The 101773-nt window shown below is 42.2% G+C and overlaps 1 protein-coding gene across 1 annotated transcript; it reads right to left on the reverse strand.

Annotated features, from left to right (window-relative positions):
* Positions 1-8842: 8842 nt before the first annotated feature.
* GXYLT2 (glucoside xylosyltransferase 2) lies at positions 8843-88869 on the reverse strand. Its single transcript, XM_065885889.1, has 7 exons — positions 88595-88869; positions 67556-67748; positions 60096-60227; positions 26414-26665; positions 25044-25167; positions 14819-14991; positions 8843-9025 (listed from the first exon to the last, which is right to left on the reverse strand). The coding sequence occupies exons 1-7, from the start codon at positions 88867-88869 to the stop codon at positions 8843-8845; spliced, it is 1332 nt and encodes a 443-aa protein (XP_065741961.1).
* Between the last annotated feature and the right edge of the window lie 12904 nt (positions 88870-101773).

Here is a 101773-nt window from a genome sequence, read left to right on the forward strand (position 1 = left end):
ATGCAATGATATGGATGAATCTCAATGATGTTGAGTGAAAAAAGCCAAGCAAAAAGAGTACATGATGTATGATTCCTTTTATGTAAAATCCTAGAACATGCAAACTCATGTATAGTAACAAGAATTAGATCAACAGTTAGCTGGGAACAGGCGTGGAGGAACGGATGGATTGAAAGGGGTATGAAAAGACTATTGGGGTGATGGAACTATTTGTTATCTTGATTGTGAAGATGGCTTCAAGGGAGCATACATAAGTTACAATCAATCAAGTTGTACCTTTTAAATATAAGTAGCTTATTGCATTTCAATTATACCCTAACAAAGTTGTACAAAAATATTAATGACTAGCTAAACACAAGGCATAAATGCAAAAACAAAACAAAAATCCTAGTCTAAAATACGATGCATTTAAAATGCACAGCTTAAAAAGGAAAAGAATGGATAATAGAATTCAAAGCATTTGGGGATCTAAGCTGGGGGAGAGGGAGGAGGACAAGGAAGAAGAATAATTCTCATAATAAGTAAAATAAGATCATAAGTATTGAAATTCAGTGACTTTACTCATATAAAATAATTATCAGTTGCAGATGATGAAACACAGATTTCAGTACAGTGGGGCCCAAATCCAAGGAAAGGCTGGTAGAAGAGTGGGGAAGTGAGACAGAGAAGAGAAGGAAGCCAGTAAAGAATATATTATCAAGGAAGTTACTAGTGCAGGCAGTCTGAGCTTGCTCCCAGTGTAGAATTCTGGGATGGAACTCCAGAACAGACAGCTACGAGTTGAGAGGCGAAGGAGCTGGGGTATTTATCCACCAATTCCCGCCAGTCAATGGTTGAGAGCTACTTCCAGATGTGTTAATTTCCCAACACTTCCAGCCTGCCCATAGGCAAGTAGAGCAGGCTGCAGTGGAAAAGGAGAGTCTTCAGGCAGAGAGTCACAGGGGCTGGAAATGAGATTCTAAGCTGGCATGCATGGAAATAATGCATGTTAAGGAAATAAGGCAGGGCATGCTGTGCTGGTCATCCATTACACGCCACATACTGTGGTATTTAAATAGACAGCAACCTTAAGAAGCTTACATTTCAACATGTAATACACCAACTATTTCCCTAATTAGTTCTTGACTATCTAAATTTCATCTCAACTGAACACAACCTCTTAATTTTATGCTGACTTTCTCCTAAATCACCATGCACATGCAAAGAACAGCAGAATATCAGGGGAACCACGATAAATAGCCATCAAGTTTTAAACTTGATTTTTAAAAATATTTATTTATGTATTTATTTTGGCTGCACTGGGTCTTAGTTGCAGCACTCAAGATCCTCGTTGCAGCATGCGGGATCTTTTTAGATGTGGCACGCGGGTGACATGCAGACTTCTTAGCTGCAACATGCAAACTCTTAGTTGAAGCACGCATGCGGGATTTAGTTCCCCGACCAGGTGTATAACCTGGGGCTCTGCACTGGGACTGGAGTCTTACCCACTGGACCATCAGGAAAGTCCCCTTGATGTTTTGACCCAAGGTGACGATGCCATTGTTTGGCTGCACTCAGAGACACTGTATTTTTCCAAAGATGGAATGATTCATTTCAATAGAAAATTTTATGGCTGGAATCCTAGAAGGATGTGTGGTTTTCAGTAAAATATTAATGAAAAAAAGCATTGTTAGAGTAACACATTTCCCTTGACATCAATTAAGCCTCTGAATCCAGAGCTATTTCTGAATTTTTCACTTACATGAGCCAATACATTCTCTCTCCCTCTCTCCCTATCAATTTGAGGTGTATTTGCTGTCACTTGCAATTTAAAAAAAGTTTAACTAATACAGAAATTGGCACCAGGCGTGGGGTTGTTTCCAGGCAGCCAAAATCCCACAAATGTCCACAACAGAGACATAAGAGAGAGATTACGTGAACACAGAGCATTCGGGTAGAAAGGAACTTCAGCACCGTCTGACCCAACCAAGTCATTTTATGGGCAAGTAAATAAATCTCCAAGAAATTAAATAAATCAATATACTTTTAGCTAATGATACTTTAGAGAATGGGTTATCGTAACCCAGCACCCTGAACATGTGTAGGAGAAATAGGTTTTGGAAACAACACGCAAAGTCAGTATGGCGTGTTACGAAGCTTCACTGACGGGAACTGGTCCCGGTTCATGTTGCAGCAGAACCACTTTACGTCTTTGCAGTAAATACTTTTGGAGCACCAGAAATGTATTAGCCATCGAGCGAGCAGGGGAAAAGAACAGCAAGGACTGTACCCTCAAAGAACTTTGTATCTAGTGGGAAAGGCAGTCAATTAACTCAGAGTTTCACGCAAATAAGTACTGTTGCTGTGATAATACATACCGCAAAGAAAAAGTCCAGGATTATATGAGGGAATATAAGAGGCAGAACTGCCTTTATGTAGGGGATCCAAGGAGCCTTCCACAAGGAAAGGATATTTAAATCGATACCTGAAGGATAGTAGAATTTGCCAGGTGAATTTCTAGGGTAACTGATTCCAAGCATGTGCAAAGCCCCTGATGGGAAAGAGCTCGGCTTCCTAAAGGAATAGAAAAACAAGCTAGCATAAGTGAACATTAGCGGAGTGAGGAAGAAGAACTCAAATGAAGCCAGGGAGATGGGTAGGAGGTAGATACGCAGGGACTTCCTGAGAAATTTGGACGCTATTCTAGGAGCAAAGGGGAAACACTGAGGAGCTTTACACAGGGTGGGGATGGGTTAGGGTTTGGAGGGGACCAGACTGAATGCAGAGAAATAAGAAAGGCATTAGAACAACAATCCAGGTCAGAGAGGAGAGGAATCCAGGGGGTGATGGTTTGAGTGGAGAGACAACAGTGAAAATAGAGGAATTTCTGACTGACTCAGTGAATATTCTGGAGGTAGAAGCAATACACTTTTTTTTTTTTTTCTTTTGGTACTAGTTTGAGTTGTTTGTGCTGTCACTTGCAAGTTGAAGAGATGTACAGAAATCGGTATCAGGAGTGGGGTGCGTCAATGGGGATGTGATGATTTAGTGATGAGGGTGATGTGAAATGTGACAGGGTGAAACAAGTAATGAGCAGGTTTCTAGGATAAGGCAGGGGGTGGACTGGTGACACTGACTGACTTAGGGAACCACAAAGGAGGAGAAGAAGGGGGAACATTATGAGGTCATGATCAAGGACAGGAGGGCTACTTATAAGCTATGAAGAGCTAAAGGGTGTGCTAGGAACCAAACAGAAACAGGATAGCTTTGGGAATCGTAAAACTACTGAAGCCTGAGATTTTCAAACTTTTCCACCTATGTTCCTCTAAAAAGACAAGGAAGGCAGAACTTCAGCATGTGGACCCTCTGGTAAGTAAACATCTGACCCCATGGCAGACTAATAAATAAAAATGCCAATTTTTCAATATGATACTCTTTAAGAAATCCACCAGCCATTTATTTACTGGAGGTAAGGGGGCCACAAACAAGGAATTTTTAGAATCTTGGAATTTCATGTTTTTGTGTTTATTCCTCACAACAATCTATGAGGAATCCTTGTCCTGTTCTAGTAAGTGGGAAGTCTGAAGCACAAAGATGGTCAAAACAGTTGCCTAGGTCACATGTAGGCAGAAAATGGTGGATTTAAAGGATTTAAAGTTAGGATTTAAAGTTAATGTTGTCTAAATATAGTACCTGACTCATATCTCACAAAATAATTTGATGTGGGTTCCCAGTTATTCCAGAAAACCATATCCAAGTACCTTAGCATTTTAAAAAGTTTTAAAATATGAGGAGGAAACTCAGTAGATGAACAGAATACCTTGTGCTGACTTTTAAGAGTCTAGGTATTGGGGGGAAAAAACCTTTATGTAGACTCAAAACCCTTGGTATGTTATTTTTGATTATGTTAGTAGCTAACAAGTCAGGTTCAATTTTGCTAAATAAAATATAAGAACGCAAGAACTAATTTCACATTTTCCAAATTTTCTTCACTGTATCTCAAACACCAGACACCTTTACAACCAAATAACATAATTTATAGTGTGGTATTTTATAAACAAAGAAGATTTTTAATGATTTTTTTTAAAAACAGGCTAAACTACTTGCTAAACCAAATATCTCTTTAATAGCTGGAAGGACTTAAATATTACTATCTCATATTATAAAATCTTAAACTTGAAATCTTCCAAAAGAAAAGTAACACACTTCCAAAATAACACCAAAAGACAAGACTTTTTAAAGAGCTTTTAATTAAAAAAAAAGTAAAACAGGAGATGGCATTTATAAAGACAAGATAGTAATTAAATCATAATACTTATGTTCCTTTTAATTTGCTGTAATAATTCCTTTTCTTTGGAGTGTTCTTTCATATGCTCATTTCGTCCCAAAGAAAAATCACTAAAAAATAAGTTTTCCAACATAAAAAATGCATTCAGGTTCTCCTTGGGAGCTATAAACAATTGGTGCACTTTTCAGTGGCAACACAAACATGGAAAACTGCTGAAGCAGACATTGCACCTGATTCTTATATGTTCATGCATATGGTGATACAAACAAAGTGCTTTATCTTGAAGACACAAGAGAATAGTTCCAGTTCTGACCTGTGAAAATTTCTCTGTTTGCCAGAGAAATCTCATCAGCTTTTTAAATGCCAGCATGGCAATTGTGAAAGGATATCACCTAAGATGTCACCATCTATGATTCTTCAATTCACAGAGAACAACAGATGCTGGGTCTTTCTTTAAAAAAACATTCGAGGGTGTGTGTGTGTGTGTGTGTGTGTGTGTGTGTGTGTGTGTGTGTATGTGTCTGTACGTATTGTGTACATTTTCTTTTTAATTTTTGGAAAATTCTCATCATAAAGATCTGATTTTAGGATTAGAAGTTAGTTCTGCCTGCACAGGAATCCCCAAGTGCTCTGGCTCTGCCATTAATGCCAAGCATCTTGGTACCACTGAGAAGCTAACATCAAAGACAGGAAGGGAAAGGAAAAAATGAAGAAGAGGAAGATGAAAAAGTAGGAGAGAAACAGAAAGACATAAAAAAGCTCGCTTACCATACTAATAAATGAGGATATAATGATTTGTACTCTCATGGCATTCAACATATTTCTGAATTCAGTCATGAAATCATATTCATTTTGGTTTATCCAATACATGCGATTTATCTTTTTTGTATAAGTATCAGGCAATACTTATACATAACCCTAAATCTGTACGTATGTTGCGACATCTTCAGGGTGGGTTGGAGTGATTATTCCATTATTGGATCACTATTTTGTGATTGTGAGTAAGGTTTTGTACAGTTTGCTTGTTTTATAAACACCATAACTGCAATGAAATAAATACTCACAAACTCCTATAAGTCTGTATAAATATCCATTTCAATAATAAATTCAGTAAAAGTCACAACAATTTGCAGTGGAAACAGTGAATATGGAAAAGACGTTTCAAATAAATAGTTAAGCTTGGAGCAATATATCCTAGATGCTAAATTGTCCTGGAAGTTGAAAGAAAACTTAGATTTTCTAGCCAGTTAATTTTTCAAATACTGGAATTTCTGATGTAAGTCACAATTTCAGAGATTTATATTGGGAAAAGAAAAACTCAGCAAGAAAAATATGGTCAGCATTTCTAGTGACCCTGCTATTGAAAGTTCTAATATCCATGCACACAAAAATACTATACTTTGGGCTTCCCTGGTGGCGCAGTGGTTGGGAGTCCGCCCGCCGATGCAGGGGACACGGGTTCGTGCCCCGGTCCGGGAAGATCCCACATGCCGCGGAGTGGCTGGGCCCGTGAGCCATGGCCGCTGAGCCTGCGCTTCCGGAGCCTGTGCTCCGCAATGGGAGAGGCCACAACAGTGAGAGGCCTGTGTACCGAAAAAAAAAAAAAAAAACCTACACTTTGCTATTAGAAAGTGTTCTTTCATTCTCCAGTGGAACTCTGTAGTCATACCTTAAACAGAATTTTAAAGGAAACAAGGAGAGGACAGGAGAAGATAGGAGGACAGAAGAGACCCCGTCTCATGGTCGTCCCACAGATTCGATGTGCCATAGGGGGCAATGTAACCTTTGGCAAACTTCAGACCACAGACTGCATGTTTCAGGAGTCCACTTAATTAAAATTGTGGTTATCATACTTCAAAGGCGCTAATGTCATAGTTTTCTGGAAATTATCACAGGCAGAGAAAATACTGCCTCATGGCAACATCCTAACTATAAGAAATAATTAGCACTTTTTGGCACGGGGATTAGAAGATCAGAGTTTTTCTAAATTCTCCAGCGAACTCACCTAACATTTCAGGATACAGCAAAGGAATTCCCAGGCAGAAAACCACACCAAACTCTAAGGCTTCACAGTCTCATAATGCATCATTCTAGAATGTTCTAGAGTTCTATCACTGACCTTTGCCTGAAATCCTATTGTGCATCTTCAGACTGGAACCCACAATTGAGAGTTGTGGGTAAACCTGACTCTCATAAAAGAAAAGGAATTGCTGTATGCCATGTCTTTATCTGCAGATTTTTTGTGGGACTTGCCAAAGGAGGAAAGGAACTTCTTTAGGTCTGTGAGCCACCAGCAAATCTGAGTGACATCTGTGGGGTTCGCTGACTGTGCTGAACAAGTAGAAAGAAAACTGGAATGGAAGTCAGGGAATCATCTCCACATCCTGGCTCTTTCACCAAAATCCTATTTGTGGGATACAGAATGCATCTTCCCCGTCCAAAACACAATCCCGAAATTCCCCCCACGTGCTTTAGAAATCAAATAATGAATGATGTCACCTTCAGTGGTAAAATGAGGAAACATAAAATACAACAGCAAAGATAAGAGTTTCACATCATAATGGTAATTTCCCTTAACAAAAATAACAAACCACAGGTCACCCAACTTATCAAAAGGAAAGTATGGGTTATTACTCAACCATTTTAGATTTAAATTTGTTACTACCATAATGGTGCTGCATACTAATATCGACTGATACCTATATATTCCTCGGTAGTGCTGAGACTTGCATATATTTTTTTCAGGGTAAGACCTTTTCTGCTGTTATAGAACCTATGATATCCTACTGGATTCCAATATATCGGATACCATATTTGCATTACCAAAACAAAAATTTTCATTTTATACTTTCAGATCACTGTCTATATATGATGAAAAATATTTAATATTTTTGTTTTCAAAAATTTCTCTGTGAAACGGGATGTATCTTATACACATCTGTGTGTCTTACAGAACAGTAATTATATGGAATATATTTGTTTCTTTGTATTACAATTTCCTTATTTGCCCAGTGGAGATGATACAGGCCCCTACTAAGTTCACTAAGTTGTTGCAAACATCAAGGAGATCATTTATGCACACGTTTTTTGAGATAAATAAAGCATTATGCAAAATGCCCTTACGCTAATAGCAGCTACAGGAGCAACTAGGGATTAACTTTGATTCCTTTGGGGAAAGAATACCGAACTTCCTCTACTGTAGCTAGGTGATAAGACACACCTTGGCTAACAGCCAGAATACCCTAGAGAAGAAAAAACAAATTTGAGAGACCTTTCTAAGGCTGGTGGGAAGATGAATTTTCTGGCCAGTGGAATCCACTGAACTGTTTATTTGTACACATTACATCCCAAGTCGGCCTTTAATTTCCACCTATTGCCCAAGAGTTTAAAGAGAGAAGGCCACACCTACTAAAGTAAGAGATAAAATGCTTTTGTCTCTGGGTCAGCACAAAATCACATCTCTGCTAAATAGACCGCTTAGGTTTAACACAATTACTGAATTTCCTTTCAGAAGCTGTGGCTGCATAGACATGTCTTACGATTTGGAAAAGTCTGAACAGTTTTTCTTAAAAAACAGCCCCAGATATGCTTCATCCTTTATCACTGCCCAATTAGCTAAAATCCGAATGCTTCTCCCCGATGTATTTTTCTGAAGTAGAAAAGGATAGCTTTATTGCTTTGCCAGGCAAAGGGGGATACAGCAGACTCCTGCCTTGAAAAACTATGTGTCCCCACCCCAGAGGATTTGATGAGGGGTTTTATAACAATGGTGAGGTGGGACCTCTGACAAGATTAGGGTGTGAGCAGGGCTTGTGCTCCCTTAATCTCATCTCAGGTGGTCGGTCTCCTAACCCTGATCTCTGTCCCAGACATGTTTTAAATAAAGGGTTGCAGGCATCATCCTTTTGTCTAAATTTTTAGCCTCCTACGTAAAAACCTCAGCATAGGGTCCCACTTTCACTTAGACTACCTGTTTTAGATACATGTTTATACGATGGAAAAGACAACCTCAAGTAAATATAAAAGTAGGGAAAAAAAGGCTAGAAGGGACTACACTAAAAATCTTTTTCCCTGGTTAATAGGATTATGGCTAATCTCATCTTGATTTTGGTCCAATGACCTATATATTCTCTATAAGTTTTAAAAATTTGTTTTACAACAAGCATGTATTACTTTTATGACAAGGGGTGGGGTGAACCCACTGCACAGAGAGAGTCTCAAGAGAAGTGGATAAAATGTGGCACATCAGGTGCCACTGACATGGCCTCAGACACTTGGGAATCAGAAGGCTCACAAGAGTTCCTTTTCACAGCTAGCTCAACCTACTTCAACAATGTTAAGTGAGCAAAAATATCATTTTTTAAAAAAAAACAGAGAGATAAATAGCACTTTAGAAAAAAATTAAAGCATATTTCCATTTAGGGGCAACTGATTTAGCAACATTTAACAAGTCTTTTTAAACTTAGTTGTCACAGAGCACCATGAAATATTCACATAAAAGAGATCCAGGCAGCTTGCAGATGAGTATTTCCTCGTTCATGAGATGCCTAATCGACTTGCGACAATAGGAAATACTCAGCGCCTCTGGTTCGGGCCAACATGGATGATGACATGTTTCTCATAAGCCCTTTTCATGGTTTTCTCAATTTGCTTCAGAAAAACTTGTGGGATTCGTCCACATAAAGTGTGCACAGTCTCCAAAAACTTCATCTGAAGAGGGTAATACATGGATTGAAAGAGATTGTCTTGAAAGGGAAACTGAAAGATGAGTTAAAAATAAAAAAAAAGAAAAGTGTATTTTAGTTACTGAAATGCCATTTAAAAACGCAAATAACTTACTGAGAAATGACACAGGGAATTACTATAAACATGCAGGCACAGCTTGGTACGTTTTTAGATACAGAGGAAGGGACCTCCGAGGACCGAGGTTCAAATCCTGATTCAGTCCTGTGCAACCCCAGGCAATCACTTACCCGTTTAGGGCCTGTTTCTTTACCTCTTTAAAAAAAAAAAAAAAAAAAAAAAAAGATGACTTATCTGGGTTTTAAAAGCTCTTAAAATCTGAGTGAAGTATATTTCCCAGGACAGGATATTCTATAGCACGCTCTTGCTGAGTAGAAGCAAGACTCAAGTATAAACAACAAGGTCCTACTGTGTAGCGCGGGAAACTATGTTCAATATCCTGTGACAAACCCCATAATGGAAAAGAATATGAAAAAGAATACATATATGTATAACTGAGTTACTTTGGTGTACAGAAGAAATTAACACAACATTGTAAATCAACTATACTTCAATACAATTTTTTAAAAACACTCAGGTAGATACTTGAAATCTACTACAATAAAACACTGAATTGGGGCTTCCCTGGTGGTGCAGTGGTTGAGAGTCGGCCTGCCGACGCAGGGGACGCGGGTTCGTGCCCCGGTCCGGGAAGATCCCACGTGCCGCGGAGCGGCTGGGACCGTGAGCCATGGCCGCTGAGCCTGCGCGTCCGGAGCCTGTGCTCCGCAACGGGAGAGGCCACAGCGGTGAGAGGGCCGCGTACCGCAAAAAAAGAAAAAAAAAAAACCAACACTGAATTGTTCATATATCTTGCCTTTGTAGCAATCTTAACGAAGGAACTATGGTAATCTCATAAAGTTCAGAGTTTAACAACTACTAGTGAAATGTATCATCAGTGGACATTATTTTAGTAATTCAGGTACCAAATATTGGTTGTCGGTTTTTTCCCAGTTAATATTGGACTTTAAAAAGAAATTATCTTCTTTTCCTATGGAATGTGTCTGTATTTCCCAAAATAAATCTTTCAGACCACCTAATTATGAACAAGAGTCAGAGTTTTATTACAGTCTTGTCGAAAGGGAAAAGGCCTCTAGTAGGTCAAGTCAAAGATCCACTGTTGGCAAGGACATTCTAAACAAAAAGACTAGAGAAAAAAGCAAAAGGGAAGTAAGAATGATGAAAAGTCAGACACTATTGCCTGACAGCAGAGTGGGTGGGTGTCTAGTTTCCTAGAACAAGTCTTAATCCCTTAAAGTTCATCAGAAATATTGCTTAAGCATGTTTATCAGAAATGTGAATTTCTTCCCAGAAGGAGATTACACATTTTGTAATGCAAAAAAGGGTTCTGTCCGAGACCATGATTGGAACACTTTTTCTTTCACAGCACAATTTAGAGCATTGATAAACTCCTTTTCATCACTGTATCCCCAGTGACAGGAACAGAATAGGTCAAAACCGTGGAGGCCTGCTTGATTCCTCTCTTTCCCCCACATCCTTCACCTGGTGCAACAGCAAGTACCGTAAACTCTACCTCTACAGCACATCCCGAGTCCGGCCTCTCATCTTCCCGACACCACCCAAGTGCATGCCAGCCCCATCTCTCACCTGGAAGCCTGCAGTAAGTCTCATAGATAGCCTTTTTGTTTTCACTCTTGCACCCCCTGCACCAAGTTACCACAGAGATATTTTTAAAGCATAAATCAGAGCACGTCGTTTTCCTGCAGGGGCTTCCCGCTGCAATTAGAGTAAGATTCCAACCCCTCTCCTGTCCCCAAAGGTTCAATGTGACCCGGAACTCTCCCTGCTCATCTCCTCCTCGCTTCCCTTTTCTGTTCATTCTGGTTACTGTGGCCTCTTCCCTGTCGGTGGGCACACAAACTTACTCCTGACTCAGGGACTTTTCCCAGGTTATTTCTTCTACTTGGCAGGATCTCTCCCCAGATTGTCCCAGGGATCAAGGCTCAGGCTGGCAGAAGCCTCCCTGAGGACCCGAGCTCGTGAACCTTCCTCTCCATCCTGGCTGCCCATCCTGGATACCCAGCACCCTGCTTTAACCTTCCACTATCTGATAAGAGTTTTATTGATTTCTTCGTTTATGTGAGTACTGTCTGGCTTCCTCACCCAAAATACACGTTTCATGAGGAGCGGGCTTTGTCAGTCTTGTTGACTTCTGAGTTCCCAGAACCTAGAATTGTTCCTGCATAAAATAGGCTCTTCAGAGATGATTGTTGAAAGAATTACTGGCAGAACGTCTGCCTCATATATAATTTTCCTTGGGTCACGATAGGGGGAGATCACACTTACCCTTCACACAAACATACACACAGAGTTAGGGTATGTGAGTATGTGTGTTTGTGTGTGTGTGTGAGAGGGAGAGAGAGAGAGAGAGAAGGGGAGGGAAGAGAAGGAAGAGGGAGGGACAGGAGGAATATTTTCAGAGAGAGATGAAGGAAGAAAGAGACATACAGCAAAAGAGAGAGAGAGGAAAAATATTTATAGAGGGGAAGAGAGAGAACAAGTGAGAAAATGTGGACAAGATAAGAAAAGAAAAGAGTGTGAAACTTCTAATTATTGAGAACAACTCTATGTCGGGTGCTGTACTAAAAGTGTAAAAACAATCATTTTGTTGAATTCTCACAACACGTTTTATGAAGTAGATAATATTATTATCCCCATTTCACAGATGAGGAAACTGAGGCTCAGTAAGTCAAGAGCACAGAGTTAATGACTAATCACCAGAAAGGGGCAAAATTGGGACCTGAACCCAGGTCTGTCGATGCCCAAAGCCAAGCCCTGACTCCACTGCACTGGGGTGCACAGTGGCAAGTGGAGAAATAGGTCTTTTATGATGAAGTCTGTCTTATATTTACTTGAATTTCAGGATGGGGTTAGTGATCGTCCTGATTGAAGTGCATGAACAAAAATTGTCTTTTTTTGGGCTTCCCTGGTGGCCCAGTGGTTGAGAGTCCGCCTGCCGATGCAGGGGACACGGGTTCGTGCCCCGGTCCGGGAAGATCCCACATGCCGCGGAGCGGCTGGGCCCGTGAGCCATGGCCGCTGAGCCTGCGCGTCCGGAGCCTGTGCTCCGCAATGGGAGAGGCCACAATAGTGAGAGGCCCGCGTATCGCAAAAAAAAAAAAAAAAAAAAAAAAAGCCCTTTTAAAAAAAAAAAAAAAAAAAAAAATTGTCATTTTAGTCCCAACTGAGGAAAATCAGTGAGTGTATTATGCAGAATCATTTATGAAACAGTTATTTGGCCCTCTTTCTGATCCACCCAGAAAACAAACAAGACCGATTGTAATTCTAGAACCATAGTTGCTCAATCCCAGGCCAGGGCTGACAGAGTACAGAACAACCTGGGGCATGGCTCTGATGTCCACGTCTGCTGCATTCTTATTTACCTTCCATTTGTACTCCTGAATGGATTTGCACCTGGAGTCAGTGTTTGAATATCTAAATGTGATATCACTAAGTACAGAACAAATTTTCTGTGTAATTAAATCACCTGGCTTTTGAGAAACAACAGCAGGAATCCCAGGAGAAGAAAGAGGTGTTAGTTTATTGGCACGTGAAATTCTTTCCCTCCACAGAAGACAATTCTGGGGATTCCAGAATTGGAATTCTCTGGGATTCTCCTTAGCAAAATGCATACTTTCATATGTGCAAAAATGCATTACTATGTTGCAGGATTCACCCTCACCTCACTCCTGCCAAATCCTTTTCATGAATCATGAGGGTTCCCAGATCCCCAAGGAAAAAACCCTCTAATAAAATCTACATGCCTTCTGTCAGGGGTTGGCAAATTTTTTCTGTAAAGGGCTAGATAATAAATATTTCAGACTCTGTGGGCCGTACAGTCTGTCACAGCTACTCATCTTTGCCTTTGTAGCATATCGGTGGCCACAGACAATACATAACATGAACAGTTGTTGCTGTGTCCTGATAAGACTATATGAACAGAGAAATCTGAATTTCATAAAACTTTCCTGTGTTACGAAATATTCTTCTGTTCATTTTTTTCCCAACTATTTAAGAAACCATTCTTACCCCATATGTCTTACAAAAATGGGCCAGATTTGGCCCAATATTTGGCCCAAGTTGGCCGACCCCTACACTCTACGTTTTGGAATGAAAGTTTCAAAAGGGAAATCTCTGAAAGTAGCTGTTGCTGGTTCTGCCCCACCAACTTCAAGGTGAAAGGCAATGTGGAAAGCAGTGTTCCCCAAAATGAGGGATGCAGGTACCAGCAGGCAGTACTTGACGTGATATTAGGTGGTGAACCGCAAAGCAAGGTCCTTTCGACCTTCCCAGTTACTGCAAGAAGATAGTTCACATAGGTCTTTAACTGCTCCTGCTAAAATCAACCCCTTCAAGGGAGTAAGAGGGGGCCTCAGCTCCAGGCCAGAATAGTTGGTGTGATCTTCACACTCAGCCAGAGACAATTACAAGGCTGTCTGGCATGTCTCGGGGGAAAGCTGCCCTCCCAGACTTGGTGCATGGCAGCGAGCTACAGTTTTCTTTGTGTGTATAAGCCACCTTGGCTTATATGCACGTCTGCATCCCTGCCCCAAGCACCTCCATGTGGGGGCCTCCTTTGGGAGGTGTGTGTGGGGGTACCTTTCTCCTCCTCCCCTCTTCCTTCCCTCTCCTCTTCCCCAAGATTCATGCGTCCGTAAAGATGCAAAAGCCTTTTATTCAGGAGATATTCCTGCCTCCGTGCTGCAGCCACTTGACCCTCAGCCAGCATCCTTTGGTGTATAAAAATGGACCCCCGAGAGCTGGTGCCTCTTCTTGCCTCTTGCTTGCACTGTGGCAGTCCATAAATAAAGACTTGATTGTCACTTTGGTTTGGCTCCTGGTCCTAACTCAGGAGTCCCCAACTCCTGGTCCTTGGACTGGTACCGGTCCGTGGCCTGTTAGGAGCCAGGCTGCACAGCAGGAGGTGAGCGGTGGGCAAGCAAGCGAAGCTTCGTGTGCCGCTCCCCGTCGCTGGCATTACCGCCTGAACCATCCCCCACGCCCTCCCACCCTCCCACCCAATCCGTGGAAAAATCGTCTTCCTTGTAATGCGTCCCTGGTGCCAAAAAGGTTGGGGACCGCTGTCCTAAATGACCACCTCGACACCTGCTTGTTCAATAGGGTGGAGCTGGCAACCAGGCAACACACTTAGCTTGAGCTGAATAATATTTTATTTTTATTGTATTACCTATATCCTAACCTCTGACCCTTTATTATGGCAAATAGCACAGAGTTTCTCTTTCTTTTTTTGCTTACTGTTCTCTTCTTTTGGGGGGGGGATTTTTTTTTAAATTCAAACAGAAAGTCACAAAAATTATAATCATCTTCATCAGTTCACTCAGTCCCATGTAATTAATTTTTGTTTTCGTCTTGATCTTTTGTTAGCACTTTTATGAATTCATGAGTTTTCCATTAGAGTTCTGAAAACGCTTATTCATTCAGTTCAGCAGTAGAGTCAGTTACCAAGGGTTTCTCTGTTTGGTAGGACACTTCCTCCTTCAGCGAATTTATTTCAGAGAAAAAGAAATGAGTGACTTTCTTGGAAATATTAAGTCAAGAGTGGACAAAGTATAGTACCAGGTGGCAAGTGGATGGAGTGACATAGCGTGAGTGAGGTTGGGGAAAAGAGGTAGAACTCAATGCTTCTGGGAATTATTTGGCCTTCAAAGGGACGGGTGACCACAGCACCTGCACTGCTTCATGCTGATAAGTACATGTCTGCTGAATGGGGGGTGAGAACACACTTACGTCTCGGATTGCTTCATAGAGCGCTTTGAAAGTTGGCTGCTTCTCATCGTGGTAGACGCCTCGGTTCCCATGCAGGACAGACACACCTTCCCGCTCGGCCGCTCTGCAATTGCTTCCGTACATGCAGTGATCAGGACGGTAGTTCCACTGGCAGGGGAACACGTACAGACACTCTGGTGGTGACAAGAGAAAGATATGTGTGTACGATCGGTGTCAGCGACGAAACCAACGTTTCCATAAACTGCGCACCACACAGGATTTCAAAGCGCGTGACTGTGATTGTGACTCGTAGCTCAGATTTTACCATGTTTGTCGATATTCTGAGATCAGGAACTGAAGGAGCACACATTAGTGATGTTGGAGGTTTCACCCCAAAGAGGAGGGCAATATAGCGTCTTAGACAAGAAGGCAAATGAGGGCAGCAGACAGCCTGGCTCAGAATCCCAACTCTGTCACTCAAAATCAGTGCAACCTGGGTCCAGTGACTTAACCGGCCTGTGTTTCAATTTCCTCCTCCGCAAGATGGATGTAACAGGATTGCCCTGTTATCTTGATGATTCAATTTTTAAAAAGCTCATGTAAAACGCACAGCAGCCTGACAAGCACACGGCGGTGGTCCATAGCATTAGCGGTTACAATCAACTCTTCGAAAAGGTTTTGTGAAACGGACCAACTTGAAAAATTAGAGTCAAGATTGAAGCAAAGGTTCTTCTTCAGATTAAAAAGCAACCAACCAAGAGAAACAAAGTGAAGGAAAAAAACAACAAACAAAATACTACCATAGGAAAACAACAACAAAAAGCAACACGAAAAGAAGTCCCCCTGTCAAGGCGACTATATACACTGTAGGTGAGCATGTGCACACGTGTCCTTGGGCGTGTTTGCATCTCTAAGCCAGTGTCGGTGGTTCTCAGCCAGGGGTGACGCCACCCTGCAGTCTCCCGGGACCACCTGGCAGTGTTTGGAGGGAGACATTGTTTGTCATACATGACAAGGCTGCTACTGGCATCTAGTGGGTAGAGGCCAGGGATTCTGTAAATATCCTCAGTGAACAGCAAGCCCCACCACTGTAGTAGTGCCAAGGTCGAGAATCTCTGCTCTAATGCTGATGGACTCAGTAAATTTCCTCTTGGTGATGAGGGATTATAAAATCAGCAATAAGCTCATAACCCCTGAGCTTCCTGGCTCCTCCTTCCTGGTGCCTTTAAGGGCCGGGGCTAGAGGAGGATGGATCAAAGTTCTCTGCAAACGTGTGCCACTGACCATGAGAAAGGCCCCGTGTGACAGCACAGAAGGCTTAGAGCAAATCAATTACCAGTGTCAGAAGAGCATCGTAAACACGTGCTTGTTGGTTGGGTTGATGTCATGCCCTTCTCATGGAAAGGACCCCTGCTTAGAGGTTATTTACAGAAAACTTCGAGATGGAAAGCCAAGAATGAAGACATCATCGCACATCCCCTCTGGCAGACGGTGTGTAATATTTCTACCACTCAGAAATCACATGCCACTGGGGAATTCCCCGGCAGTCCAGGGGTTAGGACTTGGAGCTTTCACTGCCGAGGGTGCAGGTTCAATCCCTGGTCGTGGAACTAAGATCCCGCAAGCCGCATGGCGCAGCCACAAAACAAAGCAAAACATAAAACTCACAGACTGCCGTGACATCCAAGCACCCTCTAATTCCTAATTGTTCACAACACACTATGAGATTTTCCTTTTCTTGGGAGAACTCCATTCCACCAGGATGCTTCCCTCACCTGCATTCACCTCCACGCTTGTGCATACATAATCCACAGCTGGGAGAGAGTGGTGCTCGTCGTGAAGTTATACTATCAAGGTCTGAATCCCAACTCCTCTGTTAGTTGTGTGACTTTTCTGCACTTCCGTGAAGAGGGTGGATGTGAGGATAGTGGGAGTGAAAATATCTAAACATGCTTTTGTGCTTCTGAACTGTGGCCTGACCCCAGCCCAACAGCTGCCTTTATTTTAATCCAATGAGTCACTTAACTCCTTTCTGATACCTGCCCAGCCATTTGGATTTGCAGTCCCTGCTTAAGTACCTGCCAGTATTCTCTCCTGAATGAATTGCCCTAGACACTACCTCTGTTTTTGTAAACGCACGGATTGATGGAATGAACAAATATTTATCAAATGCCTGCTATGTGTACAGGTCCTGCCTTCATGGAGTTTAAGATTGGTGATGAAGGTTTTTTGCCTCTTCCTAAGTAGTTTAAGGACTCTACTCCAAAAAGAAAACTTTTCCTCTCTTTGCAGCCTCCTTAGAGGACCGAGCCCAATGAGGGCATCACTCAAAGGCAAAACACAAAGACATAGAGTCTAAACAATATGTTACTAAATAACTGATGGATCACTGAAGAAATCAAATAGGAAATCAAAAAATACCTAGAGACAAATAACAACGAAAATATGACAATCCAAAACCTATGGGATGCAGCAAAAGCAGTTCTAAGAGGGAAGTTTATAGCAATACAATTTTACCTCAAGAAACAAGAAACATCTCAAATAAACGACCTAACCTTACACCTAAAGGAACTAGAGAAAGAAGAACAAACAAAACCCAAAGGTAGTAGAAGGAAAGAAGTCATAAAGATCAGAGCAGAAATAAATGAAATAGAGGTGAAGAAAACAAGAGCAAAGATCACTGAAACTAAAAGCTGGTTCTTTGAGAAAATAAACAAAATCGATAAACCCTGAGCCAGACTCATCAAGAAAAAAAGGGAGAGGACTCAAATCAATAAAATTAGAAATGAAAAAGGAGAAGGTACAATGGACACCACAGAAATACAAAGGATCATAAGAGACTACTGCAAGCAACTACATGCCAATTAATGGATAACCTGGAAGAAATGGACAAATCCTTAGAAAGGACAAATTCTTCCAAGACTGAACCAGGAAGAAACAGAAACTATGAACAGACCAATCACAAGTACTGAAATTGAAACTGTGATTAAAAAATCTTCCAACAAACAAAAGTCCAGGACCAGATGGCTTCGTAGGCGAATTCTGTCAAACATTTAGTGAAGAGTTAACACCTACTTTACTGAAAATCTTCCAAAAGGCTTTGTAATAAGACAGGTAGGTTCAAAGTTGGCTTCTACCACCTCCTAGTTCTAAAAACTTGGGTGAGTTGCTGAAACCCTTGGCCTCAGTTTAGAAGCACTGAAGAGAAGTTAAATGATGCAGATTTGAATCCCAGCTCTACCATGTGTTAGCTGTGACCTAACAGCAGAGTGGCTAAGAAGCAAGCTTTAGAGTCAAGCTGTTGGGTTTCAGTACAAAACTCTGCCATTAGTTGCATGAACTCAAGCAAATTACATGATTTTTCTGGGCCTCAGTTTCATTATCTGTAAAAGGGGAAGAATTGTAAATATCACTTGTAGGATTTGGGGAAGTATTAAATGAGTTCATATCCAGAAGTACTTGGAACAGTGCTCACTGCACACAGAAGGTACACCCCGTAAATGTAAGCTGTGATCATTACTATTATCATTGCTATTGCCATAACAAGAACTATTGCACTAGGCTACTAGAAGGATAAAACAAGGTAACTTAAATGGAATGAGCCTGGCATCCTTCTAGACACATAGCACATTGGTGGTAAATGTTTTACAGCAATTGCCTCTAGACATGCAGGTGGCCAGACTTTCTTAACCTTTTATGAGTCACAGATCTCTCTGAGAATCTAATGAAAGCTTTAGACTCTGTCTTTGGAAAAATATATGAAGAATATCTGCTTACAAATTTAGGGGTTTGTAGATTTCCCGAAGATCAGCTAGGAACCACAGCTACTGAATATCACATGTGAAATTCGGTCCCAGACAGAATTCAATTCACATGTTTACCTTCCCTTCAAAATTTTCCAGAGGAAGAAACGTGAAATACCGTGAGAATAGAACTGAAACAAGTATTTGTCCACCACAATGCAAGGCATTGGTGTCACTGGGTGATAAGGCACTGCCCCTGCCCTTCGGGAATTTATACTCTTCTAAGGGAGATAGTACAGAAATGAACATTTTTTATCAGAGTTTATAAAAGGAAGGCATTTTGGTAAAGCTTGACTTAAACTTAGACTTATATAGTAAGGATAGGATTCTGACAGTTAGAAATAGAATCCTGGAAGAGCATCTGAGGAGGAGAAAATGGCCTGATCATGGCGAAGAGTTTGGAAATCAGAGTGTGTTTTAGAAAAGATAAAGCATTTAACTTTTTTGGCGGGGGGGCAAACTCGATTTCTTCAAAGAGGTAAGATAATGGTAGGAAAGTTGTTATATAAATAGACTGCTTTGCCCTAAAATATTCAAGATATATAAATCTTTATTAGGTTGCAAGTAATCAACTTTGATTCTAGCATGTGAGGCAAAAAATATTTTTTTTCCTTTGGAAAGAGAGGAGGTAGCTCAAAAAATCAGAGGGAAAGCTGAATTGGGGCAGGAAGTGGGGTGGCTCCTGGGATCTGGGTGTGGGGACTAATTAATGTCAGCTTCTCGGCATTGCTGCCAGGATGGACCAGCCTTGCCTACTTTCTGCTCTTGGATTCCCAGACTCAGGTTCCCAGGAGATGGTGTGACTAGTTAAGTGCGAGTCAGGGGCGGGCAGAGCTCTAAGACTGCATGCAACGGGGGAAGAGTAATTCCCCTGAGAGAACTGCGTGCTGTTACTAAAAGAAAGGGCAATCAAGAGTGCACAGGTGGACATTTAGATGAACCTATTTGCAGGGCAGGAATAGAGCTGCAGACGTAGACAACGGACGTGTAGACACAGAGGAGAAGGGTTAGGGTGGGATGAAGTGGGAGATAAAGTTTGACATAAATACACTACCATGTGTAAAACAGATAGCTAGTGGGAACCTGCTGTATAGCACAGGGAGCTCAGCTCCGTGCTCTGTAATGACCTAGATGGGTGGGATGGGCGGGGGAGGGAGGCCCAAGGCTGGGGGATGTCTGTATACATATAGCTGATTCACTTCACTGTACAGCAGAAACTAACATTGTAAAGCAATTATACTCCAATTAAAAAAAAAAAGTGCATAGGTAAAAGTAACAGATGTGCCTTTTCATTCACAGATACATTTGGCGTGGGTTACATTGCGAAATCTCCTTCTCCATGGGGGCAAGGAGGAGGAGAGGGGCTACACCAGCACCCTGGGCTGGGCTGAAGATGGAAAACCTCTGTAGAGCAGCTGATGAACACGTAGCGTGGATTAATGATGGTTATTTGGCACACGATGAATAACTATACCGAAACGAATCTAGTTTAAGCAAGATTACCATGGCTGTCAAAATCTAATGTTTAAAAATGACAGCATGGTGAAATGTACAGGTTATTTTTTTCTGCTGCTGAGGAAATAATACAGTGAACGGTTTTTAAATTCCAAAGCCTCAAAACACTGCAATTTATTAAAAAAATTTTTTTCAAGCCAATCTCTGTTCAAACCCTGGGTCTTTGCTATTTTTCCTCTCCATTTTATGTAGATAAAGCAGCGCATTAGTTGATTATTTATGAGTCTGAAATCCCTTAGCGATCCTTTTCCGGAGTCTATGTTTATCTCCAGAGCCTCCTAACTACTTGCAAAGTACTGTGTGAATTGATTGCTCCTTACATTTCTGATCATTTCCTACTCTTGGGGTCTCTAAGATTATGGAATAGTTTATGTCTGATCGTTTTAACTTCCTGGTGGAATAGGCTTGCTACTTACTTACTACACTGTATCAACAGAACGGAGGCTGTTTGCACGACTCATAGCGTTTTGTTTGTTCTGCTTTGTTTTTTAATGTCTCATTCTGCAACTGAGCTTTCCCAGCCTCCTCTTCTTCCTTCTTCCAGAATGTACCTTGTTCCAGAAAAGGGCAATTCATTCCTCCAAGAAGATGTCTCTGATCACACAATTTAAAGATGGAACCCTCTCTCCCCAGCCTTGACAGTGGCTCTCTCAACTTCTCATTTGTTTCCTTCATAGCACTGATCACAATTTGTGATTTGGAATGACTCATTGTTACTCTTTGGAAGCTGACCTCTCCCAAAACAAGGTAGGTTTTGTAAAAGTAGAGACTCTGTCTCCTCTGCATGCCGCCATATCCCCTCTGCCTAGCCCTGTGGCTGGCACCTAGTAGGTAGGTGCTCAAAAGATATCCACTGAATGAATGGGAGAATCAAAGCGTATACGTTCCTCTACCCTCTGTATCTTTCCCCTTTCTCTGCTTTCTCCCTCTCCTTTCTCTCCCCAACATCCCTTCCTCTCACTTTCCTGGCTGTGCTCTTTCTCTTCCATTTCCTTCCTTCTTCCATTCCAGTCTCTTAATCCCATTCCTCCAACCAGCCAACACCTCTGAAGATCAACTCCAGTTAAGGCACTAACCCTCCCACTGGAATCACTCAATGAAGACAAAGTAGACGTAACCCCTTCTCACAAGGACCCTACGATCTTCATTCTTGAGCTTCGTGTCAGAGCTCATGAACTTCTCAGACTCCCAAAACAATGATCTGTTTCCAGTTTTCCAGGACAGTCCTAAAACCAAATAATTGGGCCTGTCCACCCCAAAACACATCCACTACTATCAGCTGCTGGAAGCTTTTGGTGAGGTGAGTATATAGTGTGGTTGCACACCCAGGCAGGATGAGAGCAAGGCCTGACAGGGCCTCTGAAGAGGCCTGTTCCATGTGACTGTGTGTCCTGCTCTCTGTGGCCCCAGCAAACCCTCCCGACTCCCTAGTATCACATTCAACTCACGGACCATCTATGTACATTCCATGCGCGTTTCAGCTCTTCTCTCTCTTTGTGGACAGAGCCCTAGCGCTTCTCATCTGGCTGGATGCCCTGCCTTGTCATCTATACTTGGCTGGTTTCATTTCTTCCCCTGGCCACCCCCACTTTTCTAGAAATTGCTCTGAAAGAAGGGACAGACCTTGGTGTTCATGTTTGAGAGAGGAAAATGCCATGTGATCTTGCTCTCCTGGCCCCTGATGACCGGATCAAGGGTGGTCTCCCCATCGAAAGAGAACCGGTTCATAGCTGGGCTGGGAATCAGTTCATAGGCTGGGACAGGCCAACCCCCCATCCCCCTCTCTCTCTTACCGTCAAGAATCCGAATTAAGAAACCTAGACAACCCATCGTCGCTGGCATGGGCTTGTAAGGTTGTGCTGACTTGGGGTTGGGCCATGTACAAGCAGACATTATTGCTGGACAGATGGAATGGAATCAGATGGGCATGAAGAGAAGCAACACAACATACACCGTGAGGACTCTGAGGGATGAAGAAATGAGCTTTGATCCTGAGCAGCCGCCCAGAGATGGTTCTCATGAGGCCTGGCATGATCTGACCCATGTGTTCATGGGACTGGCACCTGGACCTTTACTTAGCTGGTCCGAGTTAAGTAGTATTCCCTGCAACCTAAGCGCATGAATCCAAGCATATCTTTCTACATAGGCTTCTCTTTTAGCCCTTGTCAAATCTACCCTTTCTACAGAAGTCTGCTCTTGACTCAAATTCACCTGTAAATATGTGAGTTCAGTCTTTCACCCCTGGAAGAAGCTGCCTTGGCTCACCTGCCAGGAAATGTCCTGTGGGATGAGCTACCTGCATGTCCCCCATGGGCTTCAGCTGTCTTCTTGTGAGTCAGTCTAGTACCCAGCACAGCAATTACACACCCACAGGCATTTACTATCTAATTATAGCAAGAGTTTTAAAACATTTTTAAGCTAATGGCTTTTAAACACATTTTAAAAGCGATGGGATTGGCTACGAGAGGCTATAATGATAAAAACATTCTAGATACGGGCTTGGGTTTTGTGTGTATTGCTTCGCCAATGGCAACCCAAAGAATCATAACAGTAAGTAAGTATGTTTATCTCATGGCCAATTTTCTCTCTCTCCTTTCCAGGGATAAAGGTGACACTTTTTTTTTTTTTCAAATATAGTTAGTTCTGGTTTATAGAAAATGCTCCCAATGAATATAAACAAAGAAAAACCTTTCAATGTGATGGATATCACTGGATTTCAGGTCAAAGAGCCCATGTTTGATAAGTACCTGGATAAAGTATGCAAGATCAAAGGCAGACCATACAAAGAACAATCCAGGAATTCCCTAATACTCACTGATCTAAAGTTAGGAAGCTCCGTTATTTACTAGCTACTGCTCAGACCCAAGATTCAGAACAACTTCCTAGTTATTTTATAATATCCTTGTACTCAGTGGACCTGAGACGGGCAGTGGGACGCCATTAAACTCAGCTGGTTTTCAGCCCTGATTAAAGACAAGGGGCTCGCATCTAATGGCAGAGCTGCTTGTGACCCGTCTTTGAGTGTTGTTTACTCACTGATCACGTCCTCAAATAATCTGCAACAGGCTAAGAGGATTTCTGGGGAGGCAACTATGCAAATGTTTTGAATTCCTCAGTTTGGGAATATGGACAGATAGGCTCATGGAAGAGAGTTTAAGCCACACAACACAGAGGAAAAAATACAATATTTAAAGGGCAGAAATAATGCAGGAGAGAGAGACGCATTTGGGGAAACCTGCCCAGCTCTCTAGAATCCACCCTCCTCTGGGACCTTCCCCTCACCCCCAAATACACGGAGCCAGAGTTGGAGTGGCCTGGGTTTGTGCCCCTGCTCTGGCACTCATTAGCTATACCACAAATTATTTAACTCTCTTTCCCTTGGTACCTTTGTCTATACTATGGGGATTCTATTCTCAGGGTTGTTGTGAGGATTAAATAAGAAAATGCTCAGAAGAGCACCTGACACTCAGTAAATAATCAATGTCAGCCATGATTCCTTAGCTCCACGCTCCTGGCCTAGGGGACCCACACTGCCAACATGTGATTTCTCCCCCAGGAATTTGGAACTGGGATGAAGTTAGTCTTTCCATATGGCTGGACGTGGAGCATGAAACCTTGGTACTTTGCTTTGAGCACAGAATGAGAACCTTCAAAGAGAGGAATACACAGTCTCACCAGGAGAAGGAAAGTCCAACCCGGGTTCCTCTTCCTTTTCCCTCTCCTGCTTTAGGTCCTGGGCCCAGCCTGCTGGTCTTTCTGCCCTAGGTTTCTACAGGACACCAGTTTGCTTATTAAAATAAAAGTATCCTTTGTGCTTAGACTAGCTCCAGGGACCTTTTATTTGTAGCCAAGAGTCCTACTCAGTATAACTACACCTAGAAAAAAAGATGAAATCCGCTTTAGAAGAAAAAGGAGGGGCAGACTTTCAAATCCCCGTTGATCCCTGTTGCTATCAAAGTGAAATGGATTAAAACATGCTACAAACGAACAGCCAACACATCCCCTTCATCAAATGAATTAGTATTGGGACTCTTTGCCAGAAATGCACCCCTTTCCATATCAATCTGCTTGCTTTCTTTTCCAGGATTTGCTACTTTTTGATCCAAGGGCATGTGAGATTAGGTTTTATTTCAGAATTTTGTTAAAAAACAAAAAAAAGGTACATACACAGAAGTCTTTACATACAGGAGTCTCTAGTTCAGGATTTTTAAAGACACAGGAGAGGCCTGAGGAGGTTGGGGTGAAGAGCGCTTTTTTCCCCTAGAGATCTTTCTCAAAGAGAAAACATGCTTTTGGTTTTAATACCATTAAATAAGGTTGTAGCAAAGATGAAAGAAAAGAAGGAAAATTTTTAGCTTTAGGTGTCCATACAAAAACACAGACCAGAAATTTACATCTCCTTTCCTTCCCCAACTACCCAAACACTGACTTAACAATGTAAGAGGAATTTCTTTAGCCCTAGGTGAAAAGAAAGAGGGATGTGGGAATCCAAGTCCTTCTTCTAGACCCTTTTAACCCTGAACAAGTCACTTTATTGTAAGGATCCCAAGAATCAATTCCCTTCAATCTAGCAATTGTTCAGGCTATGGCGGGCCTTGTGCCTAGATTATAATGTTTTCATTTAGTTCTGTGCCACCCATTGATTTTGCCCATACTTCTTGGAAGAATGGCGTGGCAAAACCTGAAAGATATTCTTGAAGAACGGAGCCCAGTGTTGGGGGTTTCAACATTTGGCCTTTTGTGTCAGCAGCGCGAGGACCGCCCGCGTGAGACCCCGGGGAGGGGGTGGGGTGGGCGATGAAAAGGCACCCTTTGCAGGGGACACAGGCACAATTCAGGCTTCGCCAACGCAGCCCAGGCTGGAATGTGCTCTGTGGGGCGAGGTGGGCGGAATCCTCCGAGAACTGCGTTCTTGAAAGAGAACCTACCTGGGTTGAAATAAAAAATAATATTTAATAAGTCCTGGTCTCCCCACGTGATGGCATTCTTGTACTTCTGGTACAGAGGGTATAGCATGTCCTCCCAAGCCAAGCCTGTTGGAATCATGCTGTTCTGGAAAAGAGAAAACCATCAGAGTGGCTAAGGCACGGCAAATACATCTCACCCGCTGAGAATCAATGTACAGGGACGGGTTCTCCCCTTCACCGCCCCGCTACCCAGAATGAAAATGAAATCAGCAGAGGAGGGGACCTGTTGGCCTCAAGGCATAGGACAAAGCAGAACTAGGGCTGGTGATTACAGGTGTACACATGGATGGTAGATGGACCAGAAACTGGCAGTTGGACTATGGCTTCTGCTCAGAAAATCATGCCCCATGTGGCGGAGGCATAAATCAGGAGCTTGGGATGAACATACACACACTAGTGTATATAAGATAGATAAACAACAAAGACCTACTGCAGACCACAGGGAACTCTACTCAGTATTCTGTAATGGCCTATATGGGAAAAGAATCTGAAAAAGAGTGGATATACATATATGTATAACTGATTCACTTTGCTGTACATCTGAAACTAACACAACATAGTAAATCAGCTACACTCCAATAAAAATTTTTTTTTTAATTATTTACTTTTAAGACAAAAGCAACATATTCAGAATAAATATTCAACCAGCACACAAAGATGTAAAAAGTAAAAGTATTTTTCCTCCTGCCTCCTGCAATTCCCATTCCCACTTTCCCTAGATGTATCCACAATTAATGAACAGTCTCTTAGATATTCTGGAAGTTTCTAAGGCATAAAAGGGATCATCTCTATGGCATCATGCTCTGTTGCATTTTAATTTTTTCACTTAATATTTTTTAGAGCTCTTATCTCACTTATAGATTTGATCTAATTCTTTTTAATTGGAGGATAATTTTTTTGACTTGCTCTCTACTGATGTTCACTTAGGTTCTACCAGTTTTATGCTAGGATAAAAGACAAGGCCATGAACAGCCTAGTACGTTTATCTCTGTACATTTACATAAATATATCCCTAGGGTAACTCCAAAAAGTTTTCCAGGGTTTTTGAAGCCTGGGATACACAGAGTGTTTAAACATGGAATTCAGAAATGCAACATAATATTCCCCAATAGTAACTCTGCTGAACAGTTTAAATTCCATAATCACCTGGAATTTTCCTAAGCCAACAAATAGTCCATAACTCTCCAAATACTTTTCTCTTCCCTGGCTTCTTCCATTCTCACCTGCAAGCCAGCTACTTCCAAAATCAATACACTGACACTCCTGGAACGTCACTGTTGAGGAGACAAAACCCCGATGTTTAAACAAGGAAATATAACATACTTCCTTACCTTGAACTGGGCACTTCTTATCCGAGTTAAGTTCATCAGCATGACTCCTGAGTTAACTCCCGCAGAGCCATAGAAGGGGTGCCGAGCAAAGCGGCTGTACCAGCCGATCTTGGGGATTTCATGCTCGGGGGCCATGGCCGCAAGCTGCGTGGAATTAAATTGCCTCAGAAGCTTCCAGATGTCATCAACAGGTCTCAGAAAGAGAACATCAGTGTCCACGTAGAGAAGGGAGTCCACATCCTTTAAAATCACCTTTGTGTGTATTGGGTGAGGAGGGAGAAAACAAGAAACAAAGGAAGTGGCCTGATAAGTCAACACTGCCAATGATTTTGTTGATTAATGTTAATGCTAGAAAGGGTCCCACTCTTAGCTTCCATTCCTCCCTTCTCCTTGGACTTCAGGGATAAGGGTCAGTCAAAGGGTAGAGACTCAAAGGAAGATCCATCTTGATTCAGATTGGTCCAATTCCAGGATCCTGGATTACGTATGGTAAGGGTTGAACGTCGCAAGGAATGAAAACATTAGCAAATGACTGTGGATTTCTTCTCCTCCATCCTCCAATAAGGCCATCTGTCTTTCTCAGTTTTTTCTTGGAAAAGCTAGGGCTAGCATTAGACTACTTGAAGTGGACAATCCGTAGATTAGCTCATGCCAAGCTTTAGAGTAAATACTCTGTTTCTGGATCCATTTCTTTTAGTGTTGATGGATATGGCTCTGCATCTTTTTGAAATAGTATTTTCAGCTAAGATTTAGACTTGGAAATAGGCAAAACAAGTCATTGGCCAGCTTTGTCTGCAAGGATTGGCAAACGTTTTTTTCTAAAGGGCCAGAGAGTAAATATTTTAGGCTCTGTTGTAGCTACTTAACTGTTGTTAGCATAAAAGCAGCCGAGGACAATATATAAACAAATGAGCATGGGTGGTTCCAATAAAACTATTTAGAGACAATAAAATTGGAATTTCGTTTAATCTTCAGATGTCACAAAGCCTTCTTCTTTTGATTTTTTTCAACCATCTGAAACATAAAAGCCATTCTTGACTCAAAGGCTGTGGTTTGTCAACCTCTGTTGTAGATGTTCAAGCCAGCCACCTTAAGTAAGTAAGTTTTGCTCTGCTAGATGCTTAGTTTACCAGAATTTTGCCCTGGGGTTTGAGACTTTAAAGTCATAGTTAGCAATAGAGTTATTTGCCTTGTTTTGCCATTGTTTCCCCAATTTAGAGGTAGCTTAACCAAAGAAGTATCATCATCCTAAAACTACAACAACACTTGTTATGGACTGAATGTGTCTTTACAAAATGCATATGTTGAAGCCCTAACTCCCCAATGTGAGGGTATTTGGAGATGGGGTCTTTGGGAAGTAATTAGGGTTAGGTGAGGTCCTGACGGTGGAACCCTCAAGATGGGATTCATGTCCTCATTAAAAGAGACACCAGACAGCTTGCTCTCTTTCGCTCTCTCTCTCTCTGCCACATTAGAACATAGTGAGAAGGCAGCAGTCTGCATGCCAGGGAGAGTGTCCTCACCAGAACCCAACCATGTCAGCACCCTAATCTCAGACTTCTAGCCTCCAGAACTATAAGAAAATAAATTTCTGTGGTTTAAGCCATCCAGTTACAGTATTTTGTTATGGCAAGTTAAGACACCGCTCCATTGAGATCCTAATATTTGAAACTGATGAACATGGGCACTGTATGGTACAGGCATCATGGAGATTTCAGTCTTGAATAATTTCAAAACTTACATGATTAACTGCAGGATTTATCTTTCCTTCCTCATCTACTAGAGGAATAGAATTTACAAATCAATAAAATGAAATAGAAAAAATAATGATCATCTACCATGTCATAAAAGAAGACATCCGCCTTAACAGTTTAAAGATCCTAATTCCAGAATTAGGATGAATTCTTTAAAATGAATACACAAACTTAAACAAACATCTACCACACTATACTTATTTTTTCTTATTTAACCATGGACAGGTAAAAACTAGCCTGCTAAGTTGTTTTTTTTTTTTTAAATCACAATTCCAGAGTACTGTGGAAGAAGGGCAAACTCTCTACAAAAGTAATAATAAATTATACAATCATGATACAAGTTACTTATCACATGTAAATACAATTTTGATGTTCAAGACCACCCAAAGAACTCAACATCCCGCTAATCCTATTTTACTGGGAAGGAAAACTAATGCACAGAAAAGCGTTCTGTCCAAGTTAATGTGTCAAATAATGCTAACAATTGCTGGATTTGGAGCTAATAAAGTAGCAACACGGTAAAGTCACTTTCTAGAATGTGTTTAAGGAAATGAGAGACCGCACAGTGTTTCACTAAAAAGCTAATTTAGAATTAGAGAATCAGAGGACGAGAAAGCTATTTCAACCCATATGAAAGAGAACAGATTTCTCTTTATGGCTGATTATCTAATAAGGCCTAAATAAAACTGTATTAATATTAATGTTTTAATCAGTTAAGGGTTATGCAGACATCTAGTCCCTAAATTCAAGCTCACTGACTTGATTAATTTTTTTCTCAGTCTTAAATCAATACTATTGTTAAAGTTATCATCACTTTCTTCAATAAAATAAAAGTGTTACCATCTTTCATCAAAACAAAAAAGAAAACAAAAAGACTTGAAAAAAGGTTTGGAAAAGGAAAACTAAAAAACCCTTCAGGATGGAGGCATTCCATCGTGAAATAATAAGCAAGATAAATATATTGATTATACAGTATAGAAGCTGGTTAAAAATAAAGCAGGGAGAGGGGCGGGGGTCCCAGGTAGGAAGGGGCTTGCAATTTTAATTAGGGACATTGGGAAGGACTCACTGAGAAGAAAGAGGGCAAGTACAAATAGCGGAGGCTGGACCACTCTTAGAACAGCAGGGAGCCAGGGCGGCTGGACCACAGCGGGCAACGAAGAGCCAGGGATGAGGATGGAGCAGAGCGGGGGCTGAGCGGGGGCCGGTCACTTCACTTAGGGCTTTGTTTGCCTTTGAAAGAACTTGTTCTTTCACTATCAGTGAGATGGAAGCCATTGAAGGGCTTTTACCAGAGGAGTGCCATGGTCTGACTTAGATTAAGGATCACTTTGGGTGCTACACGGAGAAAAGACAATTAGGGCACACAGGGGAAGCGGGGAGACCAGTTAGGATGCTATTTTAATAATTCAAGTGAGATGCGATGGCAGCTTGGCTCAGGTGGTAACAACCCAGGGAGTGAGAAGTGGCTGAATCCATAACACAGTTTGAAATGGAGCCAACAGGATTTCCGCAACAGATTGGATGTGGAATGTGAGACTAAGAGAAAAGTCAAGGGCAACTCCATGGATTTTAACCTGAGCAACAGGTATGATGGAATCGCCTTTAACTGAGATTGCACCTGATGTGTGTCATTCCCGAAGTACGTGCCTGGCCCTGGCACATATGTACTGGAGTTGGCAGATGCTAAAGCCTCACTTCCTCCCTCCTCCTCTGCATCTGCCCTTCCTGAAATATGAAGAAAATTGTAGTGGTCCTAGGAAGGGATGCATTGATGGCGGATTTCTGGGGTGATGGTCGTTTCTCTAGTTCTTGACCACAGTAGTGTTTACAGAGGTGTGAGCGTGGTAAACTAAGCATAAAGTGTTTTGGTGGGCTCTTTGTGGTAGGTAGATCATATTTCAAAACTGACACACAAAAGTAGCCCTAATGGTACATCTCAGAGACGGAATGGATGAGAGCCCTTAGGAATACTGAGTCTGGCATTCCTGAGTTCAAATCCTGGCATCATGTGCCCTGTGACTCTGGACAAGTTCCTCAGTTCCCCAGGCATAAAAAGTGGAAAGCAAGACCTCCACCACGTCCCCTGTCTTTGGGTTGTCGCTAACATCCAGTGAAGTGAAACACACACAGGGAACTCGGTACAGTGGCTGGTACGTAGTAATTACTCAGTAAATAGCGGTGTTGCTACTATAAGAAGTCTCCGTGTTTTTTCTTTTAAAACTCACGTGTAATTAGTTACCATGCACATCAATGCTCACAGCACTTCAAAGCATGTGTCGACCACAAAGTGTCTTTTATATAAACAAAGTTAAGCTGAGAAAAGTTGAAGTTTTCGAACATTTCTAATATCATAATCCACATATTACCTCGACTGAAAACAAGAGCACCAGGGCTTTTTACTCTTTATCTGAAGAAGTAAAAGACCAGGAGAAAAACTCCACTCTTCTTATAACATTGCGTCTCTGGAGGCTAATTCTGCAGCAATTATTGGTGGTATTAATTTGAAGAGGATCACTGTGGCCACTTTATAATGGGCAGAGGAATATTTACCGAAAGGATATAAAATTAGCCATTCTAATTCCCTTATGGAAATTAGCAGTAGAAATGAGGCCTCTGTTTTCTTAGAGAAGGGCAAATAGAGGACAGACAATAGCTATTTGTATACAGTGCTGCTCTGGCTCCATTCACCACCCCAACCTGGGCAGCTGCCTCTGGCCACCGGCAACAAGATTATCAGGGGCCACTGGCTCTCCTTCAAGTTCATTTTGCTGCAACCTCGTTCTGACTTTGATAGTACAACTTTGTGGTTGAAAGTTCGGGGTTTGAAATCTAACCATTTGTGTTTGGATTCTGTTTCCACTACAAACTGTGGTCTTGGGCAAGCTGCTTTAAGCCTTCTAAGCCTTAGTTTCCTTATCTTTTTTTTGGCTGTGCGGCATGCAGAATCTTAGTTCCCCGACCAGGGATCGAACGCGTGCCACCTGCAGTGGAAGCACGGAGTCTTAACCACTGGATCGTTAGGGAACTCCCTGTTTCCTCATCTTGTAGATGGGATTGGTCACTCACTTCAGAGTGCTGCCGGGATGATTAAAAGAGATAATGCATGTGAAGCCCCTGACATACACACAGTAAGGACTCAATAAATGCTATGTGACATTCTTATGGGCTCACTCTCAGGACGGCTAGTTCCTTGATTCATAGCCCGGTAACTGGCTGCAGTAGTGGTGGTAGTAAAAGAATGAGGCACGTGCTCTGTTCTCAAAGAGCTTTAGTGGGGGAGACAGATAAGAGGCAAAGCAAAATAAGATGTGGCTAACGGTAGGAGTAGCACAGAAGCACTTGGCAGGGCTACTAAACCATTCTGGAGTGAAAAAAAGGACAGAAGTGACAACTAAGCTGAGAGATAGGCAAGTGAAGAGCAGGGCAAAGAGTACTGAAGATAGGGCTTCCTTGGTGGCGTAGTGGTTGAGAGTCCGCCTGCCGATGCGGGGGACGTGGGTTCGTGCCCCGGTCCGGGAGGATCCCACATGCCGCGGAGCGACTGGGCCCGTGAGCCATGGCCGCTGAGCCTGCGCGTCTGGAGCCTGCGCGTCTGGAGCCTGTGATCCGCAACGGGAGAGGCCACAGCAGTGAGAGGCCCGCGTACCGCAAAAAAAAAAAAAAAAAAAAAAAAAAACAGTACTGAAGATAAATAGAACAGCATGTGAAAAGGCCCAGAGACCAGGAGGGAGCAACACACCAGGGAGGATAGCAAATTGGTTGGTGGGGCTGGAGCTTACAGTGGGAGAGCCAGGAGCCAGGGGTGGGGAGAGATTAGGCTGTCCAAGTGGGCAGGGGCCCGATCAGGAGCTATGCTGACAAATTTGGACGTGATCCTAAGAGCCATGGGGAGATGTGAAATGACATGAACCAGAAACCTTGAGGTCTGATGTTTCCTCTCCTATCCCCATTGCCCACATCCAATCCTCAGCAAGTCCCATATGCTCTTCCTCCAAAATACATCTGAATCTGCCCACTTCTCTCCCTCTTCACTGCCTTACCCTGAGTTCAAGGCACCATTACAGCTCCCCTAGAATTCTGGAAGGGTCCATTCACTGGCCTCCCTGTGTACACAATTTCCCCTTCAATCTATCCCTCACAGAGCGGCCAGAGGGATTTTTAATCTCCAGTGTCATTTCTTCTTTGACCCATGGGTTATTTACAAGGGTGGTTGTTTAATTTCCAAATATTTGGGATTTTCCAGATATCTTTTTATTATTCATTTCTAATCTAATTTCCTTGTAGTCAGGGAGCAAGCACACTCTGCATGATTTCAATCCTCTCAAATTCACTGAGACTTGTTTTATGGCCCACATGTGGTCTATCTTGGTGAATGCTGAATGTTTATTATTCTGCAATTGTTGGGTGGAGCATTCTGTAAATTCTGTAGCTGCCAATTAGGTCAGTTGGTTGATAGTGTTGTCAAGGATTTCTAGGTGCTAACTGATTTTCTGTTTGCTTATTATAACCACAGGAGCTCTATGGAGTTTTATCTTCAGACACAAAGAAAGAGGGGAGAAATATGAAATCACTGCAAATTCATTAACATCAACAGATATGATTTGGGAGAGTTCCCTGGTGGCCTAGTGTTTAGGATTCCGGGCTTTCACTGCCATGGCCTGGGTTCAATCCCTGGGTGGGGAACTGAGATCCCACAAGCCATGTGGCACAGCCAAAAACAAACAAACAAACGAAAAACAGATACGATTTGTGAGCCATCGTTTATTTTCACACTAACAGACAATTATCAAAAGAGGAGTGTTGGGCTTCCCTGGTGGCGCAGTGGTTGAGAGTCTGCCTGCCGATGCAGGGGACATGGGTTCGTGCCCTGGTCCGGGAAGATCCCACGTGCCGCGGAGCGGCTGGGCCCGTGAGCCATGGCCGCTGAGCCTGCGCGTCCGGAGCCTGTGCTCCGCAACGGGAGAGGCCACAACAAGGAGAGGCCCGTGTACCGCAAAAAAAACCCCAAAAAAAAAAAAAAAAAAAAAAAAAAGAGGAGTGTTGAAGTCTCTCACTCTGATTGTGGATTTGTCTATTTCTCTAAGCATGGTTTTGCTTTGTAGATTTGGAAGCTCTGCTGTTAGGATGCCACTTTCATCTTTAAACCCCTTCAAGACTTTTCACTGTGCTTTCATTACACATGAACCATGGTCCCTAAAAGGCTCTGCAGGATGGACACACTCTGTCCCTACAGGGGACCGAGTTCCTGTCAGTGGTGATCTTTCACCTCCTAGCACAACTTTTCATTATGGCTCAGTTACTGTCTGAGGAGGAAAATGGACTTAATAGGAAGTTAATGAGCTCCTACTTCTCTTCCTGCCTACAGCCAGGGTTTCCTCTGTCGGAGATGCTCTTAAGTCTTTCTTTAGATAGAAACTAACACAGTTAGTTTCCCCCTTTCAGAAAGAAAACATAAAGTAGAAACTATCTCATTTAACAATGGAATCATCTTTTGGAATGTTCCTTCTCACTTCATTCTGGAAATTCAATGCACCCAAGGTAAAGAAGATACTGTACTCAAATTTGCTGAAAAACTCTATCAGTTATGAAATACTTGTGCAGCCCTGATGCTTTATTCAGTTTCATTGTTTGTGAGTTCTCCTTTTAGATAATTGCCTAAAGTATCAAAACTGTGATTAGGGTGAAAATTAATGATGTCCCCAAATTGTATCTGTTGATTTAAATCAATTAGCAGTAACTTCACATTTCTCCCCCTTTCCTTGGGTCTGAGATTGAGCTCTAGGGAGCTCCTGTGATTTAGGATAAGCATCTTCCCCAGCCTGTGAGTGAAGTGCTACCAACAGCTTCCCGGATGTGAAGCAGAGCTTTCCAGTTACCATTCTCGAATGGCTCGAACTCATGCTGTAGATCTGAGCTCAGGTGTGACCTCCTCAGAAAGGCTTACCCAAGAGCCTCCTTCCTCTCTCCCTCCAGGTTCCCCATCACACCACTCTACGTACCTCTGTCCGCAACCAGTGGCCTTTTGTTAAATTATTTTCTCGTCTGTTGCTTGCCTCCTCCAGTTACAATAGAAGTTCCATGAAGACAGGGACCTTCTGGGTCTAGTTAACTCCTAAAAGTTTACGTGCCTAACGCAATGCCTAACAGCTATATTAGGCATCCAAGAAATATTTACACAAAGTAAGGAATTCAACTGCTGAACTGTCTCAGAAACATTGTAACTTTCAATATGTTTCAAGGCTGATTGCAGAAGAAAGGACAGGTCCTGAGAAATAAGAAGGTCTGTGAATAGTTGAAGAATAGAAGACCTAAGTTCCTGAAGAGAAAACTAACGTAACACCTACCAATGCCGAATATCATTCTTTTGCGGGTGTGGTCCAGTACGTCACCCTTCAGGCCTCTGTTGATGGTACAGCTAAGTCACTTCGTATGTATATCATCCCATTTCCTTACCTCGCTAGCATTTTTTTTAACATCTTTATTGGAGTATAATTGCTTTACAGTGGTGTGTTAATTTCTGCTTTATAACAAAGTGAATCAGTTATACATACACGTATGTCCCCATATCTCTTCCCTCTTGCGCCTCATCCCACCACTCTAGGTGGTCACAAACCACCGAGCTGATCTCCCTGTGCTATGCGGCTACTTCCCACTAGCTATCTATTTTACGTTTGGTAGTGTATATATGTCCATGCCACTCTCTCACTTTGTCACAGCTTACCCTTCCCCCTCCCTGTATCCTCAAGTCCATGCTGTAGTAGGTCTGTGTCTTTATTCCCATCTTACTCCTAGGTACTTCATGACCTTTTTTTCTTTCTTTCTTTCTTAGATTCCATATATATGTGTTAGCATACGGTATTTGCTTTTCTCTTTCTGACTTACTTCAGTCTGTATGACAGTCTCTAGGTCCACCCACCTCACTACAAATAACTGAATTTCGTTTCTTTTTATGGTTGAGTAATACTCCATTGTATATATGTGCCACATCTTCTTTATCCATTCATCTGTCGATGGACACTTAGGTTCCTCATAGCATTTTTAAAAGACCCTAAAAACTAAAGGAATGGAAAGGGAGCTGCAGGAGGCAAAGGACAGAACAGAAGCAAAGACAAAAACGCCATTTAGATTCAAGTAGGACTGAATTCCAGAGGAGGGAATCTTTGTTAAATGATGTTAGTGATAATTAGGAGAAGGAAATAATATTCAGAGAGGGTTAAAGCAGGAAGTGGAAACGGAGAGGAGGAAAGGACAAGTTTCAAGAGGAAGTAAAAAGGAAACACGTCTTTTTTTGTTTGTTTTCTTACCAAGGGGAAACATCTCCTACGTTTATGAAAAATAGAGACTTGAATACAACTAAAATAGCAACAATTTATCTGTACAGTCTGAAAGCCACAGTCTCCATATACACTAAGTCAGATCATGACTAAAGAAACGAAGGTCTCCATGGAAAGGCACAAGAAATGCAGCCACTGTTTCAGTCTGGGAAGATGAAGAAGCTCTGGAGATGGATGGTGGTAGTGGTTTGCCCAACAATGTACTGAATGCCACTGACCTGTACACTTAAAAATGATTAATTAAAACATCTTATGTCATGCATATCTTACCACAATAAAAATGGGAAATAACGAAATACAGATACCACTCTTACATTTTTTCAATTCAAATAAAGTTGGCTTTAAACAATGTACTCAATGGTGTTTACTCACCTATTTCTACCTTTGTGAATTTTTATTTCCCTAAACAAAATGTATTCTAGGAGTTATTCTTCTTTTTTTTTTTTTTTTTTTTTTGCGGTACGCGGGCCTCTCACTGTTGTGGCCTCTCCCGTTGCGGAGCACAGACTCCAGACGCGCAGGCTCAGCGGCCATGGCTCACGGGCCCAGCCGCTCCGCGGCATGTGGGATCTTCCCGGACTGGGGCACGAACCCGTATCCCCTGCATCGGCAGGCGGACTCTCAACCACTGCGCCACCAGGGAAGCCCTCTAGGAGTTATTCTAAGATGATCTTTAATTTCCACAATTCTATCAGGTTCCTGTCCTTTATTTTTTCTTCTTTTCCTGTTTTGAAGAGTAATTCGTTCCTAGAGCACACACCTCTCCAGGTGAGATGTCCTTCAAAGCTGACCGAGAGCCCACCTTTGCCAATGAAGGAGTCTGGGCAACGTCCCCTGCCACCTGCCTCCTCTCTCTAACAGAGAACTTTCCCCTAAGGGGGTAGATTCCGGGGAAAATGTTTGGGGTCCCGTGCCCCTTCTCATTCTACAGAAAGATAAATTGAATGGGATAGAATTTCTCAAGCTTCTTGGACTTTCTCCTCTGGGACCAAAATTCCCAAGTCTCCAAATCAAAATCAGAACAAAAAGGAAATTCTACGTTTCAATACATATTTGCAAATTGATCAAAATAAATTCCCTTTTCCTCTACCATCATGTCACATTCCTTTTCAAAAAACGCACACTGGACCTATCTTGAAGCTATTACAGAGAAAATAATTATTGAGGAAAGGGAGAAAGTCAGGTAATGACAGACGTGTCCACCGATGGCTGGGTAACCTCTCAAGAGATCCTCTAGTAAACAGAGTGGAAATCTGAAAGACGCAAAAACCATGGTAATTTAATCCTCATTTCATCCTCACGACAACCTAATGAGGTAGTACTATTATGACCCCCATTTTATAGATGAGGAAACTGAGACAGAGAGAGGTTAAGTTCCTTTCCCAAGGTCACACAGCTATAGAAAATATTCAATCAGCAGATAGTTTTGTCAACAAAGTAACTTACAAACATAAAGGAATAATAATCCCTCTGTTGTTTTTAGCACGTGTTATGTGCTAAACATCATTCCAGCCATTTCCTATACATAACACATTGTTTCCAGCGCCTCAACAACCCTGCCAGAGTGGTATTATCACTCTCATTTAATAGATGAGCTTAAATAACTTACCTAAGGTTAGCACTAGTAAATGGCAACACCTGGATGAAACCAGGGCTCTCTGACACCAAAGCTCACACTCCTTGTGCTCTACCATGTTGTTTTTCATCCACCACAAAGCAGTAATTGTGCTTGTTCACAACGGGAATGATGGATGTGACCAGTGCTAGAGCAATTGTTCTTAAACCTCAGCGTACATGAGATTCATTTAAGAAGCTGGGTTGAAATGCAGATTCCTAGGCCTTGCCTCCAGATTCTGAATTATTAGGTCTGACCTGGACCCCTAGAATGTGCCTGTATGTATGTATGCGTGTGTTTTTTAAATTTTTTATTTTGAGATCGTTTCAGACTTACGGAAGAGTTGCAGAAACTCCAGAGAGCTCCCATGTACTCTTCACTGAGCTTCTCCTGTGTTAATATCTCACATAACCGCCCAACATTTGTTAAGACTAAGAAATTAACCTTGGTACAATTCTATTAACCACAGAATTACTCTGATTTTACCAGTTTTTCCACTAATGTCTTCTTTCTGTTCCAAAATCCAATTGGTATCTCACAGTGCCTTGAGCTGTTAGGAGTACTTCCTCTTCTCCAGTCTGTGACAGTTCTTCAGTCTTTCCTTGTCTATTCACGAGCTTGACGGCTTTGAAGAATACTGGTCAGCTATTTTGTACAAAGTCTCTCAATTTGGGTGTTTTCTCATGATTAGACTGAGGGTATGCACTGTCAGGAAAAACACTCCAGAGGTGAAGTGTCCTTTCTCTGTGTGTGCCCGTCTCTGGGTGTACATGATGTTGATATATCAATATGTTACTGGTGACGTGAGCCTTGATCCCTTGGCTGGCTAAGGTTCTGTCTATCAGTATTCTTCACAGTAAACTTACTATTTCTCCTCGGTAATTACTAAATATCGTAAAGGAGACACTTTGAAACCATGAGAATATCCTGTTTCTGGTCAAACTTACACCCCCTAATTTTAGTATTCACTGGCAGATCTTACCTGCAGTAATCAGTACTCTAGTATTCTAACGGTGATTTTCTATTTCCCTCATTTCTTTCTACATTAATTGAATTCTTCTGTAAGAAAGAGTTGTCATTTCTCCCCATCCAGTTATTTGTTCAGTTATTTATTTGTATTAGTATGGACTTATGAAAATTATTTTATTTGGGGGTTAAAATTTGATATATATTCTTTTTTTTTTTTTTTTTTTGCGGTACGAGGGCCTCTCACTGTTGTGGCCTCTCCCGTTGCGGAGTGGGATCTTGGCTCATGGGCCCAGCCGCTCTGAGGCATGTGGGATCTTCCCGGACCAGGGCACGAACCCGTGTCCCCTGCATCGGCAGGCGGACTCTCAAGCACTGCGCCACCAGAGAAGCCCAGATATATATTCTTAAGTAAATAATTATTTATTTTGTTGCTCAAGCTGTTTCAACTTTGGTCATTTGGAGCTCTTTCAGATTGGCTCTTGTGTGCTTTCAATATGCACGCTCTTCTTTTTTTTCCACATCCTTACTTTCTAGCACCACAAGACACTCCAGGCTCGTCTTGCAGTTTCCCTGCCCTCTGTTCTAGAATCAACAAGTTCTACAAGGAGCCCTGGTTCCTTTTATTGGAGGATAGAATTTAGAAACCAAGATTTGGGTGCAGGGTGTGCTCATTGCTACTGGGGTGTCACTGCTTCTAGCCTCTCTTAGTGGATCTCTAGGAAGTACATGTATGTATACTACCCAAGGTATACATACATATCTCTATCTATCTAGTTAACTACCTATCTATCTATTAAAAAAAACATGAATTCACATTGATACCTGATCTCACGAGCCTGTATGTGCCTTTGAAAAATAATCTGTTAAAGAAACAGAAAATTTTGAGCTTAGATTATCAGGGTATTGGGCTGAGTTTTGAATCACTGGGCATGATTTTAATAAGTGAGGCTGGAGGTGGAAGAGTGGAGAGGCGTGGTCCCCAAGCAACAGTATGGAGGGGGTAATACACACAGCGTTTTGGAATGACAATGGCAGAGCAGCCTGGCTGGAATGGGAATTCATGGTTTGGAATAATGCTGAAAAGTTAATAGGTGCACTCGGTCAGAATGCAAAGGGCCCTGAACACCAGGCTGAGGGGGTGAGACTTGATCCTACAGAGACTCTGGGAAGGCTCTGGGCTGAGAATCCACATGAGAATATCATTCAGAAACCAAAAATCCAGGAGTGGCATGCAGGAGGAAAGGGACGCAGACGGCAGGGAGACAAATAAATAGATCAGTACCATCATCATTTTCTCTGTTATCATTGCCACATTTACTGTTTGTATTAATGTAAATATACCCAGAACCAGAACACCTGGCCAGAAAGAGGCCAGCACCTTCTGTAATTCTGGCATGCCTGTATGTATTTGCAAATGTGAACAAAAAGTTTCTATACATTACAAAAAGCTTTGATGCTTTTTTTTTTCTGACTGGTTTGCCATTTAAAAAATTGTCTAAATTATACAATATACAAATTCATGCTTGTGTGTTACAAAAGTATGGACAAGTTAGCAATCGACAGAATAAGAAATTCAAATTTTTCTTTTTCTGCCTATCCCCACCACACCATCACTCCATGCCCCTCCAACCCTCTCTCCTCTTTTTTGCATTAACTAACCATAACGGTTCAGTGAATATCACCCCAGACAGTTTCTACACATTTATCTATATATGTGACCTTTGCAAGGCCAGGAGTTCAGATCTCAACTCAACTGTTACCTCCTCAGAGAGTCCCATTCCCCATCACTCTTTAAACACTTTAATTTTTCCCCATTATTCTTATTACTACCTGAAATAAACTTTAATTGTTTTTGTCATTCTTCCCTGACTAGAATATAAGCTCCAATAAAGCAGGAAATTTGGATAACTTGTTCACAGTCATATTTCTAGCGCCAGTCACATAGTTGGGGCTGAATAAACATTCATTCATTACTGAATGAATGTTTGTGTATATGAATGTTTGTGTGTATATATACACACACACAAATGCACATACTTTTGGATATTTTTAAATTGAGGTACAGTTGATTTACAATGTTGTGTTTTATTGGTGTACAGCACAGTGATTCAAATATATACATATATATATTCTTTTTCATATTCTTTTCCACTATAGTTTATTACAAAATATTGAATATAGTTTCCGGTGCTATATATAGTAGGATGTTGTTGTTTACCTGTTTTACATATAGTAGTTTGTATCCGCTAATCCCAAACTCCTAATTTATCCCTCCCCACCCTTTTCTCCTTTGGTAACCATAAGTTTGTTTTCTGTCTGTGAGTCTGTCTCTGTTTTGTAAATAAGTTCATCTGAATCAGTTTTTAGATTCCACATATAAGTGCTATCATATATTTGTCTTTCTCTGACTTACTTCATTTAGTATGATAATCTCTAGGTCTATCCATGTTGCTGCAAATGGCATTATTTCATTCTTTTTTATGGCTGAGTAATACTCCATTGTATATATGTATCACAGTTTCTTTATCCATTCATCTGGCAATGGACACTGAGGTTGCTTCCACGTCTTGGCTATTACAAATAGTGCTGCTATGAACATTGGGGTGCATGTATCTTTTTGAATTAGACTTTTCTCCAGTATATGCCCAGGACTGGGATTCCTGGATCATATGGTAACTCTATTTTTAGTTTTTAAGGAACCTCCCTACTGTTTTCCATAGTGGCTGCAACAATTTATGTTTCCACCAACACATACTTTTGGATTTTTAAAAATACCAATGGATTCACTCTATAGATACTTTCTAATTTTCTCTTTTGAGATATTTCCCTTTTGTTTTGGATGTGCAGAGAACAAAGAACTTTCTGTTTGATTCTACATATTCTCAAACATCCTTTATAACGTGAAAATAGTTTAAGGCAGGGGAGAGAATTATGAACACTTGAAATGTATCATTCCCATATAGCGTTTTCTTCCCTGTTCCATTGGGAACTTGTACAAAAATAAATATCCACTCTTGATTAAATAGTGACGCACCACTTAAACTGTTTCGAGATTTTTCAGGGTCACTAAATGGCTAGCTTAAAATGCAGTGGCCCAGGAGAAAAATTACATCCATTTTAGTTTTTGCCTCTATTGTGCCCTCTTGTGGAATGACATATAACTTACATACTCATTTTTGTGAAGTTTTAACAAAGAGCAGATTGTACCCACGTCCTGGCTACTACATTCACACATGTTCCCATCAACGCAGTAGACTCTTCTGATCAGTTTAATCTCTGATCTCCATGCAAACAAGATTCAGATTGCCTCTGAGTTGGGCAAATCAATGATGGCTTTGTTCAGGACGCTTCTCCTAAAAGTCTGGCTCGTCAAGCTTGTGTTTGGTCTTTGATTTCATCATCTCAGCTGTTGGGTCAGCTGTTATAACTGCACGCAGGACGTTTTCCACAGGCCTTGCGTTACTGAAGGTGTCTGGTTTCTCTGGCATGCTCTGAGATAATGGCTCTCTCAGATCTTCCATCTGCTTCCATCCCTTTGGCTTGCTTCCTCCTCTTATCAGGTGTTGCAATCCCGGCCAGCAAGTACACACTATCTCCTCCTGCAGGCTGCAGACATCCTGTTAGCCCTGGCAACTGTCATTTAAAGCAGAGACCAGTTTCTTAGTCACATGATGCCGTCCCAGAGAATATGCTGTCTGCTAGGGAGTTGCTGGAAACAGGATCACTGGGTCACAAGGAACTGTAGCTCTTCCCTCGAATTGGACTGGTTTTCAACAAATGTTTTCATTTTCCTTGTATTTGAAATCAAATCCAACTAACGTGTACTGATTATATACTGGGTTCAAGTCTAGCCAGTTATAAGTGTTAAATCTTCAAATCCTCTCTACGACCCTTTGATGAACTTGGTAAAGCCCTTATTGTAAGTCCATTCATTCATGCATCCGATGTCCATCCTCCCTCCCTCTTTCCCACCCTTCCATCCTTCCTTCCCTTCCTCCCTTCTCATCCAAACATCCCAGTAGTTTTACTGATTGCCTTCCACTAATATGTGCAGTGCACTACTCTACTTGTTGGAGACCAAAGACCTTTCCCATGATAGGGCTTACATGCTAGTGAGACAAACCCAAAAATAAAACGAGTAAGTAAAGTATGTAGTATTCTAACTTTAAAGATAGTAGCATAGAGGAAAAAATAAAGTGAGGGAGGGGAGCAATTTAAAATACAATAGCTTCACTGAACAAGTGAGTGTGAACAAAGACATGTGTACTATTTTTGTACCCATTTAACAGATAAGGATGGAAGGTTCCAGGGAATCTTCCAAAGGAGGTATTTTGGAAAATTTGGGGAATCTTTTCTACAAATACAGGAGAAAATTCTGGCATTTAGAAACTACAAGAAGCAGGGCAGAAAGACTATACTATGGGAGAAACTTGGGCTCCAATCCAGGCTCTAAGATTTACTCCAGGAAAATGATTAACTTCCCTCAACTTCAGTTTCCTTGTTAGAAAAAAATGGTACCAATCAGTACATTCCTCAAAAAGTGAAGAGTTGATGAAATCATGAACCTGAGGATCCCAGAATGTACTAGTGTGACAGTCACTGCCTGGTCATTGACCACCAACCATTCAGATCGCTCCTTTCAGTTGTACGTCCTGAAGACCTGTCTTAAAGCCTCATTTCTCATGCTGTTTTCAACTGCACCCCACAGTAAGACATGCATTTATATCACGATACTAGTAGTACGTGCACACATAAATATATAAAACAGAAACATTTTCAAATATATATTTGTCCTTACTATAGTAACGCATATCCCTTATTTGATACTACTTTAGTTATTTAATTTTTTAAAGAACTGACCATTAGCCACTAAACTGATTTCAAGAGTTACCAGTGAGTAATTTTCTAGTATTTGAAAAACACAAGGGTCGAACTGTTAACAAAGGCTTGGTAAATAATTTAATGTAGATACACAAATAGACATATGAACAAATACATAAAAAATGTCCTCAACAACTCCCACCACATTTCCCTCTCTCACCAAAACCAACCAATTCCAATCCTTTAAAACTGATTTTTTGGGTTGGTACCTCCACATCTCTAAATAACATGCTAAAAGAAAAACAATTCCCTGAACTCACAACTTCTGGCACCAAATGTGTGGGGCTTTCCCCCACACCAACCAATTCGCCAACACTCCAGACACCAACTGGCTGTCCTACAATTCAATTATGACACTGACTACGTAGGGTGAGGTCCAGAAGGGTCCTGAGCCCAGGAGCTTCTGTCTCCATAAAGTTTGCACCACCCTCCCAGCACATGGATGCGTTCACCAATCCAAAATCTCTCTGGACCTCATCGTTTACAGATTTTAATGGAGGCTTTATCACATAGGCATGATCAATCATTAACTCAATCTCCAATCTCCCTCTCCCCTCCTAGAGGATGGGGAGTAGGGCTGAAAGTTCCAATCATGGCTTGGTCTTTCTAGTGACCGGCCCCATCCAGAAGCCCACCAAGAGTCACCTCATTAGAAAAAAAAGACATGCCTATTAACCAGGAAATCCCAAGGGACTAAGAAGCTCTATGTAAGATGCCTCTATCACACCCATTATTCAAGAAATTACAAGGGTTTTAGGAACTCTTTGCCAGGAACCGGGACCAGAGACGAAATGCATATTTCTCATTATGTCACATATGCCTCATCTACTGACTTCTTGCCCTGGAAGAGAATTTAGCTGCAGTACTCGGGATCTTCATTGCGGCCTGCAGGCTTCTTAGTTGTAGCATGCCTGCAGGATCTAGTTCCCTGACTAGGGTGTCCTGCACGGAAGCGTGGCATCTTACCCACTGGACCACCAGGGAAGTCCCGAAATTTTCTTGAATTAGTTTCACTGTTGATTTCCTATCCTTTGTGTTCTATGTTCTCTTTCCAGGGCTCCTGTTCTTTAGATGTTTGATCTATCCTCTAATTTTCTAAACATTGTATTGCTATCCTCCATATCAATGGTTTTTATTGTTTTTTTTATTCTACTTTCTGAATAAAAACCTTTTTCTCCCAATTCTTCTATTGATTTGTTCATTTCTACTACCACAGTTTGAATTTATGAGGTTTTTAAAATCCTCGAAATGTTTTTTTATATATAAATTTATTTATTTTATTTATATTTGGCTGTGTTGGGTCTTTGTTGCTGTGTGCAGGCTTTCTCTACTTGTGGCTCGCGGGCTCTAGAGCACAGGCTCAGCAGTTGTGGCACACGGGCTCAGCTGCTCCGCGGCATGTGGGATCCTCCCGGACCAGGGATCGAACCCGTGCCCCCTGCATCGGCAGGCGGATTCTTAACCACTGCGCCACCAGGGAAGTCCCTAAATGTTTCATTTTTAAAATAGAATCCTATGCTTCTTCATGTAATACCTTCTTTTATTTCTCTGAGAATACTGATGATAATTTTTTTAGAAGTTTCATTCATCCTTCATAGATGATGTTCTCTATATTGATGTTTTTCTCTTTATGTGTCTTGACCTCTGTCTTTCCTAGTAGAGGGTTTCTCCAAATATCTAGTGATTTCTGGATTTCCATTAAGATTTAAGAGGAGTTTGGAAGTATGTGGAGGGAACTTGTCAGCTGTATGCTTCAGTGTAGGAAGCTCTGGCTGGGCCACCTTAACGGGGAAACTCCTGATGTCAGTGTCCTTAAATCCCCAAAGATATTTCTTCCAAATCCCTGTTTGGAAGACATAATTTTCCTTGCAAGGTTCTGAGAGCTATATGGGAGGAAAGGTCTGTGGTCTCAGCATTCATAGTTAAGTTTTAGATTGAACCTCATGTTTCAACACGATGCCCACCACTGTGCCTGGATTCCTATAGTCCAGAAATAATCTATTTTATCTTCTCTAGAAACGGAACTGCCAATCTTTTGCCCAGGGAAAGAGAGAGGCGGGATCCCAGTTACATGATATAAAATTGGCAATCTGGGGGTCTAAGTGTTTCTCAAAGAATCTTGCAATGAAACCACTGATTTTAGGCATATTTTCACTGCCAATTCCAGCTGATGTCACCAGTTCACTGGCCTTTTGGGATTGTGTCATGTTAGTCATTTGCTCCTGGGCTTTCTCCATTGCTGGTTAATGATACAGATGTCTCAAGCAGACTAAGTTGGTTACCACCAACTTAGTGGTAAAATCTACTTCAAGCTTTAATTGCCTCCTCTTTTGTACTTTTTATCCTAGAATAGAAGGTTTATGCTACTTAAAAAATTAATTATCCATTTTAGTATAGTTTGGGGAAAGAATGAATATAAATCAGATGTTTTGCTTGCAGTCTCTAATCAGACACAAGCCTAGTGTGCTAAACTTCTTTTCCATTCTGAGAGTCCCTAACACCCTTCCAATCAAGTCCTCTTCTGATTAACCCAGCCTAAGTCAATTATAATTGCTTGCAATCAAAGAATTATGTAACAGTAAGTAATCAACAAATATTAGTCACGATTCTTGTACTATGCTTCATAACAAACATGGTAATTCCAGAATTACTAAGATGGTAATCACGTTGGTCAAAAAGACTACGATGTGTCTGATACCAAAATAGGAGCGGCGTCTGCTGGGGCATGTTGTACTTGTTCTGTGCTGGTTATGGCTTGGCCAACTAGACGGAAAAAACTTCTGCTGCTGTTAAGCAAGATAAGGTCCTTTGGGGAAAACAGTTAATGATCTCAGTAGTTTCATGCTACTTATCAGTACTCATAATAACAGCAATCATAATAAGAATTACAGATAACACTTATTATGTACTGTGCGTTATTCCTAAGGGTGTCACATTTATTAACTAATTTAAGTGTTCACCACACTATGAGTTAGTAAAATTCTTATTCCCATTTTACAGGTAAGTAAATTGAGGCAAAGAAAAGTTACTTCTCTCTCTTTCTCTCTCTCTCTATATATATAAACATTATATCTACCCTCTCTCCTGTGGAAAAACTGAATCCATATGGTTCCGATGCAATTGGTCCCTGTCGTCCAAAGGAGAGGATGTGACTTAAGTTGGGCTAATCAGAGTATCCTATTTTCCTGGCCATAGTAATTGTTCAGGGACAAGAACATGAACCATGAGGAGCCAGTCAAAATATACACCACGATTGTTATGATAGAGTTATTAGAGACCATGCTTTTATCCTCTCTTAATAGCTTTATTGAAACATAATTTACACATCAGAGAATTCACCCATTCATAGTAAACAATTCAGTGGTTTTTAGTATATTCACAGAGCTGTGCAACCACCATCAGAATCTAAATTTAGAGCATCTTCAGCACCTCAAAAAGAAATTCTGTACCCACTAGTAGCCACTCCCCATTTCCCCCAACCTGATTAGCCCTAGGCAAGTACTAATCTACTTTCTTTTTTTCTTTTCTTTTTTTAAACATCTTTATTGGAGTATAACTGCTTTACAACAGCGTGTTAGTTTCTGCTTTATAACAAAGTGAATCAGCTATACGTAGACGGAATATCCCCATATCTCCTCCCTCTTGCGTCTCCCTCCCTCCCACCCTCCCTATCCCACCCCTCTAGGTGGTCACAAAGCACAGAGCTGATCTCCCTGTGCTATGCAGCTGCTTCCCACTAGCTATCTCTTTTACGTTTGGTAGTGTATATATGTCCACGCCACTCTCTCTCTTTGTCACAGCTTACCCTTCCCCCTCCCCATATCCTCAAGTCCATTCTCTAGTAGGTCTGTGTCTTTATTCCCATCTTGCCCCTAGGTTCTTCATGATCTTTTCTTTCTCTTAGATTCCATATATATGTGTTAGCATACGGTATTTGTTTTTCTCTTTCTGACTGACTTCACTCTGTATGACAGACTCTAGGTCCATCCACCTCACTACAAATAACTCAATAACGTTTCTTTTTATGGCTGAGTAATATTCCATTGTATATATGTGCCACATCTTCTTTATCCATTCGTCTGTCGATGGACACTTAGGTTGCTTCCATGTCCTGGCTACTGTAAATAGAGCTGCAGTGAACATTTTGGTAGATGACTCTTTTTGAATTATGGTTTTGTCAGGGTATATGCCCAGTAGTGGGATTGCTGGGTCACATGGTAGTTCTATTCTTAGTTTTTTTAAGGACCCTCCATACTGTTCTCCATAGTGGCTGTATCAATTTACATTCCCACCAAAAGTGCAAGAGTGTTCCCTTTTCTCCACACCCTCTCCAGCATTTATTGTTTCTAGATTTTTTGATGATGGCCATTCTGACTGCTGTGAGATGATATCTCATTGTAGTTTTGATTTGCATTTCTCTAATGATTAGTGATGTTGAGCATCCTTTCATGTGTTTGTTGGCTATCTGTATATCTTCTTTGGAAAAATGTCTATTTAGGTCTTCTGCCCGTTTTTGGATTGGGTTGTTTGTTTTTTTTGATACTGAGCTGCATGAGCTGCTTGTAAATTTTGGAGATTAATCCTTTGTCAGTGCTTTGTTTGCAAATATTTTCTCCCATTCTGAGGGTTGTCTTTTCATCTTGTTTATGGTTTCCTTTGCTGCGCAAAAGCTTTTAAATTTCATTAGGTCCCATTTGTTTATTTTTGTTTTTATTTCCATTTCTCTAGGAGGTAGGTCAAAAAGGATCTTGCTGTGATGTATGTCATACAGTGTTCTGCCTATGTTTTCCTCTAAGAGTTTGATAGTGTCTGGCCTTACATTGAGGTCATTAATCCATTTTGAGTTTATTTTTGTGTATGGTATTAGGGAGTGTTCTAATTTCATTCTTTTACATGTAGCTGTCCAGTTTTCCCAGCACCACTTATTGAAGAGGCTGTCTTTTCTCCATCGTTAATCTACTTTCTATCTCTATAAATAGATTTGCCTATTTAGGAGATTTCATATAAATAAGATCATAGAATATGTGTCCTTTTTTGAATGGCTCCTTTCACTTTGCATAATGTTTACAAAGCACACCCAATGTTGTAGCTTGTATCAGTACTTCATTCCTATTTACAGCAAAATCTTACTCCATTGTATGAATATACTACAGTTTATTCATCCAGTCAACAGTTGATGGATGTTTGGGTTGCTTTCATCTTTTATCTTTTGGCTGTTATGAATCATGTTGCTATGAATATTTGTGTACATGTGTTTTCATTTCTCTCCATTATCTAGGAGTAGACTTGCTGGGTCATATGGTAACTCTATGTTTAATCTTTTGGGGAAGTGGCAGACTGTTTTCCAAAGCAGCCACACCATTTTACATTCCTACGAGTAGTGCATGAGGGTTCCAATTTTTCCACATCCTTGCTAACACTTGTTACTATGTCTTTTTGTTTAAAGCCATCCTAGCAGTGTGAAGTGGCATCTCAATGCATTTTTTTAAATTTATTTATTTATTTATTTATTTATTTTTGGCTGCGTTGGGTCTTCGTTGCTGCGCACGGGTTTTCTCTAGTTGCGGTGAGCAGGGCTACTCTTTGTTGCGGTGCGCGGGCTTCTCACTGCGGTGGCTTCTCTTGTTGCGGAGCATGGGTTCTAGGCGTGTGGGCTTCAATAGTTGTGGCACGCGGGCTCAGTAGTTTTGGCTCATGGGCTTTAGACAGCAGGCTCAGTAGTTGTGGCTCGTGGGCTTAGTTGCTCCGCGGCACGTGGGGTCTTCCCGGACCAGGGCCTGAACCCGTGTCCCCTGCATTGGCAGGCGGACTCTCAACCACTGCGCCACCAGGGAAGCCCCTCAATGTGGTTTTGATTGCATTTCCCTGATGACTAATGATATTGAGCATCTTTTCACATGTGTATTGCCCATTTTTGAACCTCCTTTGGAGACATGTCTATTCAGATCCTTTGCCCATTTTTAGTTGGGTCATTTGTCTTTGATTACTGAGTTGTAAGAGTTCTTTGTACATTCTAGAGAAAAGTACTTTATCAGATATATGATATGTGAATATTTTCTCCTATTTTGTAGATATCTTTTTGCTTTTTGATGGTGCTCTCTGAAGCACAAAAGTTTTCAATTTTGATGTAGTCCAAGTTATCTAGTTTTTCTTTTGTTGCTTGTGCTTTTGGTATCACATCTAAGAAACCACTGTCTAATCCAAGGTCTTGAAGATTTACTCCTATATTTTCTTCTAAGACTTTTATATTTTCAGCTCTTATATTAGGTCTTTGATCCATTTGAATTAAATTTTACGTATAATATAAGGTACAGAATATAACTTCATTCTTTTGAATGTGGATATCCAGTTCTTCCAACACCATCTGTTGAAAAGATTACTCTTTCCCCAACTGAATTGCCTGGGAACCTTCGTCTAAAGTAAATGGACTGTGAATATGAGGGTTTATTTCTGGACTCTCAAATCTCTTCCACTGATCTATACCTCTACCTTTATGCCAGTACTACACTGGCATAGTTACTGTACTTTTGTTGTCAATTTTGAAATCAGGAAGTGAGAGTCTTCCAAGTTTGTTCTTCTTTTTCAAGATTGTTTTGGATATTTTGGGTGTCTTGAATTTTTTTAAAGAACTTTATATATATATATATTTAGCAGTTTTAGGTTCACAACAAAATTGAGAGGAAGGTACAGAGATTTCCCATACATGCCCTGCCTCCACACAAGCATAGGCTCCCCTATTACCAATGTCACTCACCAGAGTGGTATATTTGTTACTAGGGATGAACCTAGAGGGACTCATCATAATCACCCAGAGTCCACAGTTTACCTTCGGGTTCACTCTTGGTGCTATACATTCTATGGGTTTGGACAAATGTATAATGACATGTATTCATCATTATAATATCATACAGCATATTATCACTGCCTTAAAAATCCTCTGAGCACCGCATATTCATCCATTCCCCCTCTCCAAACCCCAGGCAAACACTTTTTACTGTCTCCATAGGTTTGCCTGTTCCACAATGTCATGTAGTTGGAATCATATAGTATTTGGCCTTTTCAAATTGGCTTCTTTCACTTAGTAACATGCATTTAAGATTCCTCCGTGACTTTTTATGGTTTGCTAGCTCATTTCATTTTAGCACTGACTAATATTCCACTGTCTGCAAGCACCACAGTTTATTTATCCATTTACCTCATGAGGGATATCTTGGTTGCTTCCAAGTTTTTACAATTATACATAAAGCTGCTATAAAGATCCAAGTGCAGGTAGACGTAAGTTTTCAGCTCCTTTGGGTAAATACCAGTGAGCACTACTGCTGGGTCATATGGTAAAGCATAGATTTAGTTTTGTTAGAAACTGCCACACCGTCTTCCAAAGAGGCTGTACCATTTTGCATTCCCACCAGCAATGTATGACAATGCCTGTTGGTCCACATCCTTGGTAGCATTTGGTGTTGTCAGTATTCCAGATTTGGGTCATTCTGATAAGTATGCAGTGGTATCTCACTGTTGTTTTACTTTGTATTTCTCTGATGACATATGATGCGGAGCACATTTTCATATACTTATTTGCCACCTGTATATCTTCTTTGATGAGGCGTCTGTTAAGGTCTTTCGCCCATTTTAAAATCAGGTTATTTATACTCTTGTTGTTGAGTTTTAAGACTTCTTTGTGTGCTTTAGGTAACAGTCCTTTATCAGGTGTGTCTTTTGCAAGTATTTTGACCCAGTCTGTAGCTTGTCTTCTCATTCTCTTGATATTGTCTTTCACAGAGCAGAAGTTTTGAATTATAATGAAGTCTAGTTTATCAATTTTTTCCTTCATGGATTGTGTCCTTACTGTTGTCAAAAAGACATCACCATACCCAAGGTCATTTAGGTTTTCTCCTATGCTATCTTGTAAGAGTTTTATAGTTTTGCATTTTACATTTACATGATCCATTTTGAGTTAATTTTTGTAGTGTGTAAGGTGTGTGTCTATATTCATTATTTTGTATGTGGTCGTCCAGTTGTTCCAGCACCATTTGTTGAAGAGACTATCTTTGCTCCATTGTATTGCCTTTGCGCCTTTGTCAAAGATCAATTGACTATATTTATGGGCGTCTATTTCTGGACTCTCTATCCTGTTCCATTGATCTATTTAAGGTTCTATTTCTATGAACTGGTATAACATCTTTCTTAAATGTTTGATAGAATTCACCAGCAAACCCATTTGGGCATGGTGCTTTCTATTTGGAAGGTTATTAATTATTGATTCAATTTCTTTAATAGATATAGGCCCATTAAGAACATCTGTTTCCTCTTGGGTGAGTTTTGACAGATTGCGTCTTTCAAGGAATTGGTCCATTTCATTTAGGTTATTAAATTTGTGGTCATAAGAGTTGTTCATAGTATTTTTTAAATTGTCCTTTTAATGTCCATTAGAAAGTATCTGTAGTAATGCCCCTTTTTCATTTCTGATATGAGTAATTTGTGTCATTTCTTTTATTTATAACTTCGCTAGAGGCTTATTGACTTCAAAGATCCTTGAATTTCCATATAAATTTTAGGATTAGCTTGTCAGTTTCTGCAAGTTTACTGAGGCTTTTATATGGCCTAACATATGGTCTATCCTGGAGAATGCTCCATATGCACTCAGATGGATGTGTGTTCTGCTGGTATTGGGTGGACTGTTCTACAGATGTCTGTTGGTCCAGCTGGTTTATAATGTTGTTCAAGTCTTCTATTCCCTTGTCGATGTTCTGACTACTGCTTAATGCATTATTGAGCGTGAGGCACTGAAATCTCCTACTCTTACTGGTGGATTACCTATTTCTCCCTCTAATTCTGTCAGCTTTTGCTTCAAGTACTTTGGGGGCTCTGTTGTTAGGTGCATGAATGTTTACAACTGTTATACTTTCTTTGTGGACTAACACATTCATCATTATAAAATGTTTCTGTTTTTCTCTAATAATGTTGCATATTATATTCGATTTTATCTGATACTAGTATAGCCACTACAGCTTTCTTGTGGTTGCTGTTTGATTGACATATCTTTTTCCATCCTTTTGCTTCCAACCTATTTGTATTTTGAATCTAAGGTATGTCTCCTGTAAACAGCACACAGCTGGATTGTATTCTTTATCATCTATCTCTGGCAATTTCTTTCTTTTGATTGGAATTTTACCCATTCTTATTTAATGTTATTATAGATACAGTTGAGCTTATGTCTGCTATTTTAATTTTTGTTTTCAATATCACATGTCTTTTTTATTCCTGCAGTCTTCTTTTAACTGCTTTCTTCTGCACTGAGTATTTTCTAACATAGCATTTTAATACATTTTTTCACCATATTTTTTGAGATATTTCCTTGGCGGTTGCCCTAGAGATTAACATATATATCTTATCAGGATACACTTCAGATTTATACTAACTTCATTCCAGTGAGATATACAAATGTTAGTCATATATAATTCTATTCCCTCTTCTCCATTTTATGACATTGTTGTACATATTACATCTATACTGTTACAAACCCAGCAGTATAACTGCTACTTCTTACAATTTTATGTGTTTAAAGAAGCTAAGAGAGGAAGAAGAGCAAGTATATATTTATGGAGTTCGTTATATTAACTTTTTCATATGCCATTTTTAATTTTCTTCATTTGTTCCTGTGGATTCAAGTTACTATCTGGTGTCATTTTCTTATTCCATACAATTTTTCCTCCATTCCAACCTCCTTTGTGCTATTATATATATATATTTATTTATTTATATTCATATTTATATATTTATATTTATATTACATTTCTATGGTACAGGCTCAACACATGATTATTATATACATAATGTTTTATACAATTGTTTTTAAAATCAATCCAGAGAATAAAGGGTAAAAAATACTCACTTACATTGTCTTTTGCATTAATGCCTTTATTGGTGCCCTTTTTTTTTTTTTATTGTGAGTTTTGAATCACTGCCTGGAGTCACTTGCTTTCAGCCTGAAGAACTTCCTTTATTCTTGTGGTTCTGCTGTAAATGAATTATCTCAGATTTTGTTTATCTGGGAGCGACTTTATTTCACCTTCATTTAAAAAATTATTTTGCTGGATATAAGATTTTCGGTTGACAGTTCCCCCTACTTTTTGGCACTTCAAATAATGTTATCTCATAGCCTTATGGCATCCACAGTTTCTAATGAGAAGTCAGCAAATAATCTCATTGGAGTTCCCTTACACGTGACAAGTTATTTTTCTCTTGCTGCTTATAAGATTTTGTCTTTGCCTTTCAGGACTTTTACTATGATTTATCTGTGTGTGGATCTCTTTGAGTTTATCTTACTTGGACTTAGTTGATTTCTGATGTGTAGATTGTTTTTCATCAAATTTGCAAGTTTTCAACCATTATTTCTTCAAAAAAATTTTTTTTCTCTATTCCTTTCTCTCTCTCCTCTCCTTGTGGTGCTCTCATCATACATGTCCTGATGGATCTGATGGTGTTTCACATCTCTGAGTCTCTGTTCAATTTTATTTGTTATTTTTCTCTGTTCTTCAGATTGTATAATCTTTATTGGTTGTCTTCAAGTTTACTGAGTCTTTCTACTTTAACTTCAAATCAATAGTGAACCCCTCTAATGATTTTTTTCACTTCAGTTATTTCACCTTTCAACTCCACAACTTCCATGTGGCTCTTTTTTAAAAAAAATAATTTAAATTTCTTTATTGATAGTCTCAATTTTATGAAACATTGTCATCACATCTTACTTTACTTCTTTAAGCACAGGTTCCTTTTGGTGCCTGAATATATTTACAATGGCTGTTTTGAAGTCTTTTCCTACTAAATCTGACAGCTGGGTCCTCTCACCAGGCAGCTTCTGCTGCCTGCCTTTTTCCCTGTGAATGAATCACACTTTCCTGTTTATTTGCCCGCCTCATGTTTTTTTGTTGAAAAAAAGTTAGAGCATATTTTTAGCATGTTAATATATTTTAGCATGATAATGCATTTTAGGATGTTTTAGCAATTCTGGATAACTCTCCCCTGCCCACCTCACGCCCCAACTCAACATACAGGGCTTGTTCATGTTGTTTGCTTGTTTGTTTGTCTAGTATCTTGACTGGGCTATTTCAGTGAAGTCCACTTTATCCACTGTGTGAAACCTATGATGTTGTTCCTCAGGGGGTGCAGCCTTGCGCATGCCCACAGTCACCCAGGATGACACTGGTTTTATCAGGGCTCTCTCTGATGGACCCTTCTTCTAATCATCCTCTTAGGCTGTGCATCTCTGCTGGTATTACACCCAGCTATCAGCCTTCACTGAGTGCCAGCTGATTGCTCTACTGTTTTTTTTTGTTTGTTTGTTTTGGTTTTTTTTTTGCAGTACGCGGGCCTCTCACTGTTGTGGCCTCTCCCGTAGCAGAGCACAGGCTCCGGACACGCAGGCTCAGCGGCCATGGCTCACGGGCCCAGCCGCTCCGCGGCATGTGGGATCTTCCCGGACCGGGGCACGAACCCGTGTCCCCTGCATCGGCAGGCGGACTCTCAACCACTGCGCCACCAGGGAGGGAAGCCCTGCTCTACTGTTTTTGACAACGGCCTGAGCACAAGTTGATCCTGCAGTATGATGCATTAAATTCTGGCCCATTTGCAGGGATAGTTTTTGAAGTTGGTATTTAAACTTTGTTCTGACACCAGGAGGGCACTTTTTATTTGTCTCTTTCCCTGGGTCTCCCTTGTAAATTAACTAGCCTATCGTTTAGCTTGTTGCTCTCATGAAGCTTTCTCTTAATGAGCAGAGCCTCTGAACCCTTGGACATACTTACCTGAAATTTAAGTTCTGTAAGACATAGCTGATAGAGAGGAGAAATGCTGTTGACCTGCCCCTCCCAAGGAAATACCATAGCCCTCAACTGGGAGCTGGGAGGATTCCTGTGTTCTTGACTGAATTGTCTAGAGTTGGGTTTCCAGCACGCAGAGCTAGAAGGGGAGAGGGAGGGAGTGGCTCATGATTCAAGTGTCACAGACTCTTGCTCTTCCTTATTAAGTTTTAGTAGATTTTCTTGAGTAAGAAATCTGTTTCTTAACGTGCTCAGGTCCTTAGGACAATTTCCAAAGACTCTAGATAGTTGTTTTAAAAATAATGTTCACAGTTATGCTTGTTTCACTGGGGAACAGTTTCCAGAGCTCTCATGCCACCATTTCGGATGTCACCACCCTGCCAGGCTCTTTTCCTGCTGCAGTAGCTAAGCTTTAGAATTTGTCTCTCAGGCTGCTTCAAGCAATCATCATTCTCACAGAGTTAGCCCTGCAAGGGATGGGGAGAGAGACAGACACAGCCCTGGTGACATTATAGGAGCCTTGAGATCTAGCTGTGCTTGAGATGAGCCCTCTGATCTGGAGTCCACGGTCAGATAAGTGAATAAATTGCCTTCTTTGCTTAGCTAGTTGCAATGGAGTTCCTCTCACATGTAACCAAGAGTTGTCACTAATTCCCCAAATGTCAAAGTTTTAATAATGTGTGAGTAAACAATACGTACTGTGGAAAGCTTGTTCAACAAAATTAGTATCTAGGGTCATTTTCATGTAATATTTAGGTAGTTAATCTCATCCTGATAATTTATGGCCTCTGAGTGCTTGAAGAAATATATAGACATCATTTATGATGATTCTAACTGATGTTCCTCTTAATAAGGATTTTTAATACGTTCCTATTCGCCTGTCAATATTTGTTGCCACCCAAAGGGTTGTTTCCTAGGAAGTCTCCATGTTAATTGCTAATTCTGAGGTATAATATTAATAATAATACAGAAGCCTAACCTTAATTATAAAAAGTTCTAATAAGTCAGGTAAACCTCTCTTTTCCATCGGTCTATGGCAAACTTATTAGAACATTTCTGGTAAGCATACAGTTTTCCAAATATCTGAACCAGATAAAGACCTGTTTAACAAATTAGAAGTAGAAAGAGGGAAGACTTATGTTGTTGCCCTTGATGTGATATAGAAAATCTAGGTAATTAAGATTTTTGCTGATTTGGGATACTACTACTTTGACATATTAAAGCATGGGACAAGTTTGTTGGAACCATAAGAGTTAGAAATTCTCAGGATGTATTTATAGTTCAAGACTGTGAGCAATTTTATCCAATCTCTCTTGATAATATTCTTCCCTAACTCCTTCCTTGAATGTGGATACTTATGACAAGTTTTATGAGCAAGGCATCAGACATTATTATAATCCTGGAACTCACAAAACTTGGTTAAAGAAGTCTTTCTCTGGAGGATGACTGGAAAGTACCTTAACCTACCTCATATTACCATGTTTGGTACCGCTTGCCAATAAAGTCTCTGTAGATTCTGCAATCCAGTGATCTCTTGTCATATTTTAAATATCTCTAGGATCTCCAGAGGAACACATTATTGAGAAGACAGGTCTTTATAATCAAACAGGCACAGTGTGTAACAAAATGTAGAGATCCATTATGCAGTCTCACCAATTCCTATTAAATGAGGAAAAGGTGATGTGAATTCACAAACTCAATTATTCTTATAGAATAAAGGCTTTTGGCCTTCACTAAGGAAAAAGGGAAAAGTCCTCCAAGGTCAATTTTAATTGAAAGGTTTGATTTATTTGTGATTGGCATATTGTTTTAAATACTTTGAGCTTCTGAATTACCTGAAAGCAGAATGCAGTCTAGGGAGCTTAATCAAGTCATCTGCTGTTTACTTTGCACTAATAATGGCCCTTAGATCCACCATTCACAGAAATAGAAAAGTAAGCATCCACTGATTTAGGACTTCATAAATCTTGAATTGGTGGGATCTGAATTCCACTAATTGTACTTGAGAATCTAACAGTCTTGAGTTGCAAAGACACATGCTCTGATTAGTAAAATCTTACCTGAGAAAGGGTTTCTCTACAGGTTTGTGGTAGATGACACTCCCTCAGAAAAGAGGTAAGGGTTTCCCTGGTGCTGCAGTGGTTAAGAATCCGCCTGCCGATGCAGGGGATGCGGGTTCGAGCCCTAGTCCGGGAAGATCCCACATGCCGCGGAGCAACTAAGCCGGTGCGCCACAACTACTGAGCCTGCGCTCTAAAGCCCGCGAGCCACAACTACCGAAGCCCGTGCACCTAGAGCCCCTGCTCCGCAGCAAGAAAAGCCACCACAATGAGAAGCCTGCATACTGCAACGAAGAGTAGCCCCTGCTCCCCGCAACTAGAGAAAGCCCGCGCAGCAGCAAAGACTCAACGCAGCCAAAAACAAAAATAAATAAAAATTAAAAATAAAAAAAATTTTTTAATTTTAAAAAAGAAAGAAAAGAGGTAAGACTGTGATTCTCAGTCAACCGACTGACCAGGGCTAGAATGTTTGCATTTTATTTTATTTTATTTATTTGGTTGCACCGGGTCTTAGTTGCAGCTCGCGGACTCCTTAGTTGTGGCATGTGAACTCTTATTTGCGGCATGCATGTGGGATCTAGTTCCCTGACCAGGGATCAAATCTGGGCCCCCTGCGTTGGGAGCACGGAGTCTTAACCACTGTGCCCCCAGGGAAGTCCCTGCATTTTAGAATCTCCATCTCCTCTGCAGTGCCTCAGCAACACACTGATCTGGTTTTACAGAGACGAATTTCAAGGAAAACATCACCTAGACTTTATTTCAAATTACCCTGAGGATCAATATATCTCACTGATGTCCAGAAACTCCATGTTTATAATCTTCTGTTATGATATACAACTCAGGGAAGGTAAATGTCCTGTCAACTGCAATCTGTCTTTATTATTTTTAAGGAGGGCTAATTTCCATTATCAAAAGCAGATAAGGAATGCCAGCACTCATTTGTCATTCAAAATGGAATAGCCTTGTTTAGCTGGGAATGCATGAAAACCATTATGTGCTGGGTCTGTTCTTTTACTAGTGGCAATAAAGTCACAGTTCAAGGTCAGGGAAGATTCAAATGTGTTCTCCTGGGTTGCTACTATTTTCTTGCATAGGTTGGGGAGACGATTTTCCAAAAATAACTTGGGATTTCTAATATTTTTTCCCCTAAAACAGAGATAAGAAGCAGAAGCCTGAGATCTTCTCTCGTCTTCTCAAATAGTAGTTTTCATTTCACCAGTCCGGAGATGTTGGTTCTGACTTGGGGAAGTCTTTTCTTACTCCCATTCTTATGCAATGAATCCCACCTCACAACCTGTATAAAAGGCCGTGGCATGTGAAAAATGAGTCATTTAGTAGTGAGTGGGCTTGAGCAGCAAATCAGCACCAAGAGTACAGCCAGGCCTTGCTTTTTTCACAGGTTCTGCGCAGGAAATGCTAAAACCGCCATTTGCTATTTGGGATTTCAGACCAACAGATGGTAAGACCTCCCTGTGTGGGTGTTTCCCAGGCACCTCGAAATCAAAATATGACCCAAATTAAACTCATCTGCTGCCTTACAAATAATGGTCTTTCTTTAGCCCTTGCCGTCTCTAAATAGCACTGCCATCCATTTTGTAGGCTGAACTATAAGAAATTGCTTTTGAAGGTCATAAACGGCGGAATGCTGGCAATTTCAAACAGATCAACCTTCAGAGCTGTTCAGGTCAGAAACCTGGGTGAGACCTTTCTCACCTCCTCTCCCCTTCAACTCCCACAGCCAGCCGGTCATGGGGACTGGTAATTCTATTTCTCAGGCACGGTCTGCATCCATCTCTAAGGCAACCACCATAGCCGAAGTCAGTATTAATTGACCCCAGCAATTCTGCTGTCCACACTGCAATGAACCGGGGAGTCCTCTGTATTACCCAAGTCAGATCATCTCACTTTCGTGCTAAGAATTGTTCAATGGCGTCTCACTGCCCTTAACGCAAAGACCAGACACTCCAACATGGCTTACAGAGCCTGCAAGCTCCAGCCCCTGCCAACCTCTTCTATCCTACCGTGCTCTATTTTCTGGTTACTGGACCTTCTATCTTCTCAAACGTGTTCCTGTCCACTTTTGCAGTAGGGCCCCTTTGTACCTACTATTCCACTTGCCTGGAACTCTTTTCTCTCATTACCCACCCCAGGCCCTAGTCTCTCAGTGACCCCTACTACTCCTTCTTTCACGTCTCAGCATAAAAGCCGTTCCTCGAGAGAACCTTCTAGACATCCCCCAGACCAGAGTGGAACCCCATGTTACATACAGCCATGAGACTCTGTTCTCCACCTCAGCATGGATCACATTTCTAATTACCTGTTCAATGCCTTGCTAGACTCAAACTCCAAGGAGGCAAGACCAATAGATAACTAATAAGGACCTACTGTGTAGCACAGGGAACTCTACTCAATATTCTATAATGACCTATATGGGAAAAGAAACTAAAAAAAAAGTGGATATATGTATATGTATAACTGACTCACTTTGCTGTACAGTGGAAAGTAACACAACATTGTAAATCAACTCTACTCCAATAAAAAAAATAAAAGACCACAACTGTCTTGCTCACCACCATATCGCCATCACTAAGCCAGGGCTTCGCACCTAATGGGCGCTCAATAAATGTTTACTGAAGGCATGACCTTCACAAATGTCAAGGTTGCAATTCACAATTCAAAGCTGCCATCTTTGTTCAGTGATATTCTCAGTTTTGGAATATCTTCGGTGATTTTTCTATTTTGAATTTTAAAGGAGGAAACAAAAACATTCAATGTGAAAATTCAAAATGGAAAAGGTGAACCAGAACTCTGGACCTTCTCTGAATTATCCCCTAGCATAGCTACATCTAAAAATAGTTATTATTATAAGAGAAATAATAATAATCTAAAATAACATTTACTGAGCACCAACTATGTGCCAAGCTTATAGAGGAAAGCGAGGCTTAGAGAAGTTAAGAGGTTTAGTGAGGTCCACACAGTTAGTAAATGGTGCATCCATAGTCACAAAGACCCATAATCCAAGACATGCTTGGGATGCTCTCAGTCCCTCAATCTTTGGGAAAGACAATTTCTCAACCACAGGGACCCTCTCTCTACACCCTGAAGACTCAGAGCATCAACTACAGAAACCAAGAGGAACATATTTTCCACTGTAATTAAAATGTCTCTAAACACACCCTAGTTAATCCCATGATGTTTCCAAGAGCAATTCTCTCCCAAGCAGCATCTTATTAAAAGGAGGTGTTCCTACCGGAAGAAAGAGTCTCTGGGCAGCACACGGTTTGAATAATTTCTTCCATTCCTGAGGGTTTCCAACCGAAAATGTGATGGGGTAGATTCTGTACTCAAACTTCTTTGTATATGAGTCTGGCCACTGTCGTAGCTGAAAAACATGGAAGGTCAGGGGAGGGTGATTAGATCCCAGAAATATGGAAAACACCTAAATCTTCTGCATGGCCAGGTGGAAATTATTCAGGTAGCATACAAAGAAAGTCTAATTTTATCACCACAATTTATGCTCACTGAATAAAAAGACCATTGCTAAGATTTAAAAAAATAACACCCAGAGTTGGCAAGGATGATGGGAAACTGGCACCTAAACTGCAAGGGTAAATTTAAACAAACTTCCAGCATGGCGATTTAGAGACTAGTAACAGCAAATCCCAAGACAGACGCACAAGGACTTTCACCGAAACATAGTTTGTAATAAAAACAAACAAACAAGCAAAAAAACCTTGTTCAATACTCAGTGCTCAACGGTAAGGAATTGGGAAGACGCATTACGATGGAACTACACGGTGGACTAATGTACAGTTAAAGCAGATCTATATGTGCTGTCATGAGAAAATGGTTACAATATATAGTAAGGTTTTAGTAAAAGCAAAGTACAATACGAAATGTATAACATGGTTCTATCTTACAGGGAAAAATATATGCATACACTTACACGTAGAGAAAAATCTGAACAGATATGCACCTAATAGTTAAACGTGGGTACCTGTGGAGGAGGTGGCGGTGGTTTCGTTTTCTAAGTTTATATTGCTGTGTTCTTTAAGACTTTTATGGACAGTGTATATTACTTTGTCTGCATAAATTAATTTTATAATAAAATTATTTTAATTTATAGACTTTATTTTTCAGACCAGTTTTATGGTTACAGAATTGAGCAGGAAGTACAGAGACAGTTCCCATATACCCTCTCTCCTTTCCCTCCCACCCCCCAGTTTCCCCATCATTGACATCTTGCATTAATGTGGTACGTTTGTTACAACCGATGAACCAATATCAATACATTGTTAAGAACCAATATCAATACATAGTTTACATTAGGGTTCATTCTTTGTGTCGTGTAATTTTACGGGTTTTGACAAATGCATGATGTTCTGTGTCTACCATTATAGTATCATACAGCATAGTTCCGCTGCCCTAAAAATCCCCTCTGTTCCATCTATTCATCCCTCCTCCCTCCTTTTCATCTCTGAACTACTGGCAACCACTGATCTTTTTACTGTCTCTCAGTTTTGTCTTTTCCAGAATGTGATATGGTTGGAATCACACAGCATACAGTCTTTTCAGATTGGCTTTTCTCCTTGGCAATATGCATTTAAAGTTCCTCCATGTCTTTCTGTAGCCTCATAGCTTATTTTTTTTTATCACTGACCAATATTCCATTGTATAAACATCACAGTTTGCTTGCCTATTTATCTACTGAAGGACATCTCGGTTGCTTCCAGTTTGCGGTGACTATGAATAAAGCTGCTCTAAACATTCATGTGCAGGTTTCTGTGTGGACAATTTATCAACTCATTTGGGTAAATACCAAGAGGTGCGATTACCAGATTGTATGGTCAGCCTACATTTAACTTTCTAAGAAACTACCAAACCGTCTTCCAAAGTGGCTGTACCATTTTGCATTCCCACCAGCAATGAGTGAGAGTTCCTGTTGTTCCATATCCGCTTCAGCATCTGGTGTTATCAGTGTTATGGATTTTAGCAATTCTAATGGTATGTAGCTGTATCTCATCATTTTAATCTGCAATTCCTTAATGACATGTGATCTTAAGCATCCTTTCATATGCTTATTTGCATATGTATCTGTGTATCTTCTTAATTCTTTTTAGTTAATGCCTTCCCAGTGCCACAGTAACTCCACTTCTGAGAATTTATCCTAAGGGAAAATTCCAAAAGTACATACACACTTATTACAAGGTTGTTTACTGTAGCATTGTTTGTAACAGTGAAAAATAGGAAACAAGGTAAATAAGAAATTGGTGAAATAAGCTCTGGGATAGGCTTACACAACAGAACACTATGCAGCTACTAGTGACAATGTTGCAGAAAAAGGTCAGCAAAACATGGTAGTGGAAGAGCCAAACCCAGCCTGCTACAAATAGCACACAAGCCAAGAATGGGTTAAACATTTTTAAATAGTTGAAAAAAATAGAAACAAGAGGGCTTCCCTGGTGGCGCAGTGGATGAGAGTCAGCCTGCCGATGCAGGGGACACGGGTTCGTGCCCCGGTCCGGGAGGATCCCACATGCCGCGGAGCGGCTGGGCCCGTGAGCCATGGCCGCTGGGCCTGCGTGTCTGGAGTCTGTGCTCCGCAACGGGAGAGGCCGCGACAGTGAGAGGCCCGCGTACCGCAAAAAAAATAAAAATAAAAACAAGAATAACACTTTGTGACATGTGAAAATCACATGAAATTTGGATTTCACTGTCCATAAATACAAGTTTTGTTGGAACATAGCCATATCCATTTGTTTAGGTATATCTATGGCTGCTTTTATAAGAAGGAATAGAGGTGAGTAGCTGTGAGACCAGACAGCCTGCAAAGCCTAAAATAGTTACTATCTGGTCTTTCAGAGAAAAAGTTGGTCAACCCCTATTTTAGAAGAAATTCAGTAATATAAGTAACAGTGATAGAAAATATAGAATATAATTCCATTTCTGATGTTGATATGACAAGAAATGTAAATAAATACACAAAAATTGTTCTCCTCGGCATTAATATGATGGTTGATTTTTTTCATTTCTGATTTTATAACTTTTTTTTGATAGTTTACATTCTTACTCTCTGTCCACTAATATACCTTTTTTTTTTTACAGTGTACATATATTGCTTATATAGTCGCATAAAATTTTTTGAAAAACCACACCATTGGGAACACTTTAAATTTGCAATTGTGAGATGGATATTTGGGAGAGAAATCTTCAGGCATAAATACCCAACACAAGTGCACGAACACATCAGAACTGACACTGGGCGTGAACATTCAGTACAACAGTACCAACCAATCAGAACAGACACTGGGCACAAATACTCAGGATAACTGAGCCACTGCACAACAGCCCAAAATCATCCCTGGAAGGAGAACGGGAAGGTCCCATAGTCTACTGATTTCCTTGACTCTTTGACCTTTAGCATCCTATCTTCTAGAAGGGCTTATTCACCTTTGCCGATCCATGTTTTTTAAGTGGAATATTCATTCAGTCCATTTATATTTGTTCCTATGTCTATATTTGAATAGTATACTGACTCCAGCCACTAGAAATTCCTGTTGACACCTCTTCCTATGTCAGAGCTACACACACACACACACACACACACACACACACACACACACGATGTCAATGCCCCATGGGGCCCCACCTATCACCAGAACGGATTGGTGGCCATCCCCGCTTCTGTGTCGCACTATTTCCTGATTCTAAGTCTAGGGCAGGAGCACAAATTAACCAAACTTAAATCATATATTTGATCCTGAACTTCTGGAGAAGCTACAAAATCAACCAACTGGCATTTTCAGCTTTTATACTGGGAGATGACAAAAATAAATGAAACTTTCAAATATTAAATACCAACAACGTAGACAGTAAATACCACCAGACAGTGTACTTAAGCAGCTTTAAAAAAATTTCTACTTAAGTATAACAGAACTCGTCCACAATGCCGTTTCCAGAGGGATAATGACGGCGATTAGCATTTTGTTTTGTTTTGTTTTGACCCTGAGGTATGTGGCCCTGAGCATCTCCGGAAGTTATCCCAAGACACTCTGGATATTCCCACAATGCCTCAGTGTTGAAACTGACAACCTTCAGAAGGATGGTATAACCTGCGCCTCCACACCAGCATCTCATGTGGCTGAGCAGAAACCAACTGCTGCTGATCTATAGCTTCAGGGCTAACACAGTGCCCAACCCAGGGAGATGTTCCAAGGAATCTTTGTGGAATGAGAGAATAAATAGGTTATCTGATTCAGCCTCACAATTACACTCAGCAATAAGAAGAGCAAGAATTGGTTGTCCCTTTTGTATGTCTATTATAGATTTTTGCTTGATACAGATGAAGAAATTGAGACTGAGAAAAGTTCTGTGACTTACGGAAGAGCCAATACTTAACATCTAAACTTGCACCATGATCCCAGCATGGAAAAGAAAGGGGTGACTCCATATGCCCTGCCGTGATATGAACACCCTATTATAATCTCCTTTGCCAATGGAGCTTCACTGGTCTAACAAAGAACTGGGGAAATAAGCCATCAGAGGGATAAAGTCAGCACGGCAACGTAAAACGTGGCTCAACTTCACAGGTATCTGCAATATTTCCCCATACTTTAGCTCCTAATTTATAATGTCCCAGGTACTATGGCTCATAACAAATTACCCCAAAACTTTGTAGTATAAAATGACCATTTATTATGCTCAGATATCCAAGGATCAGGAACTCAGACAAGGCACAGAAGGGACGGCTTGAGTCCGCTCCACAATGTCTGGGGCCTCAGCTAGAAGGCTTGGAGGCTGGGGGCTTGAATCATCTGAAGGCTCGTTCTCACATGTCCGGTGGTGGAGGTCAATTACCGACTGGGGACCTCAGCTCCTCTCCGTGTGGGCGAGTTTGGACTTCCTCACTGCATGGTGGCCAGGTTCCAGGGCCAGGCATCCCTAGACAGAGCCAGGCACAAGCTGTATGCTTTCAATGATCTAGCTTCAGGACATTTGGCATACTCTATTTTATATACACATACGTATTATGTATGTAGACGTATCTGTATTAGCCCTTGCCTTATAACAAATTACCCCAAAAGCTAGTAGCTTAAAACCACAAACGTTCATTAACTCATATCATTTTTTAGGGTCAGGGATCTGTGAATTGGGTTGTTCCAGCTCAGGACCTCTCGTGAGGGTGAGTCATGTGAAGGCTGGATGGGGCTAGAGGTCCTGTCTCCAAGCTCAAGCACACGAGTGTCGGCAAGAGGCCTTCATTCCTTAACACATGGGCCTCTGCAAGGGCTGCTCTGACATAAAAGCTGACCTCCAAGAGAGAAAGAGTGCAACCAAGATGGAAGGTGCAGTGCCTTATTAAACCTAATCTCAAAAGTGACATAGCATCACTTCTTCCCTATGCTACTGGTCACACAGGCCAGGCCTGGGACAGTGCAGGAGGGAAATACACAAAGGTGTGAATAACAGGAGGTCCTTTGGAAAACACAATCTGTTACACATCTATAGTTACACATATACAAGACTTCTCTTGTCTTTTTAAAGTCTAAGCCTGTATTCTGTTCTGCTCTGTCCTCATGCCCCAACTTCTAGCATGCAGTAGGTACTCAATAAATACTTGTCCAATGGATATTGTACATGACCTGACTAGTGTTGACCCATAGCCACTTTTCCTCCATTCCTTCCTGTAGGATACCTCTCAGCCCCCTTGGAGTTGGGTGGGCCTTGTGACCAACTGCTTCTGGACAGTTAAATAGGAGCAGAAATGTCACTGCCAAGTTGAGGGAGTGAAAAGCACAGTGGGGATCCGATAGTCCCAATCTTTCCTTTAGTGGCATCTCAAGAACTGCAGAGGCCAAATGTTCCAGCAGGTGCAGCTACGTGCATGAATGGTCTCTGTCAACTGTGGTCCCAGGCTGAGGGGGCCGTGTGGACAGGGACCCTGCTGTGCTTGCATGAGACACGCAGCAGGCATGTGGAAAGTCTCTGAGCTTTCTGGAAGCTGTCACTGCAGCCTGAGCTAGCCTATCAAGATTACCGAGGAGCACCTCTTGTATCACTTCTGCTGGTCCCAAGCTACAAAGGGGGAAAGCGAAGTCCAAAAAGCCCACAAGACTTGCCCGAGATCACACAGCAAGAGTGGAGCTAAATTCTGAATTCAAGACTTCCATCTACTAGTTTGGGAGGTAGTAGGGTATAGTGGTTAAGTTCGTGGAGGTCTGAGTCAGTAACCTTGAACTGACACCTGATGAGCTACTCACTAAGACTCTCTGAGTCTCAATGATCTCAGCTAGTAAAATAGGGACATGGTTATTACCATCTTCAAAGGATTCTTGTGAGGATTCAGTAAGAGTAAATCATAAGTCATAAGGCCTTGATAAAGGCTATTTTATTTTTAAAATTATTATTACTACTATTATTGTTATTAATTATAATTCCCCTTATACCACAGCTTCAGAGAAGCTACCTACACGTGTTTCAATGTTTTTCTTTGCCCCTTTCACTGACTCAGACCTTCCTCAAGCCATTTTCCAATCAATTTCAAAGCCCCAAGACTGTTCTACCCTGACTTCTCTTGCTGAGGATGTCGACGTGATTTTTTTTCTGGAGAACACATAACACGTTTTCTAGCTTTCTGTTATTAGTCTTTCTCTGCCCAACGGGCTGCTTTGGCCTTTCTCATCAGCATGGCTACCCCAGTGGCAGGATGCAGCCTGGTGACACAAGTCGGTAGGTACAAAACAAAAGCGCTTCTCTCTCTGCCAGCGCACAAGAACTCACCGCAAGAGAAGCCTCTCGAGGAAAAGAAAGCTCAGTCTACAGTCGCACACGTACCGAGCCCGGGGAGAAGAGGCAATTCCAAAGCTCTCCTGGACTGGGAGGAAGCTGTTACTCATTCCTCAGTACAGGAAGAGTCAAATCAATGATGACCCAGCCACATAATAAAAGACTGTGTCGTCAGCAAAAAGGGATGAGGTGAGAATCTATGAGTCCTCACCTGCAACGATGTTGATGCTATGGCTTTAAGTGAGGAAACGCAAGTTCCAGAATAATACACAGAGAGTGATTTGAATTTTGTAAAAGAAATATGTTTTGATAAATAAATATAATAAATAAGTATATTATATATATAATAAAAGAATACATGCATGTGCATGTGTTATACGTGTGTTTATACTTATACAAATATATGTGTATACACACAAACATACAATATCACACAGATGTGTAAACACACACACACTTGCATATGAAAAAAAATATGGGAGAATCACTCACAAGTGTTGACTCTGACAGTTTCTTGTGTGGGAAAGAACCGTAGCAAGGACTTCTGCCTTTTTAATTTATAACATCTATACTGTTGGAATTTATTTTGATGAGCATATATTATTGGTCATTCAAAAAACATACATACATAGATAAAAATTAGCTACGTGACTCCCACTAAGAACAATGTCAATAACACCAAGAGGGATGGAGCCCTGGGTCAAGTGCTTTAAGTGCATCATCTCATTTAATCCTCACCATGTCTCTCTACAGGGGGTGTAATTATCCCTATATTATAGATGAGAACAGTAAGGCTCAGAGTCAAGGGTTCATGGGCGCACAGCTGAGTATGCAGCAAAATAATTAGGAAACAGGATATGCCTTTCCCGCAATGCAGTCTGTCTGCACTCAGTAAACAGCGTGCCACAATTCCTGTACATTCACCTGCTTGTCAAACTCGGACTTCAGAGATTCTTCGGTGAAGATGTGAAATCGCATCTTCCTGTGGCTGAAGAGCACGGCCGATTTGAGCATGACCAGCGTCTCCTCCAGCCGATTGCCACAGGCCACCACGGCCAGGTGGATCCAGAGCTCGGGAGGCAGTACAGCTTGGAAACTCCTGAGTTCTCCAGGCCTCCTAGAAAGAAGAAAAACAGGTGAAAGCTGTTATTAAACTCATAAAAGAGAAAAAAAAACAGCTAGTGAAGGGTTGGAACGTTTCAAAACATGAACAGGCACAATCTGTTATATTTTATAAAATGATAAGCATTTTGACAATTCTTCCTGCTTAGAGAAAAATACCGTTTATTCCCATATTTATCCTGGCAATAGCAGGATGAGTCACTGTTTGGACTGCTATAGGTGTCTGAGGCTTTTTCCGCCAGCATTGAGCTGTCTAGTGCCTGCTGGCTGCCTACTGGCCCATGTTTGGAAATGGTATTGCTAAACTCTGACAGCTGACACAGGGCTGTGGAGCTCCCACTCACATGGGCCATGGAAATTAGATTTGAACGCAACTTGAGCAAGAGGAAGGTGGGCGGTGGCTTTCCCATGTGAAACGAGCAACGTGATACTCCCATGATCTGGATGGTTTTAGCTCGCAGTGGAATGCATGACCACCGGACCATAGGAGATCATGCACACCCGGGAAGTGAGCAAAGAAAACAACGCATGGGCCTCCATTCCATCTCGGAAGAGTCTTAAAGAAACAGGTGTTAATCCTAACTGTCTCGCTCAAGACTGCGGAGCTGGTAGGTATGAAATTCAGCTTCCAGTGTGAAATGCATATTAACGAGAAGCGGACGGGAGAGGGGGCAGGTTAAGCTGAAAATTACCAAGGTATCAAATATCCAGTCAACAGCTGAGAGGGGAATAGGGTCCAAGAAGTCCAGAATCATCATCCAGCTATTTCCTCGTCATAAAACATTTGTTCCAGACAAGGAGACACAGCCAAGCCTCAAACACACCACTGAGAAACATTTGCAGGCAAGCTGGAAGAAGCTGGCCTGGAAAAGGTGCCCTGAGACAAATGAAACTAATTTACTTGCACAAAAGATCTGGAGACCAGGGGAACTTGGACGTGGAATGCTACCTTCCTTCCAAAAACTTCGAGTTCAATCAGCGTGCTGCTCCATTATTCACTGCTCGGTCGAATAAAGGAAGCCTTGCTCCAGATTTCTTTCACCAAGAGGAAAGTTGAAGATGTGGGTGGAGGACTTTTGATAGCTTTCCAGTTTGATTACTTAAGAGTGCGCTGAATAGAAGCACAGCCTGCTGGCTTAGTTAAGCTCAGATTCGGGGAGTCAATTCTAGTTATTTCGGGGATCGGAGGAAAAGACAAGTAGAGATGTCCTACATATCTCCTGAAATTGTCCACGTCTCTCCATGCCCCTGCTGCTACCTGATGAGATCACCAACTTCCCTCACCTGATCGCTGTGACAGCCCCCTAGATGGTCCACCTGTCTCCAGTCTGATCCTTAACCCCTAGCCTATGATTTCTTCTTGTGGGTGCCAGAGTGACGTCCTTCTAAAAATGCACATAGGATAGTGTTACTCCCTTGATAAAAATCATGTAAGGCTCCCGACTGCCTTCAAGGTCAAGTCCAAACTGCTGACTGCGGCTCCTACTTATATCTCTTGTAACTGCCTCTAGCACCCTCCGCCTGCGTGGGCAGCCATGCAAAATCACGGTCACACTTATATTGCAGCTCTCCAGCTCACGCCTAGTCATGAGACCATGGACCATGCTGGGTTGCCTTCGGGCCTTGGCACATACACTGTCTCTCAGAAATGCTCTTCTCTGCTCTCTCTGCCTTGCTAACTGCAGCCCATTTATTAGTCCACAAAGGTATACTGAGTGCCTGCTACGTGCCAGACACCGTTCTAGGTGCCAGGAAGATAGTAGCGAACAAACCAGACCAAGATGCCTGCCCTTGCAGAAGTTACATTCTACAGGTGGTAGGAAAAAGACAAAGGAAGGATAATGGTCAAAGCAAACAATAACTAAGTAACTTATATAGAAAGTTATCCAGTGGTAAGTGCTAGGAGGAAATAGATAACTGAGCCAGGAGGGATACAGGAGTGGCTGATGGGCTGGAATATATTATACAGTGCAAAGTTAGGGGAGTCCTCACTGAGAAAGTGAGATCCGACGACAGCCTGACGGTGGGGAAGGCAGGAGGGAGTCACGTGCTTTTCTGGGTGAGGAAGATTCCAGGCAGAGGGGACAGTCAGAGCAAAGACACTAAATCAGGAGGATGCCTGGTGAACTCAAGAACCCTTGCCTTCAGGATTCAGACGTCTTCTCTCCCTCAGCTTCACGGATGGGTTTTCATACCTGCTATTAAAGCCAACTCCCAACCAATTTACGTAAAGGGATGGGAAGGATGCGTCACAGATAATGCTAAAATCACAGTCAATTAACAAAAAAGACAGTCAAAATACCAGCCAAAGTATGCTACAAAAGAGATTTAATGCAAACTCACTTGCTTAAAATTATGTTCAATGTTTAAAAACACAGGTATCCAAAGGTACTAAAACGATAAATGCAATAGCTTAGATATCTTAAATACGAACCATTACCCCACCCCCAAATAGAACAACTCAGCCTAGTTTAGCTTTACACCTTGGGCTTTTACATAAATTAAAAGTTTTAACCTCAGTAATCAGGGAAATACTAATTCAAACAATAAAGAGATTCCACGTTATGTTCACACTGGCAAAACATAAAAAAATAAAAGTTGGACCATACACGTCTCAGAGTGGATATGGAGGTGGGGGACAGCTCAGAGGTCGCTAGGGGCAGTGTAAGTTGACCCAGACACTTTGGAAAGCCTTTTGGCAACATCTATCAGGAGTGAAGATATATATATATATATATATATATATATATATATATATATACGCCCTCACTCTTCTGGTTCTACCCTTACATATGTGACCTGAAGAAACTCTTGCACGTCTGCACAGGACCCACACAAGAACGCTCACAGCAGCCCTGTGTATAATAGTGAAAAGTTGGAAAAAACTCTTCTGTCTACGCACAGGAGAATCATGAATTATTTGACAAGTTTAAGTGGAATACTACACAGCAGAGAAAACGAACAACTCAGAAGGTCACGTGTCAACGTAAGGATCAAGAGGAGAAAGAGCAATTTGTAGCAGGATAGTGATAGCGTGAGACCATTTGGATGAAGCTTGAAAACCAGCAAAACAGCACTGTGTGCTCTTCACAGACATATGGAGCAAAAGTCATCATGCATGAGGATGAGAGACATCAAAGGCAAGGCAGTGGTTATTTGCAGGGACTTAAGTTTTTACTTCTTAAGATGAGTGCAGGGTTCACAGAAATTCATGATGTAATTGTCTGTTTTATTCGTACGCCCGAACTATTTGACATATACTTTGTTTTTCTTTTTGATTAAAAAAGCTTGCACCTCCCTGCAGCACAGCAGGCCACTTCTTTGCTTTGCAGGCTTCAGTGATATGGGACTGCACAGTACACAGAGCAGGGGCTGGGGCCTGCAATCTTTTTTGGTGTCTGGTGACAGGTACTAAAAAAGACAAATAAAAGCCTCTCCTGGTGGCAGTTCAAGTATCAGCGGCTGGGGTTTAACGAGACCTTTGCTGCCCCTACTGTGTTACCTCTCACGTTACATTAAAAATCCTAGGCTTCAGGTAATAAGCGTCTGTGCTGTGTGGTCACACGGAATAATCAAGTTTAAGGGTGCTGAAATGGTGTGCCTTTCACGAGATCTTACCAACAGCACACTCAGCCCCTCTCAAATGTCACCTGAAGGCTCTGCAAGGATCAAGGGAAGTCCAGTCTGTGAACCTAGGACTTCTTAACCCCTTGAGTCACCAGGTGTTGGTGGCAAATGGGAGATGGGGAACTGTACTTCCCCTGCTCTGACTGGTGGTTAACTATGTTCTTATTTACACTTTATTAAAGAAGACTGGAGTGGACATTTGCTGTCCAGGATTTTTAAAGACCTGTTGCTGAGGCTGGAGCTGATGGCAGGCACCTTGGTCACCACACTGGTAGAGCCTGGAAGGCAGTCAGCAGACTAGAAAGCAGAGCTACAAGATGGTGGGTCAGATCTCGGGTGGCATTACTTGAGCACCTGAATCCAGGTGCACTGACCCTAACCCTGGAAGTTCATTGATCAAGCCAATAAACTCTCCTCTACTTAAGTCAGTTTGAAACAAACTTACAACTTAGCAATCAAAAGTGTCTTAAGGGCTTCCCTGGTGGCGCAGTGGTTGAGAGTCCGCCTGCCGATGCAGGGGACACGGGTTCGTGCCCCGGTCCGGGAAGATCCCACATGCCGCGGAGCGGCTGGTCCCGTCAGCCATGGCTGCTGAGCCTGCGTGTCCGGAGCCTGTGCTCCGCAACGGGAGAGAGGCCACAACAGTGGGAGGCCCGCGTAGCGCAAAAAAAAAAAAAAAAAAAAAAGGTGTCTTAACGTAGGTCTTAAAAATAGGTTTCCAATCACCTTGGACTCACTCCGCCTCTCTCATATTCTCACTAGGAGTCATCCTTGAAATGCTCCATGAATCCATTCCCTCTCTGTAGCTCACTGCTAGGACCTTGATCAAATCTCCATGACTCCACCAGTTTCATAGGCGGAGGAGACACCAGATACCATGTCGCACAGCGGATTCCCGACCCGGCTGCATACCATCATCACGGGAGGTGTTTGTTGGTACTGAAACCCCATCTCACAGAGATTCTGATTCCGGGGGTCGGGGGTGAGGCCCCAGAGTTTACACATGAGCACACTTGAACTACAACCATGTGCAGTTCATCTCCAGCCAGGAGCTCATCATCTGAGCTGACCTCTCACCTCTCCTCTGTCTGCCGAACTCTTCCCCGAGCCCTCGGGAACGCCCATTCTATCCTCCGCCTTTTCTCACGGTCTCCTCTTCACCTCTTGCCTTAAGGAAAACATGCTGCCTTGTGAGGACGCCACCTCCCCAGCAGACCCCTGGAGTGGCAGCTGTTCCTCCTGCCCTGTCCTAGGGGCCTCAGGGCAGGAGGCGGGGCTGGTTTTCTCCTCGCTTCCCACAGCCGCGCCCAGACGCGGACCATGTCTCCATGGCGAAGTCCGTGGATGCAGCTATTCCACCTTCCGTGCTGCCGTCGTCTCTCAGCTGCCGGTTTATTCCGCTTCATTCACTGAGTTGAGCTTCTTGCGGGTGTTCCTCCTCACCCCCGTTCCTCAATATTCTTCGGGGCTTCATCTGCTCTTTGGAAGATGGTTCCCGATCCTTCAGTTTTGTGAGCTGAATACCCTGCACCTTTTCCTTCTTACTACCTGAAGCACCTAGTGCTGGGCTCATATCCTGGACCTTCACACAAACTGTTCCACCTGGAATGTTCTTCCCTAGCTCTTTGCAAAGCTGCCTCCTTCTCTTTTGGACAGTAGAATGGCCTCCCCTGACACCTCACTGAAGGAGCACCGTCCCTTTTATTTTCCATCATGGTCTTTGTTTATTTCATTCCAAAAATGAACCTCAGCTGGTGATTATATATTCTTTCATTGTAATTCATAGCAAGTACACAATATTATTTACAGTCAATATAAGACAGTGTATCAATAAATTAAAAATATCTTTAGAAAAAAGACTGGAATAAAACACAATGCACATTTTCAATTAAAAAAATGTAAAACGTGTTGAAATAGTAAAGTTGGTACATGAAAAAACTTCTTGCCCCATAAAAAATGGGTTTTTTTGCATGTTACATTCTGGTCTTTACTCCATTGAATACATATTTTTACAGCTGCAGTAATGCTGTACATACAATTTTATATCCTACTTTTTTCATCTGCTTCTTTTATTTTTCTTATTACTTTTTAAGTCTTCATGACCATCATTTTATTCCATCCAGCTAAAACACCATATGGCTTATCATCATTTCCTTTGTGTTGTTGTTTCCAACTGTTCTCAGTTATATATATTAAAAAATCTTGCACTAAGCATGGGTGGGCCAATAGATTTCTTTCTTTCTTTGCATTATTTCCTTTCACTACATTCCCTGGAATGGATTTACTGGGTTAATAGCTATTATCCTAGCAAGAATGTAGTAATTTTGACAGTTTCTCGAATTTACTCAAGAGTTCTTGGAAAACACCAGACCGTAAGAAGCAAAAACAAAAAAAATGTAATACACGTTAGCCCAGCCACCTCTGAACTCCTTGTATGAGGTAACCGTGTAGCTGACTGCTGAAACAAGATGAAACACACTTGCGTATGGCATCAGTGCCTCCAAATTCCTTGTGTTCTGAAGCGGTGATGCTTAGGTTGCAGTTATCATTTAGACACTGCATCAAATAACACTGAGTCTCATAGTGAGAAGTTATTCCATTTTCAGTTCTTTTTCAACAATGGCAATAAGAAAGTCTCAGTTGGTGCTAATATGTCTTGAACACCTTTCTTTTTCTCTTTTTTAATATTTATTTATTTTGGGCTGTGCTGGCTCTTAGTTGCAGCACGCGGGATCTTTAGTTGTGGTGTGCAGACTCTTAGCTGTGGCATGTGGACTTCTTAGTTGTAGCATGCAGACTTCCTAGTTGCAGCATTCATGTGGTATCTAGTTCCCCAACCAGGGATCAAACCCAGGCCCCCTGCATTGGGAGCAGAGAGTCTTAACCACTGGACCACCAGGGAAGTCCCCTGAACACCTTTCTAATGTTGCCTAATCCTCCCTTTCAACTGAAAAGACAGCAGACTTTAGATACAGAACCTTCAGCAGGAGAATCAAGTTAGAAATGAACAACATTGTTTGGTTTTCTTAGTGTTTGATTTGACAATTACCTTCTGTTTATGTTTTTGCTGACAATTCATGGTGATGTTATAAAATTTCCTTTAAAAACAAATATACTCAGAATGTGGAGAAATTAGCACCCTCAAACATTGCTGGTGGGATTGCAAAATGGTGCAGCCACTTCAGAAAGCAGTTCTACAGTTCCTCAAAATTTTAAATATAGAACTACCATATGACCCAGCAATCCTATTTCTCGGTATCTACCCAAGAGAAATGAAAGCATATGTCCTCACAAAAACGTGTACATTTATAAATGTTCATAGGAGCATTACTCACAAGAGCCAAAAATTCCAACCCCAATGTCCATCAACTGATGAATAGATAAACAAAATGTGGTATGTCCATACAATGGAATATTATTTGGCAATAAAAAGGAATGAAGTACTGATGCATGTGACAACATGTATGAACCTTTAAAACCGTGAACTGTGGACCTCGTGAAAATATAAAAGACCGCATGTTTTATGACTCCATATGTATGAAAAGTCCAGGATAGAAAAATCCATAGAGACATAAGGCAAGTTAGTGGTTACCAGAGACTCACAGAAGGGGCAAATGGGGAGTGACTGCTTTTATGGGTATAGGGTTTCTTTTTTGGGTGATGAAACTGTTCTGAAATTGGATAGCAGGGATGGCTGCACAAGTCTGTGAGTAAACTAAAAACCTCCACAGTGTACACCTTTTAAGGGTATTTGAATTATATTGCAATAAAGCTGTTTATTAAATACATAAAGGCACACATTTATAACAGGGATAACTTTTAAAGTTAGCATATGGTAGTGTAGTCATGTTAAAAGAATCATGATACTGACGTGGGAACAACTGAGGCTTGTAAAACGCCGCCCCCATTGTCCTGGCTTAAGCCAGCCCTGTGATCCAATGAGCAATGATGCTCATAACACAGAAGGCTCAGAGCAGAAGCAGCCTCACCACCTCCGCGCTGCCCAAGACCAAGCGTCTCCTTAATTGCTTAAAAAGTCTCAAGCGTGTGACTTAATTAAACTTCAATTTCTGGAGTGTATAAATAATGAAATACGGCATTTGTGTGTCTGCTATTTACGTTGGAGCCTATTACTGCAAAACACACTGAATTATTAAAGCGAGTAATTGCTTCTACTCAGACCCTCTTTTCTGCCATCTGCTGCTACCTCTGTTTCCAGGGCTTCTCCTTAACTGACAGGCTAAATTAACTCAGGTAAAGCTGATGCTATGATACGGGCCGGCCGTGTGAGCTGGACGGAAAAAAAATCACAGTTCTTTCAAACACAGCCTGAAACATTTGGTGACTAGTTTTAACAGGGAAGGAAACACAGAAACATGAGGGTGGGGAAGGAAGCAGACACATTTTAAGAGGTTGAATATGCTCACCCTAGGGGAAGACTTGAATAGCAGAATGCCGCTCCCCTCTCCCCTAGTGGAATCTCTTACAAGACGAAGCCACGGCTATCTGAATGTAGAAGTTTGCAAATGGGGTCAGAGTGGCAGTTGAAGACGTGGAAATACCTTGATTCAGCCCCTAGTAGGAGTGTCTGGTGATGGGTGGTTATATCTGCCTTAAGTGCTGGCAGCCAGAGGCACTAGTGAAGCTCCTCACAAACCACAGGTCTGGGAACACACGAGACCCTTGACAAAAAATTTCCGCACCGAAGCTGTAAGTAGAGCCTTCACTTAGCAACCCAGACGTGACGCTCAGGACTGTGCTAACGGTTAAATCACTTTTAACGACCCATGGTTTGGAGTTAAATCAACTATCTTTAATCTTCCAAGACAGACAGAAAAGCCTGAAGTCCCAGCATTACATGAACAGTGTTGACACAGTGCCCAAAATATCTGCCATGAGGGGGAGGCTTGATAAAATCATTCGATAAGGGCATCCAATTACTAATAGTTTGTATTTAGTCTGGATCATGATATTTGAAACATGGCTGTGTTCCTAAACAAAGTCTAGGTCTAACGCACAGTAGGTGTTCAATGTCCAAAGCTGGTGACTTTGTGCGTCTCTAGGTGTGTGTGTCTGCTTTTAGCCATCATTGTACACATATACATGCTTTATGATTAGGAAGTAGCAGAGCAAGGATTCAAACTCAGGCAGCTGGACTTAAGAAGCCCTGCTTTTATTTATGACGCTGTATTTGGGGTCACACACAAGCGAGTCAGAAAAGGAGCCCCTCCAGGCAGATGAAGCCTTTATCTCTACTCAGAGCTCCTGACTCAATGATCCGAAGGTGGACTGGATTTCAGTCCTCACCCACAGCCCCGCCAGGTGTGACTCGCACGGCACACCTGCACCATCTCTACCTCCATAATCCATCCTCTCGCTCTTAGCTGAGGTCTAAGAGCACAACTGGGTTTATAATTCTTCTCCTTCCAAAACTCTAGGAGGCTGCCTGGACTGATTCTCATTTCATTCTTCCCCCCGTGATTGTTCCTGACACACAGGGGATTCTATTTCGCCATCTCCCTCTTCTTTTCAAATTAAGATGTTATTGAGATTTAAAAAATATGAACCAGCAGCACTGGTTTGAAATAAATGTCTGGTGACATACGAGGGAGAAGCATGAGGATTACATATTCTGAGAATGGGCATCTCTATCTCATTTCCTGAAAAAGAGCATAAGGGACTTACCAATTTTTTTTTTTTTCGGTACGCGGGCCTCTCACTGTTGCGACCTCTCCCATTGCCGGAGCACAGGCTCCGGACGCGCAGGTTCAGCGGCCATGGCTCACGGGCCCAGCCGCTCCGCGGCATGTGGGATCCTCCCGGACCGGGGCACGAACCCGCATCCCCTGCATCGGCAGGCGGACTCTCAACCACTGCGCCACCAGGGAAGCCCCGGGACTTACCAATTTAAGCAAAGGAAAAGTGGTCTCCCCAGCTAATTTCCATACTCTTATGCCTCAGGCCAATAGGGATTTAAAATTTTTATGATAATTAATATACTTTAAATTGTTTCATAAATATATAAGTAATGCATATACTTATCACAGAAAAAAGTGTAAAATACAGACAAGCGAAGGCAGGCGAGGGGTAACCAAACCAACTTCATAACCTCTGTTAACGTTTTGGTATACCATCTTCCAGAGTTATAACCACTATATGTAGGTGTGTGTATATAAATATGTAAATATGTAAAAACTTTTAAAGAATGGGATAATTTTTATAATCTGTTTTTTTCCCTTACAAATACGAACAATTTTCAAATTTAAAAAAAGAAAAGAGATTTTATCAAAGGGATCTTCTTCAAAGGGATTCTGGAAAGCCATCAAATACTTCACATTTCAAGATCTGTTCCCAAGTACAGTATGGTTGTAAGCAATATGGATCTAGATGCACACAGAGCTGGCTTCAAATTCTAGGTCTGCCACTTGGCTGTCCCATCTTGGGCACACACTTTAACTACTTCTCACCCTCAGTTTCCCCATCTGTAAAAAAAAAAGGGCTTGTTGATTCTAGTGGCTCTTTGCTTTTGGTTTTGGTGTTTCTTACTAGCGTCCATTTCCAGGTGTTTCTGGTAAGAGCACCTCAGTTTTCTTCGGGGGAAACCACTGTTCTCAGTTCATGGGGTTTGGACGCACTGAAGCATCCTCCCCCAGATGCAGACATCAGGGGTTGGTGTGCATGTGATCCAAGCCAGGGCGGTTAGAGGCAGCCCTGGGACTCTTGCTGGATGAAGTCTTTCCCTTCAAGGTTACTAAAGGAGGAGGACTTAAGCCAGACCCGTTGGAACTATCACATGGAAAAATCTGGCCACACAGAAGGAAGCAAAGTTAAAAGATGGAGGCAAAAGGTTAAAAGATGGTCACACATCCTGGACACACCCATGACTGAAGCTTTATCTCCTTTGCACATCACAGTTTTATGAGCTAGTAAATCCCCTTTTATGATTAAGTGATATGAGCTGATGAGCTGGGATTCCATCACTCCAAATGAAAAAGAATTTGACCTATCCCGTAATAGTACCCACCCCTTAGATTGCTACGAAGATTAAACGAAATAACGTGGTGAAGTGCTTCATATGGTACCTGACATGTTTTAAGTCAGCATTAAATATTACTTGTTATCATCATTATTATTAAATATTAACTTAGATGCATCAGAAGCCTTCATTTTTCTCCAAATATTTTATGTCCATGCCCAAAATGGGCGAGGCAGAGCAGCAAAAAATTTATTTTAAGTGTCAATACCCTAAATTACTACAAACGAGGTTTGAAGTGTTTGTGCATTTTTAAAAGTTCTCAGACATTAACACCGACATCCATTAACCCATTCCTCCTGAGGGATGAAATTTGATACTTGAACACTAAGGCTTGTTACTTTGGAACCAGTGGTCAGACAACCCGGCTCCTTTTAATTCCCACAAAACTGGGATGAGGAAAAAGCAGAGCAAGGGTTCAAGCCCAAGCAGAGACACAGGCCCCTGAAGAGCACTGTCTGTGAACAAAATTCTGCGTTTTGGTGCCTGAGGACACCTCCTAATTCCTGAAAACTCTTCACTTACCCTCTGCTTTTCTGAGCTCGGAAACAATAGTTCTCTGCCCTTGAGTGGAAATCAAAGCTACAGACAGCCTGACTTCCAGGTCTCAAAGTCTCCAGAACAATCGCCCAACCCAACCAGAGGCAGTGAAAAGGGTCCTGTCCCATCTATTCCCGGAGCTTTCACTAAGGACCAGGACACTGGGGTTAGGGTAGCATTCGTTATATGTGGAAGCTGTCTTCATTTTCTCAAGACACAACCCAGGGAAAAGCCTGCCTAAATCCTTAGCTCTGGCTAACATTTGCTGAGACCTTCTCGTGTTGCAGGTACCGTGCCAGCCTTTGACTCACATCGTTTCATTTCCTCGTTGAACTTAGAAGAAAGCCTAGATTGGCCGAGGAGCACTGACTCATTCAAAGCCACACAGCCAGTCAGCTGGATCTAGTTAGGATTCAGTTTCTAAATAATAAAGCAACCATGGACACTAACGGTACTCAGAGCAGCACGTCACTTGCTGAGTGATTGCCATGAGCTGGCCCTGTGCTTGGTGTTTTATGTGCATTATTACAATTTTAGCTCTTTGGACCTCAGTTTCCTCTTGTATAAAAGGAAATCACGCTTCAGATTATGTGTTCTCTATTGCCTCCTATTTATGGAAAGCTTGGACTCTAAATTGTACCGTGATGAATTTTTACCAGAAGATGACAGTCTTCTGTGTTGCTAAAAGAGGTCGGGGGGAGGGGCATCCAAACATCACCCTCAAACACACCACAGTTGCTCTTGGCTGCCAAAAAAATCACGGACTCCCAATAAAGGCATGAAGTCAAGAAACTCCTCTTTCCAGGGGGCAGTTTTCGAAATTTCGTCGTATGAGATAAATCAAGCTCTGGGGAAGATCTGGAGGGGAACATACAATGAATTCTGTCTTCAACTGAAGCCTCTTCTTTTCTTTTTTTTTTTTTAAATATTTTAAATGGTGGCAAGATAGATATAACATAAAACTTTACCTCTTGTTTTCTTACAGTAAATTATAACATGAAGAGAAGTACTTCCAAAGGAAACAAATCTGTTCTCAAATTTTCTTCCAATGACTCTCACCTATGGAGTTTCTAGGGAGATGTGTCAATATGGCCACCATTTACGGAATTTTCCAAAGGTGCTAAAAACAGGTGCTACATATCCACATCAGTCAGGACGTTATGGTGGTGAGTGACAGAAACTCAATTCATAGAAGCTAGGACAGGGACGGGACAGTGGCAAAGGGCAGAAGCTGCCCTTGGGAACAACGTCAGAACCCACCCCCACCCCGGTTGCTGGATGTTGCTTCTCAGACCTCCAGGTCATCTTGGGTCCATGAACTCTCCATGCAGACCAGCTTTCTCCACCTGGCAGAGACACAGCTGCAGCCACTAGAAACAGTTTTCCCTTATGCTGTCTCTGACCCCAATTTTTTAAATCCCTAAAAAAGAGGCTCTAATTTGGCTTAGGAACCTATCCCGGAATCACCTGCCACCTGGGACAAGGTCAGGTGCACAGAATGGCCGCTCCAGGGTGTGACGGACCTTCATTTCCTGTGTGCCCCCTACAGCCATTCCCCTCTCTCTCCATCAACAGCACTGAGGTTTTGATTCAAAGAACCATCTGGTTCTGTTAAGAGGATTCTGGATGCAAATAACAGAAACCTCAACTCCAGCGTGGAAGAGAAGGGACCTAGATCGGGCAGGCCTCTGGATCTGTGGATTCCAGGGCTCAGTACTATCCTCAGGGACCCATAGTCTCCTTCTTTCTCTACTCTACTGCCCAGAGTGATGACTTCAGCCAAAGCTGGTTTTCTAAGGATCGTGGTGACAACTGGGACTATTTATTTCCTTGTTCATATCTAGAAGATAAAGTCTTTTGTCCAATAATGTAAAATAAGTCCTTCTCTTCTTATTCTCTTCCCCCCTTTTTTTTTTTTTTTTGTGGTACGCGGGCCTCTTACTGTTGTGGCCTCTCCCGTTGCGGAGCACAGGCTCCGGATGCGCAGGCTCAGCGGCCATGGCTCACGGGCCCAGCCGCTCCGCGGCACGTGGGATCTTCCCGGACCGGGGCACGAACCCGTGTCCCCTGCATCGGCAGGCGGACTCTCAACCACTGCGCCACCAGGGAAGCCCCCGTTCCCTTCTTACGCAGGAGCTGACTGGGCCAGCTTGGGTCATGTAACACCTGTACACCAGTAACTATTGCCAGAGAAATGAAATTATGTCTTAGCCCTGGATATATAAAGTTTACACTACAACAGGGATGGGACTGTCATAGCAGGCTTAGACCATTGCCTGGAGGTACAGTTCACTGTCAAATTGGGGGTGGGGTCGGAGAATGGAGGTCAGGAGCCAAAGACAAGTCTATTACATCACCCTCACCCCAGTGGTTTAGGTGGTCTTGGCTTCATCCCTAACTCAGCGGGTGGCCCTTGCCTGGTTTACTTCAATTAGCTAATCCCATTCCACCCCTCCACTCCTTCCCATTTCCTCATCCACACTGTAGGCATTTAAACCAACCAAAGCCAATGAGATGGGAGAAAACTTTCGCTGGTGCTCCTAGGAAATAAAAACACTCCCTCATCCAGAGAAGCAAGATGAGCCTGGAGCATCTTGTAGCGCCCGAGAGTAAGAAAGTGCTCAGAAAGGCAAAACTGAAAACAGAAAGCCGAAACACAGTGATGGGGGTCTACCAGAGGAGCAGAGCAGCCAAGTGAAAGAGCTACTAATCACCAGACGGAAACAATTTCAGCCACAAAATAAAGTCATACTGGACTGTAACTCAAAGCACAAAATCAATATCTACCAGTCCATCCTGATTTATGACTGAATAACACAGGGGGGAGAACAAACACAACATCTCCCGCACAAAAGAATTCCATATCATTTATATAGAGATACTCCGCCCTCAAGGAGGGGGAACACAACTCCGCACTCCTTAGGTGGGAGTTGTGCACAGTGACTTCCTTCTAAAGAGTAGAGTATAGTGAGGGGGGAAAGAGTAAGTCTAGAGTGGAGAAAGCTGACAAACACTAGCTCAGCCAGTGGCCAAGGTCAACGTTAAATCATGTCGGTAGTATACGCACTTGATAGGACGTGATGAAAACGGCACTTTACCTCTACGGTCTTCCTCCAGATAACCCATAACCCCAGTTATCACCATGAGTAAAACACCAGACACATTCCAACAGCGGAGTATCTTATATCTGACCAGTGCTCTCCAAAACTCGCAAGGTCATCAAAAACAAGGAAGACTTCCCTGGTGGCGCAGTGGTTGAGAGTCCGCCTGCCGATGCAGGGGACACGGGTTCGTGCCCCGGTCCGGGAAGATCCCACATGCCGCGGAGCGGCTGGGCCCGTGAGCCATGGCCACTGAGCCTGCGCGTCCGGAGCCTGTGCTCTGCAATGGGAGAGGCCATAACAGTGAGAGGCCCGCGAACCGCAAAAAAAAAAAAAAAAAAAAAAAAAAAAAAAAAAAAGGGAGGTCTGAGAAACTGTCACAGCCAAGGGGAGCTTAAAGAGACATGACAGGGCTTCCCTGGTGGCGCAGTGGTTGAGAGTCCGCCTGCCGATGCAGGGGACACGGGTTCGTGCCCCGGTCCGGGAGGATCCCACATGCCGCGGAGCGGCTGGGCCCGTGAGCCATGGCCGCTGAGCCTGCGCGTCCGGAGCCTGTGTTCCGCAACGGGAGAGGCCACAACAGTGAGAGGCCTGCATACTGCAAAAAAAAAAAAAAAAAAAAAAAAAAGAGACATGACAACTAAATGTACTGTGGTGTCATGGATAGAATCCTGGAACAGAAAAAGAGCACTAAGTAAAAACTAAGGAAATCTAAATACATTAAACATTAGTAATAATGTATCACTATCACTTGATAAATGATAACAAATGTATTGTACCAGTGTAAGATTTTAATCAGAGAGGAAATTGGATACAGGCTATATGGTAACTCTCTGTACTACATACTCCCCAATTTTTCCACAAATTTGTTGTAAAAAATAAAACCTCTTAAAAAGAAAAACATTCCCTCTCTTAGAAGGATGTTACTATTAGAGATACTTACTATTTTCCTAAAGGGTGTAAGATTGTTTTGAATATTATTAGGTAACATGTAACTTAATAATATAAGTAAAGTCTTAGTATCAATATAGTGCTGGCACAAGGGGGGGTTGCTGCATTTACTCATTCATTAGCTCACTTGACAAATATTTATTGAGTACCTACTGTGAAATCATCTCTGTTCTAGGTGCCAGTGGTACATTGGTTAATAAGACATGAAGTGTGCATGAAGAGGGGAGGAGCAAACAAAGTAGGATTTTCATACAATGATGAGTGCTGTTTTAAAAAAATACGAAATAAGAGTAAGGAGGCCGAAGATGATGGGCAGGGTCCTTTTTTCTAGGGCAGCTGGGAAGACCCCGCTGAGGACAGAATCTGAAAGCAGAGCTGAAAGAAATGAGGGAGCTAGCCACACAAGGATGTGAGCAAAGAACATTCCACCACAGGAAAAAGTAAACAGTGCTGGGGTAGGAATGAGTGCATTTGAAGGCCAGTGTGGCTGAAGCAGAGTGAGTGAAGTGGGGAAGGGCAGGACATGAGATCAGAGAGCTAAATGGGCTGAAATCAAACAAGGGTTCAAAGGCCACACTAAGAAATAGAATTTTACTCTGTATGATGGGAAATTAGGCACTGGAACCAGCAAAGTGACCCAGTTACGTATTTAAGATTATTCCAGCAGCTGTATGGAAAATGGACTGTAGAGGGCGCTAGAGTGGAAACCCCAAGCCTGAGAGAAGCTACTGTAGTCCATGTGTCAAACTATGGTGTTTAGCTCAGTGGTAGCATGGAAGTGGTAGATATAGTGGGATTGGGGTTATATTTGGGGATAAAACCAAGAGGGCTTATTAACTGAATACACAGAGAGCGTGAAAGAGGGGTCTCACGGACCAATCAACAAAAATGAATTGGACAAGAATCAGGACTCACAGTGACAAAATATCATAGATGGTCCCCAAGATCTAGAGATCTGTAATGTGTTCTGGGGCGACCAGCTAATTATAGGATGGCCACAGACTTGGCATTCTGCTGTATAACATCATCCCTCTTTAGTGAGACATTTATTCAGGCTTGAACCCTCTAAGAAGACTTATCTCAGAGACCAAAGAGAACTGCAGGAAGAGCTGTCTCTTGATGAGCAAATACGCACGCTTCCTCTCGGGGCAGCTCCAGAGGCTGCCAAGTGTGTAATGTGTTTCTGTATTGTCTCCCCTCCCCCCTCCCCCAAATTCTGGGAGGGAAGCAACTCCATTCACCATCGCACACTGAGTACCTGCCCCAGGATACATGTGCAATAAACATTTGCTGAATGACTGTGGAATAAAATGACAGAGGCAGCCTAAGTCTCCCTTAGAAGTCATATTTTAAGAGAAAACAGCAATAGCCAGGCTAACACACAGACAAAGAATAAAGTTCAGGAGGGGGTTGAGGCTGACTAATCACTTGGAGCTCTAGGCTACAGCCAGTAAATGAGAAACAGTGATTTTGCAAGAGATGGCACAAAGGGCTAAGCAACAGTCATTGATGGGATTTTGCAGCTGAACTTGTTGATCTCATCACAGGACCATCAAATGTCAGAGCTGGAAGAGATCTTAGAAAACTTGTAGATCGACCCACATGTTTACAGATAAGCAAATTAGGGTGAAATGGCTCAGGACTAGAACCCAATCCTCTGGACTCCAGATGCCAAATTCTTTTTCCTATCACACAGATGGGCAGTTATATTGAACTTCCTCTTCCGTATGTAGGCTCAAAGAGGAGTTTTCAGAACAAGCTGGAGAGACAGTCTTCTGAAATCCGAAGTCTATACTAATATAAAATTCTCATTTTAGAATTCAGTTCCATGAAGAATAAATAATCCCTCTTGATAAACTTTTCCCCTTATCATTCAAAGAAAATAAGGCAGCCCATCATGGTTCCCTTTTTGACACGGCTGCCAGGAAGGTTAGAGCTAAATTTTTCTTTTTCTAATAAATTTATTTATTTATTTAATTTTTGGCTGCATTGGGTCTTTGCTGCTGCACGTGGGCTTTCTCTAGTTGCAGTGAGCGGGGGCGACTCTTTGTTGCGGGGCGCAGGCTTCTCATTGTGGTGGCTTCTCTTGTTGCAGAGCACAGGCTCTAGGCGCGCGGGCTTCAGTAGTTGTGGCTCGCGGGCTCTAGAGCGCAGGCTCAGTAGTTGTGGCGCACGGGCTTAGTTGCTCCGGGGGCATGTGGGATCTTCCCGGACCAGGGCTCGAACCCGTGTCCCCTGCATTGGCAGGCGGATTCTTAACCACTGCGCCACCAGGGAAGCCCCGTTATAGCTAAATTGAACACTTAATCCTCATAACAACAGTGGCCTCAGTGGTTAAGAATATGCCTGCCAATGCAGGGGACATGGGTTCAAGCCCTGGGCCGGGAAGGTCCCACAGGCCCCGGAGCAACTAAGCCCGTGCGCCACAACTACTGAGTCTGCGCTCTAGAGCCCGCGAGCCACAACTACTGAAGCCCGCGCGCCTAGACCCTGTGCTCCGCAACTAGAGAAGCCACCGCAATGAGAAGCCCGCACACTTCAACAAAGAGCAGCCCCTGCTCACCGCAAGCAGAGAAAGCCCGCATGCAGCAACGAAGACCCAACGCAGCAAAAATTAAAAATAAATAGAATTCAGATTTGGAAAAATTAGTAATTAAAAACAAAAACAGTGGCCTTAGTTTTTGTCACAAAGTACTTCTTTCCCACTCCTCTTTATGACTTTTCATGTTTCATAAGTATTTCAATGGCCTTATTGTATATGTCTCTGTTACTGTTAGACGTCTCAAATTTGTTTTGGAAGTCAGCCAGGTCTAAATCACCAAAAAAAAAAACAAAATAGAAGGAAGATTTCATTTCTCTTGTGCACTGGAACGGCTACTTATAGTGTGGTGTACGTTTTCAGATCCCACCCTTGACCTAAAACGCAGACATTACCTCCTGGCTTTATATTTATAGAAAGGAGAGCCCTCCACACTACAGACTGCATACAAATGACTAGTTATAAAATTGTAGGGTCTGCCTGCTAACTAGGCAAGTCCCTGGAAACTTCTCCGAAATGAAAACAAGATGTGGAAGGAGAGTGCCATGCTTGCTGTGCTGACGTGGCAGGACTTCACTTACACCAGGACCCCGGGGGGAGCAGTGCAGCCTGGACTGAGGATGGTCAGCAGGTGGTGGACTGGGTCCCACCCAGCTCCACGCTTGCTGCCGACTACTCCCCAGGCTCGAGATACAAGATCACCGTAGCCTTCGTCTCTTCTGGATTCTAGCCATGTAAAGAGATTAAAGCGCTCATTTTCTGAAAACATGAGGCTTTCTTTTCCCTCCCTAAAATGAAATTCCTCCTAAACCACAAAAATTTAACCCAGGCAGGATTAGGAAAGCAACAAAGGCGTCCATGCAGAGATCTTTCCTCCTGCTCCCTCAGTGCTCTGTCGCTGTTTCTGTCCAGGTAGCAAAAGAAACGTTAATAAGTCCCTGAAAATGTCAACATTGCCAGAGGATGCTAGACTTTCATGTTTATGCATTCGAGCCTGAGACTTCCTGTGGCTTTTTTTTGTTTTTTCCTCTTTCCTGAGTTTGAAAATTTTGTTCTTTATTCTTATGGTGTTGCCCATGATTTCCATGATGATCTAAGAGATACGTTTAGAAGAAAAATGGCTTCAGGAGACACGGTTGCTCATGGAAATAGTCCTTCCCGAAAACAACCATTTGGATTCTGTTCATGATCTCTTCCGAGTCAGAGCCAATTTGCTCAGACAGAGACAAGAAAATGCTGCCCCAATGTTCCCAACACCTTGAAGGATGAAGACAGTTCCAAAAATCTATGATGTTTCTTCAGAAAAATTTCAGGAAAATTATGAATGCAGGCAAGCCTACTGTATGACACCTGCATTAGTACGAAAGGGCTCAACCTGTACCAAGACTGCTGGGATCTGTATCCTCATCGTGGAACCTTGGACAAATTGCTAAACCTTGTGTAATATTTTCCTCATCTGTAAAATGGAGATAATATTAGTGCTTACTTCACAGAGCAGTCTCTCAAAGTTTGGTGTGCATCAGAAACAAGAGGAGGGCTTGTTAAAACACACACTAGTGAACTCAACCTCTTGATTTTTGATTTCGTGAGCCTGGGTGGAGGAGGGGAGCGGTGAGACTCAGCATTTCCAACAAAGCCCCAGGTAACTCTGGTGCTGCTGGTTCAAAGAGAACTCCAAAAGAACCACTATCTAGGGTTATGGTGCAGATGGCGTAGTTAATGAACGTAACCTAAGTGTTAATGAGGACTATTTTAATGTACTGTGGTTAACACTATGCCTTGTAAAAAGTTAGCTGTGATAAATGGTGTCCATTCTAATTATCTTCCAACTTGTCCCATCAACTTACAAATCACAGCAACTTTGTAGCTAAACCGTAATAGAATCCATTACAAGAAACCTCAGTACATAAGAGGGAAAACCCTATTAACTTCCTAACAGAAATATCCTTATTTTAAAGAGTGAATACATTCATAAGAGATTGTAAATGGTTCTAAATAGACTTAAAAGCAATTCTATACATCACTGGGGGTTTTTCCCCTAAAACTTGTCCATACCCATCTGTACATTTCTTACCAGGCAGAAGAGAAACAAAAGCTGACACAGCTACTTACTAGGTTTCCTGACTTTTCTCTCACTTACAGTAAAAACGCCAAACCAAATTTAGTCATTACGGTGAAAAAGAAGTCTTCCACTCGTTTCAAGTAATTAAGGAGCCCAGCAAATGTGGACGTTGCAACTGGCAGTTAGAAACATCAACAGTCTCCAAATGGTAGAGGAAACAGAGGGCTACAAGACAAGGGGATTTTTAAAAAGCTCTCCACAACAAAGGAAATGAACGCAAATCCCTAACCTGCGGGTGTTCCAGCAAACCTAAGGCCAAAGATGAAAAGCTGTGGCGGGTTAAGCTCTGTGCAGATAAAGAGGATATCAAACAGAATGTCGAAGGCTAAGATGTTTTCCTTGCAGGGCTCTGACCACACATGAGTCTGAAAAAGAAGGAGGAACAGGGAAAGCCCCACGCTTCCAAGGAGAACACTTCTTAGTACACTCTGGTCGAGAGCCTCTTCTGTTCTAAGCACAGGGGGAGATTCGCGGTTCAGTGAGAGGCAGCCAGTACTTAGTAAACATCTAACTTTTCCAACTCAATCAGATCTAAGTTTTTGGTAGATATTCTCCAGTGAAACATGAGAGTTAGATAAAGCATTCTTAAATCGTGATGGCTATTGAGAAATTCGACAAAGGGCGCATGTTTGCAAGAACGCAAAAAAAAAAAAAAAAAGCCTTTGCCCTGACAGTTAAAAATGTACCATGCAGACCACTTTCCGTGACACTTCTCTTTTCAAAAGGTACGTGATGACCAGCACTGCGCTGTTAACAGGACTCCACGAAGACGGTTTTTCATTTCTAGCGGGGAAAGAAAGAAAAGTGGGCAGCCCGTGGGTGAACTTGGAGTTTGTCCCTCCAGCCCACAGCCTCCCATGGACCGGACACGGGTGGAAGGAGGGAGACACGGGTCCGCGGATGGGATTCTGGGGCTGCCACGACTCACCTCACCAACTTCTTCAGGCTCTCGGCGCCCCGACGGCTGGCTCGGGGGCGCGGACGCGGAGGCCGGCGCCGGCGAGCGCTCTGGACCGCCCCCGGGAGGGCACCCGGGCCCGGGAGGCGCACGGGGGCCGGCGCGGGGCGGCGCGGCGTGGCGGACGCGGGGCGAGCGAGCGGCGCGGGGGGCGCGGCGCGGCGGGCGCGCAGGGACAGCCCCGCGAGCAGGAGCGCGGCCAGCGCGAGCAGGAGCAGCGCCGCCGCCTTGTTGCGGAGCTTCATGGTGCGGCGCGGCGGCGGCGGCGGCGGCGGCCCCTGGGCGGCGCGGCCCCTCTGCGCATCGCGGCGCGCCGGGCGGCGGCGGCGGCGGCGGCGGCGGCGGCGGCGGTAGCGGCGGCGGGGCGAGGGCAGCGGCGCGCCACGGCCGCCTCCTCAGCCCGCCAGCCGGGGACTGGGGTCCGGGCGGCCGACGGGCGAGCGGACGCGCGACGGAGGAGGAAGAAGGGGAAGGAGGGGGAGGCGTGAGCCGGCCCGAGGAGGGACAGCCCGCGCCTACCGTACTGTGTGGAGTAGCCGCCCGTTCGTCCGCCCACCCGCCAGACGCCGGGCGCTCCGTCTTCAGGTAGGGCAGCCTAAAAACCTCTCACCTCCTCATTCATCCACTCATTCATTCATTCGTTCATTCATTCGTTGTCTCCCATTCCGTTCCATTCCCTCGTTTACTTCCTCAGTTACGTCACTCATTCACTTACTCTCCCATTCCATCTTCTCTTCATCGGATTCTCTCTTATTCCATGCATTTGCCCCATCATTTATTTTTACCCATCTATCCACGCACTCGTGCACCTACCCATACATCCAATCAGGCAGGGACGTCTCTGTCCTGTTTTCCCAATGCAGGGCCTGGCACTCGGTGGGTACCTGTAGGATAACCATTCCAGATCCACGTTGTCTAAACAAGTTACAGAGTGAATTCTAGAGTCTGGGTTTGAAATCTGACTCTGCCGCTCATGATCTAGGCTAGGTGATCATGAGCACGTGGCACACTTTCTTGAGCCTTAATTTCCTTACATGCAAACTGGGATTGTATTGCTGCTGTCCGCAGAGCCATTGTGTGGACATTACATTAGACAAAGCATCCGAAGAAACTCGCACAGTGCCTGGCTCACAATTGGTGCCCAATAAAACTCTGTGATAATTAGTACAATAAAACAGAGCTTGTCATATATACATAAAAGCACATTTTTTCTTTCTGACATAGATTTGATATAGAGTAATATTCACAAGCCAGTGTAGAAATGAATGTTTCTGAGACTTTAACAGCCGCAATGACCAGATGAAGTTTCCAGAGTTTCCCAGCTCTTCTTCCAAGGCATCCCCGACCATCAATGTGAAGCATGAGGACACCTCCTCTTATTATTCACCATGAACTGACAGCCAGCGTTCTATTAACTCTCTTTTCTGCTTGGCCACGTGACAAGGAACAGCAGTTCTGACAACGTCTCTGAGATTCTACAAGATTCCATGTTGCCTTATAAATCGTCTAAAATTCAGTTATATTCCGAATGGTTCTCATATTAGCATTACATTTTAATTCTTTGAGATCCCATTGTATTTAAAGTTCTAGGAATGAGAATATTTAAACACCTGGAACCTCTGGCCAAGTAGGCACCTAAGAGATGGCAGGATGCAGGCTCAAGGTGTGCACAGCAGATGTTGCAGGTGAATGAGCACAAAAAAATCCATCGATTTCCACTGAGGGTTAGGTATCGTCCCGCTAGGATGCACTTGGGATGGGGGGAAGGATGTTTTGGGTCGTCACAATAACTGGCAAGTTCTACTGGCACATACTGGACCTCCCACAATGCTCAGGACACTCCAGCAGCACAAAGAATTGTCCTGGGCCAACTGCCAACACGGGGGCACTGTGGAGAAACACTGCGATAGGCTAAAGCCTGGTGTTCAGGCCTTCCAAGTTTAGAAATGGCCACTATTATGTTAGTATGTGGCCCAGTGAAGCAAGAATTCCCAAACTCTGTCTTGCCACTTCCTCTCTTCCTCAAGGAGACACATGCAATAAGAATAAAATAAGGCAAAGTAACACTTGGCTAATAGCTAAGGTTTTGGCCTCAGACACCAAAGTAGAACTTGGAACAACTAGGTTTGACCAAACAGAGGACTCTGTTTTCTTTTACCTTGCTGAAACAAAGGAAAGGCCTGATTTATCTCCTTCCCCTGCGTCCAAATTCATGTTTGGGTTACCATTCTGATATCTAACATCATGCAACAAAGATTCCAGATACCAAATCTATGACTCATCCCATTTGTCACTTGGATGTCGAATATACCAAATGCTTGTGTATTTGTTCCCCTACCCCAGAAATCTGTTTCTCCCCTTGTCTAGATACTCAGTTGCTCAAGCCAGAAATTAGGTGGGAGCCATCCTTGGTTTCTCTGTTTCCTCTCACCTCCTGTATTAGTTATCTGTTGTTGCCTAACAAACTACCCCAAGTGTGGTGGCTTAACATAATACACATACCACCTCATGCTTTCTGTGGGTCAAGAATCCAGCACAGTTTGGCTGGGTCCTCTGCTTCACAGGCTCTCAAAAGGCTGTAATCAAAGTGTTGGCCTGGGGGTGGTGGTCTCATCTGAAAGCTCAACTGGAGAAGGATCTGCTCCCAAGCTCACTCACATGGTCGTCGGAAGGGTTTCAGTTCATTGGATTGAGGGTTTCTGGTCCTTGCTGGCTCTTGGTCAGAGGCTGCCCTCAGTACCTTGCCAGGTGGCTCTCTCTATCAGAATAAGTACATCAGAAAAGCCAGAGAGAGAATGCCATCAAGACAGAGGTAACAGTTTTTTATTATCTATTTTTGGAAGTGACATCCCATCGCTATGCCATCTTCTCCTGGTTGGAAGCAAGGCATTAAATTCCTTCTGCACTCAGGTGGAGAGGATTACACAAGGGCCTGAACACCAGGATTACTGGGAGCTGTTTTAGAAGGCTGCTTCCCTCACCGCCCATACCCAAAGAGTCAGCAAGTTCTGTCGACTCCGCCTCCAAGACATAATCGGCATCTCTCCACTTCTCTCCTGAATTGTCAGTAGTGTTTGCTCGACAAGATCAAACCTTGCCCAATTCCTAATGGCCTTGTTCCCATAGTATTTCACATAAGTTATTCCCACTCCATCCCCCATGACTCTGAATTATATGAAGTGGCTCTTCTATGGCCTAGAAACTTTCTAATTGATCTCCTTGCTTTTTCCCATGGCTTCTTCCAATCCTTAAACCAGAATAATCTTTTAAAAACATAAACTATTTCTCCTTTGCTTACAACTCTTCAGGGATGGTAACAGATTTTTAGATCTAATACCCAAGGCACAATCCATGAAAGAAATGATTGATAAGCTGGATTTTATTATAATTTAAAACTTCTGTTCTGTGAAAGACAAAAGTCAAGAGATTCAGAAGACAAGCTACAGACTGGAAGAAAATATTTGCAAAAGACACATCTGACAAAAGACTGTTATGCAAAACATGCAAAGAAATCTTAAAACTTAACAATAAGAAAACAAACAACCTGATTTAAAAATGGGCCAAAGACCTTAATAGATGCTTCACCACAGGTGATATGCAGATGGCCAGTAAGTGAATGAAAAGATGCGCCACGTTCTGTCACCAGGGTGGTCCAGTGGCTAACGCTCTGCGCTCCCAATGCAGGGGCCCCGGGTTCGATCCCTGGTCAGGGTACTAGATCCCACATCCCACAACTAAGAGTTTGCATGCTGCAACGAAAAAAAGATCTTGCATGCCACAGCTAAAGACCCTGCAGGCCGCAGGGAAGGTCCCATGTGGCACAACTAAGACCTGGCACAGCCAAATAAATAAATAAATATAAAATAAAACAAAAAACAAACAGTGAGATACCACTACACACCTATCAGAATGGCCAAAATCTGGTACCCTGATACCACCAAATGCTGACGAGGATGGGGACCAACAGGGATTCTCGTGCATTGCTGGTGGGAATGCAAAATGGTACAGACAGTTTGGTGGTTTCTTACACAATGAAACACACCCTTAACCGTACAACCAGCAGTCACACTCCTTGGTATTTATTCAAAGTAGCTGAAAACTTGTATCTATACAATAGCCGGCACTTCAGTGCAGGTTATTACTAATTAGTTATTAGTAATTCGTAATAGCAGCTTTAATAGTAATTGTGAAAACTTGGAGGCAACCAAGGTGTCCCTCAGCAGGTGATGAATCAATAAACTGTAGTGCATCCACACAGTTGGATGTGGACTTTGGGTGATAATGGTGTGTCAATGCATATTCCTCAGTTGAACGAATGTACCCCTCTGGTGCTGAGGTGTTGATGGTGGAGGAGGCTGTGTATAAGAGGAGACAGTATGTGTATTGGAATTCTCTGTAGTTTCCCTTCAATTTTGCAGTGAACCTAAAAAATTGCTCTTAAAGAAAAATCTATTCTTTTAAAAAAGCAGGTATGGGATTTTTCACTCAAGTACTCTGACTCTACTGTCCGTGTTGTTAACCATGCCCCCCAGAGTACAATGTATATATGTTGCTTGAGCAAAGAGAAGGCTGTGAAATGACCTCTACAAGATGGTAGCCAATAAATACCTCAGTGGGCAGGACAGGAGGTTTGGGGTTATGTCTGCATCAGTTAGAAGCAATGGAAGAGAATATCTGACTAACTGTGGCTTAATCTATGGCTTTTCCAATTTTAATGGGTGGACAAATGATCTGGAGGCCTCATTAAAATGTAGATATCAAGGTAGCGTATCTGAGCCATGGCCTGAGAGTCTGCATTTCTAATAAGCTGTTAAACATTGCTCCCTGGGGCTTCCCTGGTGGCGCAGTGGTTGAGAGTCCGCGTGCCGATGCAGGGGACACGGGTTCGTGCCCCGGCCCAGGAGGATCCCATATACCGCCGAGCGGCTGGGCCCGTGAGCCGTGGCCGCTGAGCCTGCGCGTCCGGAGCCTGTGCTCCGCAACGGGAGAGGCCACAGCAGTGAGAGGCCCGCGTACCGGAAAAAAAAAAATACAAACAAAACCATTGCTCCTGCTGCTAGTGGTGATCCAACATTTTAAGTAGCAAGGACTTGATATATTCATCTTACATAGTAAGAAATCCAGAACAGATGGAGGACAGGGGTGGAAGGAAATGTTTCCACTGGATACCTACTGTGAACATTTTTGTATTTGTCTTTCGGTGAGTATAATGCATGTGTGTTGGATATATACTAGGACGGAAATTGCTGTGCTACAAAGTAAGCATAAGCTTACCTTTAGTGGAGGCTACCCAACAGTTTTCCCACGTGATTTTATCAACTTACCCACCTACCAGTAACGCATGAGAGTCATGGTTGCTAAACATCTCTGCCAACATTTTGTTTGTTTGTTTGTTTCATTTTAGCCGCTCTGGTGGGTGTGTAGTGGTATTGTGGTTTTAATTTGTATTTCCCTGAGGACTAATGAAGTTAAGCATCTTTTCATGTATGTATTGGCCAATTAGACTCTTATTTTATGTCTTTTATGAAATATCTGCTCCAGTCTTTTGCTCATTTTTCTGTTGAGTTGCATTTGATTGATTTGTAGGATTCTCCAGAATCTGCATAAAGAACCCTTATCAATAAATATAGTTTCATTTTTAGATGTAAATCTTGGATTAACTTGGCATTCATCCTGGGTGAGTACGGGCCCCACCTTTTTTTTTTTTCAGATGGTTTTCTCAACACCAATACTGCACAGTCCCTCTTTCCCCCATCAATTTGAGATGTCGCCTTGGTCATGTGCTGCAGTCCTAGGTGTATCTTGAGGTATTTCAGGGTTTTCTATTCCATTCTGCTTGTCTGTCTCCCGTGTGAGGTGCAATTTTACGTACTTAGCATTAAAACATGCTTATATATCAATCAGGATGAGTCCTATTGTTTTAGAGCTTCCCAGGCTATTTTTATTTGTTTTTCCATATGAACTCAGAACTGGTTTGTCTCATTCTAAAATTAAAAAAACAACTTTATTGGCACTAAGACAGATTTTTAAATTAACTTACAACGAATTAACATCTGCACAATCTTGCTTTTCCAATCGAGAGTGATTTAGCATCCCTTGTTGGTTCACGTCTTATTTGGTATCCTTCAAGGATGCATAGACTTTTGAGAAGCATAACTGAGTGGGTGGGAAAGTGAGGAAAATCTCTGAGGCCAAGAAACCACAAGAAAGTAAGAAACCTGAGAGATTATTCAGCCCTGTAGTCAAATTTTTCTTTGGACAGGAAATAAAACCTAGAGCCCAGCCAAGCAAGGTATGAGGTTGGAGTGGGAACACCTGAATAAACTGGGTCCCCCAAAGAGTGGCACTCTGACTATAACAGTCACAGACTATATAAAGCATCACTCAGCTGAGTGATAGCACCTTATCAGCCTCATCCCTAGAATTCTCAGGGTCTGGGGCAAGAGTAAAAATGGAGACCCACCATTATAGCACAGAGAACTCTGGGCAATATTCTGTAATAACCTAAATGGGAAAAGAATTTGGAAAAGAATAGATACATGCATATGTATAACTGAATCACTTTGCTGTACACCTGAAGCTGAAGCTAACACAACATTGTTAATTGACTATACTCGAAGATAAAATAAAAATTTAAAAAAATGGAGACCCACCTACCATATGCTTAACTATTTACAAGTTATAAGTCAAACTAACCACTGTCAAATGACATATGTTCTATGCTCCTGCATGGCAAATATGTTTTGATAACAGCCTTGAAGTCCAGGAGGAACTTTTTGATTTCTACATGTATGCCTGGGGGTGATAGAGAGCAAGTACTCAGCCCCAGCATTGAGCTCCCCCTCTCCTCCCTCCACCCTGGCCCATGCGTGGGCACCCCTGTCCGTATGTCTAAGCTTTGTCCACGCCCCTGCAAACAGCTGCCCTTTGGCCACGCTCAGGTCCAAGGGCGTGTACACTAGGGGCAGTTTGCCGTCAGAAGGACCACTCAGGAAAGAGGCCTGCACCAACCCTGGAGATGGGCTCAGGAGCATTTAGATAAGGAATCACAGAGTCTTGGCTATCCAGAGTGTGTTCTAGAAGGAGGAGGGTCCAGGGCTCTGGATGGGCACTGCCTGACAAGGGCCAGAGTGGGTGTCAATAAAACATGGGGCCCAGCAGGAGCCACTCTACCTGTGGTTTGAGGACAATAAAGGTCCTTGCGCGGACGAGGCGATTTCTCAGCAGAAAGTGGAACGGACTGTACAGCTATGACGTAGGACTTCGGATGTCTCCGTAGATGGTAGTATGGAGAGACGACCATGACTGAGGATCACACAGGACTGGACATTCCTGCACGTGTCTGTGTAACAGAAATGACTCCAAGCATCAGATGCCCTCTCAGACCCACCCCACTCTACTCAGTTCCATGATTTTTGGAAAACTTCCTAGACATAAAATGACACGTTGGGGTGAATTAGGGAGGAAGAGAAAAACTTAACCCCTTGAGTTTACCTCCGAGAGATTAAAGAAAAGCTCTGAAGTGACTGAGTTTACCATAAATTGACAGGCAAACTGCTGCTGGAGAGAGAAATTAAATTCAGATATGGAAAAATCAAAGTTACATTTTTTGGTACCTGAGTTGAAAGTTCACACCTAACACGGACTGTATTGGTGCTATGTAGGTACACTAGGGTTTTAAGATCCATCTACTTTTGAGAACAACCTGACTCACAGTTCGTGGCCATCTCATCACAGGGACAGGAGAAGGAGTGCAGAACTCCCTTCTGAATAGGACATGGTGGTCGTGTGGGGGAGTAGAAGACGACAGACAAAGAGGGACAAGAGGGGACTATTAATATATGGATTCCAAATAAGTAACCCCAAGGTCTCTTCAACCAGGAGTTCTCTTGGTGAACTCAGAAAACAATTTTGCTATTAAAATGTGTGGATTTTATCTAAATTTCCAGGATACACATATTAGCTAAAATTAGACTTCTGAGGATTTTTTGTTGGGGAACTGCACAGAAAGAAACCAGATAACATTGAAGGAAGACTAATGCGCCTATGTATTATCATGCTCTAGTCAGCTCTGATTACAGCAGGATGTTATTGGCACTTAAGTCACTTGATGAAATAGAGTAGAAACCTAAGAAATGATTCTGGACAATATCCATCTGTGCTGTGCATTAAAGAATGCTTTTTAAGTCAGTGTGGAAGGATGACTTTGGGGTAAACAAATGCCAAAATACCATCAGGAAGAAATAAAAAGTTGAATATAAACAATAAACCATAAAAGAGCTGAAAGAACACAGAAGTAAATAGTTTTATGAATTTAGTTTGGAGACAGCTTTAGTGAGCATAGCCAAAGTCATTGTTGTTTATAACGGCCAGCAAATTGGATGTAACTGTATTACCTAATCATTGAGATCAGATAAATTGTGGTACCTCAATCCAATACAATGTAATTCACATAGAAAGGTTATTCATGACAACGTTAAGTTAAAAATAAGCTATCAAGGGACTTCCCTGGCTGTCCAGTGGTTAGGACTTCACCTTCTAATGCAGGTTCGATCCCTGGTTGGGGAGCTAAGATCCCACATGCCTTGAGACCAAAAAACCAAAACATAAAGCAATGTTGTAACAAATTCAATAAAAGACTTTAAAAATGGTCCACATCAAAAAAAAATCTTAAAAAAAATAAGCTATCAAAAAAGTAAGTACAGTTTAGTCTTATTATAAGAAAAGTCTATATATTTAGCAAAAAAGTGTAGAACATTGTCTGGTTGTCTCTGAATGGTTAATTTGTATTCTTCTTTATGTTTTTCTGTATTTTTTAAGTTAAATAAACAATCTCCACAAAACTCCCAAAACTTCTGTGATACTTCTCTATACTAAGCAATCCTTACTACTTTTAAAAATTAGTGGAAGCAGCTTTATTCATGATAGCCAAAAAGTGGAGCAAGCCAAATGTCCACTAACGGGTTAATGGATAAACAAATACGGCATATCCATACACTGGAATACTATTCAGCAGCAAAAGGGAATTAACTACTGATTCATGTTACAGCGTGGATGAACCTCAAAAACATTATGCTATAGGAAGGAAGCCAGGCACAAAGGACCACTTATTGTATGGTCCGATTTACGTGAAATGTCCAGAAAGGCAAATCTATAGAGAAAAAATATAAGTTATTTGTGACCTGCAACTCAAGGCAGGAAGAAAGATTAATTGTAAATGCAGAGAGATTTTGTTGGGGGGGATGGGAATATTCTGGAACTAGATTAAGGTGATGATTGCACAGCTCAGTAGAAAAAAATCGCTGACCAGTACACTTAAAAGAGAGTGAATTTTATGAAATGTAATTTATGCCTCAATAAAGATTTTTTAAAAACTTAATGGAGAATTTGGTGAAAATTCAGAGCCTAAAAGGTTTAGAGGTTTTGTTTTGGTTTGGTTTTAACATGGAAAGAGAGGATGAGGAAAGAATGATTAGAGACTTTACAACTACAAAGGAAAGAATCTGGCATTAAACACTACAGGATCTGCCCAGATATTTACCAGATATTTAGGATGGATATACCATGGTGTTTTTATTTATTTATTTATTTATTTATTTATGTATGTCTGCGTTGGGTCTTAGTTGCTGTGTGCGGGCTTTCTCTAGTCACGGTGAGCGGGGGCTACTCTTTGTTGTGGTGCACGGGCTCTAGGCGCGTGGGCTTCAGTAGTTGTGGCACACGGGCTTAGTTGCTCCGCGGCATGTGGGATCTTCCCAGACCAGGGCTCGAACCCATATCCCCTGCACTGGCAGGTGGATTCTTAACCACTGCGCCATCATGGAAATCCACTGTGGCATTTTTTGATGCCAGGAGAGAAAGCTTATCTAGATTAGGCACAGAATTACGATTCTATTTCCTAAGCCAACTGTGGGGTCCTGGAGAAAAGAAACTAAGTCTTAGCCTTGAGTATTAACTTTTGCTACCAACTTGCTATGTGACCTTCCCGCAATCACTTCATTTCTCTGAGTTTCAATTTCTTTATCTTAAAAAAAAAAGTGGATTGTACTAGATGGGTTTTTTGTTTGTTTGTTTTTTTTTCCGGTACACGGGCCTCTCAGTGTCGTGGCCTCTCCCGTTGTGGAGCACAGGCTCCGGACGCGCAGGCTCAGCGGCCATCGCTCACGGGCCCAGCCGCTCCGCGGCATGTGGGATCTTCCCGGACTGGGGCACGAACCCGTGTCCCCTGCATCAGCAGGCAGACTCTCAACCACTGCACCACCAGGGAAGCCCTAGATGGTTTTCATAGTCCTGTTCAGCTACAGACTTACCTTCCTTGGCGTTCACCACCCTTACCAATTTGCCCCAACCTCTTTTACAATCCTAATGCTTGTTGCTTCAGTTTTTGTATCCTCCACATCAGATAAGGTGACCTGGTTCCACCCCATTTATCTGTGATTTTTCTCCCGGGAGCCTTTGCTCTGGCCCCACACTTATCAGAAATGAGAGTTTTCTAATTGTTCCAACCCCCATGCATTTCTCTATCTCTGGATCTCTCTGACTGAATTTCTACACTGTATTGTCTTTCATTGCTATTCCATGTATCCATTGCTGCATTGCAAACCTCCCCCAGACCTACCAATGTGAAACAACAATCATTTTCTTAGGCTGACAATTTTGTGAGTTAGAAAGTAGGGCAAGCACAGCGGGGATGGCTTGTCTCTCTTCTGATGTAACTGAGGCCTCAGCTGGAGTGGCTCAGATCCTAGAGGTGGGTGGGATGGAGCCATAAGCCTAAAGCTGTGTTTCTGGCTGACAGTGAGATTCCTCTGTTCTTCTTCATGTGACATCTGCTGAGGCTTGAATGGCCAAGGTGACTTCTTCACTCTTGGGAATGGTGCCTGGGCTGGGATGGCGGAGGCAACTAGGGCCGGCCACACAACCTCTCCACGTGGCAGTTTGGGCTTCCCCACAGCCTGGTGGTCTCAGGAGTAGCTGGATTTCTTGCACTGTGGCTGGCTTCCTTCAGAGCATGCATTTCAATAGTGCAATTGGAAGTGGCAAGGTTTTTTTATGACCTGGCTCTCAGAAGTCATGCAGTGTCACCTCTGCTGCATTCTGTTGGCTCCACAGATTCACTGTGCAAAGGGACCACACAAGGGTATGATTACCGGGAGGAGTGGCTCATTGTGGGAAGACACAGTTTTGGAAATTGGCTACCACAACTGCTAATCCTTCTGTGTTTTATTTTCATAGCTAAAGTCTAAATTATTTGAAGTTAGCGATGATTTCTTTCATCTTGTATTATCTCCTCTCTCTCCTCTTCCCAGATCATAAAGAACAGAAACATGAGTTTTATAGATGGTGGACTAGAGGTGGGATAAGCTCAGGGGTCCCAATCCTGGCTGTGCTACTTATAAGCCATGAGACCTGGGCAGTCATTCAACCTTGTTAAATCCAAGTTTCCTCATCTATAAAATGAGGGTGCTGGTGATATAGTGGCTATTTCCTCCTAGAGCTGAAATAATGACATTGTTTGCAAATCACTTGGAAAAATGGCTCCTATGTAATGTGACCAATAAATACCAGCTATTATTGTTGATTAAATTTATACCATAAATTTATGATAACTTGGGGGCAGTATTGCCCAGAGGAAAAGGAAAGAACCCAATTATTATTTTCCAGGGTGAAAAAAAATTCCATAAACTATGATAATGAAGGCAGCAGGCTCTGTCCCATTGGCTGGAGACGTCTGATGCCGTGAAGACGTAAGTTTATATTTTCTTATTTCTTCATGTCTCATATAAAGAAAGAAGACATCTAATTGGCTACAAATTATGACCTAAAAAATCACAATAAAAAGATTGTTAAATGCTGAAATGACCAAGAAAAACAAGTGTAAATAAACAAAACCCATAAGGAAAAAATATTGATTTGAAATGAAGAAAATGTCAAGGTAGGAGAAGAAGTGTAAATAAATTGAGGGATGAATGAACACTTAGAAACTATGCAAAAACCAGAGTGCAGAATGGAGCAAAGCCAAGGGAGAAGACTGGGAGAGGATTCAAGGCTAGGTCTTCATTATGTACTATTGACAATGACATAATTACTACCTGCATTTCAAATACTATGGCCTCTAGTTGAAAGGATTTATTCTTATTTAGGAAAAAAGTGACTAATGTGAACTCTTCTGGGAAAATAACGTAAAATCATCCAGTTACGCTGTTTCACTTTTACAGAGAAGTACTTACAGTGAGTTTACAATACACATAACCAACAGAAATTGTTTCAAATTGCAGGGGGACCTATTTTTCTCCTCCTTAGAGCTCATAGTTTTGCTTAGTATTTTCTCCAAAATACTGGTTTTCTTCTGCGTGGCTGCAATAATCAAAAGGCATTCAGGAAGAAAGAGAGTCCTGGCAACAGTTTTTTTTAAATATAGGCAAAATCATGGCTTCAAGACCCCTTGCTGAAGAAATGCCAGGAAATGACACTGCAGAAAGACCAAGAAGTAGGCTGTTAATTTTAGGAATTTCGATATTGAAAGCAAGGTGGGCATTCCACTCTATTTGGAAGAGTAGACCTGTAGCACAGACGGCATCTTAGATTGGAGCTCCTGGAAACAGACTCTGAGGAGGACCATTGAGTGAAGGTGGTTTTAGGAGGGATGCCTTGGGAGATATACCTGTAAAGAGAAAGTGACACTGGACAGAGGCCCACAGTGCCATTGCAACCAAGGCCTCTGCCAATCCTGCAGGGAGCTTTGGAGCCGGGATGGCTTTCAGAGTTGTCCCGTCTCTGGCAGTGAGCCAGACCTTTGAATCCTGCATTAGCCTTTTGGAGGTGGGTAACTTAGGACAAGGCAGTTTTCTGCAGTCAAGGGCAATGCCCTGTGAGGGACACGGCTGTGAGCCATCAGCAGCCTATATTCCCAGCATCCAGGGGTGAGTCAGCTCTTCTTATTGTTTTGTAGTCATGCACAGAATTTCTTTTATTATATATTGATGAATTACATACAGTAAGGTGTCCAACCTTAAATATGTGTGTGGCTCTATGAATTTTACATAGTATACATCCACAAAATTCCCACCCAAATCAAGATATAGAGTAAATATTTCGCACCCAGCAGGCTTCCTCATGCCCTCTCCCGGTCAATAACCGTCCCCACAA

This window comes from Phocoena phocoena, chromosome 10 (genome assembly GCF_963924675.1).
Source record: "Phocoena phocoena chromosome 10, mPhoPho1.1, whole genome shotgun sequence".
Lineage (NCBI taxonomy): Eukaryota > Metazoa > Chordata > Mammalia > Artiodactyla > Phocoenidae > Phocoena > Phocoena phocoena.

What these genes read in the sequence shown, in the direction of transcription:
- GXYLT2 (XM_065885889.1), bottom strand. Translation starts at nt 88,869, where the DNA reads ATGAAGCTCCGCAACAAGGCGGCGGCGCTGCTCCTGCTCGCGCTGGCC. An exon ending in AGTCCGAGTTTGACAAGCAG is followed by an intron (nt 60,228 to 67,555) that starts GTGAATGTACAG and finishes CATGTTTTTCAG; the next exon opens with CTACGACAGTGGCCAGACTC. An exon ending in TAAGAAGTGCCCAGTTCAAG is followed by an intron (nt 25,168 to 26,413) that starts GTAAGGAAGTAT and finishes TCTCTTTTCCAG; the next exon opens with AACAGCATGATTCCAACAGG.